This window comes from Acomys minous (assembly GCF_964271855.1).
Source record: "Acomys minous genome assembly, chromosome: 12".
Classification (NCBI taxonomy): Eukaryota; Metazoa; Chordata; class Mammalia; order Rodentia; family Muridae; genus Acomys; species Acomys minous.
In genome coordinates, this window is record NC_140493.1 from 39,708,656 (window position 1) to 39,852,133 (window position 143,478).

The 143,478-nt window shown below is 45.4% G+C and overlaps 1 protein-coding gene across 1 annotated transcript; it reads left to right on the forward strand.

Moving 5' to 3' along the window:
- The first annotated feature begins 6,491 nt into the window (after window positions 1-6,491).
- Window positions 6,492-120,843, forward strand: FER1L6 (fer-1 like family member 6). Its single transcript, XM_084749401.1, has 40 exons — window positions 6,492-6,573; window positions 12,585-12,702; window positions 15,699-15,753; window positions 15,853-15,984; window positions 19,179-19,241; window positions 23,376-23,454; window positions 23,776-23,932; window positions 24,753-24,939; window positions 26,032-26,224; window positions 28,910-29,262; window positions 33,493-33,601; window positions 35,736-35,919; window positions 38,753-38,873; window positions 40,381-40,481; window positions 43,016-43,106; window positions 47,194-47,313; window positions 48,585-48,737; window positions 55,795-55,972; window positions 59,572-59,696; window positions 65,399-65,533; window positions 68,167-68,316; window positions 74,466-74,576; window positions 74,822-74,983; window positions 76,601-76,781; window positions 78,608-78,837; window positions 80,531-80,656; window positions 82,501-82,537; window positions 84,430-84,554; window positions 86,094-86,225; window positions 87,087-87,212; window positions 90,164-90,291; window positions 94,692-94,862; window positions 96,905-97,065; window positions 98,819-98,961; window positions 100,436-100,524; window positions 100,915-101,013; window positions 104,141-104,382; window positions 105,925-106,088; window positions 118,393-118,493; window positions 120,288-120,843. The coding sequence occupies exons 1-40, from the start codon at window positions 6,495-6,497 to the stop codon at window positions 120,472-120,474; spliced, it is 5,598 nt and encodes a 1,865-aa protein (XP_084605527.1). The 5' UTR covers window positions 6,492-6,494; the 3' UTR covers window positions 120,475-120,843.
- The last annotated feature ends 22,635 nt before the right edge of the window (window positions 120,844-143,478 follow it).

The window sequence follows — 143,478 nt, forward strand, 5'->3', positions numbered from 1 at the left end:
CCTCTTCTTAGGTGGATCCAGTCGCTGTCAAGTTGACAAAAAACTCACCAGCAGGCATGCTCTACTCCCACCCAGTGATCTGCTTTCACCTGCTAGACTGCACTTCCTAAACATCCCACAGGCTTCTGGCACGGTGCCATCAGCTAGGAATTAAAAGAACACAAGACTCCATGGAGAACATTTTACGTTGAAGCCATAAGATCTGCCTTACCCAGGATGAAGCCTCGTGACGGTCACTTGTTATAAAATCTGTGGGAATATCGATGTTCTTAAAGTTGTAGCTATACCCTGTTTTCCCCCTCACTGGTCAAAGCCCATTGAGAACTAGACTCGGGCATCAAGTAGGCATCAAAATAAAGTCTCAGGTACCGGTTAACAGGATTGGAGGGAGATCAGCTTTAAGCACAGTCCGGACTGGGGTCCAGATTGGCTTTCAAATGCTTTCTTCGGAATCAGATAAGCTCGCCTATCCAGCTATAGGAAAGGGGAGGTCTAGTTGCCTCCATGGCTTACTTCCAGAAATTTTGTGGGCAGACAGGCCTCTCCCACTTCCAGAGGAATGACCCCAAGGAAGGAATATGAGCCAACCACCATGCTCTTTGTTCTACAGAAAGATAACTGAAGAATATACTGGACGCAGGTGGCTTAGGAATGCAGAAAACTAAAGTCAGTAGAAGCCTGAATGGGTCTGTGTTGGGACAAAGGGAGAAAGCTGCTTGTTCCAGTATTGAGAAGCTACCTGTAGTGTAGATTGGCTGAAAGATGATTGATGCCTTGGCATTTAGGAAGCGTGGAGACCAGAGCTCTGATAAGCTGGCTGGTAAAGAAGGCAGTATGGGAAGGATGCACCATTTCTCTGGGGCCCAGGCGAGAGGAGGCATTGGAGTGCAAAGAATAAGGTCCTAACCTCACAGTTAGAACCTGTCTCTCTATTTTGCCTGTATTCTAGCCAGCTCAGCAATGTGTGCTATGCTGACGCCCGTGGGGGTGGAAGATGCTTATTAAGGAGGACTGGGGGAGGAGGCAGGCACTGGCCCAGGCATTGAAAGGAGCTCCAGGCCCTGTGAGGATGCCATCCATACTGATCATGGTTGTTACGCAGCAGGGCGGGAGAGAAGCCCTCTTTTTCCTGGGACACAATTATGCCCTCCTGCCACTTTGCTCTTGAAGGTTTGGCAAATATGGGAGGGTGGCTTCGCCTGGCCTAGCTCTCTGCCCTGCGGCTCCAGATCATTCCCGAATTGTCTTGGGTTCTGAGAACTCACAAGAAGAGAAGGCACTGATTAGAGTCCTTGGAGGTTTCTGTGCTAGACTCGGCTGATTTCTTGTAGTTGAACTATCGAGGTTCTTAATGACTGTCAGTCAAGTTGTAACTAACATCCAGGCACTGGGGCTGGGATGTATAAAACAAAGGCCGTTAGGGCTCTAGTCAGGGCTCGCCTGTTTGCCTTGGGGAATGTAAGATCCCACATCGTATATGCCAGCAGTAATTGGTTCCCACTGGACCATGAGTTGGTATGCAATCCATTCAGGCCAGTTAGCTGGCCAGGGACCTTTTTTTGACCCCCCACAGCAGACTGGCTATTTTCTCTTAAGCCTGAGGATTATGTTCCTCCATGGCTGGACTGACCTCATGATTAAGGAGCAAGGATAGTCAACGCTGTGGCCAATTACAGAGATGGGGGTGATTGGAAAGCGGTGTGGAGCCGAGATAAAAATACCCCGAGAAGGTGTGTCCACTAGGTATTCTGGATGTAATATGTATTATTTCTCCATTTGGTTAAGATTATTAAATTTCCCTTGAAGAAAAAGAAAACCCACTCAGTAAAGCCCCTGCTATGCCAGCAGGAGCATGGGCTCGATCCCTAGCATCCATGTACGCAGGTGGGTGTGGCGATGTGTGCTTAGAACCCCAGGGCTGAGGAGGTGGAGGCAGATGCATCTTTAGGGTGCATTGGCCAACTAGCCTAGTCTAATCACAGAGCCCCAGCACCCAGTGAGAGATCCTGTCTCAAAAAACAACGTGGAAAAAAAGTGAACAGCTCTTGAGGAATGACACCCAAGGTTAGCCTCTGCCCACCCCAAACACACTCAGGAACGTGTCTCTGTCTCACCAGTACTGGGATTACATGTGTGTGCCACTATGCCTGGCCTGTTGTTGTTGTTGTTGTTGTTGTTGTTGTTGTTGTTGTTGTTGTTGTTTCCCCTCTGGGCTCTGAGAGCTAAATTCTGGTCCTTATGCTTGCAACACAAGAGCTTCATGGACTGAGCCATCTAACCAATCCTTAAACATATTGTGACTGGCATATGCTCATTGTACACGGTGTGCATTTTATGTAACATGTTTCCCCATCCTTCCCACCTCCCCCTTCTCACCCCACACCTCTGGTTAGTCTCCTTTCTTCTACTAGACGGTTTAGATTCTACTTACATGTCATAAAACACACATGTGTCTGTGCATCTATATGAAGTCTAGGATTCAGAAATGAAAGAACACATTCAGTATAGTCATTCTGAGCCTGGATTAATTTGTTTGATATCATCATTTCCAGCAACTTATCTAAGGGTTTGGATAATGTTAGAATGGTGGAAATACTTTGCTTCACATTGTTGTTGTTTGTTTCTTTGGGGAATAGGGTCTCATTGTGTAGCTCAGGCTGACCCAGAACTTGGCATCCTCCTGCCTCAGTGCTGGAACTTCAGATCTGTACTGTCATGAAAACACTCATTTTTAAAAGATAGACCCAATTACATGCAGAGCCATTCTCTTGATAATGAAATTCTACTAAATATATAATAGTTACATACAGTTTAACTTTTAAAGGTGTTGGAATTTTCATCAAGATAAACTTGGTGTTCATCTCTGGGTTTGTTTTTGTTCTTTTTCTATGCTGGGTGTTGAGATTAAGGGTTTGGAAGATGGGATACTCCAGCAACATGTATCCTGTGGCCTCTTGGATGGGGAGGAGGCAGCCTCGCCCTGCACTGGCTGCACCACTGGCACAGTTAGCACAGAGGCTGGCCTTTTGGCTCAAGCCTTTTCTATTCTTCACTGAAGCTGGAAAGGCTGGTGCTGGAAGGGAATCAATCTGGTGACCCAATTAAGAAACCACACAACTCTAGCCTCGGGCAATTTTCTAATCCTTGTTCCATGGAGCCGTAGAAAAGATATAAAATTAACTGTCTAACAATATGGGTATAGCACTCTGTACATGGTTCACCAGGAAACTCAGTGAGGTTGTCTGATGTATGGAAAGCAAATTTAACCTAGGGCTGCCCTCTGAAGAAAAGCCTGGTGCTTGGAGGAGTCCTATCACCACCATCAACGAAACAATTAGGAAGTGGCTAGAAGAAGCCCTAACGCCAGTCCAAGCCCTCCTCCTTGAAGCCACACTAGCTGTGTCTGGCACTCCAGGTACTTTGTGCCAAGGCCACAAGAAGATGGGCAGAAGCCGGTCTAATCCAGGCCTTGTTTAACACTCTTCTTGTTTGGACACAGATATCGGAGTCACGGTAGCTTTCACCCTGAGGAGAGCAGGTTGGTATGGCTGTGTCTGTGTGTGTCTGTTAACTTCTCCTGGGTGGCCTGGGAGGGGATGTCACAGACGCTCAGCTGGAAAGCCTCATCTTTTTGGAGTTCCGTGCTAGAGTCATCAGCACACAGGAGAGGGCCAGTGTGACGGAAGATACACTGGAGACTTATGAGACAAGTCTTCCAGATTTGGTAGTTGGTTCCTATGCATTGGCTAGAAGTCCCAACTCTACTTTATAAGAAGTGGGAAAAGTAGTATTTACTCCATGGTCTGTTGCGGTGATCCTAGGAGATCACATGGAAAATGTTGTCTCTGTCACATGGCTCATTATAAGATTATTAAGATTCATATTACCTTGTCATCGATACTATAGTAATCTGTAGCAAGCCTTACACTTTATTAACATATCTCCTATTTTAATGTCGTGTTTGAATTGAATAAAAAATGTCTTGTGTCATGTGGGGTGACAAAAGCTCATCTAAGTGCCCAGTCCCCAATTCTAGAGTCAGAGTCACACAGCTTCCCCGAGCTGCGTCTTCCAGCACTGATTCTGTTTCCTCTGCCCTGTCCCCCTGTGCCATGACCAGTGGAGACTCGCAAGCCACACCTCCTCTATGATCCTGGATGGCACAGGGAGGTGGAGGAGAAATCAGGTCTTATGGAGAAACCTTCTCATGCCAGGAGTATCCTTGACAACCGATGAACACTTCCAGGCAGACTGTTGATCAAACCGATTTTACCAGTGAGGGGCAAACTGATTGAAATGCCTGGTGCATTCCTGAAAGATTTCTTCAGTTATTTGAGCTGTAGACAAGGTCTTTTGAACTCCAACCTTGCCCTTGATTAAGTAAAAATTTCTAAAGGTAATTTAAGAATTACCAGTTGGTTTATTTTTAAAGACCCAAAACCCTTAGGAGACTCCAATTGACAGCAATGTCAAGCTCTCTTTGTTTCAAAGGGGAAGAGGTACCCATGCCAAAGGATGGGTACCCCTCCCTCCCTCTGCCTAGGTAGCATTGTCAGCCATGCCCCCAGGACTCAGTCAGGGGCTTCTGTGGGAGAAGCTGAAATGCCAGACCATTCATGTTGTGTGTGCTGGGTCTGCTTCCAGCGCCACTATCATCGATGAGGAGCAACTTCCCTTTTGCAGATGGAAATAACTCAGCCTTGACAAGCAGCCAGCAGATACTGGCCAAGCTCCCGGGGATATGAGGTTCTGTCTCCATGAACCAATCATGGCAATGAACTCTTGAGGAGCATATGTATGGCTTCAGGGATTTGGAAAGGACCAGATGTGGGTCCCCTGCTTGGTAGCTAGCCTTTGAAAAGAGGCCAGTAACAGCTATTACTGAGAATGTTCTCTTAGACCATTCAGAAAGGGGGGGTCCCCTGGTGTTTGTTCACTGGAAGTTCCTGGGGGATTTAGGATGATGGCGTTCCCTCCCAGAGGGCATTCGTTTGCCACCACCTGTATACCAGGCACTGACTACGCCTACTGTTTCCTTTGCTGCATTTTATTCCCACTTGGGCCATGAAGCTGGTACCCTGGTATATCTCCATCACACAGATGAAGAAGAAGCTGGGGCTCAGAGAGGCCATGCGACTTCTCTGAGGAAGGAGACATCCAGTTCATGTCTGAGTGCTAGCGTAGTCCATCCTCTGCACCTCAGCTCTGCTGCGTCTCACTCTCAACAACCCCTAAGCCACCTAGGTCAGAGTCCCATCATGAAGCTTGTTCTCACTACACCATCCTTTAGCAGTGTCCTAGGTTTGCAGACCTTCGGGGACAGGGGCTCCCTCTCCCCTACTTAAATCCATCCCATGCCTCAGCACCGGTGAGCAGGTGCCTTAATACTGCACCTAGGTCAAAGAGTGACAAAAAACCTAAGAAATAAATGAGTAAACCAATCAAGTGGAGATCTGTTTCTTCTGCTTGTTGACCTTATTCTTATCTCTTAGATAAGATTGAGACAGGGTCTCACTATGTCTTATAATAATTAATAATAATAACAAATTATTAATGATAATGCTTACTGAGCAATTTATATTCCATGTACTCTGATAATTTCCTTCCACTTATTACATTGTTACCCATATGGGTATCTTGAAGTTAGGAGACCTCAGGGGCTTGTTCTAGGCTGTGAAGACACTGCTGTGATGAGAGACAGGCAGGCTGATTACGGAGTGGGTGACCTTGCCCATGAAATTCTACCACCTCCTCAGTCCCACATTCAGAAGCATTGGCCTGGGGTCTAGGAGGGGTGCTTTTGGAGGAGAGCGCAGTAGGGCTGCTGCCCTGTTCAGTGGACACTCCATAGCCCAAAGCAACACGTGAGAAGTGTGAAAGCAACCAAAGTCTCCACTAGGCTCACATTGTGGGCATATACCATGCAGTAGTTGAGCTGGGTGCTTATGGTATGGCCTCAGCAGGTACCAGAGTTTCTTGACCTCAAAACCAGTGTGCGAGCCTGGCTCCAGTGAAGTCAGAGCTCTTCCAGGAGGCCTGAGAGATTCAGGTTCCTCAGGGGTTCTGGAGGATTGTAAACTAAGCAGATTTCCTGTGGCCTGAGAAACTATTGTCACTCGCTCCGGCCCCTCCTCTGTAAGTTGGGCAGGAGACCATTGCTGTCATCAGCAAATGATGTCATTCCTGGCACTGGCGAGCCTGGAGACATGAGAGGTGCTGGGCTAGCACGATTAGAACCTCCAGCCTGCCCCTCTCATGTGCAGTGGTTTCTAGAAAAGGGGGATAACCTGGGAGACTGGGGAGGCTCTCCTAACACATGTCTTTTGACCCCCCCCCCCATCCCACAGTGTAGATGAAGGGACTGGCCAGCCAGCAGAACCCACCATCTCTGTGTGCTTGCTTTCTCCCAGCAGGGGTGATTACTCACTTCAATGATTGTGTTGTTGAGCTTTTTTCTTCTTCTTCTTCTTCTTCTTCTTCTTTTTAGAAAGGGAATGTTTGGGCTGAAGCTGAAAAAGAAGAAGAAAAACAAAGCAGAGAAGGGATTGATCCTCACCAACAAGGGTGCACAAGGTGAGGTGTGAGGGTGGGGTGCTGCCCGCTGCCCACTGCCTAGGCCAAAGGGCTTCACCTAGGGGACTGTCCTGGTCTGAGAATGTGCCTGTCTGTGGGGCAGGGAGCAGTAATCGTCCTTTGGACTCCTGGGTTCTTCTGAACACAGGTGTGGGCCTGGGGGAAATCACCCCAAGGCCAAGCATCATTGACAAACAGGGGTGGGGTAGGCACCTGCTGGGCCATGGAAAGTCCTTAGGAGGAAGTGGTGACAGGTTCAAGCTCTATTTTTGTCTTTGCTTTCACTGGGTAAGTGACTCAGGAGTTTCAAGTCTCCCATTATCAAATGGGCATGGCCTGTGTAGCCAAGCTGACCTCATCAAATAGTCCCAGGGAGGAGCAAGGGCTGATTTCAAAGTAAAAGTCAGGATTCTCAAATGAAGATGGGGGGGGCGAGATTTCTATACATTGTCTGATTTAACAACTTATCCCCCCACCCCCCTCTTACCAGCAGGAATTGTTACTCCAGTTTCCCCCAACAAGGTTACAGAGACACAGAGAGAGTGCAAATTATGCATGGCAAAGGCTGGCTGCAGAATTAGTAAGGCAGGGGTGTGTGAGTGAAAATGCAAAGCCATTGTTAAGAAATTATGAGGGATTTCAGGGTGGCAATAGTAGTGCCTAAACCAGGTAGGAGATGGTCCTTCTAAAGAAGGCTCTGTCATCTGCCGGTCAGCTTGCCCTGAGCAGGAGAGAGCCTGTTGGGAAGTAACTGCGTTGAGAGGTCAGTCCAGGCTGCCTGCCTTTCTGTGCTTTGAGCGAATTACTCCCTCTGCAAAGTGGGGAGCAAGCCTCTCATTGGGTAGGCAGTCAGCACTGATGAAATTAAATTATATCTATGGTTTCCAAGTAGACAGGGTTTGTATGGCTGCCTAGAGACTTCCGCCTAGAAGCTTTGACAGCATCCAGTTAAAGGCTGGCACTCTGGACCGTTCCTAGGCCCAAATGGCGCAATGGGTACACTTCATCTTCACCCACCCTGAGGCGCTTCGTTGCTATCCACCACAGCTTTCCTGTACCTTTAAGCCCCACCTAAAGCCACTTTTTGCTCTGAGTAAAACTCAGTCTTACAGCGAAAGCAATGGACCCTCACCCATACTGTGGTGTTGGTGGTAACAACTAATGGTTCTTGGATGGAAAGGGAGTACAGTGCATTTTTAGTGGCTACAAGGCTTAAAACTTAATAGGAAGGCTAGGATGGTGGCTCATTCACTGAGTCAGCACGAGGACCTGAGTTTGATCCTAAGATCCCACAGTATGGGGGTGTGCAACTTTTAGTACTAGGGGGTCAGCCACAGACATATCCCTGGGGCTGGCTGGCTAGGCAGCCTTGCTCAATCAGTGAGGTCCAGGCCAGTCTCAAAAGTCAAGATGATGGATGGGTGAGGAAGACACCTAAAGTTGACCTCTGACCTCTACATGCACAGGCACAGCTCTTTTTCTCCCCCCCCCCCTTACTAGAGACCTTAATAGGAACACTTATTTATTCAACCAAATTTATAATTTGGATGGGAGATTTAAAAGACTCTGGATCTTTTCTTGGTCCTTGAAATTAGGTCCTGAGGCCAACCAAGTTGACTAAAGAGATGGTCCCTTCCCTCCAGGGTCTTAGGAGATCTACATATATGACATGTTTAATAAGCTTGTGCCACTCTGGCGCGTATCATATGAACCCTAGCAGTAGATTCTGTTGCCTGTATTTCAGAGCAGAGCTTCTAATGGGTGAGTAGCTTGCCCCAAATGAGTCACCTGGCTTGGAAGTAGGAAAGCTGCCTCGGAGGCTGGGCTTTTCCTGGCTGGTGAGGTGGTCTCTGTCCAGGAGTCCTCCCTTGCTGACCAGCAGACAAGAGGTTAGAGCGGCCAGTACCAGGCATATCAGGGGAGCTATCTCTGTGGCCACTTCTTGTTAAGAGCCTTCAGCCCACAAAACAAACAGGGCAGATGGCCATCAGCCCCTCCTAGAAAGTAAATGGCATCTATCCTGCTGGGAGTGGCTGGCCCTGCAGGGAAGGGACAAATATGGGTGTCAGAGAAGAACCATTGGGCCTTCCTTTCCAAGCTAGGGCTTTTGGTGTGTGTGTGTGTGTGTGTGTGTGTGTGTGTGTGAGAGAGAGAGAGAGAGAGAGAGAGAGAGAGAGAGAGAGAGAGAGAGAGAGAGACAGAGACAGAGACAGAGAGACAGAGACAGAGAGAGAGAGAGACAGAGACAGAGAGAGACAGAGAAGAGAGAGACAGAGAGAGACAGAGACAGAGAGATTTGGATGCCCTTAAAGTCCGTGTATTTCAAGGCATTGTGATTCTGTCAAAATTCCCATCTGTTCATTAGTTGCTCAATACTCAGTAACTCCTGTGTGCATTCGTTCATTCACTTATTCAGTGAACGCTAGTGGAATGCCTGTTGAGTGTCTGCCCCAGGCTAGGTCTGGCATATAATATGGAGCAGATACAGAAGACAGACAATCTTGGGCAGAACTCCTCTGCTTCCCAGATCAGGTCCCACCCTTCTTGACTTGTCCCCACCCTCAGGATGTATGACCCAGATCCCTAAGACTCCATTCTCAAGTTGGATCTGGCCAATGGTATCCTCAGCGTGGGAGTCTCGAAGAGGGCTTGAGGGAGTTTGGGGTCCAGCTGGCTGTTTCCCTCAGCTGGTAGAACCAAGTTACTCCTCTTAGGAAGCTGACTCGACCTGAAAGTTCTCTCCTTTCTCTTCCTCTTCCCCTCCCTTTGCCTCTTGCTCCCTCTCTCCTTCTTATTTGGGAGGAGCCCAGGAGACCAATTGCACCCGTATCAAGCTAAAGCCCTCCAGTCATTATATTCAGTCACACCACCTGTTCACTATCAGGACCCTCCCTGCGGCAAACTGCATTGCAAGCAAAGAAAAACACAAGGAAGATTAGACACTGGGCTGAGTGGGAGGGCTGTTAGGGAGATGCTGTAGATGCTTGGCTCATTGACACAGAGACTGTCAGTGCATCCTGGAAGGGGATCTCATAGACGTCACATTCTAAGCAAGACTTTCAAAGTGGAAGGGAAGCCACTAGGGAACAGGTAGCAGAAACAGGAGCTCAGAGGTGTGTGTGTGTGTGTGTGTGTGTGTGTGTGTGTGTGTGTGTGTGTGTGTGTGTGTGTGTGAATATGGATGAATAGCAGGTTAAGTCAGAATTAGGTCAGGAGGAACCCAGAGAAAGGTCTGGGTTGGCAGAAAACAGAGAAGGGTGGTAGGGCCAAGTAAGTGGTCAGGAGCAGCAAATGAAAGCCAGATGGAACAGGGCAGCCACACTGAGTCACATGTGCACTTCAGATTGTTTTCTAAGTAGGGTGGGAAGCCACCAGGAGGCTTTAAGAGAGGTCACGTGCCATCATTCATTTTTGTCCTGTGAAGGCACCCTGCAGGCATGGTGAGTGACAGAGCATCTTAAATCAGTCAGTGAATGGGTGCCAGCTATAGAGAAGCTGCTGCTGGTGACTTTTCTACCTTGAGATCTCTTGGGGTCTGTCCATCTAAAGTGTCAGCCTTGGAGGGAGGGGCCATGGTCTGTCCCATGCCTCTCCCGCATCTAACCTTGCACATCTCTAGCTTTTTGAAGTGCCTACTGATGATTACTGCACATTTGCATCTTTGCCAGCAGCTCTGTACACATAAGGCTCAGTAGTCTGCAGAGGACGAGCATTTATTTTACCTTGTTGCTGCAAGACTACAAGGTGCTCAGCCAGGCACCAGCGTTTCCTCCGCTAAGCCTTCTGTCTGGCTTTGGCCTGAGTTTCCTGACTGAGACAGCAGTGGTCCCTCTTCACCCAGTGTTCCTCTCTAGAGGTACCAAGAATCTATTGAGGCCACCATGCCTAGGGACACCAGCTCCTGGGCAGTGGGCTGCTAGAGCCCATCTGTCTTCTGATTTAAGGTTGTTTAGCATAGTTGTTTGGTTAAACCGGAACCCAAATGCACCCAAGCTGGAAAGCACATCAGGAACAATTTAGTTGGTTTGTTTATAGTTGAGTCTCATAAGACCTGGGAACAGCTACAGTCTGAAAGGGGCAGTGGGGATGCCCTGGGCAAGGCCTTGTCCGCATCTCACAGGACGGCACTGAGGACACTTGGAAGAAATGAACTCTGGGCATGCATCGTGTCATTCTGAGACTTTTTCCTTTCCAATCTCTAGTTCTGCTTTGATTCATGGGGGAAGATGCCTAGATGACAAGATTATATAAATCACACACACAGACACACATATGCATACACACATGCACATGCATATGCATGCATGCATACATACACACATATACATACACAGTGGCACATGCACACACACACATAGAAAAAGAGAGTTTCAATATACAATCACACCTATAAAAAGATCCTGGTTGCTTTAAAAGGATTTGAAGACACTTTCTTTATTCAATCTTCCTTTTGTAGAAGGAAAAAAAAAACCCAGGAAATTCTTTATGACTCATTTAATTTGCCTCCTTAGGCACAGAGCTGGGTTGCTGCTGTGTTTCTCTTCCTAATGACTCTGTGGTACAGCGGCCACCAACCCTGCCTTAACTGTAGATAAGAAAAGCAGAACCAAGAGAAAGTAACAGGCATGTGTGCAGCAAACTCTACCCATCATCTGGGGGAATTATAACAATCTTGGTACCCAGGCAATGTTCCCATGAATTTCATCAGAGTCTAGGCTAGGAAGAGTCTGAGGCTATGACTACAATCCTCTCACTAGGGTTCGCTAAATTATTATAAATTTGTTTCCTTGGGGCTTCCTAGTAAGCTGTCCTCCCTAGGGCAGGTAATTTGGTAACACAACACAACACAGTTATTATGTCACAGTTATGAAGCCCAGATGCCTGAGCTCAGCATCCCCGGGTCAAAACCCTGAAGAGCCCTTCTTCCCCTGTGCAACTTCTGGTACCGGACTCAGCATCCCACCACTATGACAAAACTCCTGATGTGATGATCTGATAAGGAGGAAAGATGTATTTTAGCTCTTGATTTCAGTCCGTGTCTGCTTGGTTCTGTTGTTCTTGGGCCGATAGCTGCATCAAACATCATGGCAGTAGTAGTAGTCCATGATAGAGCTAAGGCAGGGTGGAGGCAGCTATGACAGAGTCCCAGTCTCTCCTGCATAGACATATCTCTGGTTGCCTAATTCTCTTCTACTAGACCCCACCTCTTACAGGTCTACCACCTCCCAGTTGTGGCAGATGTGCCACCAGACTTTCAACACACAGCCATAGGGGCATTTAAGATCTAAACCATAGCAAGGTGGGATGCTGCTGTGTCGCTCCTTGCTTTGTGGTCCATAGAGGTCAGTCTAATCTTTGCCCCCAGGGTCACTCTGCTGTTTCTGGTCCTGATCAAAGACCCCTCTCTGTCCCTTCTTGTGAGGATACAGATGGTTGCAGTTAGGGTCCAACAGATAACCCAAAATATTCTCCTTGTCTCAAAATCCTTAGCTCCACCTGTGTCTGCAGTGGCCTCACCCACCTTGCTTTGTTTTCAGTCTATGAGGTATTACCTGCCTTACAGGGATCAGGGGTCAGGCCCCAGCTTTTTCCAGAATGATGTTTTGCCATTCGAAGCTGGCCAGCACATACGAGAATGGCCACTCACTGGGACCTTGCCTCTAGTTTCCTGACTGTTTCGTTTACTTTGGAGACTGTTATTATTTTTTGTTTGTTTGTTGGTTGTTGGTTGGTTGGGTTTTTTTGTTTGTTTGTTTGTTTTGTCAAGGTCTTGGATATATTTCCTAAATTTGTGCATCAGTTTGTGGAACCTTCTCTCTTCTTACCAATGAACAGATACACATGCATTAAATTCTGCATCTGTCCACCTGGCTCTTCTGTCAATACAACATCAAACCCCATGGCAGTGGCAGCGGCTACGGTGCCTCCCATGGTGGTAGGCACAAAGCGGAGGCTTGCTTACCATCTTACCTTGATTTAACAAGGTTCTCTTTCTTCGTTTGTTTCTCTAGATGGCAGTGAGTCTGAAGCAGCGCAAGAAAGTTCTTCATACCAGGAAAGACTAGAAGGAGATTTAATTTATGACGATGCTTCCATCGCTCCTGGCCCCTTGGCTCCTCCAAAGAGAAGGTATGGTGTTTGGACAGGCAGCCGGTGCACTCACTTTGCACCCAGGATGTGCCAGGTTCTTAGTGAGTGGGAGAGAAGACCTAGTTGTTGTCCAAGAGGACCCAAGGGCCTAAGAAGGGAAGAGAGTTCTGTGTCCACTCGGCGTCTCTCTGAGTGCCAGCCTCCAGATGCTGGCCAGCCTTCAGCAGGACCCTGGTTCCACCAGTTTCAGGCCTTAAACAACCCTGGCTGTGTTGCTGGGAGGTCAGGGATGAGCACAAGAGTAACAGGCAGGCTTGGGAGCTGGCCCTTAACCTGTTCTTTAATTCATCATGGTCCTAACATCCGTAACTTTGTGTTTCTCCCAAAAGAGAAGGTGTTTCCTAAACTACCAGAGAAGACTCAGAAGAAACCGGCTTCTGCTGTGTCCATTGGCTGCGACTGTGAAAACAAAACAAACAAAACAAAGCCACCCAAACCAGTGGCTTAGTATAAACCTTTATTATTGTCCTTGAGTCCGAGGGTCAGTTAGATGGTTTTAGTGGCCCCAGATAGTTGCCAAAGTGTTATTCACGTGTCTGTGGTCACTTGGCAGCTCGGTGATTTTTAGCTAGGTAGGCTGACCTAGTACTGGGAGCACTGTGCTCATTTCAGGGCGAAGAGTTTGTTCCAGTGTTGCCATGGCAGGGTTGAGAAGAGTGGAAGCGTGTGGGGTCTCTTGAGACTTAGGCGCACAACTAGCAGAGGTCATTTCTGATGCACAGAGTTGACCAATGTAAGTTACAGAGGCAGCCCATGTCAGAGCGAGAGGAGATAAGGGGCCATCCGGGAGAGAAGGCAGCTGTGGAGGTCACCAGTATTTTCTGTCACACAAATGAGTGTCCCTCTGGGCGGTACATCCTGAGCTGGCATTTCCTTTTTTTTTTTAAATTCTTATCTCACACATTACATCCCAACCTCAGTTTCCCCTCCCTCCACTCCTTCCAGTCCCCCCTTATACTTCTGCTTTCCCCCAGGTCTACTGCACCCCCATTTCCCTTTTAAAAAGGAAGCAGGGTCTCTCCTGCAGATATTAATGTGGCATAACAAGTTACAATAAGACTTGGCATCAACCTCCATATCAAGGCTGGAGAAGGCAACCCAGTAGGAGAAAAAGGGTCCCAAGAGCAGGCAAAAGAATCAGAGACACCCCCAACTCCCACCGTTAGGAGTCTCACAAGAACATCCAGGCACACAACCATAACGTATATGCAGAGGACCTAGCTCAGGTCCACACATGGTCCATGTTGTTGTGGAGCTGGTATTTCTAAGCTGTGACATCACATGTAGGGGATCAAAAGGATGTGGGAGCTAGGTAGAAATCATAGATGGTGAGAACAAACATGGAGGCGACACTTAAAAGTGGATGTGAAATGTTTGTGTATGTACTGTCACATCTCTCCTTCTCGCTCTACACTGCACCTTGACAATTGCTATCCCCTCCCCGTGGCTTCTCACACATCAGCTATTGCTAAGTATCTTTCATGGTGTTCCAGGTCATTCACAGAAGAGAGGAAGGCAGAAGAGAAGTAAGGAGTGATGGCCTGGCCTTCCTCCTGGGCCAGAACATTCTCTCTATATTGAAATCCTGCCCTCCCACCAATGCTGGTGCAGGTCCCACCTCTGCACTTAAGTCTTTCTTGCTCCCTGAGCTCTGGGGAATTTCTTCTCTACAGTTCTTCTACCACACCCATAACCTCACGGGACATTTCACACTTATATATTGGATCTTTGCCTGTATGCCTTGACCCTCTTTCCCTTGGATGGATCGCTACATCTACAAAGGCAGGCTCGGTGGCTTATTCATCTTTATTTTACCCTTAACCAAGCCTAGCGCTAGGTTTCAAATTATGAGGAATTGGCATGAACTTGTCATTTGATTAATGAGCAAGTGAGCGATACTACTTTTCTCTAACCTTGGCCTCCAGAGTGATAATTCCATTTGTGATAGGAATTATTATTTCAGATAAGGAAATTAAAGTTAAAGCCTAAAATTGAGGAGAATAAATATTCTACCTCAGATCAGTCTGATTAAAAAGCTTTGAGATTTTTTTTGTTTTTATATATTAGTTTTTGTTTTTATTTTTTTTTATTTATTTATTTTTTTGGTAGCTGACAGTAGTTTCTATTGCGCTGAATTGCAGTCCACAGACGTGGGACACAATGTCACTGTTAGAAGCCAAATGAACAAAATTCAATCAAAGTAATCTCAGTTCATTTTCCCACCCATTGTTGCTTCCGTGGTAACAAGGATCCTTCTCCTCTGCCCATGATTACCCAATATCTGAGTGCCCAGGTGTCGCACATCTATTTTCAATTACCCGAGACAGTCCAAATAAATGAATTCCCTGGGGCTGTGAAACCCAGTGAGGCAGCGGTTTGGTCATCTCTCCCAATTTTCTCTTTACCAATCCTTTCAAAAGCAATCACAACACCCAAAATTACATCTTCAAGAAAGGATGAAGTGTTGCTGGGTCTAAAACTAGCCAGGCAAAGGGCAGATCTTTACTTCGACCAATCTTTGCCTCTAACTTCCTGAGGAATCATCATTTCTATGAGGTCAAAATACAAACAGCATGGAAAACCTTATTAAAAAAAAAACACTAGTGTTTATTCTTGCTAGACATTGGGTTAAATGTCTGTGTGCATTACTTTATTTAATTCTAGCAATTGTCTTGTGATTGATATAAAGGATACTATTAGCTTCATTATTAGGATAGAGAAACTGAGTCATAGAACTCTTAAGTCAATTGCCTACTTATATTTATTTCCCCAGTGATAGATAATCTGTGATAGAGTGCACATGAAGGCACTCTTGGGAACCCTTGGGAAAATGTTACCGTGGTTTGTTTACATGCCTGAAGCTTGTTCTTACTTGAGGTATATCAATATGCTGTCACACTGTTTATTTTTTGTTTTATACTTGCAACAATATTGTCAACGAGTATAGAACAATATATTAAACTTGATTTTAATAGAGCGAAACTGCTGACTAAGATCCACGATGGGGAGATCAAATCCCAAAACTATCAAGTAAGTGATGGGCTCATCCTACCCAGCATGCCCCAGTTTTCCTCAGGAGAACTGAGAACACTGGGCAGAGGGGTGTGAGCACTGTTTTGTGTTATATAGATCGCCATAACTATCACTGAGGCCCGCCAGCTGGTGGGTGAGAACATTGACCCGGTCGTGACCATTGAGATCGGGGATGACAAGAAGCAAAGCACGGTGAAGGAAGGAACCAACAGCCCATTTTATAATGAGGTAAGTCACAGAGTCTTCTCTGGGCCCACATCCTCTTCGCCGGCAAGCAGAAGAGTGGAGCCCTTGGTGCTCCTTCCCCGTCTTCTCCCATCTGAGTTCACAGCACAGTGTGAGCTCTTGCCACACACAGCCCTAAAGCATTGCTAACAAGACGGTAGACAGGAGAGGAGAGGAGGCCCGCTTTCTTATCTCTCATAAGCTCCCTGCCATTCTTAATAAGCACCACAGTTGCATTCAATGAACTTTGGATGGTAGTTAGAGAGGTAGCACAGGAGCAACACTGAACATGTTAATTACTGAATTTGAAATAAGCATACTGTGTTGGAAAGCAAAACAGTTGTGGTTTTCTAAGACGCACAGAAATTTTAAAAGAAGACTCCAAAGGGGGAAGTTTCTAAATAGTCTCTCTTTGTTAAAAAAAAAAAAAGTTACTTGGTAAAATGGTGGCACAGTGTATAATAATATGTAGTAGGAAACTTCACCTCCCTCTATGGTTTGGACCCTAATACCCTGGACTCCACCCCTGGAAGGATCTATTCTCATGATACTGGAGAATCTTCCAGAGATCCCCAGCATGTGCAGGAATATAAACAAATGCCCCAGTGGCAGCACTCAGTTAGCTCTTTCTACAAAACAATGAGCTCTGGGATAGGGCACAGCTGGTTGCTTCTGCTGTAGAATTTCCCATTGCTTATATATGTCCTATTTACTAACAGTTTAGTGTCTCATCTACAGATACTGGAACCTTCTGTCTCTGGCTAACTTATAATCTATTGATGTGGCCTAACTGAGGAATAGGGCATAGGCACTTAAATTTGCCTGACAACATGAATTGCTGAAAAAAATGCTGCAGAGTGTTCATTAATGGTAATCTACACGGCAGACAGGCACAGCATGGATAATGACAGTAACTGAAAATCCCCAAATCACATTTAAGCCATTAATTCTCTTCTCTTCATCAGTATTGCCCCTGAGCTTTCCAGATGTCACTCCCCTCCCCCTTCATCCATCCTTTTGGCACGAATGTGATATTAAAGAGTGTGTGTGAAAATTCTTGAAAACTGCAAAGCCCCATTCACTTGCCAAATGTTATAATTATGCCTGTAAGACTTGGTTGTAAATGACATTAAATTGTGTCCAAGTGTGGCAAGTAGGAAAACAAGAAATAGAACAGAGAGCAAACCCAGCATATTCATCACAACTTTTCACCTTCAAGGCAGAGGTCATCAGGTGTTGGAGGACGAAGCAGGGAATATTTGCTAGCTAGCTAGAAAAAAATGGGTGCCGGTCCAGAAGTCAAAGACGTTAGAGAGTGCAACAGTGAAACTTAGCTGAAGGCAGCAAACATTGGAACATTATCAGCCCATAGGACCCCACATATGGCCATCCTTACTAGAGTGAAGAATTTCACTAAGGTGAAATTCCCATGTAAATTTTGAGTTGCAAACATGTAGAAAAAGGAAAATATGTAAAAAGAATATATATGGACATTATATATGAAAATTTCCTTTAAAGGTCATACCTGCTTTTTTGTTTCATTTTGTTTTGTTTTACTAAACAACACATACTTAAATCATCATCATCTTTGAGTGTATTTGTTTTTTGTGGCACTAGGAATCAAACCCATATGCTAGGCAAGAGTTCAACTTTGGGGCCCACACCGCAGTCTTGAGGACCACCATTTTGAAGATCTCCTAGTATAGCACATGGTAGTTTGCTTTTGTCTTTCTATGTTACTCTAGAAAGGAAATGTCTTAGCTGTCAGTTTTTGTTCTTCCCATTGGTTTGTCCATCCACAATTTACCATTCTTTCAGATCCACAGCTCAAACCAATGGAAAGACCCAGGACACAGCAGTGTCCCGAGCCTTCCTAGCCCACCCCATTGTTCTTCCTCCAGAAGATCACCCCGTCTTATGTCCCTTTAAATTCTACAACCTCATGTGAGAAATACATGACTCAACCTCTGTGATAATTCTACTACTTATATAATCTCTTCTTCAGGAGACTCAAAGCATGGCTCCAGAGCCAGAAATAACTAAAATTATGAATTGGTTCATCACCTTTCAAGTTCTTTAGTCATCAGTCTTCTTATATACAGATTTGGGGGTCCATCCATATCCAACTTACATTTTAGCTATTTCTCTGTCTGTGAGCATGTGAACACATATGCACATGTACCATGGCACACATAGGGAGGTTAGAGGACAGCTTGCAGGAACCAGCTCTCTCCTTCCACAATGAGGATGGATTCTGATGAAGTGCTTTTACCCACAGAGACATATTGCCAGCCCCAAGGCAATTTGTTATGTCTGGAATTTAATATATTTTTCAAATATTAAAAATCTCTACCATTCATCTTTTTTTCTCATTTCTTCCATGGTTAGTCTTGGTAATTTTACAAGAGTCTTTGAAACAGAAAAAAAATCCTAAGAAATGTTTTAAATGAATTCACTCAAAATTAAAAATACTCCAATATACCCTTTCCACCTATAATAAGAAGCAGAAAAAAAGAGTAAAGAACAAACAATATCACAGGTTGGAGAAGAAACATCAAAAACTAGAATGTAAAATGCCTTGTGTGGTGGTTTGAGAGAGAATGTCCCCCATAGGCTCAGATATTTGAACAGTTGGTCTTCAGTTGGTGTCACTGTCTGGGAGAGGTTCAGGAAGTGCAGCCTTTCTGAAGGAAGTGTGTCACTGGGGGAAGGCTTTGAGTTAAGAAGTCCTGTGCCACTTCCAGAGTGTTTCTTCTGCTTTGTGTCTGTGACTGACATACGGGCTCTCAGCTTTCTGCTCCAGAGCCAAGCCTCCCTCCAATGACAGATTCTTGGCCCCTGAAACTATAAACCAAAATAAACTCTTTTTTTCTCTAAGTTGCCTTGCTCATGGCATTATATCACAACAACAGAAAAATAATTAGTACAGCTTCTTAGTCCCCCAGGAAATGAAATTTAATACTATTGAAGGTTTACATGCACACAATCCATGATCCAAAAGTTCTGCTTATGTCTATTTTAGAGGAATACTGATACTTACTCTATGCAAGAATGTGGTTGGTAGCATTTTAAATATAATATATAAAATGATATGCAAAACAACGGAAAACAACCTAAGTAACCTAACCCATTCCAGGAACAAGGTTCTTAGATGTAAACTAGGGGTTGGTGACCAAGATGAACTTCATATTTTGCAGTACTTCGTCTTTGATTTCATTGGACCACAAGTGCATCTCTTCGACAAGATCATCAAAATCTCAGTAAGTATATAGCATTGCAGGTGGTGGTACTGCGGGGAAGCAGGAGAGACTGCAGGCCCTGGGGACTGTCTGGGGCAGCTCAGCATGGTTAGGGATGCCTGCGTCCAGGGGGATAAATAAGACTTGGTGGACATGGAAGCAGCAGGGTAAAACTGAAAACCCCCAATGCGGCAGAGCTTAAGGGGGGAAAAAACCATCTCCAGAGAATCTGTACTTCTTGTAAGCAAGAGGTAAACTAGAGGAAACTTTTGCTAAGTGGATGTGGGAATAATGAAACGTATGCTACAAATAACATCTTAATTGACTGCCATTTTTCAGTTATATTTGTAGTCAAGTTAATGTTATGTTTTTCTCTTGGGATGATAGGTACACTAATTAATCACAACCATCTTTCCTTTCCTCCTAGTTAGTGATAAATAGAGAAAAAGAAATAGAAACTGAGGAAGGACCACATATGTTAGCCTCAGCACTGATAACACTGGATGAGCAGAGAAAACTATTTGGAGCATTTTGGCATTCTTGAAAGTTGCCTCTGAGTGCTGACCTCTGGACCTCTCAGGAGGTTGGGAGGGGGGGGATGGGATCTGCTGGAGGAGAGATCTTTCTCAGCCTCTCCAGGGAAGAGAAGTTTACCCACAGATCTAGATTGCAGAGTAGAAGCAACGAGAGCTCCCTGGGCTTGCTGGGGCCATTATCCAGGTTTACCCAGTACATGGGCAGCAGGGATGGGAAGGGAAACTATAGATGCTGAAGTCATATTGTCCCAAATGAGAGTAGAAATGGCCAGCTGGACCCATTGCCAACACACGCTATTCCGGAGAGGGATAGAGAACAGTGAGTGGCAGACAATGACACCTGTTATTCAACGTCAGAAAATAGCCACTTATTCCATAGAGAGAGAGTTGTGAGTCTGGGTGTGCCTGAGAGTGTAGGATTGGTGCTGGAGAGTGAATAGGTGCCATGTTCCAAGGCCTCCTCAAAGAACAGAACTCCTATTATACGTCAGTTAATGTGCGTGGAGAATGAGGGAGCGGATCCCTCAACACTTACAGTAACTCTGATGGCAATCTCGAGGCTAACATTCATCTTGGAAATTTCTTTCCCTGTCCTGTTTTTGTCACTCACTCACACACTAGATAAATGCATAAATGCATATGTGATATGACCTTTAACCTCAGCTGAATGCCATTAAAGTTCCGGGTCCTAGTGCTATTATGGCACTGTTCTTCTCAGGAGCATGTGACTCTACCCTGCTGCTTTGAAGAATGTGACTCTTGAGGAATGAAACATCACCCAGAGCCAACCACTCTTAGCAGTTGAATTTCAGGCGTGATGACAAGGATGCAGAAGATATTTTGGGAGCTGGCATGGCTCCCAGTACTTTCTGCCCTCAGGATAGCAGCCACCTGATGAGACTGGCTGTATACCAGCTAAGTTCATCACCAGGTTTTTAAGTGGCGTCATAGACAAAAGTCATGGCTGTACGCGGGTACATCTGGAATTTTAGATATAGGATCACAGCTGATTTGCATGCTTCATGCCTTCTTTGGGAGAAGACACTGTTTTGCTGTTATTAAGTGAGTCCTGGGGAAGGAGACCAAAGGGTTTTAAATGAAACACCTCCCTGTTACGTTTAGTACAACTTTTCTGCCAATTCATAAGCTGGAAGCTAGTGTGCCCAGGATGAATTCGGTGTTAAAGAAAAGGAAGATGACTCACAGTCATGCATTCTTAGCACTTTGACAGTTGTGAGTCCTTGTATTAACCCCTGCCCACTGCAAAAAGTTTATTTGACCAAACCAGGGAGCAGCAGGGATATATGTGTATACATGTCAAGTATTAGAAGGCAGTTTGACAGCCTGAACATTTAGCGAAATAACAATCACGGGTTCTCTTCTAGGGCCTGTCACTTCCCCATCCCTGGACTTTTGACCAGGTTTATATTAGTAGGCATAAACTCTCTTCTGGGGAGCAGTCCTTAAATTCAATCAGAAAATGCTTGCCTATTGCCATCAGAGTCATAAGAGCCCTGCATGTAAGAGCAAGCCTGTCAAACCTCCAGTGTGGATGGGAGAGGGACCATTGAGGCTCCACGCCTAGCTGTGGAGCTATTGGCAGTTGATGACTTCTTGGGGGAAGGAGGAGCATCATTATACTTTGGGAGTATGGCCATGGATAGACTGCCTATGTTCTTGTGAGTAGCCCCAAACATAAGCACATATGGACAGCATTAATTGGGCTCTGTGGGGGTCCAAAAAGGGGGTGAAGACATGAATTTGGAAGGCAGACATGTTAGAGGGCTCCAGGAAGAGTTGTGGGGAAGTAGGAGGGTGGATGTGATCAAATACATTGTGTATTTGTATGAAATTCTCAAATAATAAATCAAGAATATCATAAAAGGGGTGGTCTGGGGTGACTGTAATTAGGTGCTCTTGGGACAGCCAGAGTATAGTAGGCCCTGGAGGTACCATAGTCTATTTTTTTTTAAACAGTGCCCCCAAGGAACCTAAATCCTCAGGATGCTGTGTGTGACACATCTCCAGGAGACTAGTAATGTTGTAGTCGACCGCAATAGGTTTGGCTGGCACTCAGCTAGTAGACGGGTACCTTAAAGAGGTTTCCTGAGTGATTGGAAGAATCGTTTGAGGGTCTTGCATTCCATTTTCCACAGAGACCTTTCTCTTGTGAAAGGAGCTTGAGACAGGCCTTGGGGAGTCATGTTAGCCACAGAAAAATAAGGCTGGTAACAAAGGCAGCTTTTTGTGTGTGGTCTTAAAGAGCTCCTCTGCTGAAGCCAAGCTGGCCTTGGTTCCCCTCTGTTCTCTGACACTGGAAAAATCACAGGCAAAGAGTGAGACTGAATTTACTTTTTCTTACTGCCTCTGGCAAAAGGAGCTATCCGGAAGCTCCCGGAGCCTACCACCCATCCTTCTTCACACCGTCCATTAGCTCACTGGATGATCGTTGAATATCTGTTATGACTGAGGCATTGGTAGATAGAATACAAAGGGACACTTCCCTTGATCAAGGAAATCATAGGATTTATTCTTAGTAGGAATTTCAAAGGCACCTCCATGACAGTGTGGAACTTGGGTTCCAGTGACAGGGTTCCAGTGTCACTACTTCTGGAAAATGACCAGAAAATGAGGGATTCTGACTAGTGTAAGAAATAGCATCCTTAACTGAGAATAGATCTCAACCTGTTATTTAAGAACCATGCAGGGAGCCTGGCCCCTTTTCTGGATACAACATTCCCAAGATTTAAGGTACTTCAGTCACACTGCCTTCTTCTTCTCCTCCTCCTCCTCCTTCCTCCTTCCTCCTCCTCCTCCTCCTCTTCCTCTTCTTCCTCCTTCTTCTACCAGGTTTCTCTGTGTAGCCTTGGCTGTCCTGGACTCACTTTATAGACCAGGCTGACCTTGAACCCCACACTGTCTTTTTACTGGAACTCCCCTTTTCTGGATTAAAGATTTAACGATTCCAGATTTCTACCAGCCTCTAACATACTATGACTTCTAGACATAGCACTAACTGTGCCACCTTCCTTCAGGACTTCCTAATGATGATACCAGCCTTGAGGTATTACAGCATGCTGCTGTAACCAAGTTAAGGCACTCTGTTGACTTCTGATCAGGACAAATACTTTACTTACCCTACTATGTAGTACCAAAACATCTCCCGGCAACACTCAATAACCTCTCAAGAAAGTTATAAAAAATGTTTTGGAGCCTGAGGAAAAAATGAACAGTATCAGCTTGGGAGAACAAGAAGGATGCTTGGAGGAGGTGAAACTTGTTCTAGCCATTGAAGGATGGGTCAAGTTTGAGCAGGAAGAGGTGGGTATTGAGTATTGAGGGGTAGATTTCTAGGGTTTATTTGATTAAAGAAAGCTTTTGTGTAGTGAGAGTGTCAGGCGTCCTTCAGTAGGTGAGCTGAAAGGTTGCTAGAGAAAGAGCCACATGTTAGACACTTAGGACCCTTTGAGTTGGTGACCAAATTTCACTATGCTCCAGACAAGGTCAAACCCAAAAACAAGGATCAAGTCCTAGGAGTCTCTTTGGTGAATTCTGAATATGTTTCACATATGCATCCTCAAAGAAAAATGAGTCACATTTGGAGCTCCATCTTTTGTAGGTCTTACATCACAAGCTGATAGGAAGCATCCTGATTGGCTCTTTCAGAGTGGACGTGGGCACAGTGTATAACCAGCCTGGTAAGCAAGCTCCACCTACCCATCTTGCTTTCTTACTCTCTGGTTTACTCTCTGTTCGGCAAAGCTGAGATTCTTCTGTGTGGTTCACTAAATTGAAGGTCTCCCAAATACTTATTGGCAGTTGGAGAAAGAAGTCAGAGAAAAAAGTGGGAAGGGAGAGAGGGGAAGGAAGAAAGTGAGGTAGCCTGGGGACTGGGGACATTTGAGAATGGCTACTATCATAGCAGCTGGAGGAAGAGGTCAGGAGCCTGCAGTGTGGGAAGGGATGGGGGAGCCACTGTCCCATCTGCCAAGGATACTACTTACAAGGTGTGTTTGTAGGCCATCAGTTCTGTGACAAATGGGCACTGCTGACAGACCCTGGTGACATCAGGACTGGCACCAAGGGCTACCTGAAGTGTGACATCAGTGTAACCGGGAAAGGAGACATCTTGAAGACCAACCCCAAGACCTCTGATGCCGAGGAGCAAATAGAGAAGTGAGACAGATCCATCCAGAGCCATAAAGAGGAATTATATGCCCCACTCTATGTCTCTTTCCTCCCTCCACGCCTTTCCATATGGGTGTGCGAGTGCTGGCAACTCATGCCTTGTTCATCAGAGACACCACTCTGTCAGATGCCTGACTGTATCTTCTCAAAGGCATGGCTCTTCTGGGAGCTCAGATTCTGGGACAAGAACACTGTTTCTCTATAACAGCTTATTTTGAACAACCCATTCATTCTATCTCTCTCTCTCTCTCTCTCTCTCTCTCTCTCTCTCTCTCTCTATCTATCTATCTATTACTATTATTATTATTAATAACAATTTTTGAGAATTTCATATAATGTATCTCATTCATTTTCACCCCCATTCCTCCCTTGCACCTCTCCCAGATCAAAGCCCTCCTTCATATGCCGCCCCCTTTGTGTCCTTTTTGTTGTTTTTTAAAGGAAACACTATCTGCAGCAGGTGTCTATTCCTCTGGCCCTTATGTCTTTCTACTTTCTTTTATGTTCCCTGAACCATAAGTGTATGCATTATGTGGATAAGCCATTCTTGAGATTATGTGATTTATCCACATGTAGCTAGGTTGGTTTTTTTTTCATGTGAAACAAAAATCATACTTTCAACTATATAACAAAAAAGGGTTAAATTCTATTTTTAAAAAAACCTAGAAGGAAAATTTGGTTTACTGATGAATCCTGGGGTTTCTCTATATCCAGATTTTTTTTTCTGCCTTCAACCTGTACCTACCTTTTCTTCCTCCTCTTGGCTGGCAGACTTTTTCATTTAAAACATTTCTTTTCTCCCCCTTAGGAACCTTTTGATCCCTCAAGGATTTCCATCAGAGAGACCTTGGGCCAGGTTCTATGTGAGACTCTACAGAGCAGAAGGCCTACCCAAAATGAATTCCAGCATTATGGCAAATGTCACCAAAGCATTTGTGGGTGACAGCAAGGACCTTGTGGATCCCTTCGTGGAGGTGTTCTTTGCTGGGCAGACGGTGAGGAAACCTTGTCACCAGGAGTGGCAGTTATGCCCTGCTCTGAATACAGAACATTTTTAATCAAATGAAATTAAGTTAAGAGTGTCTTAGGGAAAACCTTGTCACAAGAAGGGAAGGAGTAGAGCATGGTGGCGCATGCCTGTAATCCCAGCACTCAGGAGACAGAGGCAGAGGTATGTTTGTGAGTTCGAATCCAGCCTGGTCTACAAAGTAAGTCCAGGACAGCCGGGGTTACACAGAGAAACCCTGTATCAAACAACAACAAACAAACAAGCAAAACGAAAGGAGTGAGGAGTTAGGTACAAGAGGTGCAAAGAAGGGTTGCCCACTCACGCCTCACTGAGGATTGTGGAAAGGAGCTGGGTGCATTACAACTTAAGGCTGTGTAGGAAAACATCTTTCCTTACCACCGGCTGCTTCTTTAGACAAGAACCAGGTCCTGTGGAATTACTACTCTCTCCTAGCCCATTTTACAAAGTTCCTAACAATCCTTCTCCTACATAACCCTAGATGCCTGTGACCCTTTCTTAGGAGCCATCAGAAGAATCAAGGCCTAGAGTCATGGTCAAAGCTGCACTCTGCCTCTCCAGAGTGCGGAACTTTGAGAAATATGCTCCCGTCCCTTCCCATCAGGAGGACTGAATGCTGGAGTAGTTCGGACTTAGGCTAACTTTAGAGGGCATATGGGACATTATGCTGTTTTAGGACAAGGTAATGGAAGCCCAGGCTGCAACACTCAAGGTCAAGCGTGACATCCTGCCTGGTCTTCATGCAGGCACGAGCTCAGGGTCCCAGCTCTGTCTGCTGCGTTCCTGGAGATGTGTAGAGCAGCTCCTATTCGTTGCACAGGGATTCACCCGAACACTTACCTGCTGAGTAGAAATTTCCAAGGACAATGATTCACCTTTGCCCCAGTGACCCGCATACCATCTAGGTCAGCAGTAATGTGAACGGTGTGTAGTTGATTTCACAGGCCTCGGTAAAGCAAGCCCACGGCCTTTGGTAATTCCCTTTCTATCCCCTGGTGCTTTGAAGCATTTTCTTTAGCTACTTATTTCCATGGCTCACGTCCCTCTGTTGTCCTTTTAGGGGCGAACGTCCGTGCAAAAGAACTGTGCTGATCCTGTGTGGCATGAGCAGGTGGTTTTCAAGGAAATGTTCCCTCCGTTGTGTCGGAGGGTGAAAATTCAGGTGTGGGATGAAGGCAGCATGAATGACGTAGCACTGGCCACCCATTTCATTGATCTGAAGAAAATCTCCAACGAGCAGGATGGGGATAAAGGTAGAGAGTTTCCCGTGTCTGCCTTGGAAGTAGGGTCTCAAGACCATAGTTACCTTCAAGGAGAGAGGGTCGCATTAGGCATGCACTAACACCTTTCATGAGTCTGTGGTTTGTGGCCTGGCTTGGCTAAGCTCATTGGTGGGGCCAAGCTCTGGTCCTAGGTCTTCCATGACTATTGCTGCCTTGCTGTGGTGTGTCACTGTTCTCTTAAGAAGAAAATGGAATTCATATACAAGCAAAGGTTGGTAAACTAAAACCTATAGGCCACATCTGTGCTGAGGTGTGTCTTTGCATGTTACTGTTATGGACAGTTTTTGCATGTTTCAGTGGTTTTCCTCTTACAGAAAAAGTGTGTCCCCAGTCACTTGATGGGACATGAGAGCTCCAGGGTGGCAGGGGCTGTGGGTGCTTGTGCTCTTAGTGAACTGGGAGAGCCTCAGGAAATCCACAAAGCCCTGAAGGTGGCGGGCAGGGAAAGAACTCCCACTCAGTATTTGACTCTATTTCCAACATCCCATTAGTGTGTAAGACCTTCTATAGTAACCTCTGTTTAAATTCATGGCAATCTTTCTCTGTATTGCAAATGTATGTTAACTGACACAAATACATACATACCTATATAACAGACACACACACACACACACACACACACACACACGTAATTAAATGGTCAAATACAAGCATACATATATACATGTATATGTTAAATATATCCTATCATATGTAACATAAAAATGTCTTCAGTATAGCTATTTTTTTTTAACTATATGAATAGTTTCCAAAAGCAGAGATTACAATATACAAAATACAATGCAATATTTTTATGTCTTTCACAGACTGGCATTACAAAAAGCCAAAAATGAATGTATGTCATCTATTTCTTCATATTACTGCAGCACTTAACACTTTATATAAAAACACACTCATCCATCTACACTCACTCAACTAGATGTTAAGATGTTTTATTCACAGCATTTAGAAGTCTCTTGATGGTGTTCAGAAAGACAGAAGGTTTGCGTTTTACAAGTAGACACCAAGGACCATGAAATCTTGCTATCCCTTTAACCATAATTTTTCTGCTTCTTTAAGCTCACTCAAAGGAGAACAGAAGCTGAGGGATAGGATCTAGTCTGGAAAAGTCAGAGTGGTAGAAAGGAGACGTTTAAGCAGGAAGATGTTATCACACACACACACACACACACACACACACACACACACACACACACACACGAAAATGTTCTATTGGCTACTATGTGGGATTTGATATGCAAAATATGACTCCCTATTTATTCACATCAGTGGGAGCACTTCCTAAGGGCCCATGTGAAATACTTAATAGATATTATCTTGTTAATCTTGGTAGTTGAGCTAGACACTACCAGCTTTTCCTCCATATAAGGAAACTGAGGTACAAGGAAATTAAGAAATTTGTCCAGTCTTGTGCAGCTGAAAAGTCCCCAAACTGGAATTTGAACACACACAGTTGAGTCTTCAGAAACGCCATGCTGTTTTGCCCTTCAGAAAAGACCATGGGGTTGATGGCGTAGGTCAGTGGTAACAGCGCAGGCCTTGGGTTTGATTTCCAGTACTGGAAAATAAAGGGGCATTGTGTTGAGAGGTGCTCTCTTCGGTGCCGTGTGTTTTCTCAGATGTTCTAGATTAAAGGGAGAAGTTCCTTCCGGCAGGAATAAGTTAAAATCACCAGACCTTTTCAGTTCTGTGTTTAAAGGATATTTTAGACCCTTCATTTCTCACCATCTCTACCACGCTACCCTAGGCCAGGCTACAGTGTCGTTAGTCCCATGAGAAGTGGTCCCCAAAGCAGTGTGCCACATTCATTCTTGTAAGCCTTCACAAGGGAGCCACATGGTCTAGAGCAGTGGTTCTCAGCCTTCCTAATGCTCCGACCTGTTAATGCACTTCCTCATGTCATGGTGACCCTCAAGCATAAAATTTATTTTCACCACCACTTCATAACTATAATTTTGCTTCTGTTATCAATTGTACTGTAAATATCTGATAAGGAGGATATCTGATAGGCGACCCCCAAAGGGGCTGCGACCCACAGGCTGAGAACCACTGGTCTTAGGGACATGGTTGCATTATCACGTTGATAAAAATCCCCTTAAAATAATCTTAGTGACACTAAGATAGTGAGCAAAACTCATAACAAGGCCTAAGGCCTCTCCCCTGTCCAAACTCGTCTCCCATATTTCTAGCTCCCCACTCCCTCCAGCTGGTTTATGGCCCTCCCACCGCGTTCCTCCATGCTTCACCACCCCATCGTTTGTTCTTGCATCAGGAGATGTATCTTCTTCACAGTGTTTATATTGTAAATATTAATGCAAATGTTTCTTTGTTCAGTCTTTGTATTGGCTTGTCCTCTGCTAGGGCCCATGATTGGCATCTAGCACGTTCCCTAGCTCATGTTAGAAATAAACATTTGATAGCTAAGGGGTGACAAACGGGTACACAGTGGCCTCTATAATAACAAATGTGAAACGGTATAAATGTGTCAAAAAGAGACTAGATGGAAATTGAACAAATGTTTTGCTTTGGAGAGGTTGCCTTTTAAATAGTTTCTTTTGTCCACATATTGTATGTATTTATATGCAACTTTTAGAAAGCAAACACGTGGTAGACATGAATGTATAGCCGGTTACCTAACGCCTGGGTTTCTCCTAGGCTTTCTTCCCACCTTTGGACCTGCCTGGATTAACCTGTATGGCTCCCCCAGGAACCACAGCCTGATGGACGACTACCAGGAGATGAATGAGGGCTTTGGGGAAGGTGTGTCCTTCAGGGGCCGGATCTTGGTGGAAATTGCTGTGGAAATCCTCTCAGGTGGGGCCCAGGAGTCGAAGTTCTCCAAGGCTCTGAAGGAGCTGAAGCTATCTTCCAGAGACAAAGACTCCAAATCTTCTAAGGGCTCCAGTAAGGACAAGGCGGACAAAGCAGAGGATGGCAAGGCCCAGCAGGCTGCTGACAAAACCAACTCCACGGAGGTGGAGGTGGAATCTTTTGCTGTCCCCCCAGAGGTAGGTCTGTGAAGCACTGCTGCTCCTCTGTGCCTGATGGTGGGCGAGCCCAGGGCAAAGGGAGACAGGCTCCAGAGGACCTTTTCCTGTGCACGTCTCATCTTCCTGGTGAAATTGTGTTGGCCTAGCGCTGAATGGCGGGTGTGTCCCCTGTTGGTGCAAGCAGTGTGGTCATATGCTCATGATGAATTTCTTCAGACTCTGTCAAGCGTGGATTCCATGGGAACTCAAAAAAGCAGACACAAAGTAGTCAGAGACATCGGTGGGAGCCCGACTCTGTATTAATAGCAAGAGACTGGGCTGTCAAGATGAGCATCAGCTGTGACCATGCTCGCAGTGTGTCTCCTGGTGGTACAGTTTGTAGCTGAGCGAGTGAATGAGTTCTGTGTGTCATCAGTCGCAGAGAAAGAAGGGTGATTCCAGCTGATCCTGGTTAACTCTGTCTGTGGGAATATTTCTCGGGTCAACAGGAAGGGAGATGATGGCCGCTCACCCTTAGCTGTCCATTCCTAGGGAGACTGGACAGACCTCGGAGCTGCAGTAGGAGAGTCACCCTCACCTTGCAAGAGCTATTTATTTTTCTTACCGGGATATTAAGAAACCACTGACGAGAACTCAGAGCACGGGGTTGGAAACACCGGCATCAATTCTACTCATGGCTCTAACACTAACACTGCCCTAGATTGCTATTTACTCTTCAGCTAAGTGGGGTCATATAGGTCACTTTGCCATAGACAACTTCTGGGGGCTGATGAGAAAGTGCATGTAAGTTGTCATCGGATCCTTCAGCAGTGCTTGGTTAAGCTTGCGGTGCATTCATGGCTGGTATCCATGGCTTGTTTCTTCCATCAAGGAGCAGCTATTTAGAGCTTGCCACCTGTTGTTTGCGTCTTGGCTTTTTCAGCACCTCCCCACTTCTCTTTGGACTCTCATCAGGGAAACCCTTCCTGGAAATGTGTATTATCAGTTTGTTGGGGGTGGGAGGTGGAATTGGTATTATCTGCAGGGGGCTGTGAGCATGTGTGTGTGTGTGTGTGTGAGTGTGTGTGTATGCATATGTGCATGTGTGTGTGTATGTGTGTTCAGAATACAAGGCAACGTTGGAAACTTGACTGCGTGGAGCTTAATGGCAACTAGAGTGCACCATCTCTTACATCTGCCTGTCTGTCTGGTAACCATTGCTGCTGTGGGCAAGGTTGGATGGGGACATCCTAGGAAAAGAAGCCAGGGGAAGATTTTCAGAATCTAAGATGTTTTTCTGAGGGTTCCCAAAGGAAGAAATTCTAGCAGAAAGTGAGGGAGGCTGGGCAGGGAGTGGAGTTTTCCACAACTCAAGGTCTAGAGAAGGTTACTGGGCTGCTGAGGAGAAGGTGGTGGATACAGGAAAATCGAGGTTCTTGACACCTCCGCACCCTGCTCACCTTGGTGGCATTTTCTTGTCAGATTCGTTAGCTATCTGTTATTGCTCAATAAGTCACCCCAAAGCTTAGTGGCTTGAAGCATCAAATGCTTATTTTCTCTCAGAGTGAGGAATTTGGGGATGCCTTGGTACAATGGTTCTGGTTGAGACTTTCCTTGGAGGAAACTTTCATCAAGATCTTGGTAGAGTGAATGTGAGGACGATCCAGCTGTGACAGCTGTCACCCCATTGATAGCTAGGGTTGATTTGGCTGATGGCTAGGCAGGTGTCCCCTTCTTCCCTAATGCTCCATGTGCGTCCCTCCTGAAGCTGCATGGTAAGAGTCCCAGGATACAGGAAAAGTGGCCTTTGGTCAAGGGTGTATAGGCAGCTTTGCTCCCCTGCTAGAAGCTCTAAACAAGCCCTCAAGAGCTGGGCAGAAGCTATGAGCTTTTGAAGGTGTCACAGGACTGGAGGACCCATCTCAAGATGGCTGCCTGACACTCAGGCGGCCTTAGTACCTTGTTGGCTATTGGTATGAGAAAGCAGCTCCTTACTATGGGGACCCTCCCATAAATTCTGAATATCCCTATGCCACGGTGGTGTGAGGTGAGAAAGTTCAATGTTTAAAATGTTTGGCCTCTGAGTGAGCCGGCTGGCTATACATAGTGTCAGTGTGGGGGCAGGGGCCACTGTGCAGAGAGACCTGGCCGCCTCTGTTTGACTCTTTGGGAGGTGACTTTAGTCTCTACGGCAATTGCTTTTCTCTTTGCTGTGATGAAACAGCTGGCTAAAAGCGATGTGAGGAAAGGGATTTTAAGGGTCACGGTTTGAAGATACAGGCCATTGTTGCAGCAGTCAGGAAGCAGAGAGAGGCGAACCCTGGTGCTCCGCTCGCTTGGTGAGCTCAGTGCATGTTATGCATCAACCATCTCTCCAGTTTGCAGCACACTTCCAGAAGGGAGCTTGAAGGATGTGGAAGATTAAAAGATCAATTCAGACTATTGAAATATTTACGTAGTTACAGTTGGTAGGGCTTGTATGTATGCTTAAAACAACAACAACCCAACAACAACAACAAGTACTCCAGGCCCCATTGTGATACTTTCATCACAGATAGGCAAACAAACAGCCAGAGAGTGGATACCACTTGCCCAAAGTCTGATAGCTGGCAGGTCAGCTGCTTTGCTGCGACATCTGCTGTCCTTGAGGCCACACGGTCAGCCTTTCCCTTTAGTCTCTTTGAGGTTCTCATTCTCCTCCCAGACAGGAAACTCAGCCCTTCGGGCTGCAAGATAAGAGGCTGGCGGATAGACTAAGCTTTAGCACTATGCCGCCCTGCCCTGTGCTTCTGGTCAAATGAAACATTTCCTGCATTGTCCAGTGCTACAGGAAAGGTCACACACACACCCCACCCCCAGTTATCTGAAATCCTTTGGTTCTCTGAGGGGTCTGGTTCTGGACTCTTGTTGAGGGGAATTCAGGGGAACTCCATGTCTATAGGGCCACAGTTGTTTTGTTCCCTTAGCTTACTGCTAAGGGAACTCAAGCCTTACTGCTTTTTCCTTGGACTTTAGTAAATCCAGCTGCAAAGCTAGGGAGCCCCATCTGTGTGTCTTCACCCTACTCAGAATTTTCACTCAGAAAAGGCTCCACATTGGGAAAAGCTACTTGCAGAGAACTGGGTACTACCCTACAGTGCCATGGTTCTCAACCATCCTAATGCTGGCACTCTTCAATGCAGTTCAATGCAATCATGTTATGGTGACACTCCTCCCCACCCCCATGAAATTATTTCAATGCTACTTCATAACTGTAGTTTTGCTATGGTAATGAATAGTAATGTAAATATATTTTGGAAATAGAGGTTTGCAAAGGGGTCTCAACCCACAGGTTGAGAAGCACTGCGTAGTGGCTCCCGCCTTCTGGCCTGCCATGGTCCTGTCTTCCAGACTGTGTGTAGGTTCATTGACCAAGCAGCCTTGGTGAAGAACAGGTCTCAAGCCTCAGCTGACTTTAATTTGCTGTGTGATCTTAGAAGCCCCTTAATCTTTCTGTACTTTGTTTTATGGAGGTTAGAGTGGATATTTCTAATGCCCTTTTTGATATAAAGGCATTTGTAAGTCACATACAAGTTGGTTCCTTGCGGCAGCGTTCAGCTCCCCAGATACACAGGACTGTGAGGTCTTTGCCTGTGCTCCCTAATTGTCTAGGGAGGTAAACTTTGACTACGGGTCAGCACGAAGCCCACAGGTTAGCACACGCCAATCTCAAACAACACGGGGTCTGTAATCAGAATGACTGGGAAAGTTACACAACAGCACATTTTCCTCTTCTGAAAAATGGGTATGAGCCAGATTCCAGGTTCTCAGGGTTGTTATAAGGAGCAATACTAAGTGTTCATGAGCACCCCTTCTCAGCCACGCAGTTATGCTCACATGGAAGGGTCCAGTCTTGTGACCTCTCAGCACCCCATCTTTGACTTCCTGGGTCTACAGCCTGTTGAGTGCTAGGTCCCCATAAGCAGCATCTTGGGAACACACACACCAAGCTCTTCTTATGCCATGAAAGGGGATTTTTCTTCTTGTATGTTAATCTAGCAGTGCATAGTGTGGTTCTGTCATTTTAGACCAGTGGCTAGCCGGATTTGGACCTGCATTTGTTGGCCACGATCACTGCCCGTCTGCTCAGTGGTAAGGCATGGTGTTGCCAGCTGTAACAGAGACTCAGACGTCTATGGAGTACACTAAACCAAACGAGTTTCACCGACTTGGCTTTCCAGAGAGGAAAGGAAGCCAGCTCTGTCTAGCAATCTCTTTCTCTCTCTGTAGATTATACCAGAAAAATATGAGGAATTTTTACTCTTCGGAGCCTTTTTTGAAGCTACCATGATTGATCGGAAGATTGGTGACAAGCCCATCAGCTTTGAAGTTTCTATTGGTAAGTGCAGACATGTGCAGGTTTGGAGAATGCTTATTTCCTGAATAAATGAACTATGCCTTGCACGAAGGTAATTATACTCCAGTAGAGATTATAGTCAGCACCTCAAAAAGAAATGATAGTTTCTTGTCTACCCAATGTCAACACATAAAGAGTATATTTATTACTATAGTTTAAAAAAAAAACAAAACCAAAATAGTAATCAGTATAGGTTTGGATAGTAATAAGTATAGTAACCCAGGGAACTGGGTTACTAATCTTGGTTCCATTACTTTGGGCTGATTTAATTTCCCCAGGTCTTGGTTTCTGCATGTATACAGTGGGAAGGATAATAACTCCTCAGAGAGTTGTAAGATTTGCAGAATTGATGCAGTTTCATCACATAGTCAATAGAGGCTATTGCTGTAATTCCCAGCCAACTTCCTTGATTAATGTGAGGTTCATCTAAGAGCACTAAGTCCTCCAGAGAAAAACAGGTCCACACCCAGGCAATTTTGTTGCAACAGGGCAGAAAGAAGTAGAGACAAGGTCTTGAGCTACACAGCTGGAGGCCTAGCACAGAACCTCATGTCTGCGTGTCCACATGTCCACATGTCCACATGTCTGCATGTCCGCATGTCCGCATGTCCACATGTCTACATGTCCACATGTCCATAGGGTGCAGATGCCCCTTAGCACTGTGAAAGACAAAGCTCTGACACAAGGGACCTTATATTTCCCCTGTTATTGATTTATTGAAAATAGCTGGGTTTTTTCCCCTCACATATTATATCCTGATTACAATTTCTACTTCCTCTGTTCCTCCTCCCAGTTCCTCCCACCTCCTCTCCCATCTGATCCACTCCATTTCTGCCTCTCATCAGAAAACACACAGGCTTCTAAGAGATTAATGGTAATATAATATGACAAATAAAACTTACGCATCACAATTGGTAGAACAAACAGAAGGAAAAGAACGCAGGAGAAGGCACAAGAAACAGAGACCCATCCATTTGCACACTCAGGAATCTCATAAAGGCACTAAACTGGAAGCCATTATATCTACCCAAAGGACCTGTTGCGGATAAAGAGAGAAGAAGAATATATAACTAAAGTAAATAAATAATAATTAATAAGATGAAATTTAAAAAAGGGGAGGGCGACTTGACACACCACTATGAGACAAGGAAGCTCCAAGGATGCAGCTGAGTTCATTCTCTGCCCATCTGCTGCTGGGCATGTAATCTACCCTTAAGCGTAGTTGGTTTCCCTGGTGATATTTCCTTGGGAGGAAACTAAATTTTCACTTGAAAGTGATTATTGCTTCAGAGTTAGGGACGGAGGCCTGTGACCAGTTCTCCTTTCAGCTCTAGAACCCCAACTGGAGCAGACCTGTGCGTGCTAAAGAGGCCTTATCTTATATGAAGATGTCTACAGCACAAAAGCTGCCTTATCTGAAACTCCTTTCTCTCCTTCAATACTTACTCACTCTTACTTTTTAAAACATGATGTTGTCTTTAGGTACTCAGACAAGAAGTCTTCTCTTAGAGAAGAAGCAGCTTTGAGAAGGTTCCCAAAATTTTATTTGAGTGAAAAAAAAAAACCTGATTCCAAAGTGACACACCAACAATGATAGTTTATCAAGTCTCCAGGATGAGCTTTGGTAGGATAGATATACCAAGACCAAGATGTTAAAAGTGCTGACAGCCCCGAGAGCACAGGCATTTGCTGCTAAGCCTGATTGCCTGGCTTTGATCCCTGCAATGCACAGGTGGACATAGAGAATGCAACTCTTGTATGCTGTCCTCTGACCTCCATCCCTGCTCATGAATATGCGCATGCACCGGAAATGATGTAATAAAATTAAAATAAATAAAAATAACGTGGCTAGAAAGTAACTTAAAACCTCCATGGATTTTTCTTTTTCCTTAACCGTCTTTCTTCACTTGCAACCTGAGTAGGTTTTACAAACAAGAAAATAGGAATCGTTGCCTTTGTCTATGTAATTTATTGTTCCCTGTCGTTTGTCCTTTCCGCCTTCATCCTGAGAGCTTATCTCCTTGCTGTGAGAGGGTGTGGGGTTGGCCAAGCTGGCTGACCCCACTTGCTGACATCCAGCCCCCTCGCCCCCTCCCCCCTGCTGCTGTTCCTGAAGGCAACTTTGGGAACCTGCTTGACGGAGGGTCTCATCATGGGAGTAAGAAGAAATCGGCGGAGATGACTGAAGAAGACGTCCATCCTCTGCTGCATGAAGGAGAAAAAGATGTGGCCCATGATGCTGTCACTTGTATGGCATCCACCACTCACCCAGAGAAGCCTTTGCTGACAGAAGGAAACAGGTAGGAGGAGACAGGGCAGGTGAGAACAACGTTTCTGCTGGGTGAGAATTTTGCCAGTTCTTGGGACTGTTTCACTCAGCTTTTCAGTAAGGTTAAGAAACACGCAAATTTTACCTCAGTGCTGTAAATGGGGAAGGCGCAATAACCGTCACTCTATTGAATCCTTAGCCCTTGAACGACACCCTGAGGGAATTCGTCCACAGGCAGAGCGGCCATGATGGTCCCTGTGAGACCCTAGGAAAAATATGTCCACAGCTGTCTGACTAAAGCAAACTGTATTTAGATGTGCACTAGGGCTGGCCGGCTGACCGTCTCCTCTTAAATTAGGGTTTCAGGGAGCAGTGTCTCCCAGGCTTTCAAGGTCCCTTTTATGGGGAGGGTTTGGGTTGACAGAAAACAGTTGTCAAGGGCTCAAGCCTGCCTGCGGTAGATAATGCATGGATACGTCATGTGGAAGGAGAGTCATCCTGAGGATTCCAGGTTTGTTAGTGGCCAAAGTCACAGGCTGGTGCTGTGTTGGCCATCCATCCATACTGGTGTTCTTCACTCGCATGGGCGACCATGCGCCTTCTCCTTTGCCGCTTTTCCATTTGCCCATGGTTTACCCAATGAGCCTCAACAGCCTGCTCCTTGAAGACACAGCAATAAAACCCTGAAAACCACAGAGGCAAAAGTCTAGACTGCCATTGGCACATGATAACACCAAGCAAAGAAACTGAGACAAAACACAACAGTGTGTGGGTGCCTGCCTAGGCCAGGGTTCTCAGTGAAATGATTTTAGAGATAAAATAGAGAGCAGTTTAGTTTCCGACCTTGTGTCTTTGTTGTTGTCTGGCTGTAGCGACAACTTCAGTTCCTGCTGAGAACCTCTTTGGCTTACTTTTCTGAATGGACACCTGCTGGTTTATTTAGTTTTTACAGAGCAGACCAGGCCAGCAGCCCTTTGCTAATTCTGTTGTTTACTCAAGGAGATATTTGCATGGTAGAGCTAAAAAGGAACATCTAATCTTTCAGGCTTTTGTATGAAAGAAAACCAAAGCTTGTCTCTCCTGTCCTGTCCTGTCCTGTCCTGTCCTGTCCTCTCCTCTTCTATCCTCTCTGCCCACTCCCACCCCTTTTTCTCTACAGTGCCCTCCTTTCCTTGATGTCATCCCATTTCCTCCCCTCCCTTTTTCTTTTCTCCCTCTTTTTACTGTTCTTTCCTCTCCTCCTCACTTTGTCTCTCTTCTATGCCTCTGTCTGTCTCTGTTTCTCTCTCTGTTTCTCTCTCTCTCTCTCTCTCTCTCTCTCTCTCTCTCTCTCTCTCTCTCTCTTCTCTCTCCCTCCCTCTCTCTCTCTCTCTCCCCCCTGCCATAAATAACATTTCTCTAAACAATGTCTATTCCTCAAGAGTCGGTACCACATCCATCCTAAGCATTTAGCTTTTGCCTTCCTTCCATGTGTGTTCTTTACAGTCTTGTCTGCTTGTGAGGAAATTATAGGAGGCTGGGAAAACCTGTTCATTAAAACACCTGTCATTACCCAGGAAACTTCACCTTTTGGCTACACGTCTTCTGCCTACCCTGCCTTCACATTCACCTAAAATCCCTTCTTGGGAACCAAATGTACACATTAGTCCTGTCTTTTCTGCCTTCTATTGCATTCTGTTAACGATCTTTTTCTACCAACATTAAAGCATATTTATTCCACGGCCACCATCAGGCATTCTGTTGGGGCTCCACATCTTTGCTGCTTGACCTCTTTATCCCTTCCTGGCCAAATAAGCCACCTATATTATTGGCCCCCGCATCCTGGTAACAATAAGTATTAGATGAACGAATGGACAGATGGACAGATGGACAGATGGACAGACGGACAGATGGATGGGTGGATAGATGTATGGATGGATACATGGATGAAAGAATGATGCCAACCTATCTAGTACTGATTTAGATATGGATATTTGCCTTTATCCTCATTAACAATATGATTTACTTTTCTTCAGAAATTTCACTCCCATCTGTTATACCAATGAATCAATACGATATGCTCAGAATATACCTCTTTAAAAAGTAGTATTGCTCCCTTTCTTTATCAGTTTAAGCCTTCTTTGAGGAAGTGTTTGCACAACATATTCTACACACTGGTGATAAGTTCTAAGCTTGCCCTGTGCCCAAGGGGAACTTCTTTGGGTTAGTTTGATTTTGAGAGTTTCATGCGGCCCAGGCTATCCTTGGGTTTGCTGTGTTGCTGAGGATGTAGCCCAGGCTATCCTTGGGTTTGCTGTGTTGCTGAGGATGCAGCCCAGGCTGTCCTTGGGTTTGCTATGTTGCTGAGGATGCAGCCCAGGCTATCCTTGGGTTTTCTGTGTTGCTGAAGATGTAGCCCAGGCTATCCTTGGGTTTGCTATGGTGCTGAGGATGCAGCCCAGGCTATCCTTGGGTTTGCTGTGTTGCTGAGGATGCAGTCCATGCTGTCCATGGGTTTGCTGTGTTGCTGAGGATGTGGCCCAGGCTGTCCTTGGGTTTGCTGTGTTGCTGAGGGTGCAGCCTAGGCTGTCCCTGGGTTTGCTGTGTTGCTGAGGATGCACTCTCCTGCCTCTACATTCTGAGTGCTGGAATCCGATGTGCACCACCACCTCAGTTTGATGGTAACTCCTAATCCTTCCCATGGCAACCACACAGCCCATCGGTCATTGTTCACAGGTCTCCAGTCATAGACTGAGGATAGGACATTAGCAGTTTTGTCCACCCTTTTGCAGCCCTACAGAACACAAGAAACATGAACCAAAGGTTGGAATTACTTGAAAACCATTGATTGCCCTCTGACTTCCACACCCAATGTGCCTTTACAGAAATTACAACTATTTGCCTTTTGGTGCCAAGAAGCCCTGTGTCTCCTTCATCAGTTCCTGGGGAGACCAGACATTCAGACTGCACTGGTCCAACATGATGGAAAAAATGGCTGACCTCTTGGTAGGTGGCTTCTTAGACAGATTGGGAAACTGGGGACAAAGATAGGATTTTCTATTCAATCGACGTCTGAACCTCAGGTTAAACACCACTGAACTGGGAGTTACTATATTTCATGCCTTCTATCCTGAGGACCCAGAGGAATGAGGATGTTTTACAAGATCCCTGGGATTCAAATCAAACTATCCAATCCTGCCTTTTACTCTTACAGTGCCCAACAGGCAGCTGATTCCACATCTCCCAAAAGTGGGGCTGTGAACGTGGGTTTCAGTGGAGAAGGGAATCCTCTAGTCTTCCACAGGCTGTCCACAGCCCCACCTGATGACTCTTGTCTTAGCATCTATTCCACTAGGACCTACACTAAGGACAAAATTACATCTCCCTCCTTTTTTCGCCACACCCTGACTTCTGTAAGGCAAAGCAGTGTCTCCAGCTGTGGGATTCTAGACATCGGGGAGCTAGACTCTGAAAACAGCCCACAAGGCTTGACTAGGCTCACACAATGTGGAAGCCACAGCCTTTGTAAGGCTGATCTTGTTTATTCTTCAGACAGTGTAGATTTATTTCATCACGAAGAATAATGACAACACAAACCAGAATATTTCCTACAGGTATAATAGCCTTTAGCACTCTTTTCTAATTCCCTGCTCAGCGTCAATAGCCCTTCATGGCTTTCATAACCAAGTTTAGTTCACCCTTTGGTGGAGGTGTAGATGGCTCATATTAATTTCCTATTTTATGAATGAGGAAACTGAGCATAATGAGATTAGTTCGGGAGCAAGTGGCAGCCAGGATGTGAACCCGGGTAGCCCAAGCCAGAGCCTGAATCCTTAGCTTCTTCCTCCATCCTGAAGTCTGCTCTTCTTATATTGGAGATGCAAAATTAAGGAGCTTGAGTCCTCTTGCTCCAGGCTTTGGCGATGGTAGGAAATGTAGCTTTGGTAAATTCTAGCAAAGCAGTAGGAAGATGAGCGTTTCCCTTTAGACCCCATTTTTCTCTGGGCTGCTGAGTAGAATCCTAGAATTTAGGCCTAAAGAGAAATGTAAAATTACCACGTATATCAGAATACAGCCACTGCCCTGTTCCCTGCCCCAAACCTGATGCACTCAGAGAAATGAGTGACTTTTTGATGCCAGCAGGATTACACCGCTTTGTAAAATTGACTTAAATATTGATTTTGGAGGTTTACACATAAATTTTTAAATTATTAAATATTTCTCACGATATTAGGTTTTCCACACCCGTAGGACACAGAACGAAGCTTAGGTAGGTAGGAATGGATGTGCAACACAGTGGCTCTGAGTAGTGCAGGAGAGGATGCACATCTGGACCCAAGGAAAGGAGGGATCAAAGTAGGAACTCGGCAGTGTTTCCAGGTCAAGTGCAAAAGGTGAAGGGGCTCTTCCTATCTTCAAAATCAGAGATAAAGATAGGCATTTCCTGTTCATTGGGTGTGACAACCCGTGAGCTCTATGCCAAAAGTCCCACGGCTCTGTGGTTTGTCTTCAGGAAGAAGGCATCGAAGAAGTGAGGGAGCTGGTCAAGGTCTCAGAGGAGGCACCGGAAGAGAAGATGAAGACCGTGCTCTCTGACTTCATCTGTCAAAGCAGGTGGGTGACATGTCAGAGCTGAGCTCAGACGGACACAGCTTTAATGACCTTGAGAAGTCAGGCACTGGATAGGCATTTCATGGTGTTGCATTAACTCTTGGCTCGTATACAACTGAAAGAGAAGCCGAAAGGGAAAGCCAAAACAAGACACACCCACTGCTCCGATTCTTTATACAACAGCAACAAAAAAATACTTCTCACAGCGTTATAGCATTAGCACCAAGTCACCAGTGCAGCTCACATTAACAGCAAGTGCCTTTCATAGCAGCAAAAATGGCAGGAGGGGTTCTCTGGGGGCCTTTGAAGGCAGCTCACCCCATGTGGGAGCAACTTGGACCGGCTTTTGTAATTAACTCAGTCAAGACAAGCAAACATGAGAATTTGCTAAAATACGATTTACTGAAAAGTGAGTGGAGATTAAATTATATCAAAGGTAAAAACCGGTGACCACTCTGCTATATGTGTGTGTGTTCCCGTGTATACATCTATCTTCATATGTTTACGTTTACAAAGAATTAAATGTATTATTTGTGCTATTGCCATTCGCTTTCATTTTTTTTCAGCACAAAAGCACTATAAAGCATGAATCCTGCCGTGTGCAAGTGCCCTTTATAATTCCCTTGAAACACCTTTTTAAAAGCTTTACAACCTCGTATCTCATGTTGGGAAGTATTGGCAAGCGAGTAATAGCTCAATGATTCTTCTGTGCTATGGGAGTACCTGAGGTGATAATTAGCTGTCCCTCTTTTTCCTCAAGTTTTCAGTCAAGTGAAGGAAAAAACAAACAAACAAACAAAACCATCCACGTGTGTCAGTGACCAAAACGGTGGTTTTATAGTTGGTAACTGTGGGTTTGAGGGAGCGGGCTGGACCTGAGGTCAGATTAGAATTCTTGCTTCCAGTTACTTTCTTGGTCAGGAGTTGGTCTTCCGAGGACACGTCCTCAGCAAGGACAAGCCATTCACCATGTAGAGGTGACGAGGCTGCCCAAGCCAAAGAGCAGGCGGGGTCTGAATGATGGAGAATGAGTGAAAGCACAAGCCCGGTCACCACAATTTGGATGCAGAAAACTACAGTTTTCCATCAGCCTCTGTGATAGGAGGGGTTCTAAGCAGCTAACAGGTCTGCTGGAGCTCACCCATCCTGGAGAGTGGGAGGCATTCCTTGCACTGCTAGTAAGCACAGGAATGCAACGAGAGTACTCCCATCTCAAAATATAATCCTCCTGATTGTTTGTAAAAAAAAAAAAAAAGAACAGGAAATGCGGCTTTAATAGTATCCCCCAAGAGAATCCATCAGGGTTCCCAACAGGCACCAGGCAGAGCCCGGGTGTGGGGGCTCTCATCTTAGACTCCCCTTTGTAGGTTTCCCTTGTGATAGTTTCACCACGGAAGGGCCACCTCCTTATTGTATAATATGTCCATCTGTATCCCTTATTCCATACTTATATTATGGATATGACATTAAAAGATACATTTTCAATTTTCTCTATATTCCCACTTTCAGAGAAAAGAGATTAATTTGTTCTTTTGGACTATTTTCCTCTCCTTTGTAGACACAACACACATCCTCTCATACACACACTCTTAAAACACTTTGGTTCTTCATAATGAAGGCAGACCTTTTCCAGTAGGTTGCTTCCATGCTCAGTAATATATCATAGGCATCTTCATACACAGATATAGCACAAGTTTAATTTGTCTTTAACAATAGTTAATTGTTCTGTTTGTTATTACTATAGCAAATAGTCTATAAATATATTCATACAAAATCATGTCACTGTTTTTGGACAAGAATTCTAGTGTAAATTTTAAATCGAATTATGCATATGTTTAAAATGTTCACAGGTGCTATCAAACAGTTTGTAAGAAATAATCACTCACTTCTACAGCAGCATTCTTTTTCTATACTCTCCCATACCACCATTAATTTTGCATACTATTAATTTTATAAGTGAAGTAACATTGCTTTTAATATTATTTTAGTCATCACTAAAGACAATATGTTACTTCTGTAAGATTTTTAAGCCATTTACATTTCTTCTTGAATTGCATTCATACCCTTTATTATTTTCCTTTTTAAACACATTTTAAAATTTCATGTCCAAAAATGTTACTCTTCAAGAAGGTGAGGGTCATAGCTCAGTCTTAATTCTAAAATATCTGCTTTATATGTAATGTTTGAGAAAAGTCTTGGTGTGTCTTAAATATGTAAAGCTCTATTATATTGTGCAAATTTGTCATGGATTTTGATAGCAGTTGCAGTGGGTATGTATGAAGTGAAATTCATAAATCTCCCCAAACTAACACAGGGCCTGGGTATAATTCCAATCCTTTTGGGAGAGTGGGGGCTATTAGAAACATCAGCACACCTTTGCTTAAATCGAAATTTACAAACCTTGGTTCTGCAGCTCTATCAGTTTTCCATTGTGCCACAGAGAGTAGGTTTGTGTGTTTGTTTTTTGTTTTCAAATTTCTGGAACCACACAAATGGATTTTCACTAAGTAGGCTGCAAATCGGATGTTCTCTTTCAGGGCCTTTGTCTCTGAGGCAGAGAAGAAGTCAAAGATGCCGAATCAAACCACGTTAGATAAGAAACGACTCACGCTCTGCTTGCAGGAGCTGGTATGTGGAAATCTATTTGTATTTTGAATGGAGTTAAAGCATGTGATTTAAAAATAAACTTCACAGATGGCACATAGGTCACAGGGCAGCCGAGGACAAGGTTTAAAGAGCGTATTTTTCTGTAAGGTGGAGACAGCAGTGGGAAGCGATGTGCGCTGGGTAGGAAAGGATTCACAGCGGTGATCTGGAAACCCAAGAGCTCAGTCTCTTATTCAGATGGTGTCGTTCTCGCCTCACTCCCCAAACACCTTGTTTATTTCTTCCGAAATTGACCTTTTCCTAAAGCTGTTAGACCCGGGCTAAAGAAATGGCTAGTCATTTAAGAAAAAATAAACAGCTCTTCCAGAGGACAGGAGTTTGATTCTTAGCTCTGAGACAGAGGCTCGCAACTGTCTGCAACTCCACTGCCAGAAGATCTGATGCCCTCTTCTGGCCTCAGCCCACACTGCACATGATGCATAGGCATGCAGGCGAAACATGCATATGGAAAAAAATTTTAAGACTGGGCCACTAGATTCTTTCACCTTGATGTCTGTCCCACAAACCAAGAAGCTAAACGAAGTAACAATTCTCCCCTCCTCAGCTCCCCAATGAAAATCCTGTTAAGCTAATCAAGGACAACACAAGTAGTAAACATTGAACCCCTACTCCAATCTAGCCAATGGACAGGACATTCTTCACAGTTATGTGGAGAGCGGGGACTGACTCTGACATGAACTCTGGTGCTCCATATTTGACCACTTACTCTTGGTGGGGAGGCCTGATGGCACTCAAAGAAAGAATAAGCAGGCTACCAAGATGAGACTTGATAGCCTGTGACCATATAGTGGAGGAGGAGGTCCCCCTCGGTCATAGACCTAGGGGAGGGGAATAGGGTGGAAGTGGGAAGGAGGGAGGAACAGGAGGATACAAGTGATGGGATAACAATTTAGTTGTAATCTGAATAAATTAATAAAAAATTAATTAAAAAAAAGAAAATCTAGTTAAGGGTGGCCAGGACTTCTTGAGGACTGATGCCCCTCTGTGTCCTGCCTAAGAACACATGTTTGCAGATGTTTAAGTGTACCTTATAGAGAGGCCAGCCCAAGTCAGACACACCCTGAAATATCTGACTGTGAAGCTTCAATGCCAGCAATAGCACTAAGGGACATTTGCATGACACCGTGATAATTCTTCCAAGAAAAAAAAAATCTGGCAGCATTTGACTTTGGGGGGGGGTGTCATTTAAAAGATATGAGAAGGATTCAGAAAGACAAATTTTAAAAAAAAGATTACAATTATCTAATCCAAGTCCAGAGACTAAACCAAGTGCCTGAGCTCGCCCTTCGCTTTTCTTTCTAGAACACTTCTTTTCTGTCCCCCAGGATGTCCAAGGGAGCTGCCTCTCATCATCTCTAAGATCTCTCTGCTTGGTCCTTCCTCTGGTCCTCTACCTGACGTTACTGTCTATGCCTTCTCTCTACTGCTGAGCTCTGTCTGCTCGTGTCCACCAACCCTGGCTGGACCAAGCCCACAATGTCAGCATCTCAATAGTGCCCTGGATTTGTTACTCTTCTCAGCACAGTGAAGAAAACCTAGGAGAGGAAGAGTAAGGGGTCAATGCTCAGTCATGGCAGGGCAGGCGGGTGGTGCTCATGGCTGTGGGAGCACGTAGCTGGGGCTCTTCACGTCTCCTCTGTAGATCGTAAAGCAGAGACAGAGTGTTCAATAGGCTTCCTCCTTTTTATCCAGTTCAGAAACCCAGCCCAGCAGATGGTGCTATGTGCATTCAGGGTGGGTCTTCTCTCCTCCTTAAGACACACACACACACACACACACACAAACACACACACACACACACACACACACACACACACACACACACACACACACTCAACGTTGTATCTTGTCAATGCCCAAGGTACTCTTATCTAATCAAGTTCACTATCTTAGACTCACATCTCCCATCTGTAGAGCAATACATCCTGCCTCCTTATGGAACCCATATATCCTGGGACGTTTCCCACTCAGCATCTTCTACCGACCTCCACCCCTTCCAACCTCTCTATCCTGTATTGGCATACCCAGCAATACACATTGATCCAACCGGAAGCCTGGGTGTCAACGCTGACATTTTAATCCCTCACCTTCCACAGTCAGTACCACCCCAGATCCTGTTGATTCTGCCCCCTCAAGCATTCTAGAACTTGCTTCGCTTCCCTAGCCCCTGAGAATCTCGGGCATAGACAGAATTCCTCTAGAAAAAACAAAATTTAAGTGATCACTTGTTCTTAGCAAATCCACTGAGGTCTGTCAATAATCATAGGATAAAATCTAAATTCCCTCTGCACAACATATAGAGCCATGAATGACCTAGCATCCTGGCCTTGTCCTGTGCCTTTACCCAGGAACTGTGCTCCATCCAGCTGGACTCTTGCACACCCGATTGTTCCCTCTGTTGGGACTGTCATTAGTTTTCTTATTGACTGATGAATTCTATATGGGTCAGCTCAGATTCAGATCCTCCAGGAAGCCTGACTTCACCTCTATCTGATCTCATGCTGCTTTATACATTTATTTGCATATAGTGCTTTCATTTAACAAAAACATCAGAGGAAGCATCATGTCCAACTTGAGTCTCAGTACCTGGCAGACAGTGGGTACGCATCCTTTCAGTCAACATAACCATAAGGCTTCTTGTGTGTCAGGCATGGACCAAGTGCTAGGAACATAAAGCAGAAAGAGCTTAGTATTTGCCTGTGAGGAACCCATACATGCACTGGCTTATTCATTCCAAATGTAGCGCCCTCCATGTGCCAAGGATGCACTGTATGTCACTGCTGTGTGATAGTAGCTCTGACAACACTGATTGCCCAAGATAAGGACAAGCCAGGAGCTCCCTGCCCCACTGGTTTCCATTGTAGCGAGAAGACAGAGTGCAGATGGGTACACAGTACTCACATAGGAGTAATCCCAGGTATGATTATGCAGGGAAACTCCAAAGCCACAGTGAGCAGGAAAATAAATGTCAAGATATAATACAAGGGTGCTGTTTAAACTGGAGCAATGTGGAGGCTAGGCAAAGCGTTTGAGCAATAGTCAGGTCCTCATGTTACAGCCTTAGGGTAGACCTCCCGAGGAGCTGCGAGCCTGGGGCACAGTGGGAGAGAAGAGAATGCTGTGAGAAGAAAAAAGGAGTAAGCACACACCCAACTCAAGGGGCCTTAGAAGGCACTGTAAAGAGACTGTGGTTTTTAAACAAATCCCAGAACTGAGAATCCCATAGGTAGAATGGGTGAATAAAAATAAGTATTTCTTCGCTTCTTCCCTCCTTCCCTCTGTCCCTCCCTGTGGCTTCCTCCTCCTCCCTTTCCCACCCCCTCTCTTTTCCTTGCTTGACATGGTCTCACCTCACGTAGCCCAGCCTGAGCTCAAACTTGCTATGTAGTTGAGGATGACCTTGAACTACCAATTCTCCTTTTTCCATCTCCCTCCCAAGTGCTGGGATTGCAGAGGGGTACTACCATGCCTGGGTTATAAAATAATTGTTTGGTATTTAAAAAAAAAAACTCTAGTGACTCTTCCCATTTCTCAGGTGGTACCTTGGGCTGGAAGCATCCTTTATACTTCTAGGATGGGAAAGTGACATGCGTTCTGGACTGAGCTGAAGATCAGGCCCAGGAGCTGTGTGATTTTTTTTTCTCACTTTAAAATGAAAATACTGGTACCCACCTCCTAAGATCACTAAGAAGAGTAATGAGAGAATGTGACATAGAGTAATAACTTAACGTAGTTTAGCTGACATTATTATAGCTGTTATTAAGCCTTAGAAACCTTAGTTCAGATACTGTATCATAATTACGTGGCCGGAACAAGTTTCTGCACTTTCTAGGTCTCAGCATCTCATCTATCCTCCAAAGGAGAAATGGTATAGGCTCCACATTCCTATGTAATTGCTATTCGATGGTCAATGTGCACAATGCCAAACCCAAAGCCAGTCCTGTGTGAGGCTTCATGTGAGCTCTGAAACATCTTCAGGACGCTCTGTCAACAGGGTAGTGTTTGTTGTCCACACTTCTAGAAAGATCTACACCTTGCCCTTTTTCAGAAAGCAATGGCCAAGGAGGCTGAAGGGGTCATTCAACAACAGAAGAAAAAGTTATCTCTTGATGAAATGATCCGTGAAGCTCAGAACTTTGTGGAGAAGATTCACTTCCTGGTGGATGAGGTAATCAACTCTAATGGCAAAGCCCATTGGGAAGATGGGGAAGAAATCTTCCCAGGCAGGATGAGCAATATGAACGTTTGCTTAGTGATGGAAGGAGAGCATGGATCGCTCTATTGATTTCTCATAAAGCCGGAATGTTCGTTCAGCAGAGTGAAAAACATGTTCCCTAACACAAAGAGCGTCCAAACAAGCATGTTAATGATGGGAACTTTGATGAGTTTTTTTTTTTTACAACCATAATGTTCAATAAAGACCAATTTCTATTTTAAAGCTAGTTGTAGGGCACATTTTCTGGTGACTTCTAGAATGATCTTTATAAAGATATCATATTTGATTCTGTCAAATACCACCTCTTCCTTGAAGCCTGCAGGTGTGGACAGACTTCCCACGCTGGGTTTTGTGGGAGATGCTGTTGGGGAGAGGTACATGTATTTACTGCTCCCCTAGCCCTCGAATGTGATGATTCTCTTGTATATTGTTTGTTCCCTTGAAAGCATATCAAGTAGTTAGACAGGAACGTTAAGCAGTAGACAAGAGAATGTGGAAGGTTCGAGCCAGGCACTGGGTCTTCCTGTTTGTAACTAACCAGCCCAGTATCTGGAACACTGGCCTTTGCCTTTGTTTCCATATCAGATAGAAGGGATGGCTGCTCCTTTTCAATATTAGATGTGTGTGTCAGGAGTGAGCAAGACTGAGCATCTATGTCCACTAAGGCACTAGGCCTCCTCTTTTGGTAGGTACATTGGTTTAGAAAAGTACATTTCAAACACAGAATAATGGTACACTTAATATGGATCCTTCATTTCCTTATTTAATGGCTCAATTTTGAAATTTCAATGAAGTTAAATAGAGTTTCTCCAAGTGGCTGAAAGACTCAATGGCATTAGTGCATTTTTGTTGTCTTTTATTTGAATTTTCTGGAATGTTACATGGGCTGAAGGAATCAGATGCTTTGAAGCTAAGTCAGCATCTAAATCGGAAAAGAATTGATAGGAATCTGTAGGGAAGCATTCATTTATCATATCAAGAAAAGCAAGGCCATCAAAAGATGCCCCGGCACAGGTCCAGAAAGCACATGCATTCTTACTTCATGGCCAAGGTGTTTCCTTCGCCAGGACGTGGCACTTAAGCCTTAAGCTTACAGGTGATTAAACACATTCGTTGTTTAACACCGAGGATGTGTTTGCAGAAGGGTTCTTTTGGGAAAGGTGAACTCTAGAAGCACATGCATTAAATACCAACCTGTGCAATCATATCTGTCCACCGTACAGCCCCAGCACACCATCCCAGACGTCTTCATTTGGATGCTCAGTAACAATAAGAGAGTCGCGTATGCACGCATTGCTGCCAAAGACCTGCTGTACTCCCCCGTCAGAGAGCAGATGGGCAAGCACTGTGGGAAGATCAAAACCCACTTTCTCAAGGTAAGTCTGCGAGAGGCCAAAAGAAGACTGGTTTCTTTTCGTCGTCCTGCGTGGCCTTGAATTTCTAGCACATGTGTCCATGTCTCGAATTCTTTCCAGTGTTTTCAAAAGCAGAGGACACCTGGGAGACCTCACGCTGCTTGGTCTAAATTTCATGTCAATGGTACTTCTAGCTTTCCCACTGCTGTGTCTTTAGATGTATGCAGATTTCTCTTTCAGTGTAATGGCCAACACTTAAGCTTAGGTTTTCACTCTGTTGATTACTAGTGAGACTCGACATTTTCCCTATTTGTTCTTCCTGTCATTTTCTCCTGTACAACTTTTCCAAAGCATCTTTTCACAGGAGGTAATATATACTTTTAAATGAACCTCATCTATACAATTAATAATTAAGGTGGTGAACACCTTGGAAATCTGAGGCATTTCAAGGCTAGCCTGGGCTGCAGAGTGAGTTCAAGGCCAGTTCCACAACTTAATGAGATGCTGACTTATTTTTTTTCTTAAAAAAAAAAAAAAAAAGAATGGGGCTGGAGAGATGGCTCAGAGGTTAAGATCACTGCCTGCTCTTCCAGAGGTCCTGAGTTCAATTCCCAGCAACTACATGGTGGCTCACAGCCATCTATCATGTGACCTGATGCCCTCTTCTGGCCTGCAGTTGTACCCGCAGGCAGAGCACTGTATACACAATAATAAATTTAAACATCTTTTTAAAAATAAATAAAAGGAATGAACATGTGCAGTAGTGATGAATTTGCTTAACACATGCAAGGCTCTATGGTTAACTCCAAGTGCTGAAAAGAAAAAGAAACAATGAAAGAAAGAAGAAAAAGAAGGAAGGGAGGGAGAGAGGGAGAAGGAAGAAGGCATTCTTTTGATATGTGTATCAGTCATAGTAGATTTAGGGGCCATCCTATTTCAGTACAGTCATGTAACCATTTACATCTGCAATGCCCCTGCTTCCTAACAAGGTGACAAGCCTAGTGCTGAAGATTAAGAACTAAAATAGATGAATCTGGGAGGAACATAATTCAGCCCATAACTGAGTTCTGGGTAAATATTTACTGGCCATGTGATCGTGGACACGTTGTGTAAGAGTTTTCATCTGTTTGAAGAATGTTTATTCTGCTTTCCACCCGTCACACGGATATGGCTGTGAGGGTTAAGTGGGTGAATTCAAGCAAAGAACAAATACTCATTCCTCACACAGAGTGATCACTCCATAGATACCAGTGTTCAAACAACTGGACACCCAGCAACCCAGAGGAGCTTTGTTAACCCCTTCAGAGCCAGTCAGTTGTTTGCGGCTGTGGTGCTTAGTTTGAGTGGATTTAGAATCAAGTAGGAGACACACTCCAGGTGTATCTGTGATTGTGCTTCCAGGAAAGTGATGTGGGAAGGCCTGTCCTAAGTGTGGGTGGCACTTTACCTGCCCTAAGTGGCACTCGGGGCTTCAGAGTGAATAGAAAGGAGGAACTGGGGAACAAGTGGAGCATCAGAAATTCACCTGTCCCTGATTTTTGACTGTAGACCTGATGGACAGCCACCTCACTTCCCTCCTCTATACCTCCCAGCCATGGCTGACTGTAGGCCATGAGCCCAGATGAATCCTTTCCTGAAGTTGCCTTTGCTGGGAACTTGGCACAGCAGTGAGAGAAAGAACTAACACAGTGGCTTTGCTTATTTCTTTCTGTCCTGCCCATAAAATAATTTTAACAATCTGCTTCTATGAAAACTGTAAGTGAAAGGGAGCAATATTTTCTTTTTTTACCCAAGTCATTCATACCAAATATCAGAGACTTTCTTTCACCTTCTCCCTTCAAAGAGTGCTACAGAAGCCAGAAAGATTTGTCTTAAAAATAGCACATCATTTCCAAAGGACCTGTGCTAAAAATACTAGAAAGTGGTATGAAGTTACTCTCTGCTAAATACTGTGGTGTATCCTGGCACCATACAAAATTAGAGCAAAGAGCAGCTGTCAAATCAAGCCAGGAAATAGGTTTAGCTGAGGTGGGAGAAATGTTTTCCCCCGAGGCACCCTGCCTGTGTGTTATCTTTATCATTATGATTATGGCTTTCCTTATCTGTATTTTCCTTTTGCCACTGCGACTGCTATGGATGTCTCCTTGAATTCAGTTGCTATGATGGGAGCATCTTGAAAGGATGACTCAGCAAAACCGGTGTTTTATTGTTGTTGGTGGTGGTGGTGGTGGTTTTTTGTTTTTGTTTTTGTTCCTATTTTGATTGTCACCATCCATTTCAACTTCCATTTCACCCACCTCTTCCATTTATTCTTTCCCCCTCCCTCCTTCTTGAAATAGTAAGTCTGAAAAAAAAGCCAAGGTTATGGGAGGAGCCCTAGTCTCATGCTGCGTTCCTAGTGGAGAATTCAGACGTGGAAATAACAAGCATAGAATGTAAATCCCTAAACCAGAAATTCCTCAGAGTTTATTCTGGGCCCCACCTATCCGCTCAGTAAACATCCTCTACACAGTCAAAGACCCGTAAGAGGTTGTGGTTGTCACACCGTAAAATCGTAGAGTTTCACAGTGCCCACGGGTCAGAAGGTGACTGCTAGAAAGTCTACAGTCAAGAAACATTCAAGGTTTTGAAGGGCAGATCTGTCAGCTTATTGCCCCAGAGTATCTGTTTACAATTGTATTGGTTACTCTGTCTATTGCTGTGGCAGAATGCCTCCCATAGCAGCCCATGGGGGAAAGGATTTCCTTTGACTCACAGTAAAAGGAGACACAGTCCTTCATGGTGGGGCGGGGGAAAGGATGTTAACCAGAGTGGGTCTGTGGCAGCAGGAGCTCGTACAAGAGGCTTCTTGTGTGTACAGACCAGGTAGCAGAGATGATGGGCAAAAACAAAAGAGGAGCCCATCTCTAAAGACCGGTCTTTTAGTTAGACTAAAGAACCAACGACCCTACAGTGCGCCCAAGCAGTGCCACCGGCTGGGAAACAAGTGTTCTTATGTCTAGGGAGGACATTTTACTTCCAAGCTCTAACGAGGGCTTTAATGGACCTTCTATTCTTCAGGCCCATCTGGGAGGTGGGTGAGACATGTGAAAGGCTAAGACTTGAGCGCTACGTCTCATGCAGGATTCTGATGTTGGCGATCAGAACTGTTTCTAGACCTCTCCGTTCTTATTTTGGTTTTTTATCTGCTCTCCACTCTAGTCTCGAAAGGCCAAATAACTCAAACCTGGATGCATGAGAACACTTTTGATTTGGGAATGCTTGTATGGAAAATTCCTATGTTGTGAACTTGAGGGAGCAGGGATCCTATGAGGTACTTTTGCAGGATCTGAGTTCTCGCTGTAAGTTCACACACACACACACACACACACACACACACACACACACACACAGAATTTGTTGACTATGGAAGTAATAGATGTTTTCTGTTGTTTTTTTATTAAAGAATAAAGAGTGTCCGCCTACTTGGGAGGGCTATAGCAACTAAGGTCTAGAGGCCCAGAGGCTCAGTACCAACAGAAAGATGTATAGAAGCTCACACTGCCCTGGAGCTGCAGAGTTGGAGTCTGCACTTTAACTAGATGCTCGGAAAAACGTGTGTGCGCACACACACATCACGTGTGAGGAGCAGAGTGGGGCTCAGCACAAAGCTGATGGTGCACTGGCTCTAATCCTTTCTTGCCCTGTGATATTAGATACTTGTGTTTATTTTCCCAACATTCATCTTCTTTATTTCTAAAATATACTCATGGAAAGTCCTGCAGAATTCTTGTGAGACTGAATGAAACACTGTCTTGTTACAACATGCAGGAGACAGAACATTCTGCAAGAAGAAACATTAGGACATTATTTTGGCTAATCACAGTATGTATTAAACAAATATGTGCTGCATTCTTCTGGCATCAAACACTCTCTTTTAAGCCTTAGAAACATCACTGTGACACACCAGACCAACAAAACAAAATCTGCCTTTGTGAATGAATGTCCTAAGGATGCTAGAAATAGCAGAGGAAGTGCTGGTACCACAACAAAATAATCTTGGGCTGACACATGCACATCTGCACTCTCTCTGTTCCATCTCTCCTCCTCCTTCTCCCTCCCTCCCTCCCTCCCTCCCTCCTCCTCCTTTTCCCTCCCTCCCTCTCTCCCTCCCTCCCTCCCTCTCGTTCTATGCTCTAACTCAAACCCAGGCTTTTCCAGATGTGAATCAAGCAGTAGAGCACTGGATTGTATCCTCAGCCTTCTCAAGAAATTTTTATTTGCCCGAAAAAGTTTTTAAATCATTAGATAAATGATAAAGGAAGTTATTTATCTTATTAAAATTTTTAATTTTTATCGGTTGTAGAGTAGTTGCCTTTATCCAAAACAAAGTGATTTTATTTTATTTTTTAGCTGAGTAAATAATGGCACCCTTCTTCCTAGACATTGAATCCTGCTTCCTCTGCATACCAGCCAAGGTACTTGAGTCTCACTGGGTCCTGCATCACTGATGTGAGTGCTTCTGGTCAGCAGGCTCCCTGGACCATTCTTTTGTTTGTTTGTTTTTTTAAACAGGCTTTCTTTACGTAGCCTTGGCTGTCCTGGACCAGGCCTGCCTTGGACTCACAGTGATCTGCCTGCCTCTGCCTTCTGAGTGCTGGGGTTAAAGGCTTGTGCTACAACACCCAGCCCTCTCTCTACCATTCTTGACGTAGCATAAACACTCACTTTATATGAGCTCCTGCTACCACACCTATGCTTGCCTTCCTTCTTCCGTCTCGGATGCTTCCTTGATTGGTCCTTCTCTATCCATTGAGAGTGTGTTCCAAGACACTCAGTGGGGGCCTGACATGCAATTACAATATACATACTATTTTACCTGTAAACATACACCTGTAATAAATTTTAATTGACAGGTTAGATGCTTACAACAACAGCTAATAATAAAATGGAACATTCATAACAATATACTATAATAAACCTCATCAATAGCATATCTGTGAAATTTCCCATTTAATACTTTTAGACCACAAGACACTGAATGTGCAGGAGGGGAAATGAAAACCGAGTACAGAGACTTGTGCATTTATATCTTTAAAAAAAGGCTGGGACAAGGGGGCGCTCCTTTCCTTTCCTTTAGACCAATGTCTCTCAATCTTCCTAATGCTGAGACCCTTTGATACAGTTCCTTATGTTGTAGAGACCCCCAAGCATAAATTATTTCATTGCTACTTCATCACTGTAAGTTTGCTGCTGTTATGAATCATAATGTAAATTTCTGATATACAGGATCTCTGATATGCCACCCGCAAGTGGGTCATGACCCACAGGTTGAGAACTGCTGCCTGAGACTTTTCTCACTTGTATTAGCAACTTCTCACGCTGCTATGACCAAATGCCCAACAAGAAACAACTTGAGAGGGAGGGTTTGTTGTGGCTTACAGTTTGAAGCCACACGGTCTTCCACAACCGGCTGGGAAGGCATGATGGCGTAAGCATGATGCAGCAAGTCATATTCTGTCCCCAGTCACGAAGAAGAAGAAGAGAGATGAATTCTCCTGTTTAGCTCACTTCTTCCTTTTCCTCTTTATTCACGCTGGAAGCCCAGCTCTGGAAGCCCACATTCAGAGTGTGTCTTACCCTCACTCCTGCCACTTAATCCTGTGTAAACACTCTGACAGACACACCCAAAGGGCCATTTCACTAATTGGTTAGATGTTTATTAACCCAATTAAGTTGATAATAAAAGTTACCCACCCATTTCTTGAGTGTTGCGATTTGAGCTGTTGCAGGACCTGGCTGAGGCTCCTAGCTGATGCTCCCTGGCACTGATCCACTGGCCAAAGCCCAGCAGTACTTGCAGTAGTTGTTTGATTGAGTTGTTCCAAATCTGTTTTTGGAACCTTCAGGGCAAGCTACAAAGGCAAACAGCCGTGCTCAATTTGGAGTCAAAGCCTCTCCATGGGTGCTTTGGACCTTGTCTGAATAAGTTCTGGCTTGTGTTAATAGGACTTCACGATCCTCCACAGACAGAACTCAGTGTAGGAGAGAAGTTGCTCAGAGGCAATTCTAAAAACTTGCCGTGAAGAGGCATTTAGAAGAGTCAACAGACTCGGGAGAAGTAGCCATGTCTTAAGGGTCATTGGCTCTGCTCAGAGGCACTGAGCACAGCCAGAGCTGGTACCCGGAACTATGCAGCTATGGACAGAGAGATCTCAAAACCTGGTGACTAGGAAACAAAAGAGCCATATTGAATACATTCAGTTTCTATCCTTGTGGACTTGGGGCATATGAGCGCCAACAAGTACATTTGCACACACACTCACACTCGAATGCATACACATACGTGCACCCACAAGCCACTCCCTACTCCAGCAACAACAACAACAACAACAACAACAAGAACACACACACATACACGCACACACCGTATTACATCTGAGGCCATCAAAAAGGGAGGAAGCAGAGAGATTAGGGAGCCTAAAGCCACAATGCCTGAGGAGGATGAAGGATCTGAAAATGTCTACCAGGCAGAAGGGCCTGGGAGAGCAGGCAGGACTTCCCTCCCACAGCATGGGATGGGAGAGTAGGGCAGGCCATCCAGAGTAAAGTGATGGGACAGAAACTCAGTTTGCAACCCCAGGAGCCAAGGTTCTAGGAAGGCAAGTCGAACTGAAGAGCTTGAAGAGGCAGGCTGAGGGAGGGCTCAGAGCCAAGAGTGTGTGTGCGCATTTGGAAGCATCAATCCTGGACTTCAGACTTGGGTGTGTCAGTTAAAGACTAGGAGAACACAGACGCTTTCCTCACTCACGGGTTCAGCCCGAGTGACCCAGGACCTAGCAGTGATATCAGAATGCACATTTAAAGCCTCAGGCCTCCAAACTGAGGTCACCTTCTGGAGCTGTGTAATGTGACAATTTGGGCCACTTCTTTCAGTTTTGTGAGACAGACAGAGCTTGCGGGTGGGGGTTGGGGCAGGGGGAGGATGGCCCTCTGTACAAACCTCGAGGTGTATGTCCAGAAAGGATCCCTTTTCTCAGAATAGGGTTTCATGGGTGCCGTCTGGTGATAAAACAGCCTTCCTTGTCCTTTCTCCCAGCTTCCTGGGAAACGGCCAGCTGGCTGGACTGTACAGGCAAAAGTTGACATATATCTGTGGCTGGGCTCCGTCAGATACTCCAATGCCGCTTTGGACAACTTGCCAGCAGGCTATGAAGCAGAAATGCCCTCCAAATCATCTGGCACCCATCACCCTCCATCAGCCCTGCTATACCAAGGTATGGTGCCATGGAGCAAAGCGGGTCGAGAGACGTCTCTGGTAAACAGTGGTGGGGACAGCATTCCATACATTTGTGTTGTTTTAGTTCAGGCCAACTCCATCGCCTTCCTCAGTAAAATTACCAAGGATGTTCTCTTCCTAAATGGGAAGCAATGGCTCAGTCAGACGTGTTACAGCTGGACTAAATTTTATGTACTTCTGCGAGTAGAGAAAGAACAGTGTATATTTCTGGGTAGATAAACTGCATTAAAATAAGTTTGCTTTTTAAGCAGAAAGTTCTTGTGTTGATATGACTCAAGAAATTAAGGTTTCATTTTTGTTCTTGTTTGTTTGTTTTGTTTTGTTTTGTTTGTTTGCTTTTGGTTTTTACACACACTGAGATTTGGACCTCATACACATGCCTTCAGTGACACAGTACAAACTGGTATTGGTGACATCACCTATCTTTCTCCAGCCCAGTCCCTGGCTTGACTTCTTTATACAAAGGCAGCATATTTTATGGGATTATTTAATCCATATGGTCACTTTTATCAGCAACAGTATGTCTACATTTCAATAACATTGTAATTCCATCAAGAACATTAATACCTTGCATTTGCATTCTGCTCTGTTTTCAGATCACTTTTAACTTTTGCGCTGCTAAATTTTAACTTTTTTGCTGCTAAGTTCAGACAAAGCAGATTGAAGTTTTACCTTTACTTCTACTGAAGTTGAGTTTTGAGTTGAGCCAAAGCTGTGAGCACTGCAGACACCCAAGTCTCTTCTGTTTCGTGACATCCTTGGGTGTCAGTTGACCTTGACTGGCAGGGTATTCCAAGCAGCTCCATAGTGAGAGAAGACGGGGTTATGGAGATGTGTATACAGTGATTCAGCTCATAGAGTCTGCCCTCAGTGTCAGCATACAGTGTGTTACTTTGAGGGAAAATACATAGCACAAAGTGCCAAGCACCTCGCCGTACATGCTATGCACAAGATCTCATTCCACCTTGAGAATTCTTCCATTCACAGATGGGGAGAGTACTTTTCTGAGACACCCGGAAATGGTGCAAGGTCACCCATCTGCTGAAAGGTTGGGCAGGCTATCTCCAAACACCATTTCCTTATCTGCCTTCCCTTAAACCACTGAGAGCTTTGAGCAAATAAGACCTACATCAAGTTAGCTTCTGTAGCTGTTGCTACAAACATCTACACAGGGGCAAAGCCCCAGACACGTTCACTGTTTCAGCTACTAACAGCCCAGAGGAGAGGAGAGAGGCTTTTCTGGGGCTTTGAGTTGCCATGCAGCATGTTGTTTTCATGGAGTTACCTAATGACCTTCCGCTGAGCACTGACATTGGCTGGTGTTGGCTGCCTTCCACAGCGACTGGTGAATTTTATGCTCCAGAGGATAGCCATTCAGCAAATAATTACCTTGGTCTATATATGGAAGGCATGGTGGAAAACATGGCAGGGGGGTATAGGGATGTGCAAGAGGTGATCCTAGCTTCAGGTGTGGCTTCGATAACCACAGGGGGCAGGAGATGGGGCGCCACAGCATGCGGCATCAGGCTAGGCATCTCCAAGGAACAGAACTGGTAAGAGTCAAAGTTTCTAAAGAAAGCCAAATGTAGGCTAAGTAAATGGCACCCCCGGAGTTGTGCGTCGTGACGTGTATGTTGGTCCAGTTGGAAGAGCTACTAAAAGCTCAGGATTAGTCATTTTAGGCGAAGTGGTGGGCATTCTCTCAAGGGACGAGACCTCCCCAAGTCTGACTGAGAAATCTGCTGGGCTTGGTAACATGTGAAATAACACATGGCTGTCTCCCAGCTGACTCCTGTCATTGTGTCCCCATGACATCTGTGGTGCACTGCTTTGCTTACTGCTGTCATTTCCAGGGACTCTCTTGTCCGCGGTACCCAGCCTGTCAACATCAGAGTTAATTGGTGTCTATGGAAACAAGGAGGGCATCAGAACTGAGCCCAGAAGTATCACTTCTCTCGTTCGGCTGACTTGTTCGGAGTTTGCACAGCCTTGTGTTGTAAGAACTGGCATAGACTTAATTAGGCAATGTGCACAGCTCAAGTTTCCTAATTGCCTGCAGGATTAAGATAGGGATTGAAAAAGTTGCTATATCTGTAGGCTTCATGCTGTTCCTCACGTAAGCCCAACAGTGCCACCGGGAAGAGAGACAGAAATGTTCAGGTCTCATAACAGTCTATGAAGGAATTAACTTTGACATCATGCCTTCCCTTGTCCCTCCACACCCTGTCTGTCAAGGTCAGTTTCTCCACCATCCACATAGGGTTGCAAGGTCTTTCCCACTCCTCGTTTGTAATCCCTCCACCAATGTGTGGCACTCTGGCCCTACAAACCTTCACCTACAGGGGGCACTGTTGTCTCCTTAGATCCATCCCTTCCGTCCATTGAGAGCTTGACCTACAATTTTATCCTCCTGGTGTTTTACTCTGATATCATCTGTTCCTATGCATGTGCGTGTGTGCACACACCCACAGACACACTCACTCCTCTTCAAGAGTCCTCTGTGGCCTATGGTACTTTTCAGTGCTTTGTGCACATCTACAAGTCTGAGGTCATGTGACCACCACCACTGTGACCCTGACTTCCACACAAAGTAGCCAACACTTTTTCTTCCAAATGATCTGATGTTACTGATTTGTGAAATGGACTAATCCCAGTGGTGGTGAGGTCCCATGAACCAAAGAAAGTGACCAGCTGAGCTGTCATTCTCCATTGAATGCTGACCTCCTCCAACCTGTCTCTCCCTTCATGGTCCATCCTATCCAGCACGTGCTCACTCCTGCTTTTTGTCCCCTAGGCCCTTTGGCCCCGCCCCTCACAACTCTCAGCCACACCCTTCCATCACTGTGATCTGGGTCCTCATCTTCTGCCATCTCAAGGGAGCTTCCAAGGACGGACAGGGACTGTCTTAGTCCCCTCACTATCAACGGTGTCTTAGAGATCAAGACAAAAGCTCTGTCACCAAATGCAAAGGCGAAGAATAGATGGATGGATAATGTGATACAGATTCGATTGAGTTTATTAAAGTAAAAGCTATTTGTAAAGCAGCTTTATACACTGGTGTATGGGCCTGCATATGCACGTGTGCTCATGCACATGTGCGTGCACCCACACACACAAGCGTGCACACGCATGCACACACACATGTAAACAGATTCCTAGTGAACCATGCTACTTCTCTAAGCTTGTTAAAACATTTTAAGGGGGAAAGGTGTATCTTGGAATTAGGCAGAAGAAAAATCTGGGCTCTGCACACTTGGAAAGTTATGTCATCAACTTTTGGGTCATTTTCCTCATCTGTTAGTGGGGAGATAATTGCACATTTCACATGGTTGTTGCAATGACAATTGAGAAGCCCAGTGTGGCAGAGCCTCAGGGTGGAATGTGTGCTTCTAAAGCACTTGGCACTAGCACCCTTCCCCTGTCTTCACACTTCCACCTGGCCATGGAGGAGGGCAGGCCTGATACCACTGCTGTCTGTAGGTGGCTACACAGGTGCCTGTCACTTGCAGACACACATTCACACACACCAGTCCTAAAAGCCTATTAACACTTGCCCTTTCCCTAATTTCTCCACAGCCCAGCATGTCTTCCAGCTGAGAGCACACATATACCAAGCCCGGGGCCTCATTGCAGCTGACAGCAATGGACTTTCAGATCCCTTTGCCAAAGTCACATTCCTGTCCCAGTGCCAGACCACAAAGGTAACCAGAGAACCCAGCCAGCAGCCTCACCCCCCCCTCCCCCAACCTCCTGCTGCTGTAGCTGCTGCACAGCAGAGCCTGGGAAAGAAAGATAAGGATTACTCTCAACCCTGCCCACTACATCTCCTAGTGCACAGTCTTTGAGAAGCAGAAGCCAGTGTGGGGCAGGAAGAACTGCAGGGAGGAAAGATTTGTTGGTTCCCTTGAGGCACTATCCTAAAGCAGATGGACAAGTCTTAAAGCTGAGACAAGGGCAGAAAAGAACAGGAAGTGGAGCCCGGCATGCCCCGAGCACCTGCAAAAGGAGCCTGGCATGCCCTGGGCACCTGCAGGAAGAGCCTGGCATGCCCTGGGCACCTACAGGAGTGCTGAGCATCATAGTACAGAGGGAATGACAAAGGAGAAGCCATCATAGACAGCCTTCTTGAGACCTGAGTCTGTCATCACCTCAGGGCACCTGCTGGGGAGGAAGGGTTTAGCTTTCTGACCAGGAAGTTCTAAACTTTGCACTTACCAGCTAAGGTGCTTCTTAGAGATGTGTGTCAAACCCTCTCCCCTGGAGAGCACCACTTGGTGGCAGGTGCTGTGGTACAGGAGATGGGCAGATGGTCGCTTCCTCTGCCTCCTCCCTGTCCCACACACCAAGCTCTAGCTAAACTCCTGCAGGCTGGAATCATCTCACTAGATTGTACTCACCAAAGCCTTTCTTGTTCTCGAGTTGTCGGCTGGGGAAGGGTAAGATCATACAGAACTGGCCATCTCAGAGAGGTGGGAAGCAAAGAGATGCAAGGTCACCTTCTGGTTCGTCTACTCTGCAGCTGTGTGTCTCCAGGCAAATGGATCACCGGACCCCAGTTCTGTCATCCTAAAACAGAGCTGTTGTGAGGAAGTGGGAAGTTAAGTGCACAAGTGACTGATGAATGGCAGCCATTACACTGGCTGATGTCAAGAGGGCACATTTATTTCCCCAAGACAAACCCTATGACCCAACTGATGGATTCAACTATATTTTGATTTGTCACGCAGAAACCAAGGGCATGATGGGAAAGAGCACCAGTGTCTGTGGGATACCTGTTCTTCATGGGCTCTAGGAGACGGGGAGTCAGGCAGACCCTGCTCCTGCATAATATATGATGCAAACATGGATGTGGTCCTCCAGGCAGCAAGGCTGGTTGTACTGTGCTAAGCCCCATGCACAGGGCTGAACAAAGGCCTACAAGAGCCGTATGGAGAGACAGGCTCATCTGTGTCAGCAAGACCTTGGGAGGAAAGTGTCTCTGTCTTCATTCATTGTCTAATGGGAGCAAGAAGGCAGGAGACCTTCCTCTCTGCTGTTATTTGAGAGGGACACACACAGCACTGACTGTGCACTTGGGTCCCAGAGAGGGGCCAGGAGATCGCACTGTCGGTAAAGTGCTTGCAATGCAAGCGTGAGGATCTGAGTTTAATCACTAGAGCCCAGGTTAAAAGCCAGCTGTGGTGGTGAGCAACTTAGTACTAGCACTGGGCGGTGGGGGGGGGGGGGGTAGGAGGGAAGGTGGATGGGGATGGACAACGGGCAGGTTGTGGGGCTTACCGGCTAGCCAGCCAACCCCTAGGTCAATGAGAGTGCTTGTCTCAAAAAACAAGATAGATGGATCCTGAGGAATGGTACCAGAGACTGCCTTCAGGCCCCCACCACATACATGTACGTATACATGCACACGCACACATGGGCACCCCTTCAAACTTAAGTGGAAGTGCATGCACACACACACACACACACACACACACACACACACACACACACACACACACACCAAGTCAGTACACAACCGTGGAATTCTGTTTCCCTGGTCCAATTCTAAGATCTTCTACTTACTAGATATGCACATTAAGCAAAATTCCCCTTGGCTATCACTTCCTTCATCTGTGACAGGCACGACAGCAATGCATACATCTCCCTCTTAGAGCATCCCCAGACTAGAGCGGTCTCAGCAGGTGGATCCGAGGGCCACTCACTTGTCCCAGCCAGCAGTTCCAACCCCTCTGAAGCGGCCCTTGGGGAGCCTGGGTAAGCTCACAAGGACTGACACAGGGGCTGCTGGTTTCTATCTCCACATAGCATCTTGGTCTCATTCAGATGCATATCTCAAAAGAACAGGTGGACTCGGTTGAGCAAATAATCTTCTGAAAGGGAAATAGGCTCTGGTGACCCCTGGATCTGCCTCTGATTTTGAACCATGTACCAAGTTTTTGCTAATAACAACAGCTGTCACTTATTCAGGGCTCTCACATGCCAGACACAACGAGCATATTCTGTACATCGTTTACCACCCGACGCTGTAACTCAGGGACACATACTCTTGTGTTACCGTTATGGAGATAAAGAAGCAAGGATCAGACTTTGGACAGCTTGGAGGCGGTGAACCAAGATGGAGATCAGGCCTCGCCAGTTCTGAGACCACCTTTGCCTAACCACTCTGACTTGATTTTGCTTAGAAAGCGGCCAGGTTTCCCTCTCCTGTTTGGGTGTTGAGCTATATCAGAGGGCCTGGTCTGGGACTGCGGCAGGCCTCCTTCATACTGCGACTGGGGAAAGCTGAGTGTGAGGCTTTGCCAGCTCAGCAGAGCCCAGTACTCATCTGGTAGGACCCATATGGGGGCATATGGGCTGGCACTAGTTCCCAAGGGAACTGAGCACCTGGTGCTCTGAAGAGCCAGACTCTAAAGAGCATCCTGCACACCTGTCCCTTACAAAGGGCATCTTGTACACCTGTCTTTTTGTAAGGGACAGGTGTGCCTTGATGGACTTGTGACTTGAAGGGCTTGTGACTTGATGGTTAGGCATCTTTTAGAGGGGAGGCCAGTTGCTGCAGACACTATGGAGAAAAAGGGAGTTGAAGAATAAAGGAAAAGAGGAGAAAGATCCTGCAGAGAAAGGGTTTGAGAGCTGACAAGGAGAGGCATCCAATGTGACTAAGGGAGCATGGCAGAAAGAGGAGGGTGGGAAACATCTTAAGCCTGGGGTTCCCAACAATAAGACCGATGCCTAGTTCTAAAGACGTGGATGGTTAGACAAAACAACCCAGTGTACCAAGGCTGTCATAGGGTTAGGGTTAGGGTTAGGGTTAGGGTTAGGGTGTGTGTGGGGGGGGGTGTTGGAAGGAATTGGACCTTCCAGGATTGACAAACTCCAGAGTCAATTACTTACCCTAAGTGTTTACACACTTATAAGCAAATTGGACTGAGATGGGCTTAGGGAAGGTAGGAAGCATTTACTGAGCACCTTCTGTCTGCCAGGCAATGGATACTTTTTACCTCAGACAAGATGGGTTCTAGCCCATCTAAAGAAGATAAGGTAAGCTTGGAGACATTAAGTCATCTGTACAAGTCAGTTATAGGGCAGTTAATTAAACCCGGATTCCATTTAGTTGTTTTTGTTCCTACTGCTGTATTCCATCAAGGACATCTGTCTGTTCACAATGTTAGCAATGTCCTACCTGGACTTCCAATGATGCTTTACACCAGCGAGAGATTCTCAGCCTTCCTAATGCTGCAACCCTTTAACACAGTTTCTCACGTTGCGGTGAACCCCACTCCCAACCATAATATTATTGTTGTTGCTACTTCATAATTTTGCTATGGAGCCATGTCTCATTTCCTAAGCCCATCCACCAGAAATGTGTGTTGAGAACCACTGCTTTAAACTCAGCTCAATGCATGGCTCCTTAGGGAATCCCTTAAGGAACAAGGCTGATCATGAGTAGCTGAGCAAAGACATTTAATTGGGTGAGTCATTAAGTACTGCTCTAAAGTGACCAGGTGACATGTTACATATGGTAGCCGCTTGGAGGACAGGTTAGCTCCCTGTCACCTGTCCATGCAAATGGCTATCAAGCACCCACTGTGCAGAGGATGCAGTCTGGCACACTGCAGGTACATGATGAATGAATGAATGAATGAATGAATGAATGAAGATTAGATGCATATTGGCCTCCAGAATATCCAATGGCATTTCCAGCCACGTGGGAGGGAAGTGATTCAAATGCAACCTAGGAGAGATCATAGACTGCTTTGACATGACTCTGTCAATCAGGTGCATGCTGCACAGAGCTCACCTGTCTCTTCAAAAGAGGCATAAAGCACTGCATTGCATTGCGTCTGTGTCACTCCTGTTTATCGGTCGGTTGAACTTTGGTCCTTTTATGTCAGAAGAGTTAGATTTCCTCAGAGGCATTTAAAAACCGCATTGGATCCAAGACATGAAATATTCTAAAATAAAAACTTGAGAAGGGAGGCAAACTGCAGGCATACAATACTTTTACGGCTTACATAAAGAGCTATAAAGATATTCTTCTGTGACCACAGTGCAAACAGTTTAATGCTGTAACTGCAGCTGCCTGGTTGTATAACTGAGCCACAGTTTATGTGGGTCTGAGAGTTAGCACAGGCCAGTTCTTTCTTCCAGCCTTGCAGTAGTGGACAACGGTGGGTAAGTTCAGAGGTGCTGTGGAAATTTCCCCAGGATCTAGTAGCTGCAGAATGTTTTCACTTAGGAAACACATTTAATTGTAGAGCTTGGAAGAGGGCTGTGCCCATGGACTCTTTCCATTATAGGCCCCACATATTGGTGACACAGTGTCTGGCCAGGTGTAGGGCCACCTACCCTGCCAACAACTCAACCTTTTGCTCTGTGAAACTGGCCTCTTTCCAGATGTCTAAATAAACAGAAAGAAATTCAATTTTAAATAACATTCTCTCCTCTCTCTCTCTTTTTTTAAATTTTTATTTTTTTCCAGACAGGGTTTCTCTCTGTGTAGCCTTGCCTGCCCTGGACTCGCTTTGTAGACCAGGCTGGCCTTGAACTCAGGGAGATCCACCTGCCTCTGCCTCCCGAGTGCTGGGATTGAAGGCGTGCACCACCACTGCCTGGCCAACATTGTCCCTTCTGAAGGTTCCTCTTGAGAAGCCTGGGAAGAAAGTTATGGGCCAATTCTGGTGACATGCTGATGGTTCTGGTCCAACTATTCAAGCTATCATCCTCCCTCAATTTTTAGTTCTCCATCTCTATGACAGGGACAGCTCACTACCAATATCTCTATTTGCTGCCATAGCAACTGCTGTGAAAGAAAGATGCTGTGTCAAATGGTGAGGGTTGTTTTGAAGACTCAGGTCTATTCAAAGTACTCAGAGAACAGCCACCAGGCTGTAGATTTCTACATAAAGTGTATGAGATTTGAAAATCAGCATTAGGGACTTTGGTTGTATTTGATCCCCTGCCCCCAATTCTCGGTGGAGGAGGCCCCTAAAGTGGAGATGCTAGTGGTGAAAGTGGAAGATCCAGATGGAGGTTCAGCTTGTCACCTGCAGACTCTGGACCTGTGAGGCTGTTTCTCTGTCTTTTACGTGCATGTGCATAAAAAACTGTACTCAGAAAGATCGCAAGGTTTGCGTGAGACAGCACATGCACTGGGCTGTATAGGTGGCACACAGTACATTTCCAATAAAGGGCAACCGATGCCACATAGCACCAGGGTGAATTAAAATCGTTTATGCAAATGGGTCATTAAGCAGAGCTCCTCTAATGAAGCATGATGAACACAGAGATTTCCAGAGCCTGTGAATTTCTGTTTAATAAACAGTAGCCATGGACTTTCCTTGCCCCGCCATGTTTCTGCTGAGCAACAGGGTTAAAATGTGCCTCTGTCGTTTTCCTCCAGGTCATCCCCCAGACTCTCTCTCCTACCTGGAACCAGATGCTGCTGTTCAATGAGTTGGTTCTGCATGGCGAAGAGAGGGAGCTGGCGGAGTCCCCGCCCCTGGTGGTGGTGGAACTCTATGACAGCGATGCCGTGGTAAGTGTCACCAGGCAACACTGGCTGCACCCTCTTCCAAATGCTCTGCTGCACAAACTGAAAATCAATAGAGGCCTGACACTGTGAGTGCTCAGGACCCTTGACACACCCAGAGGTGGCTTTGACCTCAGGACACCACGACATACAGAGCCATGTTGGTGATAGCCACGGCTTTATTCAGGGTCTGTTCTTTAGGGCTCCCTTTAAACTACAATCAAAATCACATCTAATCAGAAAGATTTAGTCAACACCCACGGCCATAAGAATGTGATACCTGCTGTCTGCACACTTCTCCCAACCCTTCCGAAAGAAGTTTGTGCTTTTCTCACTGGGCTAGAGGGAAATGTGAGGGCATGGGCCTTGCAACCAGATCTCTTCTTTTACTTGGCCCCCGCAACAGCACGTTCATGACAGTTGTGAGCCATATCTCTTCCCCTCCAAAGACGGTTGTGTTCTGAAACCTCGGGTGACCCCCCCAAGGCTGGCTGATGGGTGTAAGTGGCTAAAACAAGCATTCTTTTTGAAGTTAAGAAGTCTACGATGGATGTCAATGGTTTTACCTCTTTTATTTGACATCTCTTCCTCTTGAGGAGTTGCAAATCTATCCAGCACAGCCGTTATTTTGGAAAGATTCTCCAAAGCCTCCTTACTCTCAGAGTGCTCCCACAAGCACTGGGGTGGGCCAAGGTCAAAGAGGAAGCAAGATGTGAGAATCACAAGATTTGTAGGGATCCTGGGGAACATTAAGGCTGCCCAGCCCTTCACGCTCTCTAGAAAGGAAGATAGATCTGGAAAGTTCTAATGCCTTCCTTAAGGTCACAGCTGGCGAAAGGCAGGGTCAGGACTTGAACCCCTAGGTCTACATCTTTTCTTGGTGTGGTTGTGAGTGTGTTTCCCCCCTCCTTCCATGTGCACCCCTCTCTCCTTGCTGGAAACTAGGGCTGAATGTGTGTGTTTATGAAATTTAATTTCCCCTGTTCAGCATTCAGTACAGACTCTCTGGAGGAACACCAATGAAGTAAATACCTTTACTTCTCCTCCTGGGAATGTGCTTTCCATCCTAAGTATGTGTTTTCTATTTGAAAAAAGATTCCAACGTCTCTGGAATTTTCGCTACCCTAGCCTGCTAGTTGTACTTCTCAGCACTTGCTGTCTCCTTTCCAGATCCCCACTCACGGATGCCCTTTCCTTCACAGGAAAAAAAAATCAAGATAATGCTTTCAAATATAAAGGGGAAAAAAAGGATCGTGGGAAAGAAAGGCAATAAAGTTTGTACCTTCCCCCTATAGAAATATAGGGAGACATATATAGATTTTCTTCATGTCTCTAGGCTGCAGTTAAAGTGGATATAAAATATGAGAATCAGATTATTAGAATTGAACTCTTTTGGCCCATGTTTGCAGTCTAGAACTTTCTCTCATTCTGCAGCGGCTTGCAGTCCATCAAGTGTTGCCTGGCACTATACATTTTCATTTGGCAAATTGGTTGCTTGGGTTTATGCTCATTTGAGTTAACCATTCCAAATAAGAATGATTAGCAAACTAATTGTTAATCAGATGACTCATTTTATACCAATCTATTCTAACTCCATCCGTTCCGTCCACTCCCCCAACGGATGCCACTGGGTATCAACAGGCAGTTTTGTTTGGCTGAGCTAAAGCCTTGCTTCCACCTCCTTCCCTAGTGGCAATGCAAGTGCTGGCTCATGAATCCAAAGACAGTAATGTGGCATAGCTGCTAAAATGCTGCCTACAATGAAACAGAAGATGGGCACCGTCCTCGGACTAAGAGGAGCATGTCTTCCAGCAAATGTCACTCAGAGTTTCCTGGCCAGAGGATGCAGCAGTGAATAAAGCCGGCAGTCCCTCCCATATGGAACTCCCATTCTTAGGATTCCTGAGATAGCTGGAATAGCATAGCTGCTATAGCCCCTGTGTCTTCTGGAGGAGCACAGACCTGACTTTTGAGATCTGTCTTGGGGAAGAGGCAGGTGCCATCAAATAGTTCTTAAAGAAACGTGAAGCCCACACATGTACCTACACACAAAGGAGAATTTCTCCCTTTTACTACCCTCACCTAAAACACACTGACCTCAGTCATCGCCATTGTCACCAGCATTCCGGTTCCATTACCATGTACTGGGCACATAATACACATGATACATAAGATTACATTACTTCTTACAATGTTGTGCTTTAACCCCATTATGAGCCTCAAAAAGGTTGAGTACCTGGTGCAGGTCACAAAGCTAGAAAGAGGCGTATTTGGGACCACAAGGCTCAGGCTTACTTATCTGTGAAGTTCACGATCCTGACCACAGTAGAGACTCCTTTGGGATGTCTGCTATTCGCTTTTCCTTTCCCCTCCTAATCTACTCTGGTTGATTAGTTAATCTCTCTCCTTATAACCTTAATGTTATAATCTCTCTACAACCAGGGAGGCCCCAAGGTTATCCTTTGAGCATTGCACTGGGAGCCTGGAGAGTACCCTCTGTCCCCCGAGCCATGGGTGGGAGTGGGCAGGGGGGGCCTGGTAGAAGACAAGAAGGAAAAGCTGCTGCTGGTACCTTTGTAAGTAGCACCGATGCTGAACAAATCTAGTACAAACTAATTAACAACTCACTTCTTCTCTAGGGGAAACCAGAATACTTGGGTGCCACAGTAGCTGCTCCAGTTGTGATACTAGCTGACCAGGACTATGAGCCCCCCAAGCTGTGCTATCACCCCATCTTCTGTGGGAACCTCTCTGGAGGGGACCTTCTTGCTGTGTTTGAGCTGCTGCAGGTAAGAAGTCCAGGACATGTACACCAGACGTCTTTCTGCTCCACTTGGCAAGAGGAGCAGCTTCCCCAGATGTGGTATTTACCAAGGCAACACCTGGTCCAACCCTGTTATCCCGTGTCTGTGGGCATCTCCTTTTGGGCACCTGGAAACTGACATTTAAAAACTTTGATAACATGAGTTACACACCCACGCGAAGTTTCCTCTTAACAAACAAAGCTGTGTGTGCACTTTCTTTTTAAGGCTACTAGAGCGCTATCCATTGAGGGAGGTGGTGGCTGACTTTGGAGTGCTAGCCCTGGTTCGACACAGTGCACATGAGAATGCTGAGGTATCACGTTAGCTGAGCTGGCTCTCAGCAGCCGCTCTTCCCAGCTCAGAGGGCACTCTTAGTCTGAGTCCCCAAGCCTCTCAGGAAGTCTTTCAATGAGGAGGCTGAACAAGTTGACCCCTAAGGATGACCTGAGGGCTCTGCCATCTTGACTTATGGTCCTATCCACTTCCTCTCTCAGAACTGGGCCCACTGATGAGACATCTGCTGCTTTCCACGAGGTGGCCTAGAGATAAGCGTTGCCAGAGGTAGAGAGCCTAGGCGAGGCAATGCATCGGGATTTCATGAGGGACATGTCTCCTTTGATCACTTGTTTAAAAAGTGATTTGATCATCAGCGTGACTGCATTAGCAGGTAGAGCTCAGACATGCTGAGCACACCGGGACTGGAGATGGCTTCATTTACCACAGCTGCTTACCTCTTGGTGTCCGTGGATGACTTACTTCCCTGCTTCCCACCCTGAGACACGCCCCTGACACGGGACTTGATGGCAAGGCTCTTTCTATGTACCCAGCAAATCCATTGCTTCCTTCAGCCACCCACGCTAGCTGCCCCTCTCTCTTCCCGGTCCTAGTGCCCCCCTGGTATCTATGCCCATGGCCTGGCCAGCCCTGTAGCTGCTTCTGTGTGTTTCCCATCATCTCTGTTCCCAGAACCTTCCTAGTCCTCATGCCAATCATTGTCTTGTTCTTGTCATTCTCCACATCCCTTCCAGATGGTGAGCTTGTCTCCCCTCTCCCCTCTTCTGCATCTTCAGCTGCTCCCCACTCCTTACCTATGAGACGATTTGTCAAATTTTGCTTTTTTAAAACACCAGTTCCTCCAAATGGCAGTGGACAGGGTTTGAGAAGGTATTTCTTGTGACATTCTCTCAGGGATTTGAACGACCTTCTATCGTGGTAAAGGCTCTCTGAAGAACACTTTTAAATGTCTTTTTTTAAAAACCAAGTATTTCCAAATGTAACTACAAAGCCATTTTGTTTCTTTATGACAGCCGAGAATCCACGGAGAGAAAACTCTGGACTGCGCGTGAATATCAAATCCTCAGCTTGGCCTTTAAGCTGTCTCAAAGGCTGCCCTCTAACTACTTTCTCATGGTCGCCTATTAGTATTCAACTTCCCCTAAAGCCACTGTGGCCTTTTCATGTCCAGCCAACTCCAGGTTCCTGGGTCTCCATATTTATTCTTCTGTTCCCAGACAATGCTGTTAACTCATTCTGAAATACCTCCCTACTCAGCCCACCTCAACTCCTGCAGAGCTGCTTACCTGGCTATGAGAATTATCAAAATCCAGAGCAACAGGTGTTGGTTCCAGCTTGCCTGCCCCACCTCAGTCTAAGTGTTCCCTGTCCATCCCCCACCCCCACCCCTGCTCTTTTGCCTCTTTTTCTATTTAATTCATGACCGTTTTTTGTAGGCAGTTGAAACAGTCCTTACCTCCTCTGTCACTGGGTCAGTTAGTGGAGGACAAGAATCACTTTACTCATTGATTCATACGTTCAAACATGTATTTTTTTTTCTTCAGTGTCTACCCTGTGTGGTTGTGTTCCTAAGAAGACAAAACACAGACCTTGCTGCCATTATCTGACAGCCATACTTTCCAAATTCTAAAAACACTCTCTTATAATACTACAGAGCATGTTCACTCCACATCCCAAGAGTAGCGCCCCCTGGAGTTGTTCAGTGTATAGCGTTTATAAACCTATGCCGCATACTTGCCTTCTTAGATCCCAGGAACCTTTCACTTACCATCATGTGAGTTTTGTCCAACTCTTTTTCATTTGTCTTTAAGCTTTGTCTCTTTGATACAGATCAAGAAAAAGCTGTGTTGTCCTTGTTTTCCCTTAAGTCCCACTGGCTTGAGCAAAGCAAGATCCATCCTCCCTCATGTTTGCTGCTCACTGAACCATCTCATTAGTGGCCTAAGTTAAGTTCCTTTTACATAGCATCTCTGTGTGCTCTTCCTGTTTTAAAGTTATCCATTAATGAGATGCTAATCTAAATCTACCATTCACCTGGAATAAGCTAATGACAGGCAGGTCAGGAGAACAAGAAGATAGCATTCCAGAAGACTCTGCTCAGGCCCAGGAGACTCCTCTTGAGTCATCAGCTAATCGCAGAGATGGCACTTACCTCCTCTGTGGCTAACATGTCAGTATGTGGACATTCTTGCTCTCACATTTCCTTCCTGGGGAAGCATTGTCTGCTACAGTGTCACCTTGGTGACTAAGATCTGGGTCTAGCTGGGATGCTCTTTTTTTTTTTTTGTGGCTATATGTATGGTCATCAAATTTCTATTTATTTCTTTTTGCCTTAGGTTTCAATTCTTCGCTGAAATCCTTCAGCATGTCTTTTATTGAGCAGATCAAGCACTGTTGTTGTGTAGAGTTTATGTCTGATGGTGATACTACCCCAAACCTCTGGGGTCTTTGTTCTTGTTTCTCTTGGCATTTGACTACATTGTCCTATCTCCTTACATACCATGCTTTACTGCACAATGGACATCGTATATAACAATAAGTAGAGAGACTGGAACCAAACTGATGTCATTTTCCTCTAGAAAACTATTTTGATACCACCAGTGTCTAACCCTACACAGCTTTGGAACTGGGGTAATAAAGAATGAAAAACTGACAGGTATGTGTAGAGAAAATCCAGGGCCCACAGAGAAACCACAGCAGCCTGGAGAGCCAGTGTGTCTGTTGTACACTGCCGAATGAGGGTATGGGTTAGCAAATCTCAGTAGGGTTCTCTGTAGGGGAGCAGTCTCAGGCTGTAAACACTCAGAGGAAGGAAGCTATGCTTGGTACATTGTGCATACACTGTTAACATCTGTACTCAGACCAGGGAAGGACTTGCCGTTCCCATGGATCTAAGGCCTTGGAGTCCTTGACATGGTGGCACTTGTGTCAACAATACACATTCATTCAGAATTTCACCCGCCCTACACAGCAGCAGTCCAGAACCAACACCAATCAGCTAGAGGCAGCTTAAAGGATGTCTCTGTGGAGAAAGCATGTGATTGCATGGACACGCCTCTCAACAATTTTTCACAACTCTGAGACTTGGACATCTCCGTCTGCATTTCGCCAGTGGCCGGCCTGAGATGCACAGATTCCAAGTTCTTACAGCTAGCGAGAGGACCCAAGGCTGGTCCTTCATCACTGTGCCAAGTGTGAGAATCAGTGGAAGGCTACATGGTGAGAGGAGGAGAGCAGGAAAAAGGGAAAGGCTCCTGAACATCTGTAATTATCCAGATGTGCAAGGCTGGGATTAAGGCCACGCAAGGCCCTGAGAGTAAATAGCTCTTTAGTATTTTGTTTTGTTTTGTTTTGTTTTGTTTTGTTTTTTGGTACCTCACCTTTGCCCTAGTGGTGCAGCCAGATCTTTTATGAACTCCTCATGTTTCATCTTCCCGGGAATCTTAGAGCAATGTGTCCTTCACAATCATTCTACTTGCCCCTGAGTTGATTTCACCTTCATAATAGTCCCTCATTTCCCAGAGTTCCATGCCCTGAGCCATTACATACCATTGATAGAGGCCACGCCGCCCCATGGTGTTGCGAAGAAACTTGCCTGTTAGCCACTCCATCTCCACCATACTGCCTTGAGAGCTGGGGTGAATATTTAAGGTCATAAGTGTATGCCTTCTAAGGGGGCGTTGCCCAGGCTGACATCTCAGAACTCCCAGGATAAAGAAACACACTTCCTCTTTTTAAGAGAGCGCTTAAAAGATGCCTTTATATTTTTATTTGATTTTATTTTATGTGTATAAGTATTTTTTCTGCATCCACGTACGAGCGCCTCCTGTGTGCTTGGTGCTTATAGAGGCCGGAAGATGGCATTTGATCCCCCGGAACTGGAGTTATATATAGTTGTAAGTCACCACGTGGGTGCTGGGAAACCGAAGTTGGGTCCTCTGCAAGAGAAGATAGTGCCTCTTAACTCCTGAACCATCTCTGCATCCTCACAAGTTATACCATTCTAAACAGCGTATTAGATAATGGCTCTTACAGGCTGGGAAGGTTGAGAGTCGGGGTGGGGCTGTAGAAAAGATGGTTTCAGTTGGGTGGGAGGGATAGGTTTTAACGTCCTAGAGAAGCAGAATTCACACAATTACCAGGAATTGAGGGTTTTGCACACCCACCCCCACATACAAAGACATGATCTGAAGGTACGCCGAGTGCCCCATCGGATCATTTCACGTTATTTAAAAAGCAGTCCCACTTTGTACATAAAGCGTGTATACATTGTGCATATGCACAGTTGTTATGTGTCAAGTTAAAATAGAATAGGAAGAACGTCCACAGGCAGCTCTTTCTCTGCCACCGTCCCAGCTGGGCTTTTTCCTATTCATTGTTCACGGTGGTGGGTTGCATAAGGACACTTCATGAAAACCCACGGCTCGCCCTCCCTTTCTCCCCGATCCCCCTCCTATCAGTCCCCTTTGTTCACCTAGACAATTTCTCTTCTATTTTCATGCCTTATATACATGAGACTCTACATAGCTATGTAAACGCCAAGAAATACAAATGAGAGAAAACACACAGTGTCTGTCCTACCTCTTAGCTCCTCTGGGGCTTTAGGACTGAAGTTAGCGTCCCAGGCGAGCTAACGTTGGCAGACAACTCCACTCACCTTGGCAGTGCCAGGCAGCTTGGTACTTGTCTGCACTGCATCCACTTCTTTTTCTGGCTCATTCCATGGCTTTGTCATCTCTGGCCTATTTGGTATTTGTGGTGTCTGGTCTTTTTTCTGGGCTTTCATGTATTTAGCTTAAACACATTTGCCATGGCCAACTAGAAGATGTCTGTAATAACGAAATGGGGAGTGTTTGTGCTTTGCCAGTTTTGATGAGCAAGCAGGCATTTTCTAGCATGTGGAGCTGATGTGTCAGTTTGCTAGTAAACATTTATTAAGAAGCCTCTGTGTTTGCAGCACTGCTTGAAGACTTGGAAAGTGAGAGGAAGTAAAGAAAGACTTCCTTTTGGCCAAGCGCTGTAGAATTTTCAGGCAGACAAGAGCCTCTCAGAGGTATCTGAGGCTCAGGGAAGGAAAGTACAGGGTCACTCACAAAAGCCTAGTTTCTCCACTTGGTCGCCCGATTTCCACACGTAATGTACCTAGGTAGTAGACACAGTGCTGTCAAAGGACAGAGGACAGAAATTTGCCATAATAACTGGGACCCAATCTACAAAGGCTTTTTGACAAATGGGGCCAAGCATGGTAGGTCTCAAAGAGAGAGCACCATGGCCTACATGTGGGAAATTCCCTGTCTGCAGTGGAACCCTCTAGGTTCCTTGTGGGATATTCCCGCAAAGCATGGTGATTGTCCTGCGGTTTCACTGTGCCCAAGGGCACAAAAGTGACCCATTTTCCTCTTGAGTTCAAACGGTTTTATTTTCTGCTTCACTGATTAACAGTAAGTCTCTATTTCATTAAATTCAACCCCTCTCCATAGCCTCTCTGGAGTGCTTGACTCTGTGGAGGCCATGGGTAGTTAAGCATCAAGGGCTTAAGACGTGATCTCAGCCCCCTTGAATCCATTGCTACAATTTTTGTGTTATTTTATCAAGCTGTGAGCGACTATACACCCATGGGGGTTTTCTCTCCCCATCATCTGCTGTGAGTTCACCGAAGACTGTGTCTTTCCACCTCAAGGCACACCCTGCATGCTCACTGCATGCTTGTCAATCAGTGCTCTTATCATTAATGACTGACTGAAGATTCTAAGATGTCTACCTGAGAAAGTGCTGCATAGCCTGGCTACACTTTCTCACTTCTCTCAAGTCTGCTCACTGATGACTATTTTGTGTGACAGGTCCCTTCTTCTGGGCTGCAGGGCCTCCCTCCCATTGGCCCTCCAGACATCACACAGAACTATCCTGTTCCCTCCAACATCCGGCCAGTGCTGAGTAAATACCGGGTCGAGGTATGGTTCGGGAAATTAGGAAGCTTGCCCCATAAGACCCATGGGAGGTGGTCCCACCCACCCACATAGTTGAAGGGGTGTGGCATGGTGGGCAGCTGTCCCAGGGGAGACCCTGCCAGCTGAACTGGACAGGGCAGGGTGTGCCACTAGCTGGAAGACTGTATCATCACTCCCAGGAGTTACATTTGGCTTTTCCACTGGTCATACACCAGGCTCCTCTCTGACTCTGCCCGCCCTCTCCTCAGGTCCTTTTCTGGGGTGTCCGGGAAATGAAGAAGGTACAACTCCTCTCCGTGGACCGGCCACAGGTGCTCATCGAATGTGGGGGACGAAGTGTGAAGTCTTGCGTGATCCAGAGTTACAAGAACAACCCCAACTTCAGCGTGCAGGCAGAGGCCTTTGAAGTGGTATGGGTTTAATCCTCCCTCAGCTGCGCAGCCCCCCTTTTCCACAGTCAGGCTCCTCTCCTTCACCTGCTTGGCCTTGGGATGCTTCAAGGTTTCAGGTGTATACCATCCGAGTGGGTAGCCTAATTATGGAAAGCCAGGCTTTCAGAGTGAGATACAGTAGATGTCTGTGGTTCATAAGGTCAGGTCTAGATCATACAATGAACCAAAGAAAGCTGGCCAACACTTGCCTTGGCAGGGTCCTTTGGAGTACTCACGCATGCCAGCCTTACCTGTTGCACATTGTAGGCATCGTGGTGTAGGCCTGTCATCCTAGCTACTCAGGAAAACTGAGGCAGGAGGATCACAAGTTCAAGGCCTCACCTGGCTACAAAGAGAGTCTGAGACTAGCCTGGGCAACTTAGTGAGGCCTTGCCTTAAACATAGAAAACTAAACCTAGTGCTAGGAGCATAGCTCAGGGACAGAGTGCTTGCCTAGCATGTGTGATGCTCTGGGTTCAATGCCCGGTAGTCTCTCTCTCACACACACACACACACACACACACACACACACACACCAAAGAAAAAGAACATCAGGTCTAGCCCAGTCTGCCAAATAAGGAAGTGTTAGAGTGGGGTACACACATCCCTGGTTTAACAAGCCTTCCAGTTGCTTCTGAGAATTGCTGGTTACAAGATGCTTTATAGAAACTTACTCTGATGGCCACATTTAAATAACACTCCTTGTGCTTAGAATGCCAGTGGTTCTTATGTGTCAAGTTATGTCCCTTGACAGCTGTGCTTTTATTGATTTCAATATTTCAGCAGACGTACTTCTATGCTGTGGTTTGGAACTAACTATAAAAGAGAAGTTTTCCTTCTCCAACCCGCTCAACTTCACAGAGACATGTTCTAAAAGATCAGTGGTGGCACGAAAGGCTTTGCAGTGTCTGCGACCCTCCACGGTAGATGCCATGCCTCCTCATGGGGCACTAAGGGAGACAAATGTGTATTTGTCCTTAACGCCACACCTCGTGGCTTGGCCTCCATTTGTTTCACATATTGGCACTGGTTAAACTGTACTTTGAAATGAGGGTTCTTGTGTTCAGTAATGACAAAATGAGAGGATTGAAAATACTGCCCTGGGGCTGGAGAGATGGCTCAGCGGTTAAGAGCACTGACTGCTCTTCCAGAGGTCCTGAGTTCAATCCCCAAAAACCACATGGTGGCTCACAGCCATCCACAGTGAGATCTGGTGCCCTCTTCTGGCCTGTAGGTGTACATACAAGTAGAACACTGTATACATAATAAATAAATATTTTTAAAAAAGAAAGAAAATACTGCTGTGGACATACAGGAGTGGGAGATATTTTACAACTTAAGTCTTTTTGGAATTTGTACCTGGAATGAATTATTATTAGAAAATATTCATCACAGGTTTAATGCTTATTTCCTGACTTGGGAAGACAGTGACCCAGAGTTCAGGCAAGCCACAAAGCTGGTCTGAAGCCTAGAATGTCAAGGCGAGGAGGAGGGAGGCAGACATCCAGCTGGGCCTGCCTATAGATGGGTCCTCAGGGCCGGAGAGCATGCTGAACATCCCCAGGTAGTAGCATCTTCCCTCCACCTCTCCTGTAGGAGCTGCCTGAGGACGAGCTCCTGCATCCGCCGCTGAGCATCTGCGTGGTGGACTGGAGAGCTTTTGGGAGGAGCACCCTCGTGGGCACCTACACCATCAACTGCTTGAAGCAGTTCCTGTCCAAATCCAGAGAGCCTCTTGCCCTGACCTCACAGACAGATGGAGCCGGAGCCAGGCCAGGTAGGTAGCACATCCTAGATTCTAGAGCGAAAAGGACTGCAGACTCATGCGCCTGTGGGTATGTACAGTGCTATCTGCCTCAAAGAGTATCCCAGTGCCTGGCTGGGCCTTTCCCATGAATTTACACTTCTGGCTTCTCTGCTATAGTTGATAAATTATTCCTTAAGTCACACATCAGAATCAAGTCCTCTGTTGAGACATCCTTGAATATTCCTTAAACTCCTCTCCCCAGCCCCCATATTCTCTGCCATCTTTCTTGGCTTTATGCTCGGTGTTATTTTTATTTGTCCCACTTCTGGCTCTCAGGTGTTCAGAGTTAATTTCACCTCTCAGCTCCGCGCTGCGTCATGATCATTGATCTATTAAAGTCTTCTCTGTCGTACCCCCCTCCTCCTATGCCTGCCAGACCCCTCCCAACATAGGCCTCTCACCAACACTGCTGTAGAAGTTAAAGATTTAATGAGAGAGAGAGAGAGAGAGAGAGAGAGAGAGAGAGAGACAGAGAGACAGAGAGACAGAGAGAGACAGAGACAGAGAGAGAGAGAGAGAGAGAGAGAGAGAGAGAGAGAGAGAGAGAGAGCATGTACCAGGACTCTAACTTAGGTCCTCTGCAAAAGCAGTATATACTCTTAGCCACTGAGCCATCTTTCCAGCTCCTCTCGTGAATTTAAACACATTTGATCTACAGACATGATACAGTGTTATAATATCTTCGGTTCTTTTCACTCAGTGCTACATTCTAATACCCATGTACATGGTCATATGCTGGTCGGTTTGTTATGGAATCCATTGTATATCCTGTATTTCCCCCTTTCCTTTCTTCTTGAACTGGACTGAACTCCTAGTTTGTTTACAATTCTCTACTTTCACCAAAAGTCCTGTGCTGAAGGTATCTGTGTGCATTTCCCGAGGGTAGATGCTGTGTGGGAAATCTCCAGCCTAGTTATCCAGGAGTGAGGCTGCTGGTCTCAAGGAATGTGCACATGAAATTCCACTGAATACAGACAGAGGGCGCTCTGGAGGACTGTGCTGATTCATGCCATTCTATGTCCCATGACGGCATCAGCCCCCTCTGTGTCTTCTTGCAGCCTGCTTTCTAACCGACTCCTCTTCACCTCCTACTATCCAATTTACAGGGGTTGTGTTTTGCTTTGTTGGGTTATTGGGGTGTCTTGCTATTCTGTGGGTGTCCACTTCTGTGTGGGTTTCTGTGTATAGCAGAGTAGACACCTGTCAGTTTGTTGGACAAATTATGCTATTGGGAGACACACCCAGTGAAATGAGACCTTCTGAAGGCCTTGGCAGCCACAGAAACTCCAAACCGAGGAACACCTCTCAGTGCTGAGTTGTACAACATGAAATGCAGAGGCCATTTTGCAGCTCTGGACAAGGGTTACGACCCTCAATGACATCAGCAGCTCAGTTAGAACCCCAGAGTTTGAGGATATAACTGTGCTTCCCATTAAACACATAGTATCCTGTATCCAGTGTCCTGCCTACACTTGGGGTTCACTGACCACTCAGACTCTCTGCAGATTTACACACTAGAAGAGACAATCCATCACTGCCGAGGACCTGTGCCCTAAACCTTGACTTTCAGGATCCCCGGTGTGGGCAGTTTCTCTAAGTGATAAATAATTAATAAGGCCACTTATCAGTTGCCTATTGTACATTGGGTGTCACACAGCGGGGTCTCATTTTATCCCCTGGGAGAATGGGTAGAAAAAAAAAAGAAAAACGAGGTTCAGAAATGTCAAGAACTTGCTGCATTTGAATTCAGCTATGACAGCTGTGTTCCCTGCCTAACCAAATGGGCTTTTGTTCAGGCATTTCAGGTTCACTCGAAGCAGCAACCGAGTCTTCCGAACTTCCCAGCTCCTCTCAGGGTCTGCCAACAGACCACGTCTATGTGGATGTTGAGCCACCTCCCACTGTGGTACCTGACTCTGCCCAGGCCCAGACAGCCACCCTAGGCGACATCCCTGACTCCTCTCCGATGCTGGAGCCCGAACACAAACCTGTGGACCAGGAACCAGCAAAAGATGGAAAAGTCAAGGTCAGTCAGTGTCATCTGCTTCTTATTTACCAGGCTCAGTGGAGTTTGCATTGGGAAATGTAGACAGTAATCCTCCAGCCCCACGCTATGTGACCTTGAGCCAGAGACTCCGCATTTCTGGGTATCAGCTTCCTCATTCCCAATGGCGATATTGATGTCCACTTCAAAGTACTGTCAGAGGATTGGAAAGTCACTGTGTATGAAATTAAAGTGTTAGTCAGATGTGACAGTAATATTTAATAGAACAGGAACTCTTCCAGAGTCATTAGCTTGGGAAGGCAAGGGTTCCTTCATCCAGGACTACTGCTCAGACATTTAGAGCCTGCGTTGTACAAGGTCAGACATGACCAAGAAGATGTGTCCTTTGAATCCTAAAGAGGAGAAAGGCTTTTCATCCTCAGTGAAGTAGGCTTCTGGAAGATGTCTGCTGCCATAGCTCTCAGCACACTCGATCACTGACCTCAGAACTGAGCGGGGCTGGTCCTGGTTAGAACGTGGGAGTTTCTGAGGATGGGGAGGTCCAAAGGCCATGGACCAAAGATGATGCTGTAAGTCTTCTGAAGTCACAATTTAATTGTAAACCCCAAGATCATTTTAAACTCTTCCTTGTTGACTATAATGGTACATGCTTGTAATCTCAGCACTCAGAAGGCTAAGGCAAGAGGATTACCAATTCAAAGCCATCCTACTACATAGGGAGATGTCACCAAAAGAAAAAAAAATCCTAAGAAGTTTCTTGCCCAGTAGATAGTAAAAACTGAAATGAAAAAAAAGGAGTATGATGTAATGCTGGATGTTCTCTCAGGCTGTACTTTTCACCTCTTTCCTTAGTGTCTCCTCTCCATGTCCCCTTCATTGTCCCAGCTTTGCACCAGACACTTATGTACATTCTTGGTCTTAGAGTTTGTTAGTTTCATAAACCTATTAATCCAGGTTGTATATGATTTGTTGACATCATGTCTTTGTATGCCCTGTCCTTGATAGAGTACTTGGCACACAGTAGGTCCACTAGAGATGCTGGGCATAGAAGGGATGATGGGTGCATAGTGAGTCTTCTATAGCCAACTGACAATATGATGACAACTGTGTTCTCTAAATGCCTGCTTTCTGAGATAGGTACTTACAGTTATTACATATAACTAAGTCTCTCCTGCCACTCACTACTTATGTTTTAGATGTCACTTATTTGTTCTTCCTAAGCCAAACAATGAAGCCAACTGGGGAGTTCCTACTTCATGTCACTAGACCCTTCCCATAGTGAAATAGGCTAGCTAATGTCATCATCCTTAGGGAGAAATCAGAGAATCACATATTTCATATTAATCGCTTAATGGCTGTTAACACAAGTCTGTCTGCAGCCAATGCCCCTTCTGTTATAAGACACTGTGTCACATGGTCTAGTACCCATTTGTTGCACCCACTTTCTCCTCCAGTGAACTCGGAGCTTTCTGGTTTTCTGTTGAAGCTCCATTGCATCTCTAAAGTCAAGCACAGTATACAACATCTTCATAACTGTTGGCTGAGTTAATTAATGTATGGGTGAAAATATAGTTAGATGCTCATTTACTGAAGCAGCATGGAGCACTGGTACCATAAAACCAACAGATGCCTCTGCCTACCTCTCACTGGGCACCTGCATATATTCTTCAGTTGACCAGTTGGCCTGACTAGTAACCTATCTTTCATCCCTTAGCAAGACCCCAGGAAGCCTTCCCGGAGATCCACCAAAAGGAGAAAGAGGACTATAGCAGATGAATCTGCTGAAAATGTCATCGACTGGTGGTCTAAGTATTATGCCTCCCTAAAGAAAGCACAGAAGGTAGAGTCTCCCCTCCTGTGACAGTCAAGGGACTCAGGGAAACATTGCATTGGTCTCCCTCCTTCAAGGCCATATGCCTGCCTCCCTTTCAATTCCAGCATGAAGAGCCTGGGGGCCTAAACACGATCCTGCCTGCCATTCCACTGTGGTCTGGTCTACTTACCCGGGGCTGAACTCATATATATATATATATATATATATATATAAAATATACAATGCCCTGCCTGCATATATGTCTGCAGGCCAGAAGAGGGCGTTAGATCACATTATAGATGGTTGTGAGCCACCACGTGGTTTCCGGTAATTGAACTCAGGAGCTCTGAAAGATCAGTCAGTGCTCTTAACTTCTGAGCCATCTCTCTAGCCCCTGGGGCTGAACTCTTAAAGAACCCCCCCCCCCCCCAGACCCTGGGGCTGAACTCTTAGAGAACCCCCTCCCCCCCCCAGCCTTCCTCTCCTAGCAGCTAACAATTGCTCCTCAGTTAGGGGCGGAGCTTCAGGCCCAACTCCGCTCTGCATGCTGGGATTTGGTGTGGCTTGGGCTTGCACAGGCCTTGTGCATGCTGTCACAGCTGATATGAGTCCGTATGTAGGGCCTCCCCATGTGTCCAGAAGACATACATGACTGTGGTAGTCATCTTCCACATCTGGTTTTTACATCTTCGAACCCTGTCTTCCACAGTGATCCCCGAGCTTCTAGTGGAGGGGTGCGGTATGACTGTTTCTTTTTGAGCTGGGCATCCAAGAGAATTTGGAAATCACACATTGATGCTGACAGGGAAAAGACACAAAACTGGGTGGAAAGGGAAGGAGGAGTAGACCTGGGCACAGTTGGGCGATGGGTGAATCAAAACTCGTACGAAATTATCGTCAAACTAACTTTTAAAAGATGAACTTTAAAAAACATGGTTCTGTTAAATGCAGCAGGGAAAACCCTAGAAGATCAAGGATCCTGATTATGAGATTCCTCAATGTTCCAGCTGGAGCTGGTGTAGGACACAAGCTCAGCTGGAGACCTCGGAAGGACATTCAGTATAGACAATACACACAGGATCAGCCCCTGTGAGACTTAGGGAGGTCAGCAACGAGAGGCGGAGTTTCAACAGTGGGCATCAGCAACGGGAGACACGCAGGCCACAGAACACCAAGGCTCCAGCAGAATTCTACATTTGTAGGGGAAATAATCTCGGCATAGCAAATAGCAATAATTGGTGGGTTGCCATGGCAACCACAGGGCCTCATGTACATAGACTAATGCAAGGATCAAGTCATAACAGTGGAGCGCCATGGGAATGGGCCTGGAAATTCAGGTAACAGTTCAGTGATCAATTTTATTATGATTTCTCAACCCCAAGTTACAAAGAAAGAATTAATTAGTCACATGCTATCAAAGTTGAAACTGTTAGGACTCTGTAGTTTGGAAAGACTACATTTTCATCCAGGATGACTCAAAACACTAGAATACAGTGAGTTAATAAACCAAACACTAGCCCCTGCCTCTGCCCTCCCTCCTTTTGCCTATTAGATGTTTCCACTTTCTATGAATAGTTAGCCCTTTGCTGTTTCTTTGCTACCCTTCCCAAGCCCTGGTACCCACCCAAGAGCTGAACAAGCTAGCAGGTGAAGCTCATAGTGCAGACTGTCGGGTGCTCCAGGGAGTTGTAAAATATTTGTCTTCTCTATGCCTGGGAAAGTGCCTGTCCGTGAAGAACACTCAATGACCTTCACCTTAAAATGACATTCCTGGGGATGCAGAGAGTTGTGATAATAAATTAGAGAGCCATTGGCACTCTGACGTAGTTAGACGTAGTAGTGTCCATGATTGTATTTCCTCTCTCTTTAAGGAAAAAGAGAACAACCCTAAGGAGAAAAGGGCCACAGGTAAGTGGCTTTTTTTTTTTTGGCGGGGGGATGCTTGGATATAGAATGGGGCCATCATGGTAAGAACTCGTGGGAGGTGTGTTACATCTCGGCTCCATTGTCCACATAAAGAAGATGGCAACATGTTTCCATGGTCTTCCAGAGGGTTGGAGAGCAGAACCTACCTGGCATTCCTTGGGTTCAGTTCTACAGTACCAGAAAAGAAAGTCTTATGGGTTATTAGAGCTGAACTGTAATTCAAAGTAATCTCTGCAATTGACTGGCTCCTGTCCTGTGCTGAGCTGTTGTGCAGAAGCAGCAGGGTGACCAGAGGATCCAGCTGGAAGCACAGGCCCAGCCCAACAAGATAAACGTTAACAGTGCTGAATGTAAAGCTCTAGATTCAGGATCCAAAACTCACTTTGCAAGGATTGCTTAGATATGGTCTGGCAGAGCCCAAGGAAAGAAGCTTGGGAAATTACTGAACGCTCAATTCAAGTCCCAGCATAGCAGCAGTAATGCCAAGCAACCAAGAATGGCACGTGCGCGCGCGCACACACACACACACACACACACACACACACACACACACACACACAAACAAACATACCCTCATATACACACAAACACATACACACACAATGTGGCTGCACCCACCACATACACATACACACCCTCACATACACACACAATGTGGCTGCACACACCACACATATCACACACCACACCACCCACCCACTACACACATACACACACCTCACAGACACACACAATGCAGCTGCACATCACACACCACACTAACCGCCCACCCACCATACACACAGAGAGAAAGAGAGAGAGAGAGAGAGAGACAGACAGACAGACAGACAGACAGACAGAGACAGAGACAGAGAGAGACAGAGACAGAGGCAGAGGCAGAGACAGAGACAGAGACAGAGACAGAGATTGAGCCTGGCTCCTAACATGTTTCCTTTCACATTCCTCCTATGACCAGCCAGCCTGGATAGCCTCTTCATCAACCACATGATGAGACAGTGATACAAAGGGGTTGCTATTCATCCACGGTCACACAACTAGAGAAAGCAGAGCTCAAAGTCTGTCTCTAGCCATCATTCTTCAGGAGATGCTGCGGGGGGAAAAAGGACTAAATAAATGTTATTAACATGACTTTGTATAAGACCCTTAACATATTTGAGCCTCGTGTTGAACTGGATGACTCTCAAGACCCTGAGGACATTTGAGAAGGAAGATAACAAAGAGCCTTAGGCTCATCCAAATTCAGGGTCTTTTCTCTGCTATCTGGGTCAAAGAGCAAAGGCGCCTTCTCAGTGCCCAGTTTAATGTGCTCATGCAGAGACATGGGCCAGTGTCTTAGGGAGGATTTCTACTACTGCGACAGAAACACCATGGCCAAAAGGCAAGCGGGGGAGGAAAGGGTTTTTTTGGGGCTTACACTTCCAGATCACAATCCACCATTGGGGAAGGTCAGGTCAGGAATTCAGATAGGCCAAGATCCTGGAGGTGGGAGCTGATGCAGAGGCCATGGAGGAGTGCTGCTTACTGGCTTGGTTCCCGTGGCTTGCTCAGCCTGCTTTCTTGTAGAACCCAGGACCACAAGCCCAAGCAAGGTACCACCCACCATGTGCTGGGCCCTCCCCCATGGATCACTAATTGAGAAAACACTTGACAGCTGGATCTCATGGAGGCATTTCCTCAACCGAGGCTCCTTCCTCTCTGATGACTCTCGCTTGTGTCAAGTTGACACGCAACACCAGCCAGTACTCCCAATTAACACTTTGCCTGACCCTCTGGCAGCCGCAGACATTGCCTTTATGTATGACACAAACTACAGGGCTATGTGCAGTAACCCTGCAGTTATCAGGTCTAAATCAATTTCTACCAAATATCCACAGAGGCGAAGCCAGACGAGGTGGTGTTGGATATAGAAGATGGCCCCAAAAAGAAGAAAGACAAAATGCTCAAGAAGAAACCGAAAGATGACGGAAATGATGGCATCCCAAACCTGGCTGTCTTGAAGGTCTGTGGGCCCAGGGTGTCCGTGGGTGGGTGCAGAGCTCAGCGCACGCTTCCCTTAGTGCCTTGGTCACCGTAGTGACTCCTTTCTCTGAACTAACTCACGCTGTCTTCACTCTAGTCACTCGTGGGGGGAAACACAATCAAATCAATGAAGCTTGCATGTTTTCCTTCTCCATAGCCCTGTAATCAAAAAGGGTGTGACGTACATTCATTAGCTTCAACCTGGGAGGTAACTTACAGTGTGGACACTCCCTTCAATTCCTCTTGGAGCTCGACATCATGTGGTGTGTGCACACTGAAACTAACATGTGCATTAACCAGAGTCTCCAGAACACTCTTCACATGGGCGAAAGGGTATTATTAGCTAGAGGCATATGTACAGATGTGAAAATTTGAATGATAGCATTTACATTTGTAGGTGATCAAGTTGGGTAAGTAATTTAAAAGGAAATTTGAGTACATATTTTGATTATATTTCTAAACCTCACATTTAATTCTACTTCACGGTTTTAAAGTCTGTATATTATTTCCCACTTAGAAAATTCATGTCTGCACGCATCATAATAAAAATAAACACTCTGTCATTTTAAATGTGTTATGAATTAATGAATGTTAATGATAACAACTTCCCAGAAATACTTTAGTCTATATTTAATGGCTAATAACATCAACTAAGCACAACACAAAATGGTCGCTGTATTTATGCCTGTCTATCTAAAAATGTTTTGTGGTTAAGAGTACTTGCTGCTCTTGCAGGGGATCTGGGTTTGGTTTCTAAACCTACTTGGCTGCTCACAACCATCTGTAATTCCAGATGTTCTGACACCTCCTTTGGGCTTCCACAACATTAGGTATACACATAGCACACATACATACATTCAGGCAATATATATATATTTCAGTTGGCTATACTTCTTGGAATTCAATTTTGTATTTAAAGGGCTTTATAAAATTCATAATAGCTAGCTTTAGGAGTATTTAACCAAACATTTTCCTTGTCTCGTCAAGGATAAATCAACAGTGGTCTCTTACCTTTTTCATGAGGCATATTTCAAGGCCAGTTTTTGAGAATCTTTGGGTCTTTCTCATTATTGGCACTAAACCTTTTTGTATTAGTTCTTTTTCCATACCTCTGGTCTGACACCTGAGAGTACAGCTTGCGGGAAGGGCTTACTTTGGCTCATGGTTTCAGGCGGCTCAGTCCATGATTGCTCAGCTCACGGGCTTAGATAGATCATCATGGTGTCAACATGTGGCAGAGTTATTCACTTCATGGCTAACAGGAAATAGAGAAGTGGGTGATTCTGGTAAACCTCAGAAGACAAAAATGCTGATGGAAATGTAGTAACTAAAGGCCATCCTCATGAGGTGTCAGATGGGACAAAGGACTCTGGCTGGGGATTGAGCCAGAGGCCATTTCTACTGTATTCTGGTGAAGGCTATGCTGTATTTTTGTCCAAACTTTGAATGAGAAGGAGTTGAAAGGTTATGGAGTAATTAACCTTCCTTCCTCTTAGTATAATCCTCCTTCTCTCTAAAGATCTATGATGGTGAGCTTGAGAGTGAGTTCAACAATTTTGAAGACTGGGTCAAGACCTTTGAACTCTTCAGGGGCAAATCTACAGAAGATGATCACAGTCTGGACGGAGACCGAGTCATAGGAAAGTTCAAGGTGGGTTCCCATATGGACCCCCTTCTTTGTCTGTGTCCATAAATGTCAGCCATGACTCAGTTCTAATATTGGGGCTGTGACATGGGATGGGCATGAGGGGAGGATCCCCAAGGTCCACCCAGAACTTTCTCTGAAACCCCACGAGGCCCAGCCACAATCTTTGGAGCTATTTTTGATTTGTGGCCAGTGGGGTTAAACTCACTCTATGTAATTTAAGAAGACATAGTCACTACCCATAAAGACCACTGTCCTTTGCTTTGCTGTCCCATTCATAACACATTAAATACGTGATCCCTGCAGGCTTTCCAGTTGAAAACCTAAGATGAATCAAACAACACAAACCCTTTTTGGGCAGACTCAGTATCACAAAACAGTCACTAACATCTATATGTTCATTACTGTAGGCTGGGCCTTTAATATGCTACACAATGTGCTGAAATATCCTAAGCAACTCAGTTTGTCAACCCAGATTTAAATCCTGTCTATTATAGTAGCTAATTGCATGACCTCAAACAATATATTTAACATCCCAAAGCTTTGGTTGCTGTATCTGAAAAGCAGAATACTATACTGGGGAAGTCTGTCCCATATGCAAAGAGCACACAGATCCCATTGGTCACAGTGGCCATGTGACATCCCTGTGATGAGGACACTGACATACTGATCCCATCCGTTAGCATACCATGAATAAGTGCCGAGACAAGCAGCTTGTAGAAGTTACCCAAGGGGACACCCCTGACAAAGGATAGCACTAACCTGTGCCCTTCAGACATGTGGGCTATCTTCATTTTCCCAACCATTGAATCATTGTGGGTTTTCATGGGTCATATGGCGATTTTTGCCTATGTGCTGTGGTTTCAGGGCTCCTTCTGCATCTACAAAAGCCCAGAGGATTCTACCTCAGAGGACAGTGGGCAGCTGAGAATCCAGCAAGGAATCCCACCCAATCACCCCATTCAAGTACTGATCAGGGTGTACATTGTGGCGGTAAGCTATCCTCCTTTGATCTAAGTGGGTGGATTAGCCTACCCACGCTGGTGGAACAAAATGCCACAAATGGGTTTAAACAACCGAGACATCTTTATCCATGACTGTGGTCCTGGCAGTATTGGAGTCCAATGGAGCGTATTCTGCTGGCTTGTAGATGTCTGCCTTCTTACTTTGTTTTCACATGGCCATTCCTCTGGGGATGTGGATGTGGAGGGAGAAAGAGCAACTTCTGAAATCTACAGCTCCACTCTTGTGACATCACTGGTTTCAGTCACCTCCCTATAGACAGCCATAGGGCCAATACAGTTTAGTTTTAACATAGGCACTTAGAAGTCACCGGGATCCATGCACTTAAGCTTTACCAGCTTGGTTGGGTTACCTAATAGCAGGAACAGAAACCAAAGGCAGACGTAGAATGCTCCAAGGAAGACGGTGAGAGAAGGAGCTTGAGAAAGGCACCCAGGACTCATCACCAGGACCCAACATGGCACCTACTGCAGTGAAACTCCACAAATGCTGAAGTCAGAAGTTTCATGTTGAATGCATTTTTTAAAAGCCCCAAGCTCAAAACATTATGTTCTCTAGGCTTCCCCCCCTTTTTTTTTAAATGAATCACAGAACTTTAATCACAAAACCTTTTGACTTGGTTGAAAAGTGAAAGACCAAACATGACATTCAATTGGACAAGTCCTTGTGGGTCATGGGTTTGTCTTGAACTTGTTGCTTGGCTTTGCTTTTCATGACTGTCTGTGTAGCAGTCCTACTCGGTGCTACCTCTCCTCGTGTTGCTCACGTCCTTTGTAAGAAGAATTAACAAAATATCTAAGAAAAACAAATTGCCAGGGGGTGGTGGCCCAGGCCCTTGGTCCCAGCATTCAGAGCTCCAGGCCAGCCAAGCACACAGTGAGACCCTGTCTCAAGAAGAAGAAAAAAAAATTAATCAGAAGAGAAAAATTGCCCTTTTATTGTGCACTTCTTGGGTGTCGTTTCTAAGTATCATCACACCGCCTTGTGGCAGCGGTGTTGTGATAGAGTCTTTGTCCTCAAAAAGGACGTCTAGCTGGGAAGGGTGGCTGTGCTGATGATAAATCTCAGACAATGCTGGGTAGCTTATAATAACCGCCTGCCTACCGGGTGCTGTACAATAGCCTTTTCAAAAATGTTTCCAGGAAGCTCCCGCTGTTCTGGGAGATAATTAATATACACTCCTCAAGAAACAGAGTGCATGTTCATGTAAATTTGAGAAATATTGTGTCCATTAATTGATTTTTTTCTCCAGCTCTGGAGGTTCTCAAAGCTCATATGCACACTAAAGTTCAGAGAACTGGGGAATAAAACATATCTACTGAACTGTTAAACCCTTAGCATTGTCTCCACTGCTGCCCTCCTTGCATCTTTTACTCTCCCTGAATTACAGAGGTATGAGACACCGCTGGTCTGCTCCTGCCTTTCTTTTGTCTAGGGCTCTCAACACAAAGGTGAGAGCTACCTGAACCAGGTTTCTGCCTGGAGCAAGAGTGGGCAGCACTGAAGAGGGCTGGCGTGGGCTTGAGTTTGAGGACACAAAAGGCTTGAATGAGCAGAGTAAGACATGACAGCCCTGCATTTCATTAGCAAGAAAGTCACCATGGGATGGAGAGCCAGTGTTTGGCACGAACCTAGTTAGTAGTGGTGATGGTGTAGGTTTTTTTTCCCTATCACTTATCAATACACAGTTATATATACACCTATTTTTTAAAAAATGTAATAGGCACCAAAAAGTTGTAAAAAGTAACTAAAACACACACACAGAAAGAAATCAAAGTCCTTTACTGAGTTCCTCTTACTTACCAAGGTAGCTCAGACGTTTTCTCCAGATCAGCCCATTGTTTCTTTCCTTTTAGTGGCCATATGGTGTTTTCTTGAGTGGATATAAAATCACTTGTTCACACAACAAACCTCAAGAAGACCCTGTCCCATGTCCTTGGGATAAAATAATGGAGCTCATGTGCTAGTTCTAAGTGGTATAAGGACTAGGAAATATGAAAATATAAACAAAATAATCAAAATAATCAAAGGAACAGCTAAGTATGCAGGTTGTGTTAGGGTTCAGTGATGTATAGAAAACTGGCCATGGGTGATTCGACAAGGCAAACAAAGGAGTGGCTTCTACAGGCTGTGCTTGGGGTGTATCCCATTTACCGGTTGTGCTTAGGGTGTAGCCTGTTTACCGGTTTTGGCTATTAAGCAACTTATAGAGAACAATTTTGTTCTTGTTCATGTAGCTTGGTCTGCTTCTCCTGTTCTGTCTACAGAAGACAGTCTTAACCATGGGGCTGTTCCTCGGCTGTCTTCACTGCCGCGCTTCTCAGTCTGTCTGATGCCACGTCTCACTGGCCTCCTAGCACGGCCTTCCCTTACACTGTGTTCACTTGTGGCAGCCTGAGGTCCAGCCATTCTGGGATCAGGCTTCACGATCAGAAACACATCACCATCCAGGAAGCCACGGCCAGAGGCAAGACTTGTGGGGTAATGGCTTCAGAACCGCTGGAGCTGGACAGGGCCTTTCACTCAGTCTGCCTCATGGTTTTATGATAGAGCCAGAAACAACGTGACTTGCCCAAGAGGACACACACTTGCTTAGAACTAGGTCACGGGCTCATGCCTTCTCCCTCCTTCTCCAGCACGTTCCTCACTGCCATGTGCCAAGGCCTGTTTTCCTCCGGGTAAATGACAGAAGAGACAGGTGATACCCATAGCTGCTCTTTTTTGACAGCATAACTAAGATGCTAATGCAGTGGTTCCTGCTCTAGTGCCACTCTAAAATCTAAGGAGCTTTTAAAAGTCCCAAACCCAGGACCTAGAAAACTGAAATGTCTCAAGATAGAGCCTGGCACCCAAGTGTCCCCATGTGCAGCCAGAGTTGAGGCCACTGGGTCAGAGCCATTTCCTCTCCCCCCTTCCCCCAGGCATTTAACCTCAGCCCAGCTGATCCAGATGGCAAATCAGATCCCTACATTGTGCTCAGACTTGGCAAAACAGAAATCAAAGACCGGGACAAGTACATCCCCAAACAGCTGAATCCAGTGTTTGGAAGGTCAGTGGCCATCCTAGTTGGGTTGTATTGTCCATTCTGCATTGGTTGCTGCTGCCTTCCTGAAGGGCTGGTGGAAATGATGTGTGTGTGTGTGTGTGTGTGTGTGTGTGTGTGTGTGTGTGTGTGTGTAGGGGTATCTTAGATAAAACAGTAGCTAAAGATTAAACACTGACTTGTACTCTTGACAACAGCTCACCAAATGTCTATCCAAGCAAAATGTAGCCTGTTTTCCTATCTGGGATTTGGTTCCTTATGATCTTCAGGTGCATGGTTTTGTAACACGTGTGTTTTAAACTTGCAAGTACCTTGAAGGGTCATGGGTGGTACCACCTTCTGGTACTGTATAGAAAGCTTTCTTCTTACAATCAAGATGTCTAACTATCCAAAGAAATTAGGAAATATTGTCAAATTCACACAACTCAGAATTCAAGGGGACTGGGCCAGATGTTTGAGTTTTGATCTCCTAGTAGGGAGTTTTACCACAATATCATTTTGCTGCCCACTTGCGGTGATTCCCGAGGTTCAAGAGCTGAACTCAGGTCCCACAGTAGTGTTTTTTTTTTCCTGCAAAATGTTAAAAATACATTGTGTATGTGTGTGTGCAGTAGAACTAGACACAAGAATTTTCTGATATATGGCAACACCTTTTTAAAAGAGATTTGTTTTATTCATGTGTGTGCATGTTTGCCTACATGTATGTATGTGTACAACATGTGTACAGTGCCCATGGCACCGGATCCCTTGGAATGATGTGAGTGGTTATGAGCTACCATCTAGATGCTGGGAACCAAGTCCAAGTGCTCTTAACCACTGAGCCATCACTCCAGCCACACCCTGTTGACCTTATAATGGCATATCATACATGTTTGCTGCTTGACTCTGTGCTCCAGCTACCTTGGAATTGAAGGATCCTGAATTTCACTGTCATGTACAAATGCTTTGCCATCATGCAGCTGACTTTGCCTCTCTGGTGGGACCTTTCGTTGTCTATAAAGCAATAGAGACACTGACTCTAGCCTCCTCTGGAAGAGCATGTGAAACATTAATAATGCAATTGGCATTCAGCGCACATGTGCCACCTTTCCCTCCTTCTTGGTTACTTTAGCAATATCTGAAGTACTTTTCATTTTCTTTTTCTTGAGGAGCTAAGAGCATGGGATAAAATCGCCACCAGACTCACGTAGATTCATTTACCCATTTGTATTGACTTTTGACACCCCCCCCCCCCGCCCCGTGGCATTCAATGAGCATCAGCTTCTTAGATTTTTATTGCTGCCAAAGAAATAAGGTCATAAATGATCTAGCCTAGATTAATGGGAACAATTAAAGGGACAGTACCATGTAAGTGTACCCCTGTTTCTCTGTCCAGAGGTGACATTTCCTGCTATCGGCCGTATAAGTAGCCATATGTCACAGCTGCTTCCACTAACACCCTGGCTCCTGGTGTCCTGGTGCTGCCTACTTTTCTCCGTGATAGCTTCTGGCATAGGTCTACTTGTTTGTGTGTTCACTGGCCATCCTCTTCGTGCTAGAAGGTTGTATCTGTCTGCACATGAACTCATGTGGCCAATACCACTTCCCCAGCACCTTGGACAGGGTCGGGCCCATAATAAGTGCTGAGTACGTATTTTATTGTAAAAGGATGAGTAAGTCAATGAATAGGTGCACAGACAAGACTTCCTCCATTTGCTGGTGAGAGCCGATGAAACCCTGCCACTCTGCATCTTTATAAGGCTGAGTCTGACCAAAGTCTTCACAGCTCTCAAACAGTGGGGTCCCAAAAGCCAATTGTGGGAACTAAAACAGCTCACCGACTCTGGCTCACCCACCTCTGTAGGTGTCGGTCCTGGTTGGGCCCTCATCATGGCATCTGCCCCCTCCCCTTGGTTCCCTGAAGAACTCCACTCCCTCCCTCCCTCCCAGTCACAGAGAATCCATCTTGTGTCAGGTCCTCTGCCAGGCTGTGCTTTTCAGGGCTCCTATAACTGCTGAGGGAAAAATGAATGGGGGATTCTGACTCTGTAGCAAGTCCTGTGAAACCGGGTGACAGTCAGCTCTGAGCTCCACAGGTCTAGAGCCAGGAGAGCTATCTGCCTTCTAGCGCCGGTTGAAGAGGCTTCTCTTTATGCCCTCTCCCCCCGCTCCCCCCCCCCCCGCCGGCTTACAACACTTTGCCCATGACTCGATCTTGGCCCCTGCTCTCCTCTTCTGATGCTCCCTGGTATGCCTTACCCAGGAGAAATGATTCTCCTCTCAAGACCGGTCACACAGTGGCTGTGTGACAAATGTCAGAAGAATAAGTTAGCAAATGAACAAATAGATAAAGGAAACATAAGGCATCTTTGCTTCGAACCTCTGAGCCTCTGCCCGCTTTCACGATCTCTATTTTTGCTCATTTAATGATCTTTCCTTGAACAATTACATTCAATGACATTATCACTGACATATGACCTGAAGTAAGCCTAGGAGTTTCCAGGACAACCAGGAATCCAATCTTGGTATGGTGTTTTTGTGTTTGTTTATGTGTTTTATTTTTTGTTTTGGGGCTTTTTTTTTTCAAACTTCTTTGGACAACAGCTCCAGTTAAAATTCAGGCGACATTAAACTATGAGACCAGCCTGATGAGAAGGGCCAGAGCCGTCATGTCCTCTGTCATTGTTGCCAGGGTCAGTCAAGCCCTTATTAAGCCCTTCTTCCGTGGCTACCATGGTGATAGCCAAGCTAAATGATGGAACGTCCAGACCCACCAGACAATCAACTGGGACCCTTGGACTCCTAGGGAGAGAATGGGGGACAAGAGACTCAAAGAACGGACAGCAAGTCAAGGAGTCTGATCAAGCTGACAAAATATTATTTTCTCACAGGCAATTATATACCATTGAAGCAGGAGGCTGAGTGGGGTGATCCAGGTGGGTGGTTTTCACAAGATATCAGGAAGTCAGGAAGTTGGGCAGGGCGAGGGCCCCTGTGGTTCTGGGGCAGGGTGGAATTGTTAGGCATCTGGAACCACAAGGTGTTATCTATAGACTTTGTTTTGCTTGTCCTCTGAAGGCCTCTGTAATTCCGGGAATACTGAGAACAGCAGGAGAGTACCTTGAGGGAGGGGAAGAGGTTACAAGGCAGCCTTCTGGAATGTACCCTGAGGCAAGGAGGGAAAGGGGTCACAAGGCAGCCTGCCCCAGGTCCACTCAATGTATTATGCTTGCCGGCTATGGTCTTGGCTCCCCACAACGGAACGTGGGTGTTTCCTTCTGAGGTACCTCCAGAAAAGCATTGCAACCTAGAGGCCAAATATTGAGGCCAAAAGGCACTGACATGCTTAACAAATGAAGGGCACGGCGGATTTCTCCCCTGTGCAGCGCTTTGTGGGCCTTGTAGAGCCTGCTCCATCCGTTACAATCTGTGGTGCTATGAACTGTTTTTCTTACTGGGGAGGACTGGCTCCTTTTTTTTTTTTTTTCGAAACAGGGTCTCTCTGTGTAGCCTTGGCTGTCCTGGACTTGCTTTGTAGACCAGGCTGGCCTCGAACTCACAGCAATCCTCCTGTCTCTGCCTCCCAAGCGCTGGGATTAAAGGCAGCATCACCTCGTCAGGTTTGGAAGGGCTGGCTCCTTAAAGGGTTGTAGTTTCTACCATGCTAGATTTAGGATCCCATCCCGTATTTTAGGAAGAGCTGGTTTGTGATTCTTCCTTCACTTAGGGTCTCTAGATTTGGGCTTCCTTATCTATAAAATAGAGGTATTGGATATAGGTTTCGGACGTTTTGTAGTTCAAAGGAATGGCCGTTAAATATATATTCTCTGCAGGCCAAGTGGAAAGTCCAGCGATGCAGAAATGAGAAAGCGGTATTCTGTTCTGAAGGGGCTTAGCCTTGCAGAGACAGAGTTCACAGTGCTGCAGCCCCGCGATTCTTTTGTTTCTGTCAGTGAGGTTTTCCTCGACAAAGCAGTAACAGAAAAGAACGATAATCTTCTCACTGTGTATGAGCTGAAAGTGTGTTTTATCTGATCAACCTTGTATCTAACCGCCGCACCGTGTTATTCCACTTAAAGTCCCTTTTGTTCTCATTTTCACACAAGGAGAGTGGAAGAGATTTAAGTAAGGTCCCCAGTGCTTAACAGCCACGGAGCTGAGGTCTAAAGTCAGACCGGAAATCAGATCAAAGTCCCCAGTAAAGGGCTCTAAGATATGAACTGTGGAAAGGGAAGGGGGGGGGGACCATAGTCTATAGAAACCTGACAAAGAAATCAGAATACTAAACTGCATAGATAGCATCGGTGCTGACTGACGCGTTCATCCTGTCAGCGCGTGCACCCAGATAGTCAGCTAATCGAAAGGGGGCTTGAAGACATTCCATATTGCAAAACATTGCTAATTCCCAGCCTTCTGCTTGGACTCAGGTCATTTGAGATCCAGGCCACTTTCCCAAAGGAGTCGCTGCTCTCTGTCCTGATCTATGACCATGACATGATTGGGTCAGACGACCTCATTGGGGAGACCAAGATCGACCTGGAGAACCGTTTCTACAGCAAACACAGAGCCATCTGCGGCTTGCAGAGCCAATATGAGATGTAAGTTTTCTCCTGTGGAGACACTGTACATGTCCGGGGCCACAGCCTTGTGGGGATCTGGACTGCGCATGCGTTTACCTATCGCTAGGCTGGCGGACCACACCAGCAGAACTGGTTTGAGGAGGCTGTCTGATGCTCTCAAGAGCCAATGAGGCGGCTCTGATTTAAAACCCAGGCTGGAGAGATGGCTCAGCGACTAAGAGCACTGACTGCTCTCCCAGAGGTCGTGAGTTCAATTCCCAGCAACCACATGGTAGCTCACAACCATCTGTAATAGGATATGATGCCCTCTTCTGGCCTGCAGGTGTACATGCAGGCAGAGTACTGTATACATAATAAATAAATAAATCTTTAAAACAAAAAACAAAAAACCCAGGGCAGGTCCCTCAAGAGTTAAGAGCCAGGCTGTGGCGTGCTAGTGTGTTCTTCACCTGTGTGTCTGGTGGTCCGAATTCCACGGGGGATGGTGCTCTGTGAAGAATGGTTGATACAGTGGAAACGTCCTTGTCTCAGGAATCTATCTATAAACAACAGCTGTGTGTGCTTAGGCTCTGCTGTTTTAAGAGCTTCGTGTAGAAAGTCTCCTCAGTTCTCCCAGAACTCACAGGGGTTTTATTATTGCCACTTTGTAAGTGAAGGAAGGGTGGCTTTAAGTCTCATTCTTTACGAAGATTTGCAATTCAACTTTATTTTAAAATGTAGGCTCCCAGCTTGATTTTCTTTTTAAATATGTCATATATGATTATACTTTTTAAACAAACTCTTACAAATTATAACCAGGAAAATATAGGCATTCATTGGAGTTCCACTGTGCAATTCAAAAACTATTTTTCCTAAATGAAAAATGAAAAATAATTTACATAATTTATCACTGCAAATCAGAAAACTTATACAATTCACTATTTTGCTTAATATATTGATTAAAAATTAAATAGTTATGTAAATGTTTTGCTTATTTCCTCTTAGTTTTTTCCCCCTGTTCTATTTTCTCCTGAACTTGAACTATACCTTCCATGGTCTGTAATTTGTTTATTGTTCTTACCTTGTAGCTTAAGTACTTTATAGCTGTCATTTAATGTTGCATGCAGCCTTTGATGTACCAGGCCTACGTAGTATTCCATCATATGACTGTGTTATAAAGTGGTATAGTCATTTGCCTTCCTGATCTGTAGGACTTGTGACAATGGCAGTTCCTATTATGGCAGGCCAGGAAGCAGGGAGTGGGTAGGGACAGGGCCCACCCCCCCCCACCCCCCCCACCCCCCCACCCCCCCACCCCCCACCCCCCGTGTCCAGTGACCTACTTCCTCAACATAGCTATTTCTTAGGGGATGAAAGGGTTGGGGAGACCCAGGAGCGGCCACCAGGAAAGTCACTGATTAGAAAAACACGTCAGAACCTTCTGCCCAAGATGTGAGTCTATAAGATGAACGGGGTGAGAGGTTGCAATGAGGTGATAAGCTCGGCTTTCCTCTTAAGTAGCACACAAATGACCAAACACTGGCTAAACTTGCCTGGATCTCATAGCAGTAGAAAAACAAAGAGGTGCTTGCTAATGGTTCTGGGAAGGTGGACTAGAGAGAAACAGCAGTTTGAATACAGGGTCTTCTTTCAGGTTGATGGTGGCAACTTCTTGTAACTAGGCAGAGAGAGTGGTTGCAGGTTACCAAGACTAGATATAGTACCACTGAACCAGTTAACTTCAAAATGATAAGTTTCGCTCATATGAGTTTCATACCCGATGGCTTTTTAAGAAGAGTGTATCACTTTTTTTTTTAATCCAAACTTCCTGAAAACCATCTTTATGTCAAGCTGTCTGCAAGCCCTCTGTCTTACATGCGAGCTGTATATATGCAAAGGTGCTTGGCTAAAAGGGGAGAAAAGAGAAAACCAAACAGATTAGGCCAGGTGTGTAACGGGGTGAGTGGGCATGGAGGAACCCACACAAGCCACACTTGACCTGAGCTTTTATTGGGGACCTCAAAGATGTAGCCCTGGAGGGCAGCCAGCCTCACTTCCTCTGTCTTTCCTCCACTTCTCAGAGAAGGGTACAACGCCTGGAGGGACACATCCAAACCCACAGAAATCCTCACCAAGCTCTGCAAAGACAACAAGCTGGATGGCCCGCACTTTCGCCCTGGGAAGATACAGATCGGAAATCAGGTCTTTTCTGGGAAAACAGCCTTCAGAGAAGATGACTCTGGTAACTCCCGTGCTCTGCTCATGCCGTTGTTCTTTTAAAAAGGCTGGTTCCAGTGGTTGAGGCTCAAGGACAGTGGGTCATCTAATTACAAAAGGAAAAGAAAAAATCAGGTACTCGCGATGACAAGGTTCAGGTGACTCTGCTGCAAGCTGGTCTAATTCCTTTCGGTCTTTGCATGGTTAACTGTTAAGGACTTGGCAAATGTGCAAAGCAAGCAATAGCTTTAAGTGAATGTCATATAGTGTAGAACACTGGGTACAACCCACAACCCAGCGAGTGCTGTACCAAATTATCTTATTTTAGCACAGGAAGAGGGATATTTTTCCATGAGTATCGTAGGACATGACCTGAAGATCCCAAAGAAGCTTCCATAAATGTGGGACTGGGGGTGGTGGGGAGTCATTTTAATGACACAGCACAATTCTGGTACCACTACATCTGAGCAGTTACTGCTTCTCTCTAAAGCTTCCATGCTTTTGCTGTAGTCAAACAAAGGTGATACAGAGGCTGTTTCAACACCATTGACTTCCGCCATTTTTATTCATTTTTTACTTCATTATTTTGGACCCAAGAACATACTGAAGGTTCTTGTGTGCAGAGTTGCTTTTATTTAGACAGTGTATTGGTGGCATGTTGGTGTGTATTTCCTTTGGAAAAAAATTCTTCTTCACAATATACTCTTAAAGTGATGTAATTATTTGGTCAAAACTCTACTTTTGTTTAAGTAATGATCAAAACATTGCCACTTTGCACACTAAAAATCTGAAATTATGTGATTAAACTTTATGACAAACATTTTATTTATTGCTTGTCTAACTCTTCAGCCCATACTGATATAACTATTACCACCAGGTGATTGTTTCTGTGGTCCCTTTCTGTAAAGTCAGGCTTGACTGCCTTATATCTTATATCATTATAAGCTTTGTCAAGAAGATTTTGTTCTTTCAATAATTTTGTCTTGCTTTGCGGTATTCTTTCCACCAGTATTTTTATTATTGTTTTTGTTTTTATCTTTCAAATCATGAAACACCTCCTTTCTTGGAATGAAGTATGGGTGAGGCCAGGCAAAGAGAAGACATCCACAAACATGCCTATGCCACCATTTTATTTAAAGCCACCATGATTTGTAGGCCCTTACACCATGGTGCTGGCAAACATACCATCTTTATTTTTTTATTTATTTATTTATTTTGGTTTTTCGAGACAGGGTTTCTCTGTGTAGCCTTGGCCATCCTGGACTCACTTTGTAGACCAGGCTGGCCTCGAACTCACAGCGATCCACCTGCCTCTGCCTCCCGAGTGCTGGGATTAAAGGCGTGCGCCACCACGCCCGGCAAACATACCATCTTTAGTGCCTGGCACCCAGACATCTTCTGTGGGATCTCCAGGAATATCTCTCTCTCTCTCTCTCTCTCTCTCTCTCTCTCTCTCTCTCTCTCTGTGTGTGTGTGTGTGTGTGTGTGTGTGTGTAGTGTACTGTGGTGTGTGTAACCTCCACTCCAGGGTGTGAGTGCTGTCTCTGTCTTCTTATCAACTGACTCATCTCAGATACCATCTCCACGTTTACTCTCTTTCTCTTTCATACCATTCTGCCTCCAGGTCTTTCCGTTTTCTATTTTCTTTTGTTGCTAATATGCCGTAGTATCTTTAGGATGCTTGGCTTAAGGGAAGTGCTTAGGAAGGCATCAATGGCCTCCACTCTTCAGGGGGATGTGGTCTAACAAGCCTCTTCCATTGTCTTTACTCCCTGCAGAGGAGATGGTAGAATCTTATGAACACTTGGCCCTCAAGGTGCTACAATCTTGGGAAGACATCCCTGAGGTCGGGTGTAGGCTGGTTCCTGAGCACATAGAAACTCGGCCACTGTACCACAAAGATAAGCCAGGGATGGAGCAGGTAATGTTTCCCGTGTTATTAAGGGCAGAGCCAGGACCATGGCAGCCTTAGGGAGTTAGGGTTGGCCACTCATCCTCAGGCAGACAGAGTCACAGGGAAGAGCAAAGAAAGATTTGTTAACTGTGTCCATTGAACTCTCAAGTCTATCTTAAGAACCCTGGTGTGACATTTATGTTTAATAGAGTTCCACAGGTCTACATACTCAACTGGGAAGTTCTGTTCAAGATGCGTTCCCACCCATGCCTGGTCTATCACTGCCTTTGCTCCAGGCTCTCCTCCAAGGGGGTTTGGCAAATTGTCAGACTGTGTGGAGTCTCTTTCTGCGAGCTGAGCTGCCCCTCTTGCCAGCACCAGGTTTCATTCTTTCCCTTCTTCCACGTGAAATTCCTGAGTAAAATCCATTTTCTTGAGAACCATTATGTCAGTAGTTTTAAAGTCAAAGGAAGGGACACAAGTGTCTCTTTAAAACACCTTCATGCCTGCCAGTATGGATGCAGGACAGGTCTGGCCTAAAGTGTTCATCCATAAAAATTGTGTCCTTGTTCCTAAGAGCTGGTCTTGTGTGCCTTACACACATTGGGTTCTACCCAATGACGGTTTTAAGCTTCTTTCCAGGGAACACATAGCACTGTCTGAAAATAGTTTAGGTTCTTAGACATAGGGGAGATGCTATTGGTGTCTAGTGGGTAGATGCTGCTAAGTTAGATGCTACAGTGCACAAGACAGCTTCCACCCCAAAGAAAGAGTTGCCTAGCTCAGATGTTAGTGATGGTACCATTGAGCTTGGATTTTGTTTTGTTTTGTTGATATGTATATATATATATATATATATATATATATATATATATATATATATATATAATTATCAAAGTCCCTTATAAGAACTTTGACATTATGGAAACTCTGAAATGTAACTGGTATGTAAGAGTTCATGAAACAATATGTATCAGCTGCATGGTGCCATGTCCAATACATAGTAGAGACTCAATACAGATTTTATTGCCCTTTCCCAGCTCTTAGCTTATGGATCAGTAAATTCTTAATAAAAACATAAGTTATCCCAGTAATGGTGGTGTGTGCCATTAATTCTAGAATTTGGGAGGTAGAAGCAACTATATGAGGAGTTCAAGGCCAGCTTCGAGTACATAATGTGTACAAGGTCAGTCTAAGATACATAAGAGTCTAGCTTAAAGAAGGAAGACAGGAAGGAAGGAAGGAAGGGAGGAAGGGAGGGAGGAAGGAAGGGAGGGACAACGGAAGGAGGGAGGAAGAGAATGAGGGAGGGAAGGAGGGAAGGAGAAAGAGAAGAGAGAGAAGCCTTTACCTTCATTAACAAATAGGCCATATGTATATAAAGACACCAAATCATAGCTAGCATCCATTTCTAATAAAGCGATGTTTTAAAATAATAAATGGTCAGTCGCCATGCCCTGCCCTCTCTCAAAGCTAAAGGAAACTTTCTTTTGTAAATAAGGGCCGTCTACAGATGTGGGTGGACATGTTTCCCAAAGATACACCTCAGCTTGGACCTCCTGTTGACATTTCACCAAGGAAACCCAAAGGGTAGGTCTGCCCCTGCTGTGGGAAGAGACCGTGGCATCCAAGTAAAGGATTATAGGATGAGCTTAGGGGCAACAGGCAGGTGAGCAATCACAGCTCACTTTCTGCCTGACCAGCAACAGCGGTGCATGGGTTGTGGTGATGGAGGCAGTTAAATTGGTGGCTTTTGAGTCTCAAGCTCCCCATATGAAAAATGCTGATCCATAGAAGGAGGAGCCGCCCTCATCCATCCATGCCCTGGTGAGTGTGAGATCTCTTGTTGGACTTAGTTCTGATGGACCAACCTTGAGTGCTGACGCTAACACACTTGACAGACTCAAGGCTTACAGAACAGGTGTGACACTTTTGACTCCATCTCAAGGTCATCTGCCTAACACTGTCCCTTTGCCCCAGATATGAGCTGAGGGTGACCATATGGAACACCGAAGATGTCATTTTAGAAGATGAGAATATCTTCACAGGTCAGAAGTCAAGTGATATCTACGTCAAAGGGTAAGGTTCTCCACCAGCCCCACCCTTCCCTTCACCACCTGCCCTCTTCAGTCTCTAATGGACCGATGCCTCACTGAAGCTGTGTGTGTTACTGAGGGAAGACCTGTGTGTTTAGAGGACTATAAAGTGAATACAAAGGCTGGAATTCAGGCCTTCCCATTTGCTGGTGCTACCGATTAACAAGAAGTTCCAGCCTAGCATCCTGGGGTGAAGCACTCAATATCTCTCTTCAATCTCAGCCCTGCTTCCATTCAGCGTCCCCACCCCCAAGTCAGGGGCCCCGGTGAGGGTGTAGTGAATCAGATTTAAACTCATCTCTTACCCCTTGGTGACAGTTGTGGGCCTTACCCTGAGCAAGAAGTGCCTTGTGTTCGGAATACCCTTGGCTGGCAAAGCATGCCCAGGGGCTTAAGATTCTCATGTTGTATACACTATGGAATACTATTCAGCTATTAAAAACAAGGAATTCCCGAAATTTGTGGATAAATGGATTGAGCTAGAAATGATCATAATGAGTGAGTTAACCCAGAAGCAGAAAGACTCAAATGGTATATACTCACTTATATCTGCATATTAGCCCAAGGGGCATGTCCCACGAAAGCCTTCACTTACCAGGAAACTGAGACAGAGGGGAGGACATTCTAGTGGGACTCTAGATGAGAGAAGCATGGGAGAATGGCAAAGTAGAAGGATCCAGAGGGTCCTAGAAGCCTACAAGTAGAACATTATGATAGGCAGATTTGGGCCCAGGGGTCCCGCTCAAACTAAGGCACCAGCCAAGGACAATACAGGCGGTAAACCTTAAACCCCTACCCAGATCTAGCCAATGGACAGAACATTCTCCACAGTAGAGTGGAGAGTGGGATACTACTTTCTCACATACTCTGGTGCCTCACCTTTGACCATGTCCCCTGGAGGGGGAGACCTGGTGGCACTCAGAGGAAGGACAGCAGGTTACCAAGAAGAGACTTGATACCCTATGATCATATAGAGGGGGAGGTAATCCCCCTCAGGAACAGTCATAGGGGAGGGGAATAAGGGGAAAATGGGAGGGAGGGAAGAATGGGAGGATACAAGGGATGGGATAACCATTGAGATGTAACAAGAATAAATTAATAAAGCAAAAAATAAAAATAAAAATAAAAAGATTCTCATGTTGTTTTCCAGAATGAGAATGGAAGAATGAATTATGACAAAGAAGGAGCAATCAGGGTAGCAGAGTAACACTTGGAGAGCAGAGTTAAAATCACCTGAAATTGCTTTACCAGCCACGTTCAGGGAAGATCAATGTGTTTTGAGAAAGTGGTATTTTATCATTGGCTCACAATGTGGAAGGCTTCTGGAAGAGTTTAGAAGCTTCCAAGTCCTAGCTATTAAGATGTGTAGAAAGAGCCGCTCACATCCACCCTTCTCACTCACCTCTCATCCGCCTGGATCTGGCTCACTCCCCAGGACGGCACAAGCACAGGTCTCCTCCTGCTAATCCCAATGGTTTGTCTTGGATTTGTCCCGTTAATCAGTCGCTCTCTTCTTGTGCTCCGAGGACCATCCAGCGCAGCTGCCCGCTCCTTTTGCAGTCACTCTCTCCTAACCTTGGCAGCAGTGTATTCCTCTCATTTTCCTCGTGTCCTGGCTGCTCATTTCTGAAGGGTTCAGGAGTTCATGTTTCTTCCATCCAACAGTTACTAATCCAGGGCACGGTCCTAGGCCCTTTCCTCATTCCATTGTTCTATCTAGCTGGCGGCTTTTTTTTTTCTTCTTTAACTAAATAAATGTAGCCAAACCCAGAGAAGCAGCACTCCTGTGGAGAGAAGGGTGTTCATCTCTGCTAGGGCTGATACAGGTGGTTTGGGGCCTGAAGAAATGGCTCACAGTTAAGAGCACACATGGTTCTTCTAAAGAACCTGAGCTCAGTGCCTAGTGCCCACATCCGGCAGCTCAGAGGTGCCTGGAACTTCAGCTCCAGGGAATTCAGCACCTCTGGCCTCCTTGGGCACCTACACACACTTGTGCAAACACGCATACAAAGACTCACATACACATAATGAAAAATAATAACAATAAATCTTTTTTTTTTTAAAGAAAGCAAGTTGTTTGAATTCTCAATTAGTTCAAATAAAAAGTACTTGTTCTCTGAACTAACGAGCCATGGGTGAAGTCCTAGGGGAATATATTACTTGTAGCTTACATTTTTCTGAGCATGGAGGGAAAACAATGGGTAATAGTGAGCAGAAAGGATGTCATGGGTCATCTGGAGTCCCCCCCGGGGTCTTTAACAGATGTGATATGTGGTTCCTCAGAACAGCCCTGTGAACCAAGAGCCGAAACCAGCTTCAATTTTATTTATGTATTTTTAAAAATATTTTTAAAAAAGATTTATTTATTATTTATACAGTGTTCTGCTTGCATGTACACCTGCATATCAGAAGAAGGCACCAGATCACATTATAGATGGTTGTGAGCCACTATGTGGGTGCTGGGAATTGAACTCAGGACCTCTGGAAGAGCAAAGCAGTGTTCTTAACCTCTGAGCCATCTCTCCAGCCCCCAGCTTCAATTTTTACAGATGAATGTAAGACACAAAGCGGTTAGATAACTGACCTATGGTCACAATGTGAATAAGCTAAGTGGCTGCAGGGAGCCCACCAACACCCTTGCCCCCCATTGTACCCCAATAATCCAAACCTACTACACTATCAGGAGCCGGCATCAGGGAGGGAAGCCATTCCCAGGCCTGACAGCAGGCCATACACACAATTTTAGAGGCTTCAGTGTAATCTTGTCCTAATACTCTACTGTGGAGATGACACCCCTCACAAAGAGGACCCCCTCTTTGTGACCGGGGCTCAGACTACACATTCACTTCTTATTTTATATCTTAATTACACCGAGCTTCTCATCTATAAATAGCCAAAGATTTGCTTTACACAGATTGCTTTAGGAGAAGTCTTTTGGTTTGGATCCCAGCTTTTCTCTTTCATGTTGAGATGGAAACTTCCATCGGAACCCAGCTACATGTATCGTGAGGCTGTGGCTCAGACACACGGAAGCTGGCTGAGTCCCTTGATTCTGCTGGTGCCTGAAGACTGCACTCTAAGTGTCTCAACGCCCTCTTCTCTTTGTGCAGGTGGATCAAGGGTTTGGAGGACGACAGGCAGGAGACCGACGTGCACTACAACTCTCTGACGGGAGAAGGGAACTTCAACTGGCGCTTCCTGTTTCCGTTCCAGTACCTGCCGGCCGAAAAGCAAATGGTCATCACCAAACGGGAGAACATCTTCTCCCTAGAGAAGATGGAGTGTAAGACCCCAGCCGTGCTGGTGCTGCAGGTCTGGGATTTTGAAAGGCTGTCCTCAGACGACTTCCTGGGTAAGGCCAGCGGCCTTCTCAAGCACATATATTGAAGCTGAGAATGTGGTCCTAGCTTTTGGAAAACTGGGTGTGATTTTTGTTAAGAAGACAATAACTTTAGTACTATTTGTGATAAGAGAAAAAAATTTTTAAACAGTCTACCCTGCCAATACTATAGAACTGGCGAAATAAATTGTATTCTGTGCATACAGTGGGCCTATAATGCATTCAGACACATTGATCTTTGCTCTGTGTAACATAAGGAAACAGTCAAACACTGAGTCCATTACTAAGCTGTTATGTCCAACCAGAGGGGCTGGAGAGGTGACTCAATGTGCTGCTCTTGCAGAGGACCCTGGGTTTGGTTCCCAGCACCCACATCAGGAGGCTCCCAACCACCTGAGACTCCAGTCCCGGGGGATCTGATGCCCTGCATGGGCACCTGCGTGACTGTGGTACACAGACATACATTAGGGCCCACACACAAGCACATAAAGTAAAATAATAAAATAAATCCTTAAGAAGAAGAACTGGGCACAACCCCTCACATATCGTAAACAACAACCCCACAGCCATGGAAATACTGCAGCAGTCAAGGATTTGGAAAGTTGGAGGGAATGTACTAAGTAAAATAGAATGTGGAAGGAAGATCTCATTTCTTTAAGGCACTTATGCCGGGTGCGGTGGCGCACAACTGTAATCCCAGCACTCATGGAGGCAGAGGCAGGCAGATCTCTGTGAGTTCGAGGCCAGCCTGGTCTACAAAGCGATTCCAGGAGAGCCAAGGCTACACAGAGAAAACCTGTCTGGAAAAAAAAAAAGACACACACATATATCTTATGTAAACTTATATAAATATATAAGTAAATAAGGCATAAATACATTTATAACTTATATAAATGTATACCTCAAGTAAATATCTCTATAAATGTGTATCTTAAAGAAAAGAGGGGCAGGCAAGCTAAGGCTATGTACCATTATACAGTGCCATGGCCAGTTTGGGGAGACCGAATATTTTCTTGCTGATGTACTTGCTCTAAAGTTTCACATTTAACAAACAAATGTTACTTTATAATAGGAATGTTATTACAATGAGAGACACAGCTCCTTGATGATACTACTATTTTGCCCTAGAGAAACATTGCAGTGAACTTGGAGGCCATTTCTTTCCTACAGAGTAGATGCAAAGGGGAAAGGACTTCCACCCTGGCCTGCAAGACGATACATTGGGGACTCTTATGGGGAGATCAGTACTGAAGTGTGACACACCTGAGGCCCGTTACCCAGACTCGGGGAACTGCATGTAGAGCCGGGAAGGTGCCCAGCAGTACTCTTACTCCAAACTGAAGCCTGAAGCTTCGTTTCCCACTCTACCCTGCCTTCCACCTGCTACCACGTTATTAACTCTTGGGTACCACCTGTCTCCATCCCGTTTATGCCTACTCATATAGCTGGCGCATCTCACATGCAATGTAATGTTGTTGGAGTGACTGGCAAGTGGGTATATGAGCCACAGGGACTGAAAAGCTCTCCTTTACTGTAAAGGGCATCTCTTCACAGGCTCCCTGGAAATGAACCTTAACAGCTTCCCTCGGGCAGCCAAATCCGCAAAAGCCTGCGATCTGTCCAAGTTTGAGAACGCAAGCGAGGAGAACAAGATCTCCATATTCCAGCAGAAGCGTGTGCGGGGCTGGTGGCCTTTTGCAAAAAGCAAAGAGCTCACGGTAAATGACCGCTGCGGGGGGTGGGCTGGGGGACCATCGAGGGGCGTCATGCTTCCTCAGTGACTCATTTCGTAAGCTTCAAGTTAAGGGCTTTGAAGTGACTTCTAAGAGCCCCTGAAGCACAGGTCCTGCCAAGAAGCTGGACTGTCTAAAGCTTTATACATGCATTAATAATCCTTTTTGTATTTCAGCCTACTTGACTTATAAGCTCTCTCCACTGGGGTGATTTTCCCTCGTTTCGCCTGAACTCATGCCCTTGGCATTAATTTTTTAAACATTTCTTGAAATCGTGCATAAAATCGTGGCGAATGCACAATTTGAGGATAATTCCCTCATTCCTTAACCTCCAAACATAGGACCCAATTTTAAAGTCAGCCCACCCCTTTGCAACTCCCTGAAGAGGGTGAGCTGGGAGAGACATTTTTTCTTTCTTCTGCATTGCAAGTTTAATTCATATTGGTGCATACTGGACCACGTGTGGCTGGAGTCCCTGCATTTTCAAAGACATTGGGCAGAGTTTCTTTTTTTATATTCTTTGACCCCCCCTTCCCCCCCCCCCCCCCATTGCTTTTCTAAAGGGACGGAGGGCTTGGATAAGGATAGGTTGTACAAGGGTGCTGCGACGTACAGCAGGGCTCTCTCCTGCCAGCCTTCCTCTGTTGTGGATTCCGTGTGTGGGAGGCAAGGAAGATCCCGGATCCTGCTGGTCTGATGCTCTGGTATCTGCTCTTGTTGTGTTTTCTGGAAATCTTCTACTCTCCTCCACTCTTAGCTTAATTCCTGGTGGCCTGATGATACTGGTGAGAAAGCTGAGGTCCCAGCCATCCTCCGCCCTCTAGGTCCCGGGAGGACTAACTGCACTCTAATTCAATGCTGATTCTGGCCTCAGAACTTAGGAAGTAAGCTGGAGAGAACTGATCTCAGACAAAGAGGCTAAAAACAGGGCAGGCAGAGATGGAATGGAAGAAGATGAAAGGAAACGAGCTAACACAGAAACCAAGGGGGGTGGGGGGAGGGGATTCTTAAAGGACCGCTGGGATTTTCTTTGTATCAGATACAGTTTTGCTGCTGTGTTAAAACGCCACGACCAAAAGCAATTTAGGGAAGAATGAGTTTATTTTGGCTTGCAGACGCAGAGAGACAGGAGTCCACCATGGTGGGGTAAGCATGAGAGCTGGAGCAGGAGGCTAAGAGGGCCCGTCGCCAACCATAAACATGAAACAGTGAACCGGAAGTGAGGCAAGGTCATATACTCTCAAAACCCACCCCCTAGTGACATACTTCCGCCAACAAGGCTGTACCACCTCCCCAAACAGCACACAACAACTGGTCCCCGGTTCTCAAATGCCAGAGCCTATAGGGGAACATTTCTTATTCAAACCACCATGATCCCATAGAAAGAAACTCACCCTGTGAATCTAAATATATGCCCTCAAGTCAGGACCTTGCACAAGGAACTCGGGATAAACCACTGAGTCTCCCTGAGCTCCATCAATGAAGTTCAGTGTATAATGTATGTAAGAACTCCCTAGGAAGCCGTTAAGTGGGAGATCTTTACTCAGTGTATGGGGAAGCCCAGCATCTTTCATTTCTAATAGCAAGATGCCAGGTGAGGCCATCCTTATGTGTGCCTGCCAACCTTACATCAGGAAGTGCCATGACCTGAAAAGATGGCAGTGAGGACTGCTCGGTGGAGCCTGTGCTGGGTACATCGTTTGGATGTGTCTATTGGATTCAGTAGCAGAGACGGTCCCAGCAGTCTTTGAAAAATGGACCTGTGAGAGTACATGACAGCGTTAGTCATAGTGGCCTAAAAGTGGAAACGCCTGGATCGTTATCAGCTGAGGGGTGAAGAAATAAATAGTGATGCACACGTACAACTGAGAACTATTATTCAGCCATGGGAAGAAGTGGAATGAGCATGGGCAGCTCTTGAAAACATTGTGCCAAGGGAAAGAAGCCAGGAACAGGGATCACATGGTATCTGACTCTACCTGCACAAAATGTACAAGTAGGCAATCCGTGGACATAGCTCTGTGATTGACAGAGCCTGGAGGGAAGGGAAATGACTGCTAATTGGCTACAGGGAAGTTCAAACAGCGGGTTCAAGGTGGACTGGTGCTTGTGCAGAGCCTGGATCCATTACTAACCCGCTGTGTGATGTCAGGCAACTTCATGCCCCAGCCTCAGCCTCCTTACCCGCAAAAACAGGAAAAATGAACAAGGAGTACCTCATGAGGCTGTTGTGACATTGAGAGGGGACAGGGTCTATTTCTGGAACATTGTAAGTATTCAGTGAATGCCAGGATTTATGTGCCATGGCATGGTAATAAGTGTTTTACCATCCCCGACTTCTGCCTCTTTCTGCCACCTTAAAAAGCTAAATATGAGTCTATAAACAACAACATCTACTCCTTTTTCTAAAAAAAATTTTTTTTCTTTATTAAGTATACAGTGTTTGCCTACATGTCAAAAGAGGGCACAAGATCTCATTATAGATGGTTGTGAGCCACCATGCGGTTGCTGGGAATTGAAGTCAGGACCTTTGGAAGAACAGGTGGTGCTCTTAGCCTCTGAGCCATCTCTCCAGCCCCTCCTAATGCATCAATAAAATAAAAGGGGGAAATGGGGCCATTCTCATTAATGCTTTAAAGCATTTATAAATGATACTCCTAATGAATTGACCAAAATAATGAACTTCAGCAATCTGACATCAATGTTACTTACTAAATTTAGGCTATTAATTAAATGTGGCTTGTTTCTGTTTACTGCAAGCTTTCTCCCCTTGAGTATAGGTCAGCTAGTGGTTTATTAGCTTTATCAGCTATTCAGTTACAGGGAGTGTCCTCTGGACAGGGCTCTCCTAACTCCTGAGTAAAAAACTGCCTCCAGTCCCAAGGAGCTTGTTGTCGCTTGGGAAGACAAACTAGAAAAGCCTCCAGCCTGCGGCTCCACAGTGAAGTGTTATCTGTCGGTGGTGATGACAAATATTGCTAACAGCAGAGCCTGTGCTGGGTATAGGTTGTGAAGGGCTGAAAATGCAAACTGACAATATAGAGGGTCACATATGACTGTAGAAGACTGAGTCCCAACTTCTCCTCTCTGACGTCTGCAGCACCAGTCTTTGACAAGCAAACCACAGCCTCTGTAGAGACCAGCCTCAAATGGTCATGCTTGGTCAAGGGTACCAGCTGCCCAACTAACTGCATAGCCTGTCTGCTTCTTCTTCTTTCCCACGCCAGCATGCTTTGCCCACAGAGAACGCAAGCTTCTCTCTGCCCAGGTTACTGTCTCACATCCTGCCTGTCTTTGAGTCTCTGTCATGCACAAGTGATGGGTCTCATATGTGATAGAACTGACAAATGATGGAATTCTGACTGATTAGTCTCTGTTCAGTGTCATCTGTGTGGGCTTCAGTGTTTCCAATAGCACAAAAGACTTAATGGTTATGAACTCATTCATCTGCTACAGCCCCATTATATCTGTCTGTCTGTTTATCTATCTATCTATTTATCTATCTATCTACCATAGATAGATATAGATGTTATGAATTCATTTATCTACTAAAGTCATATATATATGGAATATATATATATATATATATATATATATATATATATATATATATATATTCTATTTTATTTTATAGCTAAGGAAGACAGGCACAGAGAAAAGTCATCACATAGCTCTGAAATGGCTGGTCAAGGAAGGACGTGGCTTAAACCCAAGAAGTCCCCTCCTAAATCCCTTAGTCTTAACCACTGCACAGTACTTCTCTTTCTGGAAGAAACCCATGTAAGTGGAGGGACATCCAGTCTGGCTCTACTCAACCTGGTCCTGAGTTAATATGCCATCTTCTCCATTGAGGGCGAAGTTATATCTGTAAAGCAGAATTTATTTCTGAACCATAAAGCCTATCTACAAAGGTTGAGATGAAAAGATATAGAGATGAAAAGTTTGGTTATTATCTTAGTTAGTTTCACAGTTATTGCTGTGAAAAAGTATCATGACCAAAAGCAACTTTGAGAAGAAAGAAATTCACCTTACAACAGAAATACATCACTAAGAGAAGCCAATGCAGGAACTCAGGCTGGAACCAGAGCAGAAGTCATGGAGGGGTGATGCTTACTGGCTTGCTCAGCCTAATTTCTTATAGCGCCCAGGACCAACAGCCCAGGGAGTGGCACCGCCCACAGTGGCCTGGGTCCTCCCTCATCAATAACCAATGAAGAAAACGAAGCACAGGCTTGCTCACAGGCCAATCTGGTGGGGAATTTTCTCAGTTTATGTTCCCTCTTCCAAAATGCCAGTAGGCTGTGTCAAGTTGACATAAAACTAGTCAACACAATTACTAAACAATAGTTAACCTAGGATATGACATGCACTGCAAGTAAGAGGTTACAAAGACAGAAACACCCTCCACCCCTGTTACCAAGCCAAGCAGTTACAACTTACTCCTTACCTAGTTTCCAGGTAAATGATAACTAGTCCAAGTAAGATGACCTATTTTGTCAGATTTAATTCATTCTAGAATAATGCAGTGATTGGAGTGACCAGCTGAGTTATAGAATTTGTTTGTTGTGATGGGTGATGTGGTGGTTTGAATAGGTTTGGCTCCCAGACACTCCTGTGTTTGAATGCTTGGCCCTTAGGGAGTGGCACTATTAGGAGGTGTGGCCTTGTTGGAGTAGGTGTGGCCTTGTTGGAGTGGGTGTGGCCTTGTTGGAGGAAGTGTGTCACTGTGGGGCTGGGCTTTGAGGTCTCCAAAGCTCAAGCTTCAACCTGTGTGCCGGTCTCCTCCCGGCTGCCTTTGGATCAAGATGTAGAACTCTCTGTTCCCCCAGCACCATGTCTGCCTGCACGCTGCCATGCTTTTTGCCCTGATGACAATGGACTAGATCTCTGAAGCTAAGCCATCCCTAGTTAAATGTTGTCCTTTGTAAGAGTTGCTTTGGCCATGGTATCTCTTCACAGCAATAAAAACCCTAACTAAGACAGACAGGATTGGGGCTAGAGGGCACCTGTAAATTTTCATGAAAAGAGACATTTTGTGACTTGGAATGAGATAAATGCCAGAGGTAGGCCCCTCCCCCCTCAGAAGTAGCAGTCGATTTATTTATATCCCTCCCCCTGCCTCTTTCTCGTGTGTGTGTGTGTGTGTGTGTGTGTGTGTGTGTGTGTGTGTGTGTGTACACAAGGTCTCCAGTCTCCCTAAATTGTCCATCCTGGCCTCCCTGGCCTCCAGCCTCTCTTTCCCAGGTATCTGGACTTGCATGTCCTATGCAATATAGCCCCAGGTTAGGGCTAGGATGTTAACTTCCTTGATGTTTGTGTTGCAGAAAAGAGGTTCTTAAGCCCTTGACAAAGACAGGCCTGCATATTTTAAAGGATAAAGCCCACCCAGTTTTCAAAGCTGTTTATATACATCTCAAAGAGAAGAGAAAGTACTTGTAATTGTAGCTCTTCTAAAGTAAATGCTCTGAGAGAAAGGAAGAGAGGGAAATCCTGTTTCTATGGTTTGTTTGTTGTAGACAGGGTCTCTCTATGTGAACCAGGCTGGCCTTGAACTCATCACCCTTTGGGCATACTGTACCATGCCTGATCTTCTTCCCTTGTTAACAACAGAAAGAATTAGATCTTTTTAAATCTGTATTATCCCTTATGCATCCTAAAGGGAGAATGTGAAACGACTGCATCCTAAAACACACTGCATCCGGTCAGGTCCTAAAAGTCCTTCTGTGGTGCAGAAGGATGTTGGCCCCAGCTTCCCCTTGTCCTCTTTGCTCTATAACCAACCAACACACACACCCAGGAAACCAAGCCACCAGCACCTTTCTCCTAATGTGACAAGAAGTTGGATCATCCTAGAGCAAAGTGTAAAGGAAAACCTCAGCCACTCTTGGGTCACCTTCTGTCGCCTGAGTCTCAGCTGCCAAGTATCTCAGGTGCAAGTGATGAACTAGATGTCCCAGAGGTGTTTTCGTAGCACAGTCTCAAATTATCAATCTGCGTGGGTCCTCTCATGCTTTGAAATTATTCACAGTGCTGGGAATGATGGCTTAACCTGTTCCCCCAGTGCTTGGGACACCAAGGCAGGAAGACTGCTCTGAATCAGAAACCAAACAATATAGGCTACATTGTCAATTGCAAACTAGCCTGAGGGCTTTCCTAACTGCATGCCATCTCAAAAGTGTGTGTGTGAGAGAGGCAGGAGGAAGGGAGATGGAGGAAAAGAGGCAGGGGCTGGGGAGAGAGAGAGAGAGAGAGAGAGAGAGAGAGAGAGAGAGAGAGAGAGAGAGAGAGAGAGAGAAAGAGAGGGGGGGAGAGAGAGAGGGAATTCCATAAAATGTTGGGAGTGTTCAGTTTTGTTTGTTTGTTGTTTTGTTTTGTCCTAGTCATGGGCAGGGGAGAAAGAATTTGTTTCCAGTCTCCACCCTCTGCCAGACTTATTTTTAAACCTGCTCATCAGTAGCCCAAGCTGTATAATTTAGACACTTGGATTCACACAGCTCCTAGTGTGCAGCACTTGGAGTCAGTGCAAGCTGGCAGCAGAGATGGCTCAGAGTGGGTGCCCTTGGGAGGATGGAAGGTCAAATGCACACATTGCACCCAATATTTCATACTTCTTGCACCAGTCGTCTTAAAGGCCGTCTCTAAAGAAATCTCCCCTGTAAGATACAGAGGTCAGAGAGTTTCTTCTACAGTCAGATCTCACAAATCAGCATGTATCCTAGGTTAGGTCCTGGGGCTATCAAGCCTTAAATTAAAAAGGAGGCAGCTGAACGTCTGTGGCTAAGAGCTATGGGTTCAGTGATGCTGGCTTGGTTGTGGTGGCAAATGTAAGATGGCTTCCTCGCAAAGCTTTCCCCTTGGCTTGAGGAGGTCGCTGATAGGGTGGTACTGGCACTGTGAGGGCTCTCTGCTGCCACCACCTCTCACCTACTGGTTTTAATAATCACTAAGGATCAAAGATCTTGTTTAGTTAGCATTCTCTCTCTCTCTCTCTCTCTCTCTCTCTCTCTCTCTCTCTCTCTCTCTCTCTGTGTGTGTGTGTGTGTGTGTGTATATGTGTTAGCATCAACCTAAGAGCTTTCCTCCATAAAGCTGAAGTAGGAACACACTACTTTCTCAAGCCCAAAATGATGGAATAAATAATTCATCATACCTACTAATAACCAAAGGTTAGATTCAAGAGTTTCAAGAATCATAATGAAACTTTGCCCCCTGACTTATTTTTGGCTATGTCATGTCACTACAGACAAATGGAGCTCTTGGAAAAAATACATTGTACCCACTGGAAGACCCTAGGATCAAAATCACGCAGTAACAAATAAGACTTTTTGTGCTTAAATTCTATTTTCTAGATTGTCTTCCATCAAAGGTAGTTGACTTCAGACTTATAGCCAGACAATCCAAGTAGAGTCTAAGATACCTAGTAAAAGCACACGGGACAACTTGAACAGTTGGTTCAAGAGCATTGTGCCTAGTGACAAAGCCTTTTCTGGGGTTTTTGAATTATTCTTTAATTCAGATATTCAGAAGTGAAATTTCTAGGTTGAGAACATGGGAGCATACAATGCACACATACATGTGCACATATGCACATATAAATGAATCGGCTACTTTCATGTGGCTGTGACAAAACCAACTTAAGGAGGAAGGCTTTCTTTTTGCTCACAGTTTCCGATGGTTTCAGTGCACTGTAGCAGGGAAGGCATGGTGGTGAGAGTGGGTGGCAAAGGTCATTCCCCTCATGGTGGACCAGAAGGCAGAGAACAGGGCCAATGGGGCCAATTCAAACACCCATCCCTAGGGACCTGCCTTCAACCATCACGATCTCTCCTCCTGTGGGTTCCACGGTCCCTGCAAAGATAGCATCACCAGCTAGCAAGCAAGCATTCAAAACAGGAGCCTGTGGGGACATTTGATTCAAGCTGTAACTCTACATATTTTTTTTCTTTATTTTACCAATGCACATTCCACCGTGGTTTTTTGCAAATGACTTTTAACGCCCTGAGGTTGCATTTTAATGCGCAATAGTAATTAATTACTGGTGAAAAACGTGTGTCCATTCTGAGTGGGGTCTCTTCTCCACTCACCTGACAGCCTCTCCCAGCTTGTTAAAGTTTGAAGTTCATAAACAGCAACTGTCACAGCACATCAGCACATGCACACTCTCTTCAGGGGACCTTTCCTTGTCATTTTCCCCCCATCCACAGATGTCACGAGGTTAATAGGTAGTCTTTCAAACTGTCCGTGTTCTTTTCTTCTTCTTCTAGCCCAGATTTTAAATTACATTTGGAGGATATTATTAGCTTAAGACCTCTGTTTGGTGCGAGGCTGCATACTGATGACGGAGTAGGAGGGGAAGCCCTCTGGGTGCAGGGATAGGCGATGAGCAGACGCGCTTATCAGAATGCGGCCGTCGCAGCTTCCGCTGTTGCCTTCCTGAGGCTAGAATAAGCAAGGCTTCAGGGTAAATAACTGATGCCTTCTACGCCGGGATCAGAATTTATGTGCTCAGACTTCTTTCTATGATTTTCTTGTTACACTCTGGACCTGTGGGACTCATTTATGTGTATCTGAAGGGAGCCTTACGCCAGGGGTGGTGGTGATGTTCATATCATGAGCATCCTTAGACAGTGAGTCAGACAGGCAACTCGCTCCGGGTCACATTGTTTCAACGCAGGTCACTAGAATACATCCCCTTCCACTATTGTCCATGCTGAGCTTTGCTGGTCTATGCTGTCCTCAAGCTGTCCATTTCCAGCCTGTACAATGGGGTCAAATGCAGATGCTGATGCAAAAACGATGGCAAAGGTTATGAAATCCCTTTAGAAGATTTTAGAAAAGTCACACTTATCCATTGTTATTCAAGATGGCTCAGTGAGTAAGGGCACTTGCTGCCAAGCCTGTGAAACTGGGTGCAGTTCCCAGGACCCATATGGGTTTGAGAAGAGAACTGACTCCTGCAAGTTGTTCTCACTCTCCCTCCCCCCCTCACTCACTCACACACACACACACACACCACACACACACACACACACACACACACAGCACACACACACACACACACACACACACCACACACACACCACACACACACACACAGCACACACATACACACACACATAGCACACACACAGCACACACACACACAGCACACACACACACACAGCACACACATACACACACACATAGCACACACACAGCACACACACACACAGCACACACACACACACACAGCACACACACACAGCACACACACACACAGCACACACACACACACAGCACACACACACACACAGCACACACACACACACACACAGCACACACACAGCACACACACACACAGAGCACACACACACACACAGCACACACACACACAGAGCACACACACACACAGCACACACACACACACAGCACACACACACACACACACAGCACACACACACACACACACACAGCACACACACACACACACACAGCACACACACACACACACACACACACACACAGCACACACACAGTCGTGTCTGTACATACTCATATTCTTTCCCCCCTTCCTCCCTCCCCCTTGCTCCCTCTCTCCCTCCCTCCCCTCCCTGTCCCACTAAATAAATAAATAAATAAATAAATAATAAGCAAGCAAATAAATGTAAATGATATTTCCGAATCCTAGGACATTTAATGCTGCTTCAGGTTGAACCGGGTTTCTAAATCAAAGAATGCTTGAGAGCACCAAGATGTGAATTCATAATTTGAATATAAGTTGACCACACATGCTGCTCGTTCAGACAGCCATGTTACCCTCTGCCTCTCTTTCTCCTCCTCCCCCCCCACCATGAATTTTGCCCCAAGTGCTCTATGTTCCTCAGCAAGGAATCCCTTGGACATATAAAGTAGCAAAATATGAGAGGTGATATAAGAGCACTTCAGGATTCACATCACAATTTTGTTGTGTTGTTTTCTTTTTTTTATTTGATTGGTTGGTTGGTTGGTTTTTTTGAGACAAGGTTTCTCTGTGTAGCCTTGGCTGTCCTAGCATTGCTTTGTAGACCAGGCTGGGCTCGAACTCACAGAGATCCGTCTGTCTCTGCCTCCCCCAGTGCTGGGATTACAGGCATGTGCAGCTGCGTCGGGCCACATCATAATTTTGTAACAGTGATTAGCAAGCCTGGGTTTCTTTGGCTGCATCCTGGACCATGGAGATGCTACCTACTTTGCTGGATACTTTAAATGGATTATAAGTGTGTGAAGCACTGTTTAGGCTACAGAGATCTGTAGCTGTGCTGCTAGCAGTAATAGTAGTAGTAGTAGTAGTGTCATTATTAAGCAGTAGAGGATAAAGAGGCTCTATAGTCCTTTCCGAGTGCTCCCTGTTGATTTCTACCCTGTTACACACATTCCAGAACCTTGGTAACTGGTTAACACCTCTCAAGCAGACTCTCCATCTAATTAGAGCAACTGGATGAAGTTCTTACTGTACAAAACGCTGCTCAGCAAAGGTTAAGCCACCCGAAAGACCCCCGGAAGAAAGTTCTGCATGTATAACGAGACTGTATAATAATGCCTTTGCCGTGGGTTTTCAGCTGGTTTCTTAGATCCCTTCCAATCAAGTCTTAAGGAGCACCCCCTGAGCTTTAGGTCCACGTCTAGCACATTCCTAGATGTTACAGCCAGATCCCTCTAGAACGTCTGACAGAGGAGGAACTCCAGGCCCAGGAGACAACTGCCTTTCGGTGACTCTGAAGACATCCTGGAATCACCCGAGACAAGCATCTTAAGCCGTCTAATCCAGCATCCGGAAAATGAAATGAATAAGTTGCCAGGCAGTTTGTTATCATGGAAAATGGAGCCTTTGTGTCTTATAGACCAGGATTCAAATTCTTGTTGGGTGGCCTATGACATGTATTTCCTTGGAAACATTGTTTAAGATCTATCTTCAGATCTCCATCTACAAAAGAATAGCCACCTTGCCTGTTTAGAGACAGGCTGAGATATAAAAGATTAAATGAGCCAGAGACAAAAGTACATCAGCTATTTGAATTTCGGTATTATTATTATATGCTGATAATTGTGTCAAAGACTGACTGTAAGCTACAGAAGCTAAATACTACTTATTTCCCAATTTTTAAATGTTTTCTGAGCACTTTGCAGGTAGGTCATTCACTGACTGCCATGATTCCTCAATGGGAATGAGAGACAATATTCGTGTATGTAAGGGATCTTCCTAAATCATGGGCCGTGGTTGAGTGGAATAAGAAATAAACCAAATAGTTATATAATCTCTGATCCACATGACCTGAAGAGAGAATATGACAGTGATTGCATTTGTTAAAATGCTTCTGTGATGCTTCAGTCCCCTGAGAGCTCTACTGTCCTCTTCTTGTCACATCACCTTGGATCCAAGGAGTCAGGTTGTTAAAAAAAGAAAGAAAGAAAGAAAGAAAGAAAGAAAGAAAGAAAGATCTTTTTCAAAGATCAGATGTTCCAACCAATCAGAGTCCCCAGAGCCTGGATGGGCACTGGCTCACAGAGGGCCCGGCATGCCGTGAATGAATGATTGAACAAGAAAAAACGACTTGATTTCTGCTCTGGAGTTTGCCAGTCTTTTTTTTATTACTGTTAATAACTTTGGCTTAGTACTTGAAAGAATCACCAGACACAACTACCAAATCAGAGGGGGTAGTTCTAAAATAAAACACTAGTTCTATTAACATTAGTGAACACACACACACACACACACACATACACACACACACACACACACACTAAATGATGGGTGGCAGAGACGCTATTCTGAAAACTCAGGGTCATGTTCACCGACTTCCTCTTGAGAACGGATGGAAAAGAAAAGCGGTTGATATAAAGAGGCCTGCCACTCGAGTCATTAGCTCCCTTTCTAATGACGTTCAGTTCCGTCATTAGTCTTACTTATCCCCATATTAATGATGCCAAAGCGGTCCATGTGGGATAGCTGTGTCTATATATCTGTGTCTGTCTGTTCACGCGGGACCTTTTCCTTACACAAAACTCAGCATTAGCATCGGTATGGGCCTCTGTGCGGGTGATGGTGTATACGGGTAGTACAGGTGTGTGCACGTATGTAGAGGCGTGCATGCATGTGCGGAGACCGAGTTGATGTTGGGTTATCTTCACCCATCACTTTCCACCGTATTAGTGTTACTGCTATTAAGACAAGGTTTCTTCACTCACTGTTTGAGGTAGACAGGCTGGCCAGTAAGCCCCTGGGATCTGCTAGCCTCTGCCTCCTCGCTACTGCAGTTTCTGTCTTATGCAGGGAAAGGTTGAAGCTGAGTTCCATCTGGTCACAGCAGAAGAAGCCGAGAAAAACCCTGTTGGGAAAGCTCGAAAGGAGCCGGAGCCCTTGGCCAAGCCTAAGTGAGTATAAGCTGGGTCGTAGTTGGGAACATGGCGCATGCGCGCGGTCTTTGCAGCACCGCCTCACCCCCACCCCCACAAGATTTCCTGCAGCTCCCCGCCTTTTCCTGTTACCTCACAGAAAACTCAGGAGTCGAGGGCTGGGTGATTTAGTGCTGTCCAACCTGTGTAGTTTATCGTTTCTATAGGTGAAAAATGCCCCCAAGGTCAGAGACCATTTGCAGATGGAGCAGGGCCTATGTAATGTGCTTCCCCGGCATTTCTAGCGCCCTTCATCTATCTGCTCCTCGTGTTATGTGCATGTGCCTACCTAACCGAACTTACAGGATTTAGCGTTTACACACTTTATTGAAAAGTTTTGCCTCATTGTCATAGTTGTTCTAATTAGGATTTTTGAGGACAGTACAATGTTCCATAGGCTTGGCGGCCATCATCAACTTGGTCTTCAGCCACAATCAGATAATGAACTAAATTTTGCCACTTTCCGTTTTCTTTTGAATACAGAGAAAACATTTTCTGTATGATACATTATTACTTTAAAAAGTAAATGCCCAGAAACAGTTATTAGATAAATAATGCTACTTTATTGAACTTGATTCTTGGTTACATAGCCATTTAAAACAGAATGTACATGAGGTATGTCCTTTCTCTCCCCAGACCAATGGTGTATGATCTTGTCCCTATACCCACATTCCACCCCACGATGCTAGGAACATCATAGGTGCTTGGCTACTCATTAATTCAAAGTTGTGTATTAAAGCACCCATTTAAGACTACTTGGCTCACAGAGACCATGGCAGCACACACAGGGTTTGCACAGGTCCCAGTGCTGAGAGAAGTGGACATGAGTCCCAACTCTAGCCAAAAAGGCACCTACAGTTGATATCCACTTGCAAAAGAAAAAGCAGTTTTTTTCTAATTGAATCTCACTTGGTACATAAGGGTAGGCTCCATGCCAAGTAGTAGATAGGAACACAAAAATGAGCTCAGTGGTATTTTTGTACTTTTTTTTTTCTCCTTCCTGGGTCTTTTGTTTGCATACTACAGTTTTCAGTTTTGTGCTTGTGCTGTGTTTGTGTGTCTGCCTGTGCCTTAGTTCTTTGTTTGCTTGTTTGTTTTAATTCTGGTTTGGTTTTTTTTTTTTCCTGTTGTTTTCTAAATAGAAAAAGAAAGAAAAGGCATAGAGTCAGGCGGGTGGGGAGGTGGGGAGCATCTGGGAGGAGCTGGGAGAAGTGAAACGGTGATCAGAATATATTGTATGAAAAAGATTCAATTATAAAATAAATAAAAATAAAAAGTACTTTGTGTGTGCAGAAAAGAAATATGAGGCATAAGCTCTGCCTTCCAGGAGCTTTCCATTTATTCAGGAGAAGGAGCACGGAGACTCATAAAATAGTTATGAGACTACAAAAGAGAAATACTCTGTGCCAAGAAAGAAGGTCAATCGCAGTAAAGCAGGAATTTAGAGTGGGGACCCCTGCTGGACTGAGGCGTTCAGGGTAGATTTCATGCAGAAGGTGGGCTTGAGGCCACAGATGGCAGGATGGAGGGTGTGGCCTTCAGGCTGGGCTCCGGCTCTATTCAGAGCAACCTTTAACACCATGAAGGACCACTTGGTAAGCTGCCCTAACTCCTGTTGCTTTAGGCAGAGTGCACCCCCCCTCCCGTACCCTACCCTCCACTTCTCAGAGCTCTCCTATGAGTTCCCCCCAGAAAAACAGCATCAGACGTGCTTCTTGGGAGGTTGGGACTTCTGGCTGTCGAACATGACCTCTTCCCTGCCTTCCTCCCTAGCCGCCCGGACACCTCCTTCTCGTGGTTCGTGAGCCCCTTCAAGTGCCTGTACCACCTCATCTGGAAGAACTACAAGAAGTACATCATCATCGCTTTCGTTCTCATCATCCTCATCGTCTTCCTCGTCCTCTTCATCTACACCCTGCCCGGAGCCATCAGCCGGAGGATCGTGGTGGGAGGCACATAGGGGCCACGGACACCGGCCTCCTTGCTCTCCTCCGCTGTGTGTGTGAACCTCTAAGACTGTGTGCCGTGGGAGGAACTGTGGTGATGCTAAAGGGACAGGATCAAAGGACCCAATAGCTGCCCCTGTGTCTTGGGACAAATCAGGTCTTCTCTAGAAAGACTGGACTCTGGCAGCCTCTCTCTGCCTCAGCCTCTGCTGCCGTCCTTCGAACCCCTAAATCCCAAATCTTGTTTCTACCCACAAGTGACCTAAAGCAATGACTCTTTCACTCCAGGGTAATCAACAGTGACCTCAGATTGACTTCAGTAAGTCTTTCTTCATGTAATAGATTCTATTTTAAAAAGATTAAACTCTGGACCTAAAACTTTATTAGAAGCACCATATTTCAAATAAAATTTCTTAGTCAATAGACTAAAATTATTCAGTAAATTACTTAACATGTCCCAAATATCATTTGGTTTTAATTGTCACACTTACAGGGCACATTCACTTCCGGGATATCAAATTGGCTTGACAAAGGCGTGTACAAGTCATCTAAAATACTCCATTGTTGAAATGCCCCTGAAGCAGTGTTCTCTACCAGTGAACCCTTTGGCAAATCTCTGTCTCCAAATATATTTACACTATGATTCATAACAGCAGCAAAATTACAGTTATGGGGTAATAGCAGAATAGTGGTATGGTCTGGGGTCACCACAACAGGAGGAGCTGCATGAAAGGGTGAAATATGAAGGTTGAGAGCCACTGCTCTCTATTGACAAAATGCAGCCAGGTCACTTTCAAAGTCAGCTGAGTGTGTGTAGTAGCAATAGTGAGCTGTGAGAAACTCACTTTCATTTGCTCTGTGGCAGTTTCCCAGTGGAGTACTCATGACTTGTCTTAAGACACATGACCTGGGCCTGGAGAGATGGCTCAGCGGTTAAGAGCACTGACTGCTCTTCCAGAGGTCATGAGTTCAATTCCCAGCAACCACATGGTGGCTCACAACCATCTATAAGGTGATCTGATGCCCTCCTCTGGCCTGCAGGTGTACATGCAGGCAGAGCTTTGTGTATATAATAATAAATAAATAAATCTTAAAAAAAAAAAAGACACATGACCTGTAACTAGGTGCATGTGGGGAGTCAGGGCAGGCTCCTTGCCACCCAGTGGCAATTCTCATTTGCTGGGTGTACAGCCTTCCACTGAGTGTTGTGTCCCCACCAGTCAGACTATGCTATGAATGGCCAGTGCTGCCCCTGCTCATCGCTTACCCAAGCAGCAGGTGAGCCTGGATCTAGTGTGAGTCTCAAGGACAGAATGTAAATGCCTGTCTGAGAAACAGTAGCTTATTCACTTGACAGATGGCAACAGTGTGTCTTGAAAGGATGCGCCTGGTGTCTGCAGCACACCCCTATGCTATATCCTATCTACAGTGGGGGTTGAATGGAGGGGCCTCTTTTCTCAGACATAGCGAGGAAATAAAGGAATTGGGATGTTTGGCCTCAATCCTTTTGTAGGACTTTTGGCCCCATAAATTTTTCTTCTTCCTATCACCAAGGGTCATTTAGAGTAGTACTGTGGAAACTAAGCTGGAGTGTGTGTGTGTGTGTGTGTGTGTGTGTGTGTGTGTGTGTGTGTGTATGGAAACTATAGACAGCATGCTGTAAAAATAAATATATACACAACGATGGAAAAGCTGTCTAGAGGAGTATACCAATATGAACAGAGGTCACCTAAACAGGATACTCTTTTCTTTGCCTCCTTATTTTTCTATTTCTCCTAAAACTTCCTTAATAAACACGTAGTATTTTAATGTCAAAAGTTAAATAAACATGAACTCACCTCTATTGATTTAAAAATATTTATTGTCTCCTGTAAGCTGGCCAGTGGAGATACAGCAGGGATAAGATATATATGGCTGGATTACCACAGGATTTGCATTCTGGAAGCTCCCCCCAAAACATTGTGTTATCTTCACATAATGGCTCTTCCAAAAAAGGCATTGAGCAACAAATGTGCTTCACACACGAGGCTCTGAAAAAATGCATATATTTCTGGTGTTGTTGGAAAGAGACACACTATTTTTAGGTAAATCTTGATGTAAGGGCAGGTGCTTTCTAGTGGGTTCTGAGCGGTAAACTCTTAACAAAACGAAACAAAACAATAGTTGAAACGCCTAATAAAAGCAAGCAAGAAAATCGTCTGGGAATCCTTCAAAGTCAAATAGGGTCCATCAACTAACCCCCTGATGTCCAAAAAGCCTGGTGGCAGAAGCCTTTGAAACATTTTAGAAATGTGTGAGATGGAGTTGGTAAGCAAGGCTAATTTTGGTGCTAGCCATGGCTGGTGTTCTATACATAGGATGTCACATATGGCCTGTCCTGCGAAGAAAAATTAAACAAAATAATGCTCTGCCTAATTATGCAACCCTCTTCCTAAAGATAATCACAGTTAAAAAAAAATACCCATTTCCCAAGTTGTCATGAGTCCCCCACCTTTCTTTTTTTCTTATAGCTTAAATCCATTTCAGAATGCTTTTCATCTTTTTTTTCTTTCATCTTTTTAAACAACACCTAACACCCCTCTCCCAAGCAATGCAAGACAAACTTAGTCCCAGCATCAAGCGCAAACACATACAGGGCTGCATAGCTGATGTGACGTCACATCTTGGAGCCGTCATGTAGCCTTTGTCCTTCTCTTCTGTTACAGACATCTTGGCCAGAGAGAAAAACATTAAAATTGGTGTGCACAGTATGCTAACTGGGGAACGAGCTCTGTAGACCTGCCTATCTCTGTTCCCCAAGGCACCCCTGTACCTCACTTACACATAGATGCCGGGGATCCAAATTCCCCAGCCCAGAGAAAAGATATTTTAGAGAGAGATGCCTGTGTCCTCAGACTACTGAGATAGTGGTCCCCAGAGGGCTGGAATTTCTCCAGGAATCTCCAGCTGGGGCAAGGAAAAAACTGTTGCCAGCTAGAGGGAGATTTTGCTTCCTGGAAAGAAGTGTCACAGTTCTGACAGCTTGTCAGACCACCTTGCAGGAGAGAGCTGGGCAGTGGTGGAAGGCGGGACCACAGCTTTAGCCATGCGTGCCTATTGCTTTCTGTTTAAGCCTTAACCTTATGTCAAGGCCATATGGATGGACTTGGGAGCTCCTGGGCGTTTTTATTTATTCCTCTTCTCAATGTGGTCATGTTGAGTAAGACTCCTGTCTCTGTTTTCACTATTACTTATCTCCTTAATTTGCATATTGAGGATGGGTGGCCAACCTAGCTGGTTAGGGCTGCCAAGGCCCCCACCTTTGACCCTAACAACTACAGTCATACATAGACATAATAAGATCCACTCCACAGTGGGGGCCATCTGACCTTATTCACTCAGTTAGCAGAAGATAATTATTAAGTCTAGTCCTCAAGATGGCTGCATGGGACAGCACTGGGGGACACCAAAGCACACAAATGAAGTCCCTGGGCACACCCATGGAACATGGAAAGAAGATATAAACCCAATTATCACACTGTCCCAGATACCAAACAAGGGTAAAGCATTGGGAACAGACACATAGAGAGGTAGGGGTGTGTGTGTGTGTGTGTGTGTGTGTGTGTGTGTGTGTGTGTGTGTGTGTGTGTGTCAGAGAGAGAGAGAGAGACAGAGAGAGAGAGAGAAGAGAGAGAGACTCCCAGGGGGACTGCCACACAGCTCTGTGTGTGTGTGTGTGTGTGTGTGTGTGTGTGAGAGAGAGAGAGAGAGAGAGAGAGAGAGAGAGAGAGAGAGAGAGAGAGAGAGAGCCTCCCAGGGGGACCCCCACACAGCCCACATACCAGGTAGACACCCCAGAGAAGCAATGGCCAAGGGAAGATGTGATAGGTGAAAGAGAACATTACAGAGAGAAGACAGCATGTGCAAAGGTCCTGTGGAAGGAGTGGGCGAGGCCATGGAGGAGTCTGAAGGAGACTGAGATGATAGAGAGAGACAGAGGGTCTAAGGCGAGGCTGCAGCATTAAGTTGTGGCCGCACCCTTAGGGGCTCTCGTCTGTATTTGAAGAGCAGTGGCTGGAGAGGCATCTTTAGCTTTACAGTCCATGTGGAGAACAGATTGGGGCTGCTGTAATCCTCTCCCCTCCCCCACTTAGGAACCTGGCAGGGGAGGGCGATGGGAAGCCAGCGATTCTGTCTCTAAGGCTCAAGTGCTCTGAGGGGGAACGCACAATCTAGCGTTGCCTTGTTGACTCTTGTGCGACCCAGGGAAGCAGCCCACACATGAGAAGCTCTGACGAGCCAGGATTCCAGAAGCGTTGCCAATTCTTCCCAGAGCCCCTGGCAGAGAGGGTACGGAGCTTTGAACCCTAACTCCATCTCTCTGAGCCTTAGTTTCTTCCTCTAGTAGCCGGGAGCCAATGCCTACTGGGTTAAGAATCACTGTGAAGAGGGAGAGAGGCTGCCAGGGTCCAGCAGGGTCCAAAGCCAGGCCTTGGAGGGAGACAGCTAGTATCACAAATACGGCTTTGAAGCACGGGTTTAGGATGCGGAGTCTACTTGGACGTTGGGACAGAGGAAGGAAGACTAGGCTTACGTGCTGACAGAGAAACTATTAAAGCTCAGCCTGCTCTCTTATAAGCTCAGGGACACCTGCCTGGGGTGGCACCAACCACAGTGGTCTGGGCCTTCCCGCATCAATCTTTACTCAAGAAAATGCCCCCACAGGGTTGCCCACAGACCAATCTGCTGGTAACAATTTCTCAAACAACTCTAGCCTGTGTCAAGTTACTTAAAAAACTAAGTAGGACAGTAGAGCTTGGTGCCGCAGACAGTTTTTTTTTTTCCCTTGCTGGAACAAGATGTTTTCCTCTGTGTTCAGACTCAAGTGATAACTAGCTTTTTAAAAAAGGAAGGGAAGCCATCTCCACCTCCCAGAGAGCTTGAACAGATGGGACTCTGCCCTGGCCCCCACCCACTGCCTTCCAGATCCAGCCTCAGCCTCTCCAGGTGCTGCAAATGCCTCCTCATCCCAACACATCACAATCAAGAGAAATGAGAGTCTCAGCATCACTGTGTTGATTGATGATGGGCAATTGGGAAAGGCACTCTATTTCTCTGAAGCATCGCAGTTCGTGAGTCTTTGAGTGGAAAGAAAATGGAATTTTCACGCTGAGGGGATAGCATGGGACCTGGGGCATAGGCGCTTATTTGCAGTGTGGCCTTCAGTGGCTTGCTCAACAGCTCTAAAGCATATGTTCTCAGTATGTGGACAATGATGACAGCCACCTTCACTATGGAACTGGGTGAGCCTCAGTGTGGACAGCGGTGTCTAAGGAGACAAAAGCAGACACTTTCTTGAAGGCGGGTTAGCATAGTCTCATAGGGGGTCAGATAATGCTCAGTTGCTATAAAAAATCACACCAGTTTCAATGAATGTGGTCATAGATGATAGAGCCAGGCATGTTTTTTTTTGCCATAATTTTCCCACAATCTAATTGTGCATACAAAGAAATGGCTTGAGCTGTTTAACCACTCATTTAAGGCAGACGGGGATCTCTCCATTGGAAAATTCTTGTGTTTTATTTTAAATTCCAGTCCTGAGTTAGGGGCTTATTCTGGATCCTGAAGTGCTGCAAGCATCTTTTTCCAACAGCATACATTTGTGGGTTGTAAACATCTCTTATTTTTTCCTTGACTGTTGCATCCACAGATGGGACAATGCAATGTAAATCTCGCATGCCTGTGACCGCAGAACTTTTTAACTCTTCTTTGCATTTCTTCACATTCCTGGAGGATTCCCTCAATCCCTGGTGGTCTCGGTGAAATAAGCAGCCACTGGGTGCAGGCATCTGCCGAGTGCCTCACAGGTAGGCATTGGTAGAAATTAGTCATAGGAAGAAAAGGCGAAGTGGAAGGCAGGCGGTCACTCTGGAAATAGCTCGCAATGTCACAGATCTCTGTTCTTTCTCCTTCAGCTGCAGAACCCCAGGTGTAGTGGGAGCACAGTGTGCTGACTCAGGGGGACCGTTCCCTTCTCTCTATGGGGCAGCCGAGGCTGTGGAAGTAGGCATGGTGGAAAAGGCTCACAGGAAATCTCACTGGCGCTCCCTCAGCTGAGCTTCTTATGAACTTCGTTTGATCATGAGGTGACCCCAGCTGTAGGAACGAGCCTGAAGTACGGAAGGACAGAAAGACAGAGGGGCATCAATCTCTCTTGATTGAGGAGCCACCAAAACATTTCTGGCCAGTCTCTGCATTTTTTTTGCCATGAAAGCGAAGTTAACCAACATCCATCTTTCTAAAAGCCGGGTTACCAGGGCAGGTGGTTACGTGCAGCTGTGTCAAATCCAAACTCAGCGTGCTTTCTCTGGCCTGACAGATGTGGAGTCATTTTCTTTCAGTAACTGGTCAGAGTCTCTGCACTCGGACCAATAGAGCACCAGGAAACACACTGCTCCTCCCACAGGCGGGGTTGGAAGCCAAGCCGTGAGACCTCCTGTCTCAGGGTCCTATGTACTGTGAGCAAGTACAGCAGTTAGAATTCCCACGTACAGTTCCTGCTCACCTCTTGGCCTTCCTCTTCAGTTTTGCCTTTGAACATTTGAAGTTTATCTGAATGTTGGTATAATGCACACATGTGAGTTACTTCCTTTTTTAAAAATATATTTTATTAATTTATTCATATTACATCTCACTTGTTGTTAGTTACTTCTAAACGGACGCAGTTAAGTCTCGAGAGAACAACTTAAAGGAGCAAAGATCCATTGGCTCACGGTTTTAGAGACGTCAGTGAGGACTCTGGGTCCATGGTGGCAGGCCATTATGGTTGTGTGAGTGGGTGACAGAATCTGCTTTCCTCATGGAAGGTGGGGGAGGGGAGCGGGGAGAGGTGGGGGGGAGGGAAGAGGCGTTAGAGAAGGTGCAGGGCTGCTCACGTGATCTTCCACCCAGTGGGGCTTCCTTTCTGTCCTTCCTTCCAGCCCCAACATAACATGCTCACATCCTTCCTATGCTCAAAACACTCTAGATTTCGTGCTAAGGTCTGTAACTAATTTCTTCTTATTGTATTTCCACAGAGCATATCAACCGATGAGTAGAAATAGGACTGTAGTCACAGTGGGAATTCATGGGATCGTGGCCCCCATCTGATCTGTAGGGGTTTGGCCTCTTAGAAAACCCTTATATCCCCACCCAGAAAACCAAGCTTAGGTTTTAAATAAAACCTTGAATCGGGCCAAATTATGGTTAACCCACCATAATTTCTCTCTGTGAGACAGGCAGCTGGGCAAACAGGTGGGCAGCTGTGTGGAGTAGCCATATGACCAGTGGCCAGCTGCTAAGAACAGAAGTCTGCAAGATGTGAATTGTGAACGATGCTAGTCTCTCTGATAAAAAAAAAACAGCCCTTTCTCCTTCTCCCTGAGTCCTGTCTGGGATGTCGATGTGATGCTTGGCGCCATTTCTCAGCGTGAGCTATTGATTAAATAATCAGAATGGGCTAATGGCAATGAAGCTATACACTCAGGTTTATTGGAACAGCATGGGAGGGAGGGGAAGGGAGAGAGGGTGCTGGAAGAGGAGGGAAGGGGAAAGGGCAGGGAGGCGGGAAGAGGACAAGGGCAGGGGACAGTGTAACTAAAATATCTGGTTTATATCATGCACCTCTGGGAGAGGGGAAGTCCCGCCCCTAGGTAGAGGGCTGGGCACCCTGGCCACGCCCTACAGCAGGACCTAACAGTAAGGGTAGAACCAAGGCTGATAACAGCAAGCCATGAAGTGCCATAGCTCTAGCTTGGACTGGGTCTCAGGCTCCTGGCGCGATGCTAATGGGGTTTCCTGTGGCTTGTGGCTAACAGTGATCCCAAAGGCTATATGTGGTGCTGTGGAGCTGTGGACCAGGGGAGTCGGCCTGGAGCAACAGTGAGATTGATGCATGTCCAAATCCTGAAAATCTTGTCCTGAGACTTGCAGGAGTAGGACTCCTTCCTCCCTGTCCTGGGTCTGCAAGTCCCGGCACACATAGCCTTATGACATCCAACTCTGCTACCCTTGCGGTGGTCAGTAGCCTGGTAGGTAGCCAGGTTACAGGTTAAACTTCCTCTCCTTACCAGGTCATACCCAGCAAACACCTGAAGTTCCTCTTCATGCAAATAAGGCATTCCCAGCACCTTAGCTATGACCAATGAGGTACACTCACCTGAAAGCCTCTACCTACTCCCCAAAAGTTTAGATAGCCTTTGTTTTCCCCAATTAAAGGAGATGCTCAATGAAGCCTGCTTCCCAAGAATCTGTTCTTGCCGTTCTCACAGCTGCCTGAGGTTTCATCACTCCTGTTGCATGTTTATAAAGGTATAGCCGACAGACTGCTTTAAAGGAAAAAAATGTCAATTTTTGTCAAAATGGCGATGGACTGACAGGGCAAGAAGTGATCACTGGTCAGATTCAACAGTGGGGGCAGAACAGTAGTCCAGAAAGCACAGACTATGGAGCCCCCATTTAAAAACCACATACATGTGCGGATATATGTGCGCGCGCACGCGTGCGCACACACACACACACACACACACACACACACACACATGTGTGGGCGCATGCCTCAAGTCCCTACGTAAAACCTGACATACACAGCCCCATGAGCTAAGTTAGGCAGAAGAATGAAACTCATCTCAATTCCTCAATAATTCAGAGCTGTGGTCATTTGCAGAATGGCTTTTAGTAAATTAGCTTTCAGAAAATTGATTTTTTTTTTTTTTTTTAGGACAGAGGAGGCTTGGCTACCCCAGGAGGCCCAGTAACCTGAAAACGGCCATGGCTTCTCCTGAAAACAAAGGCTTTTGGCTAGCTCTGTATTCCCACAATCTCCAGGCCCTATCACACAGCATCCCTGGGCCTCTGAGCTAACTAACTGTCGGCTCTGGGCCGTGTGGGTGCTGGTGTCATCTTCCCTCTGTGCACATCTGCCCAGGTAGAGCAACAGTGACAGTGGGTTAGGACCCACCCCAAGTAACCCCAGCATAGTTGAGCCATTTCTCTAAAGACCTTGTATTCAAATATGGTCACATTTTGTGTGCTGGGAATCAGGTGTTAAATATGGTGGTGAGGCTCAAGCAGTTGACAATCCCAGAGGCCCTATTTAATCCACCTTCAAACATTTACATTTCTTCTCAGGCCAAAAATTAATCTCATCTGAAAAAAACCATACACCTAGCTATCATTAAAAGCCACACATAGGGCCTGGAGAGATGGCTCGGCAGTTAAGAGCACTGTCTGTTCTTTGACAGGTCCCGAGTTCAGTTCCCAGCTGGGATCCGATGCCCTCTTCTGGCCTGCAGGTGTACATGCAGATAGAGCTCTCACATACATAAAATAAATAAATAAATAAATAAATAAATAAATAAATAAATAATGTTTTTTTAAAAAGAGAGATTGTATTGGTATAATATAGTCGTCTTAACTCCATTATGAAGAAGGCACAGTTACTAGCTCAGAGATCACGTAGTTTACTCAGTAGATGGCTGTGATAGAACTAGACCGTTGAGCTTCTGGACTTCTAAGTTGATGCTCTGCTCTTTCCCTTGTACTACCTTCCTCCTACCATGCTGCTGTGAACAGACACCACAGGTGTGAGACAGCCGCCTGCTGCTGTGCACTGCAGAGACGCATGCTCAGTGGTGGTCCCTATCTCACTCACGCGCTGGCTTGCCCTCTGCTGCCCCGCCCCTGCCGGCAGTGCCTATCTCTCAGAAAGATAGGGTCCCTCCTCTGGACCTGGGTGGTTGCCTTGAGAACAAAGCAAACTCCTCGCTCTCTGCTCTGAGGATAAACCGGCCGGTAAGGGATCCAGGGATGGGGTTGGTCTCGGTCATCTGGTACCAGGTGCTGCTGGCCATACCTGCAGACTGGGTAGGAGTAGAGAGTGGAGAACGAAACCCTCGCAGAAATATGGGAAGAGTCGAAACTCAATATAAGGAAGACTGTCCAATTTGACCCTGACTTAAAGTTTCCAGACAGGGGACCAGGCAGGAGGATGCGATATGGGAGGACCAGGAAGAGACAGAAGGGCTCATGTAGAGCTGAGAGACTCCTCTCAGAGTGCAGGTGCTGGGATTCCTAGAGACAGGTGGACCTGTGCCCTTCCCCTCTGATGAGAGGCAGCAGGAAGAGACATAATTAAGGCCAGGTTGCCTGAGACGGATAGTATGCAGTGTTAAAACCACATGGTCTCGGGGGCTGGAGAGATGGCTCAGTGGTTAAGAGCACTGACTGCTCTTCCAGAGGTCCTGAGTTCAATTCCCAGCAACCACATGGTGGCTCACAACCATCTATAATGTGATCTGATCACACTGTATACATAATAAATAAAATCTTAAAAAAAAAAAAGCACATAGTCTCTGACACAGTGTTGTGGTCGACAGAGACAGCATATAGGAGAAGTCAGAAGACACACACACACACACACACACACACACACACACACACACACACCTGCTCAGGGTTTCAGCAGAACTTTAGACAGATGACAGCAGGTAAGGCACAGGAAGGGGGTGGAACAGATATAAATATACAACCACCTTAACAGCAAGCATCAGTGTGCGTAGCTGCTGGCAATATCATGACCTTTATGCTTTCCTGATTTTTCCAGACTTTCAATAAACATCTCTCCTGTGGTAATCATAAAAAGGAATTGCTATAATTGAATAATAGGAATAATTAGAGAGGGTCAGGAATTAAACAATGAAACCACTTTTTAAATTTTTTATTTTATGTGCCTAAGTGATTTGCCTGCATGCATGCCTGTGCGAGGGTGCCAGATCACTTGGAGCTAGATTTACAGACAATTGCGAGCTGCCATTTGGATGCTGGGAATCAAACTTGAGTCCTCTGGAAGAGCAGCTAATGCTCTTAACCGCGGAGCCATCTCTTCAGCCCCATGAAACCACTTTTAAGATGTGATCCTTTGATCATTTCTGTATGCCACGGGTAGAGTGAGAAGCAATGTTCTATTTATCAACAGGTATAGAAAAACTCATAAGCAGAATAAGAAATGTTTTTTCAAATGCCCTGTTGGCTTTCCCTGGATTGCCGAATGGTAACATCAAAAAGTCTCAGAAATGGCTATTCTGCTCACCCCTACTCCATCATGACCAATTGCAGGTATTAGTCACTGAGTTATTACATAGATTTCCCAAAACCTAAGTAAAATTATCCTATTTCCCCCCAAATGCATGTATTTATGATTTTATACTATGCCTCAACTGAAGTAGTGTGCCTCACCTTTGGAGCAAGCGTGGTGGGAAAAGCTCAGTGGAAATAAAGTTGTTGATTGGAGAGAATCTAATGAGAGGGATTTGGGGCCTCAGTGTGGCTACTTCCTGGATGTACAGTTCTAAATGTTCCAAAGATACAGGTTCTTCACTCAAAAGCTAAAGCCAGTGGCATTATGTCCTCCCATATTAGTTAAAGCTCCCTGGAAGTCCCCTCACAGACAGGTACAGAGGTGCGGCTCCTAGGGGATGTTAGTGAAATGAGTTAGCAGTGAAGACTAGCCATCACGCTACCCATTGACTCTCTGCTCTGGAGCAGCGTTGGGAGTGTCCTGCTTTCATCTAGTCTGGTGTCATCTGTTCTTTATTCTGATGGTAGATTTGAGGGGGGAGGGGCTCTGAATGCTTCTGTCCTGCTGGACTCCTGGGACTCTTTCAGGCAATGAAATGTCAGCCTCCAGCCCCTGGTTTTACCCTATTGAGCTCTGAGCGGGTACATATCCTCTGGCTCTTCCTCTCTGGAGCTTGTGTTCCGTCCTTTGATCTTCCCACCTCTTCTGCTCTTTATTTTTGATTGTAAAGGCCACTTCCCTGCTCGTATTCAGTCCTAAAAGTGCTTCCCTCACTGGAAGAACGAAGTAGCCTTGTGTCTCTTGTTTGCAGTCACTTTTCTTGCTTCACAATCGAAGCATTTTGGCTCGTTCTTTTGTCTCCTATTGAGTATTAAGAAAACGCATGCGCACGCCTCCAACTCATACACAACGATAATAGATCGCCATTCTCTTTGAGATCTTTTTTTTTTTTTCCCAATTTTGGCCTATAGAGATGCCCTGTCTTCTTTTAGAATGCTGATATGTATGAGCAATGCACCTATTATGTCTATGCATTTTGAAATGATGTCATTTATCCCCACACTCAGCCCCGTTATCTTGAATTGGAAGTCAGAGCGGACGTGATCAGTTCTTTTCTCTTCCAAGCAGCTGCCTCCAAGACGTCGACATAAGCATCTCCCAGAGAACATTTCACAGGATGCACACAGAGCTCCTTTAGTGAAGTCCCACAGTCACATTTTCTATAGTTGTCCAATATTCGTGTACACACAGGCCGTCTGGATGCTTCCTCATTTCATGGGTTCATCCATCTATAAGGAAGATGAGAAGAAAGTAAAATCATGTATTCAGGCTCCCATCAAAGATGAATAATGGTGCGTATCTGTGTTGGCTAATTTTATGTCAACTTGGCACAAGCTAGAGTCAGGTGGGAAAATACCCCACCAGTTTGCTTGTGAGCCAACCTGTGGTGTGTTTTCTTGATTGATGACTGATATGAGAGGACTGGTTTCACTGTGGGCCATGCCACCTCTGGGCCTGTGGTCCTAGATGCTTTAAAAATCCAGGCTGAACAGCCAGGTGCAGTGGCCGTGCCACACGCCTCTAATCCCAACACCTGGGAAGGCAGAGGCAGGTGAATCTCTGCAAGTTCGAGGCCAGCCTGATATACAAAATGAGTCCAGGACATCCAAGGCTACACAGAAAAATCCTGCCTTGAAAAACAACAACAAGCCGGGCGTGGTGACGCATGCCTTTAATCCCAGCACTCAGGAGGCAGAGGCAGGTGGATCGCTGTGAGTTCGAGGCCAGCCTGGTCTACAAAGTGAGTCCAGGACAGCCCAGGCTACACAGAGAAACCCTGTCTCAAAAAAAAAAAAGAAAGAAAGAAAGAAAGAAAGAAAGACAATAACAAAAAAACTGAAAACAAACATATAAACAAAAATAAAAAATAAAAACAAAGACCAAAAATATCCAGGCTGAGCAAGCCTTGAGAAACAAGCCAGTAAGCAGCACTCCTCCATAGCTTCTGAATCAGCTCCTGCCTCTAGGTTCCTGCCCCAAGTGCCTTCAGTGATGAACTGTGTGTGATATGGAAGTGTAAACAAAATAAATCTTTTCCTCCTCAACTTATTTTTGGTCATGCTGTTTCATTATAGCAATAGAAACCGTAACTAAGGCAGTATTGTTTACTTTTCATTTCCCCTGTAGCATGTTTACCATGGAAAAATTAACCCTCGTGGCTGATCATGTTTTCTCACCATTATCATCAAATCTAGACAGAAGCAAACAAAGAGAAGGAAGATGGGTTCAAAAGTTTCCGCTCATTTTGTGACGAGTCTCCCCAAGTAGAGATGCTCACCTGACGATGGCCAGGAAGCAGAGTGAGGCAGCAGAAGGAAGAGAAGAAGGTAATTACATCCCCCAAGGACTGTGAGCCACTTTCTCCAACTGGTCTCACCTGAATAGGTCCATCAACAAACAGTCTCTCAAATGTTGACTCCTCTGTGGATGAACCATTCACTGTGTCACAGCCTCCTGATCTAGTTGTCTCTGAAACAGGGATGCGTTTTACAAATCTCTCTCAGGCACCTTTCAGTCCAGTCCCATTGGCCCTCAAGATTAACAGTGACAACTGCCAAATAGTCTATGTGTTCCCCAGGGGCAGGCTAAGATCCGTTCCAGGGTGGCTCTCACACATTCAACATAGGATGACTCGAATGAACAATCTCAAGCAGTGAGAGAGGATGTTTTCTAGCACTGTTTGGGGGCTGGGGAAGCTGAGGTTGACGGTCACACCAGGCACTGCCTGAACTACAATCAGGATCCCACGTTGACGCAGTTCAACCCGTCCCAAGAGTCTCCGCTCCTCTTAGGCTGGCAATGGACTTACTTGCCCGTTGCTTAAGGGAACACACTACCACTTATTCTTCTATATGTTGGGGCGACACACAAAGGACCCAATGATTTGCTGTGAAATTGTCATACTCAGATTTGTTACTATGATTAAATTCATTATTCACTGTGTCTTGATGTATTTTTTTTTCCAGACTTGGAATATTCTAGAATGCATCGAGGCAGGAAGGAACTTTCCCCGAGAGAAGAACACATCAGCTCAAACACATACAGCACACCGCCCTGTATCAGCCTTAAAGGGATTTTAAACTCCTGTTACTGGGTTAAACCTTTTTTTAAAAAAAAAAAATCCCTCCCTAGATCTTGAAGTTTGAGGGCTTAGATAGTTGGTTACAGTTTCTTCATTTTACAGATACAGGATCAGGAGACTGGAGGCGTGTGGTGGCCTGAAAGTCCCTAAAGAGGATGTGCAGGGCAGCTGTCACTTAGCCACACCCTGAGTCACCAGGGAAAGTGATCTCCTACCTACCTCCCTCCCTACTGAATCAGAATTTCAGTCCACAAAGTGACAGACAGTTGGATGCAGATGCATAAAGCTAAATATGCTTGTGTATTTCCACATGCTCCCAAAGCCAACTGGATTAAAGATGAACAAATAACTCACTCCCTGTCTTTCCCTCCAGCCCCGAGAAAACGACAACTTAAACAAGACAAGCTGATGAGCCTGGATAAGAGGTGATGATTCCCGTCGTATCCTTAAAATGTCACCAGAGGCTTGCGCAAATCCATATTATGCTAAACCGAATTAAAGTACAAGCAAGTGATATTTGGAGAGAGAGAGAGAGAGAGAGAGGCAGAGCATAATTGTTCACTGTTGATTACATGCTGTGATTAAACCGAAGGAGTTGAAAATTGTTGATGGACTCAGAAGCTTAATTACATAATGACTGATGACGCAGATTTATACTGAAGAGTTGAAAAAAAAAACATTAAAGCTCAAGCTGGACCTGTTGACACCAACCTGCCATCCCGACACAGGAGCATAAGAAGCAGGGATACCAAGATTTCAAGGGTGGCCTTGGTGACATGAGACTGTCTCAACGTCTCCACTTCTGTGTTTTCAGGGTTCATTCTTGCAATGTTTCCCAAATACACAAAGGAGAAAATTGTTCTGAGTTTCAGGCCAAAAATCTCAAGTCTTAGAGCAAACCAAGAGCTTGGCCCTGTTGTACAGTATGGGTTACCCAGGCTGGATTTCACGTTGGATCTGGGGGCATGTCACAGGTGGCTCAGTCTTTTTCTATGACAATGGTGAGTTTTACTTTCATCAGTTGTTGGCTGGACTGTGTTTGACCAACCGTACTGCTTAAGATCAAAAGAAAACCTCAACAAAATGGGGAGGAAAGTCCTGATTTGATTCAGTTGCCTTTAGCTTAGGTTTAGAAATACCCCATAAGTATTAGACAAGAAATAACATACTTCTAAATCCATTTATTAATTGTTAAATTAGAAAATATTTTTAGGTGGTTGACTAAAAGGACAAAAACATGTCAGAAAATAACAAGTGTGCTTAAAACTTGAAATGTCACAAGAGGAAAATAATTAAACCCAATGTTCATGGGCAGGAAGTAAAACAGGGCTTTTAGTGGGCCTGGTGATATAATTCTGCAATTCTAGCTTCCAGAGACAGGAAGGTTTTAAGTCAGGGAATGCCTGGACTACAAAGCAAGTTTAAATTCAGCTTGGGCAACTGAGCAAGCCCACATCTCAAAAAGGCCCTATAGATAAAACCCAGTGACAGAATGTTTGGACTGAGATTCAACCTTTAGTGGGGAAAAAAAAAAGACTAGAAAAGCTTACAAGGGAAAAAAGTTAAGTAAATAAAAATACATAGAAGATAACATCCCTAATATTAGGGACAAAAGAGGGGACACAAGTACATATCCTACAGATGTTAAAAAAAAAAGAGAGAGAGAGAGAATTGAATGATAATAAATGAGCCCAAATAAATTATCCACCAACTACATAAGTTTTCAAAAACACAGCTGATCAAAGCCAGCAAGAAGAAAAACAGATGTCTCAGATATGGCCTGTCTGCCAAATAAATTAAATTTATAATTGCCAGCCCACTGTGAACTGGTAGCTTCACCGGTGACGTCCTTCTGGCATCTAATGAAAGAGCAGCCATAGTCCTTACACAGCACCTCCCCTTGATGAGCCTGAGTTGGTCCCAAGAAAGGGTTGTGACTTCAGGAAAAGTGGCCTTTTAATTGTACACCCGGACCTCAGGGGAAGATTGCGGAACAAACAACAGCATTGCTCTTAACTGTATCTCCACAGGAAGAATTTCCCCAATGGTAAAACCACATGGCTCAGACAGGAAGATGTGGCTCCAGGGGACCATCTCTGATGGTTGCCTTTGGGGAGAAGAAGGGGGCGGTGCCGGATAAGGGATGAGAAAAGGGGTTATTGAGGGGATCTGTAACTAGCCTCTTCCTTGCCCTGGTGATGGTTACACAGTGTGTTGGGTGGAAGTTTATCAAACTCTCACTTAATGATGTGTGTGCTGTGTGGCTCGTGTGTGGGTTACGCTTCTGTTGCTGTGACAGAATGCCCGAATGCCAGAATGACAAAAAGCAAGTTAGAGGATAAAGGGGTTTATTTTGGCTTACTGCTCCAGAGAAAGTACAGTTTAATATGATGGATAGGACACGGAAGCAGGAACATTAGGCTTGTCAGGAAGCAGAGGGGGGAGGGGAACTGGGAGCCAGGCTATAAAACCTCACCCCACTCCCCAGTAATATACATCCTCAAGTAAGGCTCCATAGCGTCCCCAAACAGTGCCAACAGCTAGAAGACAGTGTTAAAATATGCGAGCCTCAGGGGAACATTTCTCGTTCAAACCTCAACAGCTTTCTTCGTGTGTATTATACACCAATAAAGTCCACGTGCACAAAGCATCAGAAATCAACATTAGTTATGATTCCCACAGCGCTCAGAGCCCTTATAGAGGCTTTCACCTTATTTGTGAGGTTTAAAAAAAAAGCCACAAATCGAGTCATTGAAAATACGAGATGGTATATAAAGTCATTTAGCTGATGACTACACGACACTAAAAACCGTGGTTGCTATTCAATGAGGACAATGAGATACAAATTGGTATCTATCCTGCAGCTATGTAATTATATAATGATTTTCATATATTAAAACATTAACTTAGTATGGAGGGGGAGGCTGTGTCAGCATTTTCTCTAAACTCATTTCTTTTTGTTTCTTACTTGACTACTTAGTTTTAATTTTAATTTTAATCTTTTTTTTTTTTTTAGGCAGGCCTTGGTTGTCCGGGACCCACTTTGTAGACCAGGCTGGCCTTGAACTCACTTCAGTCAGCCTGCCTCTTCCTACCTGAGTGCTGGGATTACAGGCTTGTACCACCTCACCCAGTGACTATTTTAAATTGATGTATAATATAATAACAATCGTATGCACAAATCTTTTTTTCTGCTGTTTAACTTGGGATTTACCCTACAGCATCACACAGATGAGGCAGGTGCTGCCACTAAACTGTATCCTTAGGCCCTTGTACTTTTTGATTTGAGACAGTCTTGCTGAGCTGTCTACAGATTGGACTTGCACATTTTCTGCTTCAGCCACTGAGGAACTGTGATTATATCCCTGCATCATCAGGCCTGGCTAAAGTGCACAACTCTCAAGCACATAGCTTGCTGGATTTTATAATCCAAATATGCCTGTAAAGGCAAGGTTCTAAATATTATCAGCATCCCAGAAACTTTCTTTTATGCCCCCTTCCATCTCCTTGTACCCCGTGTCAAGGATGACTAATCTAATTTATATCACCACAGTTAAGTTGTAGGTTTTAAAACTCAATGGATACACAGCATTGCCTGAACATCGTGCCCCTGAGCTTTATTCTTGTTCGGATTAGTACCATCAGCACTGTCATCACATCATCCTTAAACAAGCCTCGGGGGCAATGCTAAGAGCAGGGGCTTTGCAAACTGATTGAGCAGGGTCTGAGTCTTAGACTCTCTGGGTGTTGGGATGGATTTTGAACATCTCTGACCTCAGCATGAGAAATGTTATAAATAATGTCTCAGCAAGAAAGCTTTGTGTGACATGACGTGATCCCAGAACTTGGAAGGTAGAAGCCCGAGGGTCAAGGAGCACAAGGTTATCCTTGCCCACAGAGCAAGTCCCAGGACATCCTGGACCACATGAGACTCTGTGAGAAAAAGAGGAGAAAGAGGTTGAAAACGACGGGCAACAGGAAGAGAAGAGGATAGGGGGATGGAGAATTTTTAAAAAAAAAGAAAAAGAAAAACAGAGAAGGAAGAAAGAAGAGGGAGACCAAGAGAAGAGAAAGGAGGGAAAGGGAGAGAAAGCAGAAGAGGAGGAAGAGGAGGAGAGAGACGGAAGAGGTGAGGGAGAGTATGGGGGGCTATTTTACTGAACGCTCATCCCGTGTCTGAGGCTTGAGGAAATTCAGTGCCACCCCACTGGCCTCCGTAGTCAGCGCAGCATTTGCACGAGCCTTGCCTTCTGCTCTTCTCTTCCAAATTCCAAAGCAGAGCTTAGGCCGGTGGTCTCAGCACGGGACAGGTCTGGAAAAGGGAACATGAACACACGTGTAGATCCTAGAGGTTCATGCCCACCCAAGAGAACCTGCTGCATCCCCAGGGAACTCAACAAGGAAGCAGGCAGCTCCTGTAACAGGACACACGTGGTCCAGGAAGAGAAGACTAGAAAGTACGTTCTTTACACAGAACCAGCCACAGACACAACTAGCCCCAGCCTCTATTGAAGTTTAAGGAACAGCAAGAAAGGTCATGGTGATATGGTGACCTCGTAACACAGGGAGATCAAACAGATAGCAAGCCCAGAGAACACAGTCCAAAATGAGGAAGCCAGTGCTTGGTCCTTGGTCAGTTTGGCTGGAACCACCATACTATTGTCATAACCGTGTCCCTGAGGTCACACAGTCCCAACACGGACCACACAAGATGAAGGAACAGAATAGCCACAGTGACGCCACTGGCACACACTCATCGCACTTCCATGTGACAGAAAGGGCAGAGGCCTGAGCCATCTTCCTGTAGATCGTGATGTCTTACAACCTGTGAGGTCAGCCTCAATACTTTAAAACGTTATTTTGAATGGTCTTCAGGTGGTCTAATTTGAGTGTCAATTAGATAAGGAAGCTGTGGGGTGTGCGGATCAGTAAAGTAGCCTGGCCCACACTGCTGCATCTGCCTTTGCTTTTGCTGAAATTATTTCCGGGTCTACCACACTGAAACACGAGCAAAGTTCACGAACCAGAACCGCTGATCTCAGCTCACAAAGATGCCGAGGGGCAAAAGAGTGAATATTACTTCTTAGAATAAAATCATGTAAATTTGTTTGCTTCAGGAAATGGGGGTAGGTGCCCTCGGGGGAGTGAAAGTTACACTAATTTTATCTCAGTTTGCATTTTTAGCAGCATAACATTTTCAGTTTGAAGTGTGGAGGAGAGGGAAGCCGCCTGGATTACATATCTTTAAAGGGGGCACAGCAGAGCCACGTCCTGCTGTTCATGTTGGCATTCCTGGAGCTCAGAGGGACGAGATCCCTCCCAGGCCTCTTCCGCCCAGCTTTCCATTTCCTCCTCTTCCAACCTCTTGAATTAGCTCCACCAACTGAGGACCAAGTGCTCAAACACATTAGCCCGCGGGAGACATTTTATACCCAAACCATTACGCACAACCATTAGAACAATGTGCTGATGTCTCTGCTTTGATCATTACAATGCATGTGCATTCAAAACCCCATGCCAAAGCCCTATGTACATACACTTCCTGTGTGTCGACCCAACATACAGTGAAACCCAGGCCAAGCCAAAACTAACTCAGAACTTGACTTAGCTTCAAGTCATCCCCTTCTGAGTTCAGGTGTGTTCGGAAAAGAGACGCTGGGGACACCGGTCTCCCCACTCTGGGCTTTCACTGCGCATGTTCTTCTGACCTACAGCCACTGCGTCAGGCCTGCTGGGCCAGAATCGCAGCAGGAGACCTGCATAAAGGTAAAGGGAAGGCGGGGCCTTGCTTAGCTCTGCACTCCCTGGACCTGGTCGGTAGGGCTGCACAAAAAAAAAAAAAAAAAAAAAAAAAAATCCCAAGCCCTGTGGAACTCCCCCCACCACCCTCCTCACTGGGAAAGAGGTGAGAAGGGAGGAAGCACACAGAACAAGCCCTTCTCCATTATGCTTTAAGTCATACTTGGGGAGGTCTCATAGTCAGCACACCAGTACCTTAGTTAAACCCAGTCATAACAAGCCTGCTGGACGACCAGTCACAGAAGGCAGAAATGACCAGTCGCAAGTGTGTGGCATCTAGCACTTGTTCAATAAATAGCTGCCACACAACACTATTGCCTCCCTCTGTTTTTTTTTTTTTTCACCTGGCGGGGGAGGGAAGTCTGCAAGAAGCCCCAGTAGACCCCTGCTCAAAAAGGCATCAGAATTCCTTCCTACAGATGCTCTGTGGTCAACCCATTTACAGTTCCCAAAAATGTTAATTATTTCCCAAATGATGTTAATTATTTAACATTTTAAAAAAAACGATGTCACAAAGTAAAAGCCACAAGTTCTAGAACTAAGTATTCTTCAAAACTATCCCAGGGTTGGTACATCCAATGCCTTTGGTGATGTTCCAGGGTTAAAATTAAAACAAGAGATTCCATTGCAGACTGAAGGTTTCTTTGCTTCTCCCGGGGTGAATACAGTTTCTCTGCAGGTCTGTGTGAAAGGCCCCGACCACTAATTGAGAGTTGGATTAGAAGTTCTCACTGAAAATCAGTTTATACTAGTTATTTGGAAAAATACAGAATTAGCCAGCTAATTCTTTTCTACCAGCCCTCTGCTTGGCAAGGAATGATTCAGACTATTTCCTGTCAACCCACTAAATCAAAATGCATGTGCCTTCCAGGAAAAAACGGGGACTACTAATTACCCAGACTGTGTTGGCATATATGTCCCGTCCATGCGGTGCGCGTGTGTGTCCTGCCCCTCTGTGACGTTGTGGGCGGTGAGGTTTCCCTGCACAGAGAGCTGACTGTTTTGTTTTGTTCCTGGCAACGTCAGGGAACCACAAACGGCTGTCAACCCCATTGTAGCTGTGCTGACTCCCACGGAAAACAATACCTCTCTAAGCCGGAGGTGGCTTCGAGGCACCAGACAGCCCTGCAAAGCCGTGATCTCTGCACACCCACCCCTAAGGGCTTGGGTGGCTCCTTTGTGTTATTTGCTTAAGATGCCCACTTTCTTGTTGCTTGTTCAGTTTCAGCCTTCCATCCCCTTCACTGAGCTCCAGCGGTGCCTACTGCTTCTTGTTTTGACAACTAGAGACTTCCTACACCCTGTTGATGTCATGTCCCGTCCAGGAGCTCGGATCCCCAAAGCTAGATAGGGCTCGCCCAGGAGCTCCTGTGTTGTTCTGTCCTGCTTCGAATTGTAGGTCCAGTAGACTCCTAAGAGGTTACCAGACACAGCGGGCTTCACTAAAGTACCACAAAGCCTTTGTTCTCTGAGGGATGAACGGCTGCCTCAATGATAGGTGAACTAACGGGTTCCACAGCAGGGTGCTTAGGGAGATCTCCTAGACCCCAGCCTCACCGAATCTGGAAGCCCTAAAGCCTAATGCACCCCACCGCTGGCAGATGGGTTGTTGGCAAGCTGTTTCTCTCTGGCTGTATCAACCATCACTGCTGTGAGATTTCCTAGCATGGCTTGGTGTCCCTGAATCCTTCTATTAATTGCTGGGTGAAGAAAAGGAAGGCACAGAAAAATATGCACAGACTGAGCCTGGCCCGACTCGCCTGCGCATACATAGTAGATCCCTGGCAATGGCTGCTCCCCAGAAAGATGCTATGAGATGCGAGAGAAACAATGCTTAGCTCTCGCTTTGTACATTTCTATTATTTAACATTTTGCCGTGTAATGTTTACCTTATACTTTTCAAAACGAGTCTATACTGTAATCTGCATCCACTTTCAACTGACACTATGTCACTTCCTATGCATTATAGGAGCCTCTTTAAAATGTTAAACTTGTGTGAACGGGTGTGTTTGTGCCATGACACAGGCACAGAGGTCAAAGGACAATGTTCTGCCGTGAATGCTCTCCTTCCATCATTATGTGGGTTCTGGGGACCAGATTCAGACTTTGGGGCTTGTGTGCCAAGGACTCAGCCAACTGAACCACCTCCCTAGTTCTATAAATACCTTATTATAAAGGTGGGTTTTTTCAATTTTAGTTGCCCATCCCTTATGATACGGATGTTAATCATTTTACTTAGCTGTACGTTATAACTATCCTATATTCTGTTGCTATTATTACTTTAAACAAGAAGGTTTTTTTTTTTCAAGAGAAATTAAATATTTTTTCTTAAAAAGCTTTCTCTGGAGGAGCTGGAACATGTACTTCTAGAGGAACTGAGTTTGGTCCTCAGCACCCACGTCAGGTAATTCTCGACTGCCTGTAACTGCAGTTCCTAGGATCCAAAGCCTTTGCCTTCTTCTGGCTTCCTCTGGCACTACACTCATGTGCGTATACCCACACCCAGACATACACCCATACATGGAACTAAATATCAGTAAGACATTTTCCTTTATCTTCATCTTCTCTTTCTCCAGTGCTCTTCCTTTCTAGTTTATGACCCATAAACTTTTTCAACTTTTTGTGAAATCTGTTTTAGCATTTCTTGCAGGAGAGTTGTAATGATGATGGATTTCCTAAATTTTTGTTTGATTTTGCTGCGAAAATCTCTGCTCCTCAACCTCTTTTGCTGAATAAGCATTCTACATCCATAGGATTTTTTTTGAGGGTTTTTGTTTTGTTTTTTTGTCTTGACACTTTAAAATATATAACCCTTGTTTGCAAGATTTATGTTGGAAGTTTTTCTGCAATTTTTATTTATATAAATATTTAAATACTTATTCCTAGTACTTGATAGATATATATATCAAGTACTGGGAATAAATATCATATATATACATATACATATATATATATACATACATACATACATACATATATTTA

Excerpts from the sequence above, each read along its gene's own strand:
- FER1L6 (XM_084749401.1), top strand. The coding sequence starts at position 6,495 with ATGTTTGGGCTGAAGCTGAAAAAGAAGAAGAAAAACAAAGCAGAGAAG. Across the intron at positions 74,984-76,600 it reads AGGCAGAGGCCTTTGAAGTG|GAGCTGCCTGAGGACGAGCT; the intron begins GTATGGGTTTAA and ends CCTCTCCTGTAG. Across the intron at positions 78,838-80,530 it reads CAAAAGATGGAAAAGTCAAG|CAAGACCCCAGGAAGCCTTC; the intron begins GTCAGTCAGTGT and ends TTCATCCCTTAG.